The sequence below is a fragment of the Syngnathoides biaculeatus genome, chromosome 10, assembly GCF_019802595.1.
Source record: "Syngnathoides biaculeatus isolate LvHL_M chromosome 10, ASM1980259v1, whole genome shotgun sequence".
NCBI lineage: Eukaryota > Metazoa > Chordata > Actinopteri > Syngnathiformes > Syngnathidae > Syngnathoides > Syngnathoides biaculeatus.
The window spans coordinates 4,460,918-4,604,230 of NC_084649.1; the positions used below are offsets into that span (position 1 = coordinate 4,460,918).

Sequence of the window (143,313 nt, forward strand, 5' to 3'; positions counted from 1 at the left end):
GTTTCCATCCCACTGCTCCTCCTTCGTCATTTCTGTCGAATAGAGTAAAAGATCACAGGCAGACCCCTCCATGATTTCCAAGTGGGAGAACTTGCAATATTGCCTGTGTGGGTTTTCTCCGGGCACTCCGGTTTTCTCCCAGGTTCCAAAAACATGCAACATTAACTGGACACTCTTAATTTGCCACCAGGTGTGATTGTGAGTGCAGCTGTTTATCTCCATATGCCCTGCGATTGGCTGGCAACCAGTTCAGGGTGTACCCTTCCTCTTGCCTCTTGACAGCTGGGTCCAGCACTCCCCGTGACCCTCGTGAGGATAAGCGGCAAATAAAATGGATGAATGGATGGATGGAAATCTGAGTGGGTCCATCACTTATGTGGGATTTATTCCTGATTGAGAACAGATCCAGCAATGAATTATTTGTATGCGTTCAGACTTTTATACGCTTTCAAACTCTTCTGTGTAAATCTCGATGACTTATTCACCAGATACATGTGTTGATCCAGTTGTCCAAGACAAGCGGAAATGAATTAACAGTCCACTTTCTATCAGCGAAAACATCGACTTCGGCATTAAATATGGGTCCTCTGTGCCACGTGTCTCTCATTTTTCCATGTACCTTGGTTTATATATTTATTTATACCTTCTAAATCTTTACCGAAATTGGACAAAACTCTGGGTGTCGTGCTATAAGACATATTTTCGTTTTGTCTCAAAGGAATTCCATTTCAACAATGCTTTGTTGGACCGGCAATATGGCGACATAAACAAAAATCACGGGATTTTTGGACATAGGTACACGATCTTATAGGACCACTGTGATCTCATTTTTTCCCCACAATATTGTAGTGCCCTGGTAATTGGTGAGCATCTCTTAAGTTAAAATGTGACAATGCCCCCCCCTACAAAATCAATTGAATGGCCATCTATTGGACACACCCTGGCTGATTGGATTTAGTGTTGAGGCAGTACTCTTCACCATGCAGTTTACATTTTGACATCACAAGAGTTAGACAATACCAATTAATTGATCAACAATAACCTGCCATTGTTAGGCTTTAAACAGGATGTTCCCAAATGGAAGTGGCCACTAAAGTTAGAGTGTCATTAGCTGGTTGCAACAGCGATACTAAGCGATTGGAAGTATCACCGAAAGGCACAAAAGTGGACATTGGAAATGAAAAAGAACTACAGGTGAAATTTGCAATTCAGCTTTGTTAGAGAGCAGCATCTTGTGCAAAAGTACTGAAATTTTAACAATTTGACTTGTGCATTCAAAATTTACAGGTCAAACAAAGTTCACCTGTGAAGGTCATGGTACGTTTCAATTCATTTTGAAAGTTCACCCAAAGGTCGGCTATCTCTAACATCTTGTGAGCATTGTACAAAGAAAAAAATCCTTGCTGTGATAGTTAACAGTTAACTTATCTTCAAGAAAAGCTGTTCATTTTCAACCATTTCAGTTTCCTCAAGGTGAGCTCTTCAGAGCACATTAGTCCGGAGTTATTTAGTCATGGAGAATAAAGAAACCCAGGGACATTTCTGGTGTCATTTCTGAATATGGAGGGCTGGGGGAGAATATTGCCCTCGATACCGTAAATGCTTTTTTGTCTTCTGTTTGACTGATAATGTCTGTAAGTGCGCTTGTGATGTGATGGATAGAGTCTCTCATTTAAGTCTCTTTTACTGTGACCTGTCTGGCTCAATCTTTGACTCTCCGTTCTGTTTGTCATTAGATTTCTGTGATAGGTGTGTGGACACAGTGGCTGCCTGCACCACTGCTTTGAAGCTACGCTTTCGCTTCTGTACGTTCTGCTCTGGGTGGAAGATGATCACGTAGACTTTGGGGATGTAGAGCATGCCCAGGGACACTGTGGCACTCAGGCTCATGGACACCGTCAGGGTTGTAGTCTGGATGAACATCTAGAAAAGGAAGAATTGTGATGAAAAATCTTTATCACCCACACACATACTGGACGCTTCATTAGGTACACCTGAGAACCCATACAACTTACACTAACACAGCAGATCAAAATCGGAGCAACCAACAAACTGAAACAAAAAAATAAAATAAAAGCCAAATTTTAAGGGGGTCAATAGAATTCAAGCATCCAAGCAGAAAGAAAAGGAGACAGAAGTTTAAATTGAAGTCTGTCGGGCTGTGGCACACTGCATTTACCATTAGGTGTCATAATACTGTCTTCGGCTTTTATGTTCCAAAGCAAAAGTGGCTTTGATCCCCCCCCAGCGCCCTTTGTCACACGCCCACAGTCTGGTGCTGGATTTATGTTCTGGGGTATGTATGTATTTAGAAAAGGAGGCTTTTATATATGGGCTTTGACTGACATCAACTCTCAGTGGCTCTTGCGAAGCCAACAGCAATAATCAAAGTTGACTTCCACTGAGATTGACTCCAATGAATTATGAACTCATTATTCAGCAAATTGTACTGCTTATAAATAAAGCAACGCACATGTGCCAGAAATAAGATATATTTATAGCATAAATAAGTCATAAATTGTATGCGACCAGATTCACATCTTTGGCAGTACCTCTAGTTTACGATCCTTTCAGAATGTTTTCTTTTATTTGCGGAACCATGCTTTTTACCACTCACTCAATGAACTCCACCCCATCTCTGAAAGGATCTGTGGGCATTTAAGTACAGTATTGAATTGATGTGCTTATACCCCAAGGCAAGCTAATACACAGCCTTAAAAGCATGAATGGTGCCTCCATATACTGTATGAATACAGAAAGCAAGCAGGTAGAAGACCAGCTCTCACATGCTCCTGCACAGACAGAAGGGATAAATAATATTTTCATGAGATGGACAAACGTCTATATTTAGAACCCTTTTTTGAGCAATGATTTATTGAATGGGTTGTGAATCAAGAGGGTTTGTGTCCATCTCCACGTTCATATGACCCATTTTCTTTGTCATTTCATATTTCCCTTTATTCCTATTTAGAGGAGATGAAAAGAATTTGAAAGCACTGTGGGCTTTAATTGTTTAGGCCTCACTGGTTTATAATACAGCTCTCTATTGGTGAAAGTATCTGCTGTTTTTCAAATACTTTCCCAACACTCGTGTATGTGTGACAATAGAAATAACTAACGTGGTCAAAGGAAACACTGTATCTCAATAATAGGAGCAAGAGCATCCTGTAAGCATAACAGTAAGAGGGTTGTTTTTATTTTTCTCACTACCATGAGTTCATGACAACTGCATTGTCAAGTCTCAGTAAAGCATATGAAGGGTATCACCATTATCCATCCATCCATCCATCCATCCATCCATCCATTTTCTGAGCTGTTTATCCTCACAAGAGTCACGGGAAAGCTGGAGCCCATCCCAGCTATCCTTGTGCAGGAGTTGAGGCTACACCTTGAACTGGTTGTCAGCCAATTGCAGGGTACATAGAAACAAACAACCAGGCACAATCACACCTAAGGGCAATTTTGAGTCTCCAATTAATGCATATTTTTGGGATATAGGAGGGAACTGAAACGCCCGGTGAAAACCTACCCAGGCACGGGAAGAACATGCAAACCCCACAAAGGCGGGGCTGGGATTTGAACCCCTATCCTCAGAAATGTGAGGCTAACGCTTTTGTCACGTCCCATCGGAACGAGAGTAGGACCCAAATGCAGGACTCGGACGATGCAAGGTAGTTCAGGGAGAAATGTTTATTATATGCCGAGGTCGGGGATCGAGCAGGCAGTTAGGTGCAGCAGTGGTAGTTGGGACGTCGGGCGAAGAGATTCAAAATCAAAGTCATCGGAGTCGTACTCAGGCAGCCGGTCATAGAAATCATGGTCCTCCTCATATTCCGAAAAGTCAGAGTCCAGAAGTATATGAGGAGCCGGACGGGTCATGTTCGGGATGTATTCATACCTCGCTGGCGGAGCGTAAGACACGGAAGCGGGGGACATCATGGAGCCTACCCGCATCAGACAGGCTTGGTCCTCCAGCAGTTGGTCTACCTTGCGTCGGTCCCGGCGACGCCGGGTCTTTCCTGCTGGGCCCTGTTTTGGCCAGACCGTTCTGTTACGACCCATCGGAACGGAGGTAGGACCCAAATGCAGGAGTACACGGGAGACGCAGATGTAATTCGGGAAAAACATTTATTATTCAATGGTCGGGGATCGGGCAGGCAGTCAGGTGCAGCAGCGGTGGTCGGGACGTCGGGCGTAGAGGGCAGGTCTAGGGCAGGCAGGAGTCGGTACACAGGAGATCGATCAAAGCAGGCAGAAGTATCAAAGGAGTCGGGCTTACAGGGTTGGTCGGAGAACAGACGAAGGTCGGTACACAAGGGTTGTCAATCAGGGATACGGGAGTATTCGAACGGGACATGAAGCTCAACAATCTGGCGCGGACCAGTCGTCATCGGGGTCATATAAATACACAGGGTAATCAGCCCGCATGAGGGACAGGTGTGCGCCTCCCAATAGGCGCAACCGCGCGGGCACCCGCACAGCCCGGGCTGGAGCGGCAGGATCATGACAGTAGGCCATGAACTTCTCAACCTCACACACCAGCTCAGGATCATTACCTTTCAGTGAGTGGCCCAATGGCCCCTCCCAGAGGTGGTGATCTCATGGGAAGGGGAACCCATATTACCCTTTCAGGCTGTGTCTAGCCAGGCCCCGAGGGTGCAGGCTCAGCCATCAGGCACTCACCTTTGAGCTCAATTTCCAGGCCTGGCTCCCGAGTGTGACCCACATCCCGGCATGGGAAACCTACATCCAATTTATTTTATTCATCATAGAGCTCCTAATGCCGGGCTTTGTCTGGTTCCTCACCCAGAATCTGTTTTCCATGAGTAATCCTGACAAGACGAATGAGAGGCTAATGTCTTTTTTTTTTCTGTTTTTGCGGGGCACGCGGTCACAACCAAAACTGCCTCAGCGAGTGACTGGTCGATCGTGACTGAAGCGTTGGACACCCAATTTTTAGAGTGTTACCGACTTACCCATCTGTTTCTGTTTCAGCTGTATTCTGATCTGTTATTTTGCCGACTTATGTCACATTATACCTTCATTCCCAGCAGAACTGAACAAAATGCTTGGAAATTACCTTCTCTGTAGATTGTGCAGTGCCAAAGAAGATGGGTACAAAAGCCAGCCAGATAATACAGGTGGTGTACATGGTGAAGCCAATGGGCTTGGCCTCATTGAAAGTCTCAGGAACTCCTCTGCTCTTGATGGCATACACTGTGCAGGTGATCATCAGAAGAATACTGTAGCTCAGGCACAGGATGAGCGACAGATCGGACATGTCACACTTGAGAACTCCTCGGGCAAATTCGGGATTTGGAGGCTTCTGTTCTTCATAGTCTATGATGGTGTGAGGGGGCACCACACCAAACCAAATGAACACACCAAGTACCTGGAGAGAAAGTGGTGTCATTACTTTGGGTCCTAACTGAATTTGAGTGAACCCACTGAAAGTAGCAAATCTACCTGCACGCAGATAAGAATGAAGGTGATGATAAGTTGAGAAGTGGGACTGATGAACTTTGGTGGTGTGACGGACTTCTTGCCCTGTTCAAAGATGCGGTAGATCCGGTTGGTTTTTGTCAGCATGGCAGCGTAACTGATACACATTCCAAGCCCCAGAAGCAGCCTCCGGAAAGCGCACACTGCCACACTGGGCTCCGCAATCATGAGGAATGTAATGAGGTAAATGAGGAAGATGCCCGTCAGTAGGACATAGCTGAGCTCTCTGCCGGAGGCACGAACAATAGGGGTGTCATTAAAACGGATGAATGTGGCGATAACCCCCGTGGTGGCCAGGATGCCCAGAATTGCCAGGAAGACGGGGATTATGGCCCAAGGAGAGCTCCACTCTAACTTAATGATCGGTGTGGGTCGGCACCCTGTACGGTTTTTCAGGGGCCTCATGTCGAAGGGGCACATGTCACAGCTGAACTCGTCCAGAAGATACTGGTAGCCATCACAAAGCTCACAGTGCCAGCAGCAGGGAACACCCTTCACCATCTTTTTCCTCTCACCAGGCTCACATGGGAAGCTGCATACAGAATCCGGGATTTTACGGTCCCCGCCTGACCACTGCATCTCCTCTGGCTGGAAGAGAAGTAGTTACCGGATTGTTACTGCCATGTTCTAACTACACCCCTTGTAGGGAGCTAAAATTGTGTTTCTAGTCACCAAAATGAGGGTCAAAATACGTTAATGGTAGAGAGACAGATGCCAATTTTCCCATTTGCTGAAATTATTCTCTTTAAGAAACTGGAAACAGGAGAGAAAGAGCTACCTGGTAAATTCTGAAAGTAGTTTGGGACATCTATATTCATCAATCCAAAATGTTTTTTCCCATCAATTTAATTAATCAGATTTAACAATTCAATGAAGTGATGTGAAAGGAGTTAATTAGTTTCAAAAGAGAATCATTTTAAGCAACTGCATAGATTTGAAGTACTGCAATAAATAGATACAGTAAATCAATAAATAATCTACTAAATAATTTCCTCATCAATGGCACAAATTGAAAATTCAGTACTATTCTCTAGGGCCCCCGTCAGTCATGCCCCTTGAAATTGTCACTTTCTCCTAGTGTAAGTAGTGTAGTAGTGTGAAATCAGTATTGGGTGGTGTGAAGGTATACATTTTGGTACTGTTCCAAACTACAACTTTTCATTCTTGGTGACTCATTTCTAGTCTGTAAATCAATCAGAATATGTAAATCAGTTGTGATGCATGAAAAACAAATATTTACATTGAGTCGGAGGTGGTTTGTCCATTGGCCAATGACCTTATAGCCAGGGTTACTGACATTGGAAAGTTGGTACTGGAAGATGTCATATCGACCAGGTGCATCTCCATTCTCATTGAACATCACACCTGTTCCTGCACTTCCTGTTGGATGGAAGAACTATTTTAATAGCCTGTAAACTACTAAGATATACAAACTTTCCAAACGTCTTGAAAAGCAAACACCCACGTTATTAAGTATGTCTAATGCTTGCTTATGTCACTCTTGGCCATCCTGTGAAAGCTAAGTGCATGATGTGCTTTAGTGAAGGCTCTCTTGCACTTCAGTGGTCTTTCAGTATATTGTGCTCTGTTTCCCTAACGTGATTGGATGTTCCTTTCAGTTGCCCGTGGGCGCACAATCAGAGAAACCCTCTGTACAGGCCAAGGACATCCAGCAAGAGGCGAGCAGTAAACACGTATGCTTTCACAGAACACCTTTTTCCTTTTGCAAAACTGACTTTTTTTTATGAAAGATGAGGGCCCCGCAGAGATGTACAATCTTCTAGTCTTGCTTGATACATTAGCGGACACATTTCAAGGTTTGCTGAATTCTTTTTAACAGTTTTCTTTCCTCCCTAAAGTTCCTCAAATCAACCTTGCAGAAACCCAAAGTCAAATAATTTGTTCATGAGCATCACCACGCATTATGCAAGAGGGGTCAGAGAAAAATCAATGTTAAAATCATACCATTAAAATTGACAGAGCGAATGTATTGGAGTAGCATGCGTCCCTCCACTGGATCCATCTTGTCGCAAACGCCCATAGAGCCAGGACACAGGTCCATGTGCATGCTGTGTAAGGCGTGAGCCATTGCATAGACTGCATCCATCACAAACTGCACCTTCCCCTCCTGTTCATACTGAGAGTCTCGACTTATTCTTTCTTCACCTAGCAGAACACAGACGTGTCACGTGAGGAAAAAACATTAGTCCTTAAAAACTAGATTTATAATTCCTCAGTTACATTGTATTGTCCAACTTACCTGTACATTTCCTTCGGTCTGCTTCATATTTAATGCCGGGCCGTGTTAGTTTGCACTTGAAGTCATCCTCCCAAAATTCAGCAAACCAAATGTTTCTTCTATTGTTTTCCAGCGATCTTGACGTGAAGTACTGGTCGAATCCTGAATTATTTTTCAAAATTTGATGAAATGTCAGACATCAGATGACATCATCATCATCAGACGTCAAAACACTATCAACGCCGTTCAGGTTTAGCTTCCAGTAAATATTACATTTCTTGATTTCATCTACCGTCAATGGAGGCTCTTTTTGGCAGGATTGTGACGGCACCCTCCGCCACTTCCTCCTGGTCTTGGATGGGGGAATTCTTGGCCCCCCAGCTGTCCGAGCCAACAAATAGAAAGTGGCCGGTCAGATTGGCTGTTTTGGCAGCTTGCAAGACTCGCCTGAAAGGAAACACATTCCAATAAAGACTTAGGTCAGTTTATAGGGCTAAGAGGGATTAGACAGGATGCATGAAAGTACAGCAAATTACAGTATTAAAAGATGCTGCTTTGCTCAAAACAAAGTACATCAATATTTTGCCATCACTGCCTCACTTCTCATCCTGATTACTCTTGGAATCTGGGTTAACCAGACACCATGACCTTTTTCCTTTGCTCGAGAAAAATACAAGATTTAATGAAGATCAATTTTGAGTAATTGCTTCAAAGCTAATTAGACACGTTATCCTGATAATGGAGTGCAGTGTCCACATTGCTTGTGTTTCCTTGCACTGTGCTTCGATTCTGACACTATTGATCGTCCTGTTATGATTCTAGTCACAATTATTTAAGATTTTTATCCAACCCCTTTGCCTTCCAGAAGATGATGTTGCATCGCCAGAATGGACAAATATTGCCAAATATTAGTGTTTTCATCCACGTTCTGTTTTCTTTGTTTGATGCCTTGTAATCATTGTACTCTTTCGACTGTGATACTGTGCTGCGTCTTTCGTAGTTTCTTTTCAATGCATATGTTCTTCCCCACGTCAGCATGAAGATGACCTTTTCTACTCACTTGATGTCATCCTCATTGGCAAAGATGATGACCCCACGAGCGTTCGATGTCTCCATTAGTCTCTTGATGATCTTTTCAAACTCCCCAGGTCTGGGCTCTCTTGGAATTTTTATGGACTGTGCAATACACAGCCCCCCTGTGATGGACATATAGAAGATCTTATTACCATTCTTTATGTCTCTGCCTGCCACTGCATCATGTGATGCATACCGGTAATTGTCTACAAAAAACAGAAAATATTACACAATATCCCCAATAAACAGCACAGGCTACTTTGCTGAAATATGGTGTTGTTCATTTGATGAGTGATTATTCTTTTTGTGATGAGATATGAGGATTATCTTAACACAAGCACTGTAAGTAATGGCTGCATGGGACATCTTACGGGTTCATATAAAAGCGTAATATAATTCAATGCCCAGTAAACCTCCACCTTGTGCTTTCAGATAAAACCATACTCCTCATTGGGCTATACTGTACTGTATCTTCTTGAAATCTTTGTAATGTAATAATGGGCTTTGCTTGATGCGATAATGAACCATGACGCTACACTTAAGAAGGTGTCGCTACAAAAACAATACTGCATAGCTGTGTTCCACTATTACTCTTAACGGCACATACTGTGTTTGGGGATGCCTGGAATAAGCTTTTAGATTTTACTGTTTTGATATTGAAATTCTTTGGGTGGGGGTTCTCATTTGGTCTTCTTTTTAAATGAGTTGAAAGAAGCAGTGAAAACGTTTTCTTTTTTGTTTAAAATGGTCCAGTGTAAACGGGCTCTAAAGATGTTGCTCACATTTAGCTCAGCTTCTCTCATTGGTAAAAGAGTCACTAAAAGCAATCATGATGTCGTTTTGATGTTTTAAAGATTTACTAAGCCAAGCAAATTTATTTGTATAGCGCATTTCATACACAAGGTAACTCACTGTCCTTTAAATGATGACAAGCATTTAAAAACGGAAATGAAACATGAAAAAACAAAACAACGTACAGTGGAAGAAATATTCAAATTGGAAATATTCTAAAAAACATGAGAAAAAACAAGAATTTTCAACCTGGATTTAAAAACATTCATACTTGGGGTTGACGTCACCTCAATTTATTCCATTTGTGTGCAGCATATTAGCTAAATGCTGCTTCACCATGTTTGCTTTGGACTCTCCACTCCATTATTAGACCCAAGCCTGTTGGTCACCGGAGGGGACACCCGCATTGTAAATCTAATTTTTGATTTATGGGGAACCACATCACTTGTTTTCCATGCATAATATAACACTTGGGAAAAATGACAAGAAACCTTTTTCTTTTCATTAATTTTTGATAGATCTCATACCCTTCGAAGGTTTGCTACAATAAATCCATTTACATTTTCCGTTACAGCGGTTCATCGATTCTCCTCACTCAAATACAAAAAGGAGGACTATTGTTGGAGTTCTAATAGGAACTGACATGGGAATTTACAACAATAGACAAGAAGACGAGTTGTGACTGACGTAAAGGGGGTGGAGGGTCAATGAGCATAGGATGGCCAGACGCATAGTAGGAGTCACTGTTCTCGTTAACCCAAATATGTACCAATCTGTACTTTCAGATGGCTGCAAAATTGCACTTGAGCATCGACAAAGGTCGAGGCAGGTGGGTCGAGCTTCCTTCCGAGTTCAGCCTGAGGGCACAGATGCCCACAGGAGGTTCAGAGCATGCGTGTGGTGCCTGTTTCTGTCTGATTTGTGCGCGGACAAGTATGCCTGGCCATTGAGGCTACTCTTTTGAAGGGTCCATGTCATCTCGATGAGGGTGAGACAATGCGGCTTGATCGAGAAGGTCTTGGCAAACCTCAGCAGACCCGAAAACACAGAGCACCAGCCTGGAAGAGAGCATCCAGAGAGGGGGGCCAGAGAGCAAGCCTGTCGTGGTGTTGGCATTTTCTATCCCTGGAGAAGCGTTAGTGTTTTCACACCCAAGGTTGAACTGGGGGGCAGACCAAGCCTCTTTTGATCCTTATTTTTCATCTTAAGATTTATTTGGTTTAAATCAGTGGATTTATATAAAGTATCACTTAATGGGTTTCAGATAACGAGATTTTTTTTTTCCCTAGCATTGACTAGTCCCACTGTAGTAGTCAATTTCGGGTTTAGTTTTTCTCTAATTTTATTCTGCTTTCCTACACTTTGATTTAGAGCTCTTGGTGATCATTGTGCTCCTCCACAGTGTTCTCGGTGGCCTCAAGATTGTCTTAGTTTTAACAGGAGCGACAGCATTCATGATATTTAAGCTTTTCCAGGTAAATTTGTCCAAAAAATAATCTACTGTCTCAGCACTGAAGGCTTGTGGTACAGCTACAGTCTATATAGACTTAGTGGCAGTACTCTCATTTGTCTCTGACTCTCTCACTACCAGACCAATAATATTCGGTATTTTCAATGATCAGTACTCCACCCACCTTGGCTGAGTAGCAGGTGAAAAATATGAATTGCTTTCATGCATGTATGGGTGCATGTCTGTGTGGTCAGTGATATCAAGTATCTGAATACTGGTAATATCTGAGGAGCTGGGGGGGGGGGGGTTGCCCTGTGTGCTGTATCTTAAATTAATATGACTGACTGCTGACTGCAGTGGGCTCCGAAACGCAACCTGCTTCTCTGGATATCTGGAGGAAAGCATCGACTCCACTCTCGCCGTAGTTGCCCTCTGACGCCAGTGTTGAGACGTAGTTCCAGCCCATGGCTTTCACGATGTCCACCATGGCCTGTGCCTGGTAAGAATCAGGAGGTACCACTCGGGAGAAGAACTCGTATCGGCTATTGTCGCTCAGCTCCGGCGCAGTGGAGGCGTAGCTGATTTGGGGGATCTGAAACACATTCATGAGAAAGAAAAGTGGAAAAAGTGAGATGCTAATAACCTTGTTTTGAAAGTGGTACCCCAGACCTTGAGTACCACTCCTATTCTTTATGTACTCAATGCCAATAATCTCTGCAAAAAGATCTCCGGAGACATTTTTCACATGCCGGCTGCTTGCCACTTCTATTAAATGCAAAATCTCTTGTATGTTTACTTTTGAGACATTAAATCTCATTTAGCTCAATGTAGGGTGCTTTTAATTAAAGAGACAAAACCAAAATTGTTGCAAACCAGAGACAACCTAGTTGCAATTGTAGTGGTTAAAAATATCAATTATTGCCGTATTTTTTATAAACTCTTATAGGGGTGCATTCAACATCTTAAAGGAGAAATTATTGTTTTCATGTGGCCCAAAACACAAACCTCTACATCGTGTTTAATCTTTCAACCGTGTTGGGTCTTTTGAGTTTATTATGTGCCCTGTACTATATGTCTATGAACTGTTCTTGGCCAATAACAATAAACATCTTGGATCTCAATAACGATTTTACCTAGTTAAATAAAGGAAGAAATCAAATTATAGAGTCCATACATTGATGCATGTGACATTAATGTGAGGTCTCACACGCTGCAGCGGATTAATATCTAAAAAGTGGACTATCATAGAGAGAAATGTGTCTCTCAGTAATTCTCGGAAAGAAGGCAACTTTGCAGTTTGATCTGCCCTGGTTTGCGCTGAGGCTATGGCGTCATTGTGAAGTACAGATGGTCGGAAACGCAGCTGTAATATCATTTGTTTGAACTAGATGAGATTATTAAATCAAAGGTGTACCACATCTTTTATGACATCGCTTACATGTCCTGTTTCTACCTTGACCCTGCTCGTGCTGGTGTAAATGTGTGGCTTAATGGTAGAGCCACATCGAGAGAAAGGTAGGCGCAAGGGGTAGTGAATGGAAAAGAAGCGATGGGCGGGAGAACCATTTCACAGATTATCTGGAAGGATTAGAGGGGTTTTAGTCAAATTATGTTAAGCACAGAGGGAGAGACAGAGATCAAGGGACTCGAAAAACGATAGCATTTCTCAGTTGTAAGCCATACAACATATTTAATTCTGTAGTGCAGTTTGCTGCTTTGCGTTTAACCCATTGAGCTCAAGTTAACCGGTACTCCATTCAGTTCACCAAGGGCTGATCTTGCAAATGAAAACTCTCCAAGCACAGTGGGATAGTGTGACCATGGCCCAACAACAGTGTTGACTCCAGATTCCATGCTATGAGCAATTTATCTCTACATGTCTCACAATTGATCATGTGACGTCTGTCAACAGTCATATAATCAATAAAGACCAGTTAGCCTGAGAGGTAGTAAATTTTGGATCATGAGCTTTTCCTCACCTTCTCACTGCCTTTTTTCATGAAATAAAGTGTTCTGGAGTGGCACGGTGGTTCACCTGGAAAGTGTAAGCCTCACAGTTCCGAGGTCCCAGGTTCAATCCCAGACCCGTGTCTGTGGAGTTTGCATGTTCTCCCCGTGTCACGGATATAAGGTGCAGCCAACATGGCTACCACTTGATTGGCGAATGAGACTTCCGCAACTTTAGACATGGATGACGCACTCTCCGCTCATATTTATTTTTTCGTATAGACATTGAAGTGAATAATGTTATATGTATTTTTCATTACAATATCTATTTTAGAATGTTTATGGGCATGACACTTGACCTTTAACTTTTAACGGTTCTCAGTGTCTGGCTTGTCTGTACTATAATTTTGTCAAAATACCCCAAGAATCAAGAATTACAGCATGGCTTTTACACCAAGCCTCACAGCCTGTTTCATGCCAGACTGGCAGGAGTCTATTCTGATACTTCATACACTGCACATTTTTAGTACTCACACTGTACTCATTGGTAAAACTCATATCTCATTCAGGGACACTGGGGGACTGGCACCAAGAATGGTGGGGAAGGAGGATGACCGGGTGCTGGCACATCTGTGGTGGTTTTCCACTCTGCCCCTCCCCCACACCCACCCCACCCCAAATTGTAATGCATCATACATGCCCCTTCTCCACTCTAACCCTTTTCTGTCTGAATGCATTTTCAATAATTATAATAATACAATTTTAAAATAAGCACAGGGAGAGTTTCAAACTCCCCTCTTGGACAGCAAAACTGTTCCAGCACAAAAGGCTTAGAGATCCACCGTTCTTCAAGTCCATCCAGCTAAACACCACAAAATTGGAAAAAAATGCATTTCATTTAGCATTTAATATTCTGTGATTGGAGGCACGGTGGCTGACTGTATTAACCTACCCATTCATAGTGGGCCACTTCACAGTGGGCTCGTCAAACTCACCATCATGCGTGGGTCATCACCACAATGACACGAGCCCAAATAACACAAAATGCTCCAGGGAAGATGCATTTTTCTGGTTTGTAGGTATAGCTTGATGGCTAACTGCACAATGTAGTGGTGGTAGAAATGGGTCAGCTATTATTCCTAAATAATTCTCGCTCTCTTTCATCATGGGGCTAGCTTTTAGCTTTTTGCCCCCCCCCCCCCCCAAAAAATAAAAATCTGTCACCCTGTGATGGTGAAAAGGCATTTTTTTCTATATCTCAAAAATTGAGGACTAAATTGTTCTGTCTTGGCACATGTTGTCAGTACTCACGCACATCACTGCAACTAGGCCCTCTCTGTCTTTTTTTTTAATCTACATTGTATAGTGTTGAAACGATAAATTGCCCCAACTGGGTATGTTAAACAGTAAATAGCCAGTTCAATATTTCTGAAACTTTGCAGCATGCAGCGGTCTTAACTATTATAGATCATTTGTGTAGATTAAACCTACTCTGTGTCTGTAATGGTCCATGCTACTCTTCTTCTTTTCCTTTCGGCTTGTCCCGTTAAGGGTCGCCACAGCGTGTCATCTTTTTCCATCTAAGCCCATCTTGTGCATCTTCTTCTCTAACACCCACTGTCCTCATGTCCTCCCTCATAACACCCATCAACCCTTTCTTTGGTCTTCCTCACTCTTTTGCCTGACAGGTCCATCCTCAGCACCTTTCTACCAATATACTCACTCCCTCACCACTGGACATCTTTCTAATTGTGCTTCCACCTGCTCCCTGCTTTCACTTCATATCACAATATCATCTGCGAAAATCATGGTCCAGTCTAACTTCATCTGTAAGCCTATCCATTACCACAGCAAAAAGGAAAAAGCTCAGAGCTGATCCCTGATTTAGTCCCACTTCCACCTTAAATTGTTCTGCTGCTGTCATACGTGTCCTCTACTTTTCCAACATAGTTCTCCGGCACAACAGACTTACGGATTCAGTACCACAGTTCCTCTCTTGGTTCTCCGTCATAGGCTTTCTCTCGATCCACAAAGACACAATGTAGCTCCTTCTGACCTTCTCTGTACTTTTCCACTAGCATCCTCAAGGCAAATAATGCATCTGTGGTACTCTTTGTAGGCATGAAATCATACTGTTGCTCGCAGATACTTACTTCTGCCCTGAGTCTAGCCTCCACTACTCTTTCCCATAACTTCATTGTGTGGCTAATGAGCTTTATTCCTCCATAGTTACCACAGCTCTGAACATCACCTTTGTTCTTAAAAATGGGAACTAGTACACTTTTCCTCCATTATTCTGGCATCTTCTCGCCCGCTAGTATTCTGTTGAATAAGTTAGTCAAAAACTCCACAGCCGCCTCTCCAAATCACTTCCATACCTCCACAGGTATGTCATCAGGACCAACTGCTTTTCCATTTTTCATCCTTTGCAGTGCCTTTCTAACTTCCCCCTTACTAATCATTACCACTTCCTGGTGCTTCACACTTGCCTCTTCTACTCTTCCTTCTCTGTCATTTTCTTCATTCATCAACTTCTCAAAGTATTCTTTTTATCTATTTAGCACACAACTGTCACCAGTCAACACATTTCCATCACCCTTAATCACCCTGACCTGCTGCACATCCTTCTCATCTCTATCCCTCTCTCTGGGCAACCTGTAGAGATCCTTTCCTCCTTCTTTCGTGTCCAACCTGGTGTACATGTCATCATATGTCTCTTGTTGAGCCTTCGCCAGCTCTACCTCTGCCCTACGTCACATCTCAATGTATTCCTTTCACCTGTCCTCACTCCTCTCTATGTCCCACTTCTTCTACGCTAATCTCTTTCCTTTGATGACTTCCTGTATTTTGGGGTTCCACCACCAAGTCTCCTTCTCCCATTTTCTCCCAGAAGACATACCATGTACTCTCCTGTCTGTCTCTCTGATCAACTTGGCTGTCGTAGACCAGTCTTCCTCCTGAATTTCCTCCTGTGCATAGAGAACCTGTCTCAACTCTTTCCGAAAGGCCGCAAAACATTCTTCCTTTCTCAGCTTCCATGACATGGTTCTCCGCTCTACCTTTGTCTTCTTAATCTTCCTAACCACCACCAGCATCATCCTACACACCACCATCCCATGCTGTCAAGCTACACTCTCCCCTACCACTACCTTACAGTCAGTTACCTCCTTCACCTTATATCGTCTGCACAAAATATAATCTACCTGCGTGCTTCTATCTCTGCTCTTGTAGGTCAATCTATGGTCCTGGCTCTTCTGGAAAAGTGTGTTCACTACAGCCATTTCCTTCCTTTTTGCAAAGTCCACCACCATCTGTCCCTGAAAGTTCCTTTCCTGGATGCCTTTGTCTTCTTAATCTTCCTACCCGCTCTTGTAGATCAATCTATGTTGCTATGTGCTGTCTCTTCTGGAAATAAGTGTTCACCACTGTCAATTCCATCCTTTTTGCGAAATTCACCACCATCTGACTCTCAAAGTTCCTTTGCTGAATGCCGTACTTACCCATCACTTCTTCATCGCCCCTGTTTCCTTCACCGACATGTCCATTACTATCTGCACCAATCACAACTCTCTCTCTGTCTGGGATGCTCAGAACTACTTCATCTAGTTCCTTCCAGAATTTCTCTTTCATCTCTAGGTCACATCCTACCTGTGCAGCATAGCCGCTAATCACATTATGCATAACACCATCAATTTGAAATTTCAGCCTCATCACTCGATCTGATACTCTTTTCACCTCCAAGACATTCTTAGCCAGCTCTTCCTTTAAAATAACCCCTTCTCCATTTCTCTTCCCATCTACTCCGTGGGAGAATAATTTAAACCCTGCTCCTAAACTTCTGGCCTTACTACCTTTCCACCTGCTCTCTTGTATGCACAGTATATCAACCTTTCTCCTAATTATCATGTCAACCAACTCCTGAGCTTTTTCTGTCATAGTCCCAACATTCAAAGTCCCTACACTCAGTTGTAGGTTCTGTGCATTCCTCTTCTTATTCTGCCGACGAACTCCGTTTCCTCCTCTTCTTTGTCTTCGAGCCACAGTAAGTGAATTTCCACGAGGCCCTGCAGGTTAGCAGTGCCAGGAGCCACGACCGATCTGGTATGGGATTCTTTAGATGAGCGCTCATATTTGTTTGGCACAGTTTTACGCCGGATGCCCTTCCTGACGCAACCTTCTGCATTTATCGGGGCTTGGGACCGGCCTACAGATTGCATTGGCTTGTGCCCCCATAGGGCTGCATTGGGCCATGCGACTAATATGAAAAAAACATCTCTCTTATACATCCATTATAGACAACATTCCATTTTATTAGGTTTTTCATTTTTATACTTTAGATTCTAATATGTTTTGTGTTTTAGTTTTAAATTGGGTATTATTATTTCATACAACAAAGACAAATTTAAAAATAATGCTATCGGATTTCTTTTGTAAGTGTATGTAAATCACAAGTGTTAAAGTCTGGTGCCAAATAAAATTTAGCCTATGGGGCGCCACATTAAGGCTGATGCATGCATTTCATCATATTATAGTACGTTATGTCTCCTTTAAAGACATATTTCCAGTGACTGGTGTGTCACTTTGTTCTCTTTTGTCTATGAACAGATGCTCAGTGAGCAACACAGTGTACGTGAGTGGAGTCGCATGTGCAGTACAGAGTGCAGCACATATGGATAGTAGGGAGAAAGAAACCATTTAGCTAAATCTACTCCTCTTTGGTGAGGCTGCAAGTTGCTGTTATCCTGGAACCAATGTCATCCTCTGGGCTGATGCTCTATTTTCAGCCCAGGGTCCTGAGCAGCTGAGAGGGGCTTAGTGGAGGTTGGGATCTATAATTCTGTAGTTAACATCTGCCATGTATGTCAGCTGCAGCTCCTTGGCTCCTAGGGGCCATCCTTGACATAAAGAATGCAAATATAGCCCCCAGGAAAAAAGTTGAAATCCACTCCATCATTTCATGCATCAAAAACTCTTCTCATTTGAAATGGCTTTCTAGATTTGCTGCCTTAGCATGGCAGGAATTTAATGACATTATGTGGGATTTAAACTCTGTGTCTTAACATTGCATTGATCAGTGTCCTCATCACAGGTCAGTAGTCTGTACAACCATGAAAAATTCAAGAAACAGATTAGACAATTGTGATCAACCACAACAATACAGATTGTTTCTTAAGAAGTACTCCTATAATCTACATTAGGAGTCACCAACCATTTAGAAACTGAGTGGTACAGTACTTCTTCATTTGTTTGATACACATTTCTGAAACTACAATCTTGCTCAAATTACTTTTTATTAAATGCTATCACAAATAAGTAAATGGCAATATGTGAAGTGTCAGTGAACAGAGAGATGACAGTAATTGTTTCTATAACTATAAGCAATGGTTTAACAGGGAGGGGCGGTGAACCAGCTGGAAAGCGTTGGCCTCACAGTTCTGAGGTCCTGGGTTCAATCCCGGACCTGCCTGTGTGGAGTTTGCATGTTCTCCCCGTGCCTGCGTGGGTTTTCTCAGGGCACTCTGGTTTCCTCCCACATCCCAAAAGCATGAATGGTAGGTTAACTGAAGACTCTAAGGTAGATGTGACTGTGAGTGTGAGCATTTATGCCCTGGGATTGGTTGGCAACCAGTTCAGGGTGTACCACATCTCCTGGCTGTTGACAGCTGGGATAGGCTCCAGCACTCCTGCAATCATCGTGAGGTTAAGCGGCTAAGAAAATGGATGGATGGATTTAATAGGGAGGAAGCAGATAAACATCAATATGTTACACTTAATATAAATCTCTTTTTGTTTATATTTTCAAACATTCACTACAACATTCCAAGGAAATCTTAATGTCCATCACCGATGAGCTACTTGTAGAACAGGCCCGTGGGCGACTCCTGTGGTACTCGTAGCAGTAGTTCCCATCATTTTGGAGATTAAATTTTCAGCCCCCAACCCCGCTATCTTGAAATGTTTCCAATCGGGAGGGACAACAACTGGATGTAACTTAATGTAAGTTTTTCATGTTGGTGGATGGTCGCCCCGTGCCCCCAAGACCCCAGGTTGAAAACTACTGCCTTGGGGGCAACATGATCCCAGCAAGCAACATGTTAGTGACCTTTGCGCTATTTGCGATGATTTCAATTTAATCCTGTCAGAATTAAATGATCCTGAGAAAGGTGAGGAATCAGCCCAGGACTACACGACAGGGCTTGGTCAATGACCGGAAAAGAGCTGGGACCACTGTTTCCATGGTTTCCCTGCTTAAAACAGCACGTCAAGGCCCGTTTTAAATTTGCCAATGACCATTTGGATGATACAGAGGTGTCATGGGAGAAATTTTTGCGGTCAGATGAGACGAAAGTTGAACTTTTTGGTCATAATTCCACTAACTGTGTTTGGAGGAAGACAAATGATGTGTTCCATCCCAAGAACACCATCCCTACTGTGAAGCATGGGGGAGGTAGCCTCATGCTTTGGTGGTGTTTTTCTGCACATGGGACAGGATGACTACACTGTATTAAGGAGAGGATGACCGCGGCCATGTATTGTGAGATTTTGGGGAACAACCGCTTTCCCTCAGTCAGAGCATTGAAGATGGGTCGTGGCTGGGTCTTTCAACATGACAACGACACGAAGCACACAGCCAGGAAAACCAAGGAGTGGTTCCGTAAGAAGCATATTAAGGTTCTGGCGTGGTGTGATTTGAGCAGGCATAAGTGTGGACTTTCATTCACGAAACTTTCCTTCCACCAAGAAATATTAAGAAGGTTAACTAACCCTAACCCTAAGAAACGTAACTCACACTAATCCTAACCCTAATCTATAAAAAAACCACCCTAACCCCAATCCCAGCCCTAAACATAACCATAACGAAGTTGCTTGAATTTTGTAAAAATGTCATACATATTTGAAATGATCATCTCATTACGTCTGTGTAGCCTGCCCTTTCTGCAATGCAGGAATCAGTCGTGTACAGCGGGGAGGGTTCTGCCTAGAACACGAATGGCTTCCTAATAATGCCTCCACATGAGGCTTCTCCAAGGACATACCCTTGGTATATCGGAATGTCCAGCTTTGTGCGGGCCGGGCTGCCTAATTGGTGAACGAGCACAGCAAGTCTTGCGTTTCAACAAATATATTGCCATAGATGCACTGTCTGCACAACTCGAGCCCCTACTCTGGAAAGAATCACAGTACAACTCAGCTTCTGGCTCCAGACACCTAGCAGCTAGTTTAGATTTTTGAAAAACTCGTTTAGTGCAAACACAAACTCCAGCAGCTTTTAAATGTCCTTACAAAGATAAAGTATTTATGTTTCACTTTGCTATAAAAAGTAAAAATGTAAGGTTATGATATTTAATTTAAAAATATCTATTTAAAAAAACAAGTATGTTCCTCTTGAGAGTCACTGATGGTGTCGTGGTACACATGCCTGCCTTTGGTGCAGGTGCAGGCAGTGTGGGAACAATTTCCGCTCAGTGATGGTGTTGATATCTATCCTGCAACTGACTGGGGACCAGTTCAGGGTGTAGTCTGCCTTTCGCCTGAAGTTAGCTGTGATAGGCTCCAGCTTTCCCGCAACCCTTGTGAGGATAAACAGCTTGGATAATGACATGACATATGTTCCTTTTTGCACAAAAGTCAGACATTTGTCTTGCATTTTGATCCCTTACTCTGAATGTGAACCAAATCCTGAACCAGTGTAACAAACCGTGATAACACATTTCTGTGGTTTCCATCTTCTAATCAAACCCCTCAGGGGAATCATAACAATGATCAATTGTCAATTGCGATCTTGTGAATCCCTTTGAGATTGTTTTGTGATTAATCATTATACAAATAAATTACTTCATTTGATGTGATGATGTGTCCTTTGATGAAGACAAGTCTGGCATCCCTGCTTGAAATTTTCCAATGGTGCGAGTGTGAACGCTTGCCCAGCAAGACTGACAGAGCAAGCGGTGGGTAATAGGCAGATTCCATATTCTTCTCTCCATCATCTTATTTACTAAAAAGGATCGTCGTGTGTCTCTGTCTATCAATGAGAGATAGTGAAAGGCATCTTACCGAAAACAGCCGAAGCACGTTGGCCACCATGATGGATACCGAGCTGCCAGACGCCCCAATTACACCCACCACCCTCTCAGGTTTGGGGATGATTGGAGGCTCTCCATTGGAACAGCGCACGTCGGATGTGTCCTTTTGAATGAGGGCTTGGACAAAAGTGAGCGATTGCTCCAGTGCGTAAGTATCTCTTGAGCAAGTATCCAGTATACGGGCTCCCAACGTGATGTTGGGCAGCAAATCCGGATCGCTGTTGATCTGGTCCAGGGCATACAGCATGGCTTCCAATCGATGGATTCCCTTTTCCCTCTTAATGTCTCCACAGGGCACTCCCACTGGGCCTCGGGAGTGCACTGGGAACAGACCCCCCAGGGTGATGTCACCCTCAATTTTGAGAGACTGAGGCTGGGTGCCCTGTTGGGCCCGCAAACCCGGAAGGGTCCCTACCACTAGCATACACAACAGTCTGGACAATTTCCTGAGCCAGCTGCCCTGATGCGATGAGAAGGCTTCTGATGTCATGATGCTAAACAGCAGAGGTACTTGGAGCACCACACCTCTCCTTCTACCTTTGACACCTGTGGGGACATTCACAGATGGGCTTTTCACAATATTTTTACAATGTCTGACCTCATCACTTAAAACACTGAGTCATTCTTCTGCATGTTTAGTAATCCCAGATGGCCAACAGTTTATTATTCCTTCACAGGGGTGAAACTCTAGCGGGTTTTAAATATACTGGATGCGTACAGTGTACACTGAATACACTCCCTGGGCACTTCATTAGCTTCACCGATGCAGTCTGCTGAGATCTAAAACTCGATGTACCGGCATCATAATGGCGATTTTATTATTATTGATAGTGCCAGAGAGGTAATAATATAAAAAGTTGATTATTTTATTTTTATATTGTGGGTTTCTCTTATCACAAACACCTGGACTATGCAGTCTAGTTGTAAACCACTGCAAACAACAATAATGAACACTTCAATTTCTTGTCTCACATTCATTTTGAATGCACTTTTCCTTTTTTTAATGAATCTCTTTCTGGTACTCATTAACTTGTGAAGATATACAGTGAGTAATTAAGCAAGTATTTTCTTGAAGTATCTATTGGTGATCGTGTGAACTTGCAGCAGGTGTGTTAAATAATGACCATGGGGGGGGGGGCTGATGACATGCGACATTTATCATTTAGATTGATTGTACTCTAATTTAATCTGTGCAATAAATACCATTTGTAATGGTTCAAAATGAATTTTCAAATTACCTGCAATGGCAGAAAAAGTGCATCTTTCATATGCACTTGTAACAAGTACATATAGGACACTGTTATCGTTGGCAACTGAAGGCATATCATGATAAACTTTATGAATTCAGAAAAACAGAAAATGTCTATTGAAACATTTCTCAATCGCATGCACAGAGAGAAGAGGTCCGAAATAATCAGGTCAAAAATAAGCTTGCAGCATTTTATTTTTTTATTGATAGCCTCTAAGAATAACAAAGTTTAAAAGCACACTGATATTTTTATATATGGTACCATCACATATGACAAATATCAATTGCAACAAAGTGTGATCTCTTTATTCATGTACTTTTTCCAGTTTGGTGCATGCACCGGAGCAGTAAAGTTGTTATGACACCTTTACAACAGAGCAATGTTAATTACAAAAAAACGAAGAAAAAAAACAAGTCACTCACCTGCCCATTCTTCATTGACCAATCTTGATTTTCATCCCTCAAACGTGCTCTTATGCATATTTTCTCCAAACTGTGGTTCTATAGTATCTCAGAGGCAAAACTCTCTTCCCCACACAACACTTTCTCATCTCACTTGCAAAAACACCAGAGCGCACTACTAACTTGTAATTGAGGTTCACCAAGCCCAAAATGAAAGGCTGATATCTCAGCGTCTAGCATGATATCATGGTAGAGTCGAGGAAAAGTGTGAGGAACGGTGGGGAAAAGTACAATATCACAGCAGTGAGATTCTACAAATCACTGGCAAATCCCTTAAAAGCTCCCTCGTGCTCTCGCTCCTTCTTTTCCCTCTGTGTGCATCTCTGCCCGGGTGCTCCACCCTCCTCTTCCTCTATTCAACTCGCTCGCTCTGTGAACCCTCTCCACACTCAGTCTCTCAGAGCACTTAATGGCCACAGATTGGGATTATCATGCAGGCGTCTGTGAAGAAGCCACGAGGTGGACTAGCCCACTTTTTTTTTTTCATCCATCTGAACCAAATGCAGAACGCTCTCCACTCCCCACTATGATGGAGCTCGGTGACTTTAAGAGATTAGATGAGTGATTTGATTCATGCTCTCTCACTCACACTAAAAGGCCTCGCACACACAAAACACACACACACGCTCTCTTGTTCTCTTTCATTCACTCACCTATTAATGATAGCTTTGTGGGAAAAGAATTAGGTTGGAGCTAGTTTATATTTACAGTTCAACTTTGGAGTCGGCCTCACAAATCACATATACAGAGTGAGAGAAAGAGAGAGAGCAAGAGAGAGAGAGACAGAGGGAGAGAGAGCGAGAGAACAATGTTGTAGAGAGGGTAGGTGGGGATGGACACACAGACAGGGTATACTGTCGAAAGGTCCACTTACCTGCCCTGGCTCATACATTCCTAACGCATAGGGTTCAATATGACTTCATCCAGCCCAATGGTGCGATTGGTTAGAGCAGGGGTGCCCAATGCGCTGATCGCGATCAGGGCCAATGACTTCAGCAAATTGAAGTATTTATTTATTTATTTATCCATAATTTGGGTTTCCCACAAATCCAAACAAACGAAATCAGGAATTCAAAGAAATTTAATTTGGTGAAGAAATCAGACCACACTATGCAGGCCATAAATATTTAACCGGAGCATCACATACTAATAATAATCTGCTAAACTCAAACCACCTGCACAGGTTTGCCCAGATTTTCATTAAATTGTTTCAGTTTGGTCCAACTTTCTAATTTAGGTTTCATATGTGGAAGACTGCCAATTTACAAGTGGCCAGAAGAACATCATTGACACACTCCATAGTATGGGTAAGATAAACAAAAAAAAAAGTCCATAGATAAGGAGGCTGGCTGCTCACAGAGTGCTGTTATCAAGCTTATCAATGGAAAGTCAAGGGGAAGGACAAAATGTGTCAGGAGAAGATGCAACAGCAAAAGAGATTATCATGGGCTTCTAACAGAAGATTTAAGAATCTAGCAGGGATCCAGAAAGAGTGGAATGAGGCGGGAGTCACAGATTCCAAAACCACTACTTTCGGATGCATTCGGGAGATGTGCAACTATCACACCACAGTTGTACCCGAAACCACATCTGAGCCTGACCCAACATAGGAAGTGTCTCAATTGGGCCAAGGAGAAGAAGGATTGGACAATTGGCCAGTGGTCCAAGGTCCTCTTTTTGATGAAAGTAAAGTGGGCCTTTCATTTAGGAGTCAAGGTACTGGAAAGGATTTGGAGGAAGAAGGGTGAAGAATGAACCAAGATGCTTGAGGTCCAGTGTGAAATACCCACAGTCAGTCATGATATCAGGTGCAATGTCCAATGAAGGTGTTGTCAAACTTTGCTTTCCTAAATCCAAGGCCACAGCAACAGTCTACCAGAATGATTTAGGGGACTTCATGATTCGTTCTGCTGAGGATCCGTATGGAGATGCAGATTTTATCTTCCAGCAGGACCTGACTCCTACCCAGACCATCAGAAGCACCAAAACCTAGATTGATGACGCCCATGCCAACAAAGTGCTTGACTGGTCAGCAAACTCATCGGATCTAAACCCCATTGAGAATCTATGGGGGTATTGTCAAGAGTAAAACGAGGGGCACCAGATCTAAAAACAAAGAAGAACTGTCAGCAAGCATCAAGAAAATCTGGCCTTTCAGAACTCCCAAGCAATGATTGATTGCCTCAATGGCATGATGCATTGAGACAGTGATCAAAGGAAAGGGATTCCCACCATGTGTTGATTAACATATCGATTTGAAAGTACCATGTTTGATTTAATTCACCCTGATTTCTTTTTTTTCTTTTTTTCTCAGAAACAAAACTGAAATGTAAATGGTGGTTTCGTCACAGTATTCGATTTTTTTTTCTATTCCTGATTGAATGGGTTTTATGAGCTGGAGGCCCTTATGATGTAAAAATATATTGATAAATATTTGTAATGTTGTAAATTGTTGCCGCTGAATTGATCGACACTGAACACAGAGATATGAAGTTTTGTTTCATTATGGCGCTCTGCGGGGTCAGAAAACCATTTGGTATCTGGTGTGACCACCATTTGCCTAACAGCCTATGCAGTCCAATACATTTCCTTTGCATCATTGATCTGGTTCTTTATTGTGATGTTTGGATAATTCAGGCCAAGGAGGCGATGTTCAGCTCCATAAGTTTGGGACCTTCCTGGATCAGCTTCCTTGGGCCCTGTGGCCTACTGGGCACATCATCAAAGTTTGCCCCAGCCCTGATGGTCCTATCAGATCTGCAGACAAGAAGATTAAAGACAAGAGCTACACCTGGCCAGTTGCCCAACTGGTCAGCCTACCTGGCCTTCTGGCAGAAGACGTCCGCCACCCTTCAACTGGTTTAGACTTCAAGCTTGCCTTTTGTTTGTTGCAAATGTACGGTATACATTTGTGGGTGGCTGTACAAAGGACTCGAGTATTTGGATGTTTGTGGCCAGGCAGGTGATGTTCAGCCAGCCAAATTTGGGTCCTTCATGGATCGTGTGTGCACGAGCGGGTGGGCAAAGAAGAGATTGGAGAGGAACCAGTTGCAATCTTAATTACACAGTTAAATTTACAACCTGTCAGTTAGGAGCGGGAGGTGTTTGTGTTCTTTTACCGGATGTCTGCCAATGAGAGGTGAGTTGTGCCGCCTTATTCTTCATTCATCCATCCATTTTCTTTGCTACTTATCCTCACGAGGGTTGCAAGGAGTACTACAAGGAGCCTATCCCAGCTGGCAACAGGCAGGACTCAGGGCACACCCTGAACTGGTTGCCAGCCAATCGCAGGGCACATGGATACAGACAACAGTCGCACTCACAATCGCACCTAGGGGTGAGTTAGAGTGTCCAACTTATGTTGCATATTTTGGGGATGAGGGAGGAAACCCACGCAGGCATGGGGAGAACATGCAAAATTTGTGATCGAGAATATAAATTTGGACAGCGCGGTTCTGACTGTCAGCACATCTGCCTCACAGTTGTGGAGACCTGAGTTCAAATCCTGCCTTGCCTGTGTGAAGTTTGCATGTTCACCCCGTCCCTGAGCGAGTTTTCTCCGGGCAGTTTGGTTTCATCACTAACTAACACAAAATTGCCTGTAGGTGTGAATGTGAGTGTGAATGGTTGTTTGTTTCTATGTGCTCCGCGATTGACATGCGAGCAGTTCAGGATATAACCTGCCTCTTGCCCAGAGTTAGCTACGATAGGTTCCAGCACAAACAAAACATGGTGAGGAAAAGTGACACAGAAAATTGATGTTTATGATGCCCCAATTTGGGTCGTCCACTAAACGGTCTATCAAGGTCTAAAATGTTTGATCAAATTTCCGAAGGGTATATCCCCAAATTCAGTGCGGGGCTCAGCTCACCCAAAGTACTTCATCAAGACTCACCCCTGGCGTGGATTGTCACTGGGCACAGTTGCCAACCAATTTCAACAGCCAGTTATGAACTTGAAATTCACTCGTAGACTAAATCAAATTTAGCATGGCAACAGTTTGAGGCTGGAACAAACTGATTTACATTTTAGGTTATGGAAACTGTCTGCAGCCCATTATCTGTGGATTATAATATTGAATATGATTAATATCACCCCTGACAGGTTTGATAGAACCACAGCATCTGCAGCGACAAAGACCAGGTACCTTACCGTGGTGTCCCGCGAGGCGTTTTCCTCCTGGGGAGCCTTACGAAGCCTGGTCACTTAACTCTGACTCGCGCCGTGGGAGGCGTCCTTTTCCCTGTGGCTTCGCTTCGATCACCTGAACCGCTTGCCAACAGGGGTTCCACAGAACCTGCTACAGCCATACCCAATATGCAAAGGGACTTCAAGGCTTCGTTTGCAGTTTTTGCTTGGGTTCTCCCCCCGCTAGCCCCGGTGACACTGGGTGGTCACAGTGCCCCCTCTACCCCCATATCTATCACCCTGCTCCCAACATTCTCTCGTCATCTTCTTCTACTTCTTCTTCTTCTCTTCAGGGGACTACGGAGCTTCCCACATGTGAGTCTAGCACTTCTCAAGACCATCCTCTAGCCCCTCGAGTGACTCATCAACAGCAACAATAACAACCACAGCATCTCAGTTATAAAGAAGCCATGTGCATTCATCTATTTTTCAGTTTATTACACATTTCTGTGGTATATTCAAAAAAGTGCTCCAATTCTTGCCTATCCAGTCATTCAAAGACAATGAAGGTCCACAGGTACAGTACTGTAGCACACAGGTGGTATACAAAGGGCCATTGGTTTATAACAGCACCAACATTTAATGTTTTAAACGACTAACAGAGCACAATGAACTGGTTAGAATAGAACCATCCCAAGGCACACTCAGTTGCCACTTGCTGTATTTACCTTGTGATATATTTTTGGCCACAAATGTTTTTCTTTATCAAAAAAAAATAATAATAATTTTGAGTTTACTATACTACCTTAGTGGATATTACTAATTGACTACAGCTGTAATTCTCGAACTTTTTACCCAAAGTACCATCTAAAAAAAAGCTCTCCAAGTAACGCCATCATGACCAACATTAAAACGGAGTAGTTTATTGGGCCTAAAGTTCATCTAAAATGAGACACTAGTTTTATTCCTTAAAATTATCTTTAAATGTTATTGTAAGCCAGTAAGAGTTTGAATATTAGCATTGCTCTTAAATATTTTATACTTATACCAGCTGAATCAAAATTTATTTTAAGGACCATTGTGTGCCTGTGGTCTGCAAAATATATTTTACCGATAATGCTCACGTACTGCAGTGAAGGCCCCAAATATTACCCTAGGTTTCAAAGCACTGAGTGAATCTTTTTCCCCTTGAAAACCGTTCATCAATGGGGAGGAGGTCATCAAGTCGTGTTGGGTGACCGTCGCTGTGGTGGCCTGTCTTCAGTCTCGAGTTGCTGTGCCCCCCACCAATCCCCTAGGCTCTGCTCCTTATAACAGTGTTAGTGGGAAGTAATGTATGACCCAAATCATCACAAATTTAGGTTCCGTAACTGCAGTAAGAATGGAATTCCCTCATAAACCGAGGACCCCTGCAATGAATGCTGAAAAATCAAAAACTACCCTAGGAAGACTGACTTTTCTAGTCCATCCTCTGCTTTTGTGTACTCCAGGTGAGATTTGAAGTATTGGCTTTTATATTGAGGGCTGTTCCGGACGTACTCCAGGTAGTCCGGCGTGCCGGGGCAGGTGACGTTGTCGGCCAGCAGGATGCTCCCTTTCCTAAGGAGGCAGCAATCCTGATGAAAGAGCGTCAAAGTTTGTGTCATACAGGGTGTTAGTGTCACAACGCCACCACTATAAAGTGACCTGCCTCCATCAGTTTGGTATCGTGAAGGTAACGATTCTTCCAGTGGTCCAAGAAAACCAAGTCAAAAGTTGCTATTCCAAACTGCTCCTTCAGTTTTGGAATCCACTCTCCAGATTCTCCTTCAATTAACTTCACCTGGAGAAGGAAACACATTCAAGTGACCGACTTGAACTACTCATTGCAGCTTATTTGAAAACATATTTGTTGGTTTATTGATTTGGATTTACCTTATCACCAACACCTGCCCATGCAATGACTTGCCGAGCGATAGCGGCATAGTCCGGATTCAATTCAAGAGTGATGAGCTTGGCGTGAGGTGGGAGCAAACTGGCGATGCGAACTGTGGAGTAGCCACAGTAGGTGCCCAGCTCAAGCACCCAAACAGGGTTGGCCTCAGACACCACAGAGTCAAGAATGCAACCTAGAGCAAACGTGATCATATGATGATGTGTGGAGTATACCTTAATGTGATGGCTAGATAAGATGGCAATCGTACGTGTGCATGAAAAGAGTCACCAGTCGTGGGAAGTAATGAAGTAAAAATATTTCATCACTGTACTGGAGCTGATTTGTCAAGTGTCTTTACTTGTCTTACAAAATTTTATTAATTAATTTGATGACCTTTTACTTGTATTCCCTGCATTGAAATATATATATATATATTTTTTTTTTTTCTTTTCTTTTCTTTCTTCAGTTTTCAACATTTGTAGACCTACTTTTAAAAAGTATAACAGAGAAAAGTAAAGGGAAGTGTGGTTTAGAGCTTGTTGGATTAAATACGCGACTGAGAGCTTGGGAATGAAATGTGAACCAGAGAGCATCGGCAATGATGACACAAGATACTCTCCAACTACTGACTTATTTTAGATCTGATTATTTTCATCAGGTACGAGATTGATTTGTTTGTCTTCTGGAGTTCAAAGATTCACATCTGAAAAAAAACGCATGGTAAATTACATTTTTTCTAGTTGTTATTACCAAATTTAGCATTTCTCTGTTAGTTCACAATGTTTCAAAGTTATCGAAACACATTTTCAAAACATAAAAGTCGAGCCAATTAACTTGCAGATTTTGTCCGTATTGTGTGTAGTCACGCAGTTTGGGCTCGTCAAATACCTTTTTCGTCGCCTACATTCATGGCCCACTCCTTGTGTTTGCAGAAGTCATCGATGGCCGTTATCACGCTACGAGGGTTCCCTCTCGTGGCTGTTAAATGTACTGCAGCCAGGAGCCGCTGGGGGGAAAAATCGAAATAATTTAATAATAGGCCTCCTGCTCTGTAAATAGAGATAACTTGAATTTTCGACTACAAATTAGCTCTTTAAAATAATTATTTCAATGAAAGCAGAGAAAAGTTACAGTGAAATGTGGTTGATGTTGCACAAACATTTGAAGATGAATGTAATTGTCATTTTTGTGCACATTGGAGGATTGCATGTGTATGCCTTATTCTGGACATTTATCAGTCATGTCTCTTTTGAATAGAGTTTAGTATGATTGAAATATAAATGTAAATAATTTTTTGTAATGCGTTCTTAATGGTGAGAAGATGTGATAAACGGTAAGTAAATTACGTTACATAATAATGTCTTGTGTTGATAGATCAGCGGCCGGCACATCTGCCTCATTATCAAGAGGTCCTAATTTGAATCTCAGCTTGTGTCTTCCAGTGTGGAGTTTTTGATCAAATATTCTCCCGGTGCTTATGTATTTTCCATTCATCAATTTTTCGAGCCGCTGCTGGCTGTAGAGTGAAGTCACACCTGAGGGCGTGTGGACCGGGTCAGCGTGTCCAGTACGCACTCCACAAAGACATCATGCCAAATGAGCGCCAGGCCTCCATGATACTGTACAGCAGTGGGGATCACCCACCTGTACAGGGCATAGAGTAGAATTGCTCCGCCAATGCCGTAAACGGCTACCCACCACATCCTACAACCAACGCAGGAAGAATAAAAATTATTTTAGCCAAGTTGGGACTGTGCTACTGTATATATACATGTAGACTAAATAATACAGGCACACGTAATCACACATCTGCATAGAGATGAATGGAAGCTCTCAGACCTCTTCCCAGCCGAGCGCTCCCTTTGTACTACGCTAATGAGATGGGTGTTTACTATGCAGTGATGCTCTTCCCTCTTTCCATTTTGTTCTGGCGGCACGATTTGATGGATATCACATTTAATATCAACAGCAATAAGAAGAGACTGCACACGCCCTGTGTTGGTGTATTTTCACCACACAGATAACATACAGTTGTGGAAAAAAGTAGACCTTCAGATTCTTGTTCACTTTTTATGCCTTGGACACATAAAAGTGCATTTGTATGGACAAATATATTGGTGACTGCTAAAAAAAAAAAAAAAAAAAAAAAAGCTCAGAGGAGTTTCATCTGAGAGTTGATATCCAGCCATTTTCTACTGTTTTCTTGAGAGTAACCAAAATCACTGGGAATATAAATCATCTTAAGTGTGGCTTAAAGGATAGCATAGGAAAAAATTGTTACAAAAACAGCTGCATTTTTTGTAGTGGTCATTGTTTTCTTCATGTAATACACCACTAGTGGTAGGAGGCATGGAAATAGATGGGAAATTTAGGAAAATTTAGGTGGTCTATATTTTTTTTTCCTCATGACTGCTTCAACTTGAACAAAAGAGTGTGCATGAATAGGTGAGGAAAGAAAAGCAACATCAGAAGGCCATGCCAAGCTCCTTTTGAGAGAATAAAGAGCAGATATGGCAGGGAACAAACGCTACTCGAGCACAGTAATGCAACTTTGAAAGACTAGCTGCCACGGTTGAGCTAATTCCTTCTGATTTGCGACATGAGTTCCATGGCAACCGGCTGCGGGTTAGGAGCTGTGTCACAAAAGGCTGACTATTCGGATGTTAACCTTTACTTGTGCACTGCACAATCCCAGTTTGCCTATTTATACACACACACACAAAAACAAGAAATATAACTTGCCACTAGTAAATGCACGCATAAAATCAGTGGAATGACTCAAAACATGCAAATGTCAGTCAAGACATAATTCCCCTTGGGTGCAGTAAAGTAAATTAATTGCTCATAAAGAAATAAATACATGAATAAATTATAAATAAATAAACGCTCTTTTATATATTGTAACAAAGGCACACCTGCTGAGCATTGAACTAGCTCATTTGAAGCCAGGAAAAAAGAAATAAATCATACTCACATTTGAGAAATGTCTGTGTCTCTTCACCGCTGGAGGCAAAACTTGCCAAAGGCAGGATCACTCATTTGACATGTGTTTGCTCTCACATTGAACTCCTCCTTCTGCTTCCGTCCACGCCCTCTCTGTGCGCGGCTCAGTGTGAGCATGCAAGGAATGCACTAAAGACCCTATTTCAAGGGTTGTTCAGCCCAGCAGACGCAAACACACAGAGTTCCAGGTCCTCCTCTTCAGCACAATTTATTATTATTTATCATTTATTAGATTTGGTCTAGTGAGCTGTGTTTCTTTATGATGATACTTAATTTCACATGTATTACAGAAACTGGCCGTCAGTCATTTTATTGGTGTTCTTAAAAATAAAAATAAAAAAAAAAGCAGGCAAACCTGAAGGCAATGAAAAATTCAATCAGAGAAAACCAGTTGGAGTTGGTCATTCTGCCAGAAATCATTGGGACTCCAAACGATATGAGAGGAAAACGAAATCACAAATATTTGCCAATGATGCCAGCACCAGACTTATTCAACAGCAATATGGCCTCCAAGTCCAAGGAGGGTGTTAATTTGGAAACAGAGCGTGTTTAGGGTGTGATCCACGGGTGCTTCAAACACTGAGCAGCTGTGGCTCTTCTTTCCGGCTGAAGATGCAACATGGTGGAGAGGAACGAACTGAACCAGGCGGCTTCGTCCCGTGGCCACTCGTACTTGTCCAACAGAATTTCTAACAGGCTCCACGGCTTCAGCTTGGAGATGCGTCTCAGTTGTCCTGGATGGAGTTGACAAAAGAGTCTTTGGTTCACGCATTCTCAGAATATGAACAAGGTACCTTCATAAACCCTCTAAAGCGGCCCATCAACTAGAATTTGTAATGCGCCGTAGGAATTGCATGTGACAGAGGGCACTGGTGGGTCGGGACCAAAAAAGTAGGATGCTGAGCCATTTTGAGTGCGTCGCAAATGAGCAGTAAAACATAATCCAGACTGTTAAAACTGATTCCGTTGCTTTTAGTCTGCAGCCTTCATTTCCTACAAAGACAAAATATTGATTTTGCACTTCCCTAAAAAGAGATCAGTTCCAAAACTGAGAAGTTTCTACATGCATACAGCCATTATTTCTTCACAAGGTCCGCTTTAAACGTGAGCATGAGTTGTTACACTCAAAAATATATTCATAGGTTTTCAAAAGTTTACTTTTGAACAATCCATACACTTTATTGTTTCTTAGTTCATAATAGTGGGTCACAACTTAAAAATCGAAAAATTAGGTCCCGGGTTAAGAACCATTGTCCTAATGGGCTCAAAGCACCAACGCATGAGAATTTAAATTTATTGTGCCATCACAACTTTGAGGTTGTAATATTGTATGGAAATAATTATACGACAGATCTGTAAAATCCCACATTTTGACTGTCAATACTCTGAATTTCATCATTGGCAGACATGTCATCATCTTCAGTATGACTCGACATGATCATCTTCATAAAGAAAAACTGAATAAACACTAGAATGCAACTACTGGATCTGGATTTGACAGAATCCACCTAGTGTTGTGCTCAGGTTATGTACGTTGATATGTTTTACCTTTGTGGTTGAAGAATCTTTTGGATTTTGTCCCTGACAGGGCAAACCGGGAAGGAAGAGGTCCCAGCAGCTCGATAATATGCGCAATATGATCTAAAAGGAAATGCAAAACAACAATATCATGTACTATCATCAGCACATCTGCCTTACAGTTCTGAGGACCCGCATTCAAATCTGGGCTTGCCTATGGAGAGTTTTACGTGTTCTCCCCGTGCCAGTTTCCTCCCAGATCCCAAGAACATGCATGATGGGTTGATTGCTCATAAATTTGCCTATGAATGTGAATCATTGTTTGTCTTTATCTGCACTTTCCGATTGGCTGGCGACCAGTTCAGGGTGTACCCTGTCTCTGTTCCAGTTTGCTGAGAATGTCGCCAGCACTCTTGTGGTAGGTCAGAGAATGGATGGATGATTTAATGATTATAGTAAGTTACTACCATGTTATTATTATGATTATTATTATTGCAACAACAACAAAAAACTCAACCTTCTTCACGGGAGAATGTGGCACCTGACTGAGGGTCAAACAGATAGTCGCCTGTTGCCAGCTCAAAAGCCTACAGCATACACAAACAGACATGTCATTTTTATTGACTTATTTTTTTATTTTTATGAATTGCGTTTCCACACTCCTCACCATGCAGGCAGTGCTCCAGATATCCGCCGGGGTGCTGTAGTCGGCACCAATCAGGACCTCCACTGAGCGGTATTGACATGTCTGGATGTCCTCAGTAAAATGTTTGTGCTACAGGATCACAGGGATTGCATAAAAGAGGACAACATGCAGTTTAGCCAGCGAATACTACGCCACCAACATGTATAACTGCAAATGTTTGTTCTCTGGTTGTTATGCCATTTACCACCCAGCAAGCATTGCCCAGGTCAGCAATTTTAATGAGCAGCTTGTCAGCATTATGTGGCAGCAGTAGGTCAAGAGCCCCCTCACAGTCACTGACTCCTAAATGAAAAAAAAAAACAAAAAAACACAAAGGATGTGACTTTTTACGACTTTGAGAATGCCCATGTTTTTTTAAAAAAAAACTGGATTCATGTTATTGGACGTCATCCTTCTGTATTTATGTTTTCCCCCACCTATTCAAGTAAACAAAATAAAACTCACCTAATAGCATGTGAATAATGTCAGCTTTTTGACCCAAATTGAAATGACAAAGAAGGAAATGATGATTAGAGCTCAAGTCTCACTAAAAGCAATCTCCGGATACAAGTAGTGTACAGTACAATGAAAACAGGCTCCCTTATGGCCTCCTCGAGGATTTGGTATATAGCTCAGTACAGTAGATTGTGCTAGGTAGCGTTGTTCTCCATAAAATCCTATTGTTAACATTTTAAATTTCTTTACAGTAACTCACAGCTATATCGCAGTCCAGTTTTCATGCTCCCAGTAATTTAGATTTTGTTTGGGGTGGGGTGGGGGCTATGCCTTGCTCTTGCTCTCTCAGTACATTATGTTTAAATGTGCTTTTTGTCAACAACACGATGACATTGTTGGAGCAATCTATTATCTATAATGTATTTAAGAACATCACTGACCATCAGGGGATGATTGCTTTTCTTGCGTCTGGTGTAAAAATCGCAATCTGGACCTGGAAAAGGTCGTGTCTTGGGTGATGTCTGGCAAAGAAGAGCTGAAGTTTCTGTGACTGAGCAAAGGTGAGTCCACCCCGTCAGACACGAACATGGTCTGCCGCCTTGATGTGAGATCAGAACCCGGAAGCAGTGATTGGCAGGTGGTGCTTTGTGCGCTTTGTGCCTCTGAAAGGCCACCACGAGCTTGTTTTTGACTGTGGTCAGCTGCATCCACCTTGGCTCGCTGCTTCCTCTCCGTCCAAATCAGTCCTTTTAGATGCGACCTTGAAGCCTTGCTGGACTGCCGAGGAATGAAATTGAAAGAATTATCTCATAGTCAGATTCGTACTTACCAAACATTTAGACATATTTTGCATGTATTTCCACAATTTGACATTCATTGGTCGAAATATTGAAATGGTTAAAATCTACTGTGAACTCCCACATGTTGACGGTTCAGCACTCACAAATTTGCATTTTCACAGATTTCAGGAGGTGGGGGCTGTCCTCCATCACTTGCTGAGAAAATTAACACTTTTCTCTTTTGATGCTCAGACCACAATCATGTCGGATATAAAAATATTGCTTCGCCACTATTTGTGAACCTTCAGGGCCAAGAAACTATGTTGAAGTTAGGGGAGAAGCTTCACTTAGTCAGGCCATGGCCTTGTCAAATAGAAAAAAGTGCTTTGCTATCATATTGTGGCATCTGTAAACAATTAGACTTCTTTGGGTGGGCAATAAATCCCTTGCGACAAGGGGTGGTCTCTATGCTCCTGCGAATAGCAGTGGGAACATTTAATATCCGCTTTTCACACTCAGGTTCTAATCTTGTCATTTTGGTGGGAAGGTTCCATCTTCTGCAAATGGCAAGTATGGCTTTTGTAACCATGACAACCAGTTACTGACCTCGGGCATGTAATTAAGTGAGCTTGTCACTGTTGCCAGCTTAGCGACTCTCTCTTTCCCATCTATTGAAGTGATTTTGTTTCTTTTATTTTATTTTTTTTTTTAAACAATTACTTTTTGGAGGGTCATGGTGGAGGAAATGGTTAGAGGATTGGCCTCTCAGTTCTGAGGACCGGCGTTCAAATCGCTGCCCCACCTCAGTGGAGGTTGCATGTTATCCCCACACCTGCATGGGTTTTCTCCGTGCACTCTGGTTTCCTCCCACATCCTAAAAACATGTCAAATTAATTGGACACTCTAAATTGCCTGTGGGAGTGACGGTGAATGAGACTGTTGTCTGTCTCTATGTCCCCCAGGATTGGCTGGCAACCAGTTCAGGATGTACCCCGCCTCCTGTCCGATGACATCTGGGATTGGTTCCAGCCCTCCTGCGACCATTATGAGGATAAGCAGGTCAGGAGATGGATGGATGCATAATGACTATTTGTGGTGTTATTGGAGACTCGGAGATTTTCTCTGGGCCAGGAGATGTTCAACCTTCCACATCCAGACTGTAAATGAATGGCACGTCCACAAAGCCACCATTGGCAAATTGAACTAGATTTGAGACCCCACTGGAAACCACTCCAGAACACACCGTTCCTAAAATCTCTACACTGGCATCCTGTGAGGGAAAGAATTGACTGAATTGACTAAAATTTCACTGAAGCTCTGAATGTTCTTCGGGGTAAATACATGTAAGACCTTCTACTTCCCTATGAGACTTCCAGAACTTTAAGTCAATAATAATTATAATAACGCATTACACTTACTCTATAAAGTGGTATTTCGTTGCACTCAAAGACACTTTACAATTTCACGCCACCTTCAATTACTTTTCAGTCAGACCCTTGTCGTGGTAAGCTAATTGTGTAGCCACAGCTACCAGAGTATTGCTCCAGTTCCCAATGTTGGGATAAGCAGTATTAAAAATAATTAAATGAATATATAATAATATATTGATAAAACAACAAGTGACCCAACAATGACCTAAGCATTTTGCACTGGACTGTACAATTGTCGCAAACATTTTCTGATAAAATTTAGAATGCAGCATGGAATCTTTAGGTGACTCCTTTTTTTACTGTAAATGCTATTTTTCAGTGCTCACAACATAAATCCTTACCCAACTCCCGATATTGTGGAAAACCCCTGTCAGTCTTCCCAATAAGTTGGACAAACTCTAAGGAGGTTTGAAAGAAATTCAAAAGTATTACTTAATGTATCCAATAGCACAGGATTTCCAGTACAAATGTATGGTGATTAAATGAGACCATCACACACCTTTTTTTGTTTGCCCCGTGAGCTCTCTGGAGAGGAAATAAAAAAAATAAAATAAAACTCATATTGGGAACAATATACAGTATAACAATATCACTAAAAAAGTCCATGTCGCAATATAGTTTACTTTGACACTGTTAGAGGAAATATAACTATTCCAAGTATGATATTATCTCCAAACAGAAAATATAAATGGCCGTGAGACCCACAGACTGCTTACCGCTGAACCCTTAGGCAAAGCAAAGAAGAGCAAAGCAGATGTATTTGTATAGCGCATTTCTTACGCAAAGTAACTTGATGCGCTTTACATGATTAAAAGCATTCAAGTACATAAATACAGGCATTTGAAAAAGCACAATTAAAACATCTTTTAATGCGAGAAATATCACTGAAAAGTCAAAGTATTGTAAAAGGCATGAAAAAAAAAGAGTTTTTAATCTGGATTTGAAAACATTCACACTTAGAGCTGATGTCACCTCTATTGGCAAGTTATTCTATTTGTGTGCAGCATAATATCTCAATCCTCCTTCACCATGTTTGCTTTAGACTCTGCACTCCATTATTTGACTTGAGTCTGTCGATCTCAGAGCTCTACTGGGTTTGTATTCGATTAGTTTGTATTCCATCTTTCATATATTCAGGACCTAAACCATTTAGTGATTTATAGACCAGTAGCAGAACTTTAAAATCTGTTCTAAAACTGACTGGAAGCCAGTGTGAGACATGAGAATTGGAGTTATATGCTCTGATCATTTTGTTCTGGTCACAACCCGAGCTGCTGCATTCTGAATGAGCAGCAGCCGTGTAATACTCTTTTTGGGGTGCCCAGTCAGAAGAGGCAGATTACAATGGTCAAGTTTACTTGAGATAAAAGCATGGATGGACTTCTCCTGGTCTGCATGCAAGCCTTCACTCTCAATATGGTCTTCAGATGGTAAAAGGCAGTTTTAGTAATTGATTTGATGTGACTGTTGAAGGTCAGGTTGGAAGAACATTTTGGCTCATCCAGTTATTTATCTGCTTTAGATAGTCTCGCAACACCTCAATAGATCTGTAATCATCTGGAGACACTGTTACATATAACTGCGCGTCATCTGCATACCTATGATAGTCCAAAATAAAGTTCTGGGAAGTTGGACCCAAGGATAACATATACAGGCTGAACTGGAGAGGTCCAAGAACTGACCCTTGAGGGACCTCATATGTCATAACCATTTTTTGAGATTGAGCACTTTCAGTGGTTACAAAGTAGATCCTTCATCGAGGTAGGACCTGAACCATTTCAGGATTGTTCCATTTAGTGCTACCCACATTTCGAACCTGTTAAGGTAGATAGGGCCAAAGTCTGGACCACGGGCATTTCTGGCCTACAGTTGGGATTTTAGAGGCCTTAAAAAAATAAAAATAAAAAATATTTCATACAGCCTGTTTGTCACCATTGTGTTTTGACATAAGTGTAGAAGAAGAGGAGTAGGAGGAGGCACAGGGTCACTGTTGTGCAATCTATGGTAATGTATAGTAATGATGTTGCGTTGGATATTTTTTTTCACTCAAGACAATGGCTTTATCTTTTCACCTTTTTATGTTAGCATTATTAAATTATATTATCAGAATAAATAGTACTAAGGTCAGACTTTGGACACCTCTGGATGTTTTTGCAGTACAGTAATTATAGACTATGATGTTCTGAATTTGTGCTTAAATAGAAAAATATACATTTGAATATCATTTCTTTTTAAGAGTAACAAATGTTCTTTTTTTTCCTTAATATTTTTTGTGTTTAAATTTAGCAGCCTAGTGAGTGCCTACACTTCTGTAACAAAAAGCTGTGATGTACTTGTAATGAATGAATAATAAATAGTTATAAAATGTTGTCCATTTCTACCATGATTGAAAGTCAAACTTTTCACCAACTTGGTTCTCTGGTGACTGCGGTGGAATCTGGCAGTTGCCACAGTTTGGTGTCGGCTGCCAATTTCTGAACATAAACTTCATCCACCCGCAGGAGGATATTCTCTGGCTTGATGTCAGTGTGTATGATCTTGCACTTTGTGTGCAAGTATTCCAAACCCTCCAGAACCTACAGAAGTGACAGTTTACAGAGTTACAGAACCAGAATATGCATTTTGAAAATATTGAGAGGCTTTGCATACTGTCACCTGTCTGATGATGCTTTTGACACAAGGAAGTGGAAGACCAGTGTAGTTGGATTTGATGATCCACCTCAGGAGTTGATGGCCCAGCACCTCCAAGACCATGCAGACATCTGGTAAGCAGTTAAGGACATTGTTTTCAAGACCCTACCATATTTAAATTTTTAGGTTTGTATATTATTTTGGATTGTATATTAAGGCACTTGTATTTTGGATACGTTCTCCGTTCACCCCAGAGATCCTGAAGTCATCGATGAGGTGCACAATTCTCTCATGATTAGGATCTCTGGCGTCACTGTGCATCACCTGATGGCCAAAAATGCATTCAGCTTGAGAAAATATTGACATAGCCAAACTGTGACGGTTCTGACTGACACATTTCAGAAGTTTGATCTCATCTATTGCTGTTTCTGTATACATCTGAGCACTCTTCACCACCTTCAGGGCGACAAAATGCCTTCTCCTGCAGAAAAATCAGCAAATTCAAAGCCATAATCAATTTGATACTTTACAATACTGGCTATTTTTCCATCAGTCAAATCAGTGGTTGCAAAGTTTGAATGTTAATAATTGAGCAGTGCCCCAAAAGCGTTTTCAGGCTACAAGCTGTCGTTTGTTCAATTTTATGCTTTGTGTTAGAGTTTCTCAATTGTTAAAACACACTTTTTGACACCCATTTTCTCAATAGCGTGAATACAAATCCCAAAACACAACATACAAAACCTCTGACTCTTCCTGCAAAGCCAAACTACTGACTCCAAGCTGACCCCCACTCAATCAAAATGAAAAACTCCACTGATCAGTAACTACACACCACATGGGAAAAAAAGGAAAACACAATCATCAGATCATAAAACTGCTGGAGTAATCATAATTACTCAGAATAATACATTGAGAAAAACAAAATAAAAAGCATCGTCTTCACTTCCTCCCAGTTCTGATGGTGCATGTGGATTAGGTGGTGTCCCCTAGCATCACCTGCTGTCTCCTGCCCATCAGGGAGCTGTGATTCCACTGGCAGATGGCAAGCGAGATGCTAAGCTAGAGAAGCTTGAAGGAGAGGAGATCGGGGATGATGCTGTTGAACGCAGAGCTAAAGTCCACGAACAGCATCCTCGAGTAGGTTCCCGCACTGGTGAGGTGTTCTAGGATGAAGTGGAGATCTATTTTGACTGTATCATCCGCAGACCTCTTTGTTCAGTAGGCAAACTGCAGAGGGTCCAGCTGGGGTCCTGCGACATTCTTGAGGTAGTCCAGCATCAAGATGGTCATTCATTCGACTTCACTTCATGATCTATTGGACCTAGCTGGTCTGCCCAAACTTTGAGGCACGATGGGTAAACAAAGTCTGGGCCTGCTGCTTTGTTCATCTTTTGTAATTTGAAGATGTGACTCACATCTTGTTCATGGATGGTCAATGCAGAAGTCAGAGGTGTGACGGTGGTCGGTGGTGCAGCTGGGTGGGTGTGGGGTGTGAAAGTATCCTTTTCAAATCTGCAGTAGAAGGTGTTCCAATTTGTCAGCTACTCACTTATTGCTTGAAAGGATGTTTGCTTGGAGTCGATTCTTGATTTTACTTTTTTGTCTAATTTCTCTTTGTAATTTGTGGTGACAAACAGAACAGTTGAATACATTAAAATGTGTGTGTGTGTGTGTGTGTGTGTGTGTGTGTGTGTGTGTGTGTGTGTGTGTGTGTGTGTGTGTGTGTGTGTGTGTGTGTTTGTCTGTCTGTGACCAGTGCTTGTTTTACTAGCTTACATGGGTTTATCAGAATCAGCTTTATTGGCCAACTATGTAAACAACACACAAGGAATTTGTCCCCGGTAGTTGGCGCTGCCCCAGTACGACATACATATTGAGAAGGACAGCAGTCAATTGACAGGGATTTTTTTTTTTGCAGAGTGTAGAGATACAGAGTCTTCTAGCATTTAGAGCAGTTAGAATTCCAATTAGAGCAATAGTCGGGTGCATTGACCACTGTGCAAATTGTGTCAGGGACTTTATGCTGTTTAAAGCGACTACTTGTGCAATACTCTATTGCAGGGGTGCCCAGACTTTTTTACCCCAAGATCTACTTTTTAAGTGGCCAGCCTCTCGCGAGCTACCTTAGGGGGGGTCCTATATTTAGAAGACAGAATTAGTTTTTATGCACTGTATTGTCTGTGCTTTCATCCTGGATCAGGCTGTGCCAAGTGGAATTTTAAAATTAACACCATCTCATCCTGCAAATTCTACTTTGGCTTCAGACCAGACCTTTCCCACTCGGAAAAGAGAAAATCTCGTCCAGTTTAACCACTTTCTCTTTGAATATTCACATACTCTGACAGTCATTACATCTTTAAACAACAGCATTTCTTTTTTAACTTTATAATATCGAAAGTAAACATAAGTAGCATGTCTAGCTCGTCTTTTCTCTACACTCTCGAGCAGGTGTTAGAGAAAGTTCCGTGTGCTGTCATTTTACGTATGTGAATTGTGCCATTTGATGTAACGACCAGTCATTCCTCACTCATTGAATCACATTGCAAAATCCCACAAACTGAATAGCTGTATGTTCTACTTTCAATCATTGGATTTTTTTTTTTTTTTGGCATGCATCAGCGGTGGACAATTGCACACGTGCGCAGTTTAGAGGGAACATTGGCTGACATCTTTTTTTTTTTTGGCACGGCGTCCCGTGATCGAGATTGAGCGTCTATCGCATATACTGTAATAATAATTGGCCCAGCAGGATGTGACAACAAAGTCGAGGCAGAAAGTTAGAAGCAAGTTGCAGCAGAATTGTAAGCTAGCTGTTCAAGAATTTAATCGCAAGAGGGACGAAACTGTTCCTGCTAGTTTTGGTTTGCACTCATCTGTAGCGCCTACCCGATAGAAAGAGCTGGAAGGTCTGCTGCTGCCTGCTCTTGTCCTACTTCAGGTGCCATGCAAGTCCTCAAGGGGTAGGGTGGTGCCAACAATTCATTCAGCAGTTTTGTTTTGACCGTTGCAGTTGGAGTTTGTACTTTTGCGTGGCAGCCCTAAATCGGACTGTGATGGAGGTACACAGTACTGATTCGATGACCTCTGTGTAGAACTGTCTCAGCTGCTCACAGCCCGTGCTTCCTCAGAAGCTGCAAGAAGGAGATCCTTTCCTGGGCTTTTTTGAGGATAGAGTTGATATTTGTCTCCCACTTCAGGTCCCGTGAGACTGAAATTCCCAAGAACTTGAAGGTCTCGACAGTTGACACAAGACAGTTGGACAATGACAGGGGTAACTGGTGAAGGATCCCTCCGGAAGTCCACAATTATCTCTACAATCTTTAGTGTGTTTAGCTCCTGGTTGTGCTGGCCATACCAAAGCTCCATCCTCTCCGATTCCTTCCTGTGAATATGCAGACTCGTCAGCATCTTTGATGAGCCCAATGACTGTGGTGTCATCTGGAAACTTCAGCAGTGTGACACATGGTTGCGTTGAGGTGCAATCGTCCTTGGAGAGCAACAAGAGCAGCGGGGAGAGGTCACAACCTTGTGGTGTCCTGGTGCTGGTGGTGCATGTGGGTGAGGTGGATTCCCCGGGCCTCACCTGCTGTGTCATGCCCAACAGAAAGTTGGAGATCCACTGGTAGATGGCAGGCGAGACGCTGAGCTGCAGAAGCTTGGAGGAGAGAAGTCTGGGGATGATGCGTTTGAACGCAGAGCTGAAGTCCACAAACAGGATCCTTGCATAAGTTCCCACACTGTTAAGGTGTTCAAGGAATAAGTGCAGACCCATGGTGACTGCATCATCTGCAGACCTGTTAGCTCAGTAGGCAAACTGCAGTGGGTCCAGCTGCGGACCTGTGACATGCTTTAGATGGTGCAGCATGAGACGTTCAAGGAACTTAATGACAACAGAAAACAAGGCAACAGGCCTGTAGTGATTCAGACTGAGATTGCAGGTTTCTTGGGGACCTTGATGATGGCATAGCGTTTGAAGCAGGTAGGTACTTCACACCATTCTCGAGACCTACTGAAGATATTTGTGAAGATTCTAAGGCAGGATTAGGACACAAGGTCTGGGCTCGATGAGTTAATGTTTTGTTGTTTGAAGATGCGTCTCACCTCCTGTTCGTGGATGATCAACGGAGGACTTGGAGATGTTGAAGTGGTCAGTGGCGCAACTTGGTTGGTGTGTGGAGTAAAAGTGTCCTTTACAACACTGCACTAAAATCTGTTCAGGTCGCCAGCTAGCCCACTATTGTCATCTACTGGGGGGGGGGCTTGTCACTTGTAATTAGTTAGCAATTGTCATGCGCGCCAGACTGATTTGGAGTCAATGGCGCCAAACTGTTTTTCCATCTTTGCTACATACTCTCTCCTTGTAATGTAATTTCTTTAGTCAACTGGTTTCTAGTTCGATTGTAGAGGGCCCAATCCCCACTATGATATGCAACCTCTGTAGCCTGGCGGAGTTACTTAAATCTGGCTGTTATTGAACATGTGAAAAGTTTTTGTCGATGCTCACCACCTCCTCACAGAAACTGACATACGCTGTGACAATATCCGTGTAGTCATCTAGAATTTTGAACGACACTCCAGTCTGTGCAATCAAAACTGCTTTGAAGTTCTACTTTTGCCTTAAATTCTTCTCTGTATTTAGATATTAAGTAGATTAAGCAGTGATCAGTGGAGCCCAGGGCAGAGCGGCCAATGGCGTGGCCACAAGTGTGATGATTTTTTTAATTGCCGTCTTTATGTTGAAACACGTTTGCTTTAATTGATTGACTTTTGCTACCTCTGCTCATCATAATGCAACACACGTCCATCAGAGTGTATAATGTGTCGTAGTGGGTGGGTGAAAATGTGTTCAGAAGTTGTGTCTAACTAAGTGCAAAGTACTTAGAGTTCTATAAAAAGAGTGACTAATTCAATAAGTGGGTTCAGGGCACTGAGGATCTGGTCCGGGAAATGTTTTACGTGGATTTATGGAAAATACCAGTCCAATTGTTTTTATACTTATGATTGAATAAAATACCCCCATCCATGCATTTTCTTTGCCTCTTATCCTCACGAGGGTCACAGGGAGTGCTGGAGCCTATCCCAGCTGACAACGGGCAAGACACCCTGAACTGGTTGCCAGCCAATCGCAGAGCACATGGAGACAAACAGCCGCACTCACAATCACACCTAGGGGCAATTTAGAGTCTCCAATTAATGTTGCATGTTTTTGGAATGTGGGAGGAAACCGGAGTGCCCAGAGAAAACCCACGCAGGCACGGGGAGAACATGCAATCTCCACACAGGCGGGGGCGGGATCGAACCCGGGTCCTCAGAACTGTGAGGCCAATGCTTTTACCAGCTCCTTCACCGTGCCACTTGGATAAAATACCTTTTCATTAAATTATCCTCAATGCCCAGTCAATTTCTATAAATACCCATTCCCATGGAAAATGTTCAATTTTGATTATTTCCAAAATCCCCCATCTCTGAACCCTACTTTAAACCTGTAAATTTACCAAAGGTTTTGCAGATCTTTACACCACTAATGAATTTCATACTTACACCATATCCCAGCAGAGCCACACAGTTGAAAAGTGACCCCATCCCAACTTTTTGACCACCTGGTATCGGTCCTCAAAAATCTCTCCAATTTCTACAGGATAATAACCACCTGCAACACAAGGTGTCTTGTGCATCAAATGTCAGGGTTCACCCAGGCTAGTCGAGGTATGGTGTTTGTGTGTCGTCTACCTATCCCATAATCTGCCGGGTTCTCCTGTTCATCGTCTGACCCTCTGGGGTCAGACGGGGCAGGATGCACTTCGACTGGAGGACATCGTGGATGAGCAGGGTTGGCTGAGGGCTCAGAGGCAGAGTGATCGCTTAGTTGAATACGTTGATCAGCGGAGTTGGAAGTTATGAGGGCTGACAGAGCGGCAGCATAGGATGATGACATTTTTAACAGGAGCCTGCTGAATTAAGATGGCAAAAAAAATATAAAACATGGACATCATCAGCTCCAATTATGAACGACTCAGTAATTATCTATACAATGTTTATTCATTCGTGATTCATTTGAGTTAATAAAGTGCGCTAAATTCCCACAATTGTGGTTACAGTTCTTTCGTCTGTGGCCTGACCTGCCTCAATAAACATACTATTGACTCATACAGCCATCCCATTGTCTGAGCCGGTTATCCTCACAAAGAAAAAAAAATCTGTGGCCCACAAGATTTATATTTGATTACACTGTTTTTTATCTGGGTTAGCAAATCTACCTCACAGTTCTGAGAACTCGGGTTCAGATCCAGCCTTGACTTGTTGGTTGCATGCTCTCCCTGTGCCTGTGTGGGTTTTCTCAGGGTACTTCGGTTTCCTCGGACATCTCAAAAGCATGCATACTAGAAAATTGGAGATTCCAATTTGCCCTGTTAGTGTGGATGTGTGTGCTGGTTGTTTGTTTATGTGTCTTGCAATTATCTGGCGACCAGTTCAGGGTGTACCACGCCTTTCACCTGAAGATGCCCTGGTTCGGCTCCACCGGACCTTCAGCCCTAGTGAGGATAAGTAGTGAAGAAAATGGATGGATGCATGGTAGACAGAATTGTGTATTTTACCCTTGGTAGTTCTAACGTTGAGTCACACTGTGCTCTGCTGTCTTGGGAGTTCCAAAGGTTTAATTTTTTAGGGAACCTGATATTCTTTCTGCATTTGCTGCCCCTGGAATCCATCTTGGGAAGCTAAACATTTCCTGAGATTGCTCTGCTGATGATAGTCAGATTTCTTGTGTGTGCCACAAAAGAAGAAATATTATTTCTCCTCATAATCACTTTTCTTTGAGACATTCAAGCTTGGACACTTTTAAACTCTTTAAATTTCAATAGAAGGAAAATCAAAACAGTAATGTAGTTTCTACTGGTGACCACCTTGTTCCTTGGGGTCCTGGTAGTTTACAAAATGAGAAATGTTCGGAGGTTATGAAGGTTTTTTGTTTGTCTTGTTTTGTTTTGTTATTCTATGTACAGGAGCTAACTTGTGTCAGTAGTTGTGTAGCCCTGTCTGCGATGACATTTCTAAGGAGCCATGCAGTGAATGATCACATATATTTTTAGCCAGACAAATTGCAATTCAAGCTTGCAATTGAAACTGAACTCTTTTCCACTATTGCACACAATGTTGAATATATTTTTGATGACTTGCTGTTGTATGACAAAAACAATACTCAGGATACACAATGGAAAATTGATCTGACAGACCAGATCATGCAGTACATGTACACTGCCTGGAACGCTACAGTTTGTGCGATGGAATTGTAAGTTTTAGAAGAAACGCCTCATCCACGTGCGGGCACGTGACTAAGAAATAATGAAAATTTATATAAAGAAAAAAAAAACACTATACCCTACATAGCTTCAACTCAACCTTTCTAAAACTATTTTTTTCTAGCTTCGTCGGCCACTGTACATTATAAGTAAGAATGTGTTGTTTTCTTTCTCCGGAGAGTGAGACTATGACACAGGTTGTTACATTGAAAGAGTTGCCTAGTAAGTGGCACCAAAGATCATGTTAAGTTCTCCTAAAAATTCAGAAATGTTGCTGGAGGAACCTACTCACCCAGTGTCTGATATATTCCGTTATAATATATCGTAACAAGGCAAGTGAAACTGCACGAGGTCAACCATGCACACAACAGTCCCTCAGCTTCATGTGTTCTGGACCTCTTTCTCGTGGGACTGCCAACATTCAGTCAGTCCAGGAATAGCCAACCACTTGACCCGCATGCCGTGTTCTTCTATGGCTGCTGCTACCACTCCACACCGCACTCATGAGTCTATGCGGGAAACAGCGTTAGGTAGGCCTGGACACACCAATGACAAGTGTGTGCAAAGTTCTTTTTTTGTGAAAGTTGCAATGAGTATCTCATTTAAAGGGGGCATATTGGAGACAATAGAAACGTATTTCATGTGGCATGTATTATTGTGTGTGTGTGTGGGGGGGGGGGGGTTGTCACAAATCTATTTATATAGAATAGGAGCAAGAGATAAATGCCCAAGAGCTAGTACCAGGTAAGTTTGCCAGCCATCATCTCCGTCATCTGAGCTCCTTATCCCCACAAGGGTCATGGATGTGCTGGAGCCTAACTTTGGGCAAAAGCCAGACTAAACCTTGAACTGGTCACCAGATTGTCACAGGGCACATATTATCATCAGCATCACTAAGTAGGAATTGAACCCAGGCTCCCCGCACCAACGTCACTACACCATCAGTGACTACCAAGATAATTTAGTCTGAGTCAAATATTTTTCAGCATACTGAATATTATTAATATTTCATTGTATGCAGAGACATACAATGACAGTGAAGGCCTTTGATTGATTGATTGATTGATTGATTGATTGATTGATTGATTGATTGATTGATGATTGATTGATTGATTGATTGATTGATTGTGGTGTTTTTCTTCAATGATGGGGGATATTATTCAGTGACTTTTATGCACCAAATATATCCTGGGAATGAAGCCTCCCCTGTCCATAAAACCATTTTATATGAAAACAGCATGTTATTTGATTGAGGAGAGGGGTTCATCTTCAAATTGACAATAATGCCGTTTGTTCTTTGTCACAATTTTACAAGGCTCACGCCACTGTTTCTTTTTATTAGTGTGTGATATTTACACGGGTGAATGTATTTGTGCCTCAAGATTTTTTTTTTTCATGTAGTTATTACAGTATCAGTCAACCGGTGGAAAGAAAATTCCACAAGATGTCGCTCGTGCTTAAAAAGAAAACTTCACGCAGACGCCAATCCAACGCTGTGGATATTCATTGCTTTTAAAATCTGCCTGATACTTTCTTGTTACATTTTAAAGCAATTAAACTTTTATTTTTGATGATTGAAACGTCCTACCAAGTATGGTCTGATGCATGCACTTCAGTTATTTATTGTAGATCTACCATGTCTGTAGTTTTGATGACAATTTCTATAATTTGGAAAAACTGAGACAGCACGGTGAAGCAAGTGGTAAAGCATTGGCCTCACAGTTCCGAGGACCGGGTTCGTTCCCGCCCCCGCCTGTGTGGAGTTTGCATGTTCTCCCCGTGCCTGCGTGGGTTTTCTCCAGGCACTCCGGTTTCCTCCCACATCCCCAAAAACATGCAGCATTAATTGGACACTCTAAATTACTAAATTCCCCCTAGGTGTGATTGTGAGTGCAGCTGTTTGTCTTGATGTGCCCTGTGATTGTCTGGCAACCAGTCCAGGGTTTACCCTGCCCTCCTGCCCATTGACAGCTGGGATAGACTCCAGCACTCCCCGCGACCCTCATGAGGATAAGCGGCAAAGAAAATGGATGGATGAATAGAAAAACCGCTGATTGCAACAAGAAATTTTATTTTCAGAGAGTGAATGCACAATTTCATACGTACGTGTACATACAGTATAGGGAAGGCCTAATGAGCCCGATTTTATAGACCTGGATAAAAGAGTGGTATGTAAATATATATTTAAAAAGAGACTCAAAAATTAGCAAGTCACACTGCTGAATATAATGGTTCTAACATTAATTCCCACCACACTGACTGATGAGAACAAGCTACAGTAGATTGCTACAAAGTGTTCAAGTTTATGAATATACTATAGGTAAATTTTGCTTTACAGCTAAATTCATAGCATTTTTTTCTTTCAACTCTAAGAAAAATACATTTCAATTCCCAGTGCACAGACATTTGGTCTTTTCAGAAAATTGTATAGATGTTTACATTAGAACAATTAAATCCACATGGTGCTACAGTTTGTACCAGAGTAGAAAATAAAATACAGTATAAAACAAAAAATACATTCAAATGAGTCCAGAAATCAATATGGCAACTAATAAGTCAAAAAATATGCTTAGTTCTGTACACAACAAATCAATTACAATTTCATTTGACACTCACTCACTTTTTCTGAGGTTCATGTTGCAGAATGTTGGTTAGCCTTTTATTAACAAATATGACAACACCGAGAGATGATCCAAAAAAAAAAAACATTTGAAATAAAAATGATATTAAACTCATGAACAAATTTTTTGGTGTGAGACCTGCTCACTCATCCGGGTTCTGGCCATGCCAATAGCCAGACTTTTTTATGTTAACAGAAAACAAAATTAAAGCCAGGATTTGTGCCTCATTACTTGTAGTTTTTTTTTTTTTAATCAAATTTTTAGTTCACGAATAAAACATCTAGGTGAAACTCTTCAGCACAATCCACACTATTTGCAGACTCAAGACAGGCTGATCATGACTGCCAACACTCCAGGCTGTCATCTCTCGTGGGGACAAATCATAGGGAATTTAAGGCTTAAGATGTTTATAAAGTGCTCTGTATGACAGACCGAAGAAAAGCAACACAGTAGATCTCACAAGAGCCCTCAGGTTTGTTCTTAAACAAAAATCAAAGCATCCCATCAACCTAGAGAAACAAAGCTCCATTTATCAGCTGGGCCCGAGATGAATCAAGAATCTGACATAGTTCCAAATTCCCCCAATTTTAATGACATTGTGAACTGCTTAACTTGAGTAAATTCACAGAGGCTTAATATCAGCAGACCAGGTCATTAAAAAGCACTGTAAAGTCACCTAACCGAGGCTTATTTTTGCTCTGTTAGCAACATAGAGGCACTCCAATCTGCTACTTCATTCAACTTGAGTTCACGGCCCATTTTGTGGATCAACATTGATAAATATGAATGGCTGTCAAATGAATTACAAAGATTGGTCTTTTTTTTTTTAATTATCCATAAACACACATTCACTGGCATGTATTAATACTTGTATAACATACATGGGTAATGAGCAATATATTATCTTTTCAATATAACTGTCTATATCTGAGAAGATACAAAATAGTGATTTAAACTTGTAAAAAAGTATATCTTGGGAGACTTCTCTGTGTTATTACTGAGGATATTGTGAAGGATTATGGAGGTACTATAGAACAGCTTGACCGTTTGTTATTCTTAGTAAATGCTCATCTTCTTAGGGAGCACGAGTTTCAAAGTCATGGGACTTGAAAGCCACTTCAAACTGTACAGCTACACTGTCATTACAGTCGTTTTTCTGCTGAGGTTGCCACGTTTTGTTTCCCTGTTGAAGTCACATTGGATCAAGTGGTCTGTACTTAGGGTCAATTACTAGTTGGTTGGAGTGTGAGCCGCTGTGTGGTCCATCTACTTCAGACAAGAGTCCCTGGGTCTGCATTTGGTTCCTTTGGGCCCCCATCTTGTGTGTGGGGGTGAGGAGTCTCCTGATAGAGGGACAGCTCCATCGACCTGTTGGGGAAGCGACACACGTCAAAACTCCACATGTGTTTTGCTAGCTCAATAGGAGTCTATGTAAGGAACGAACAAGTGTGGCAAGACCACCCAAAGAGACAAATAAAAAACCGCAGCCTAAAAGTGCAAAGATAGCAATACTGACCTGCCATGCAGTGGGTGCCCATGGAAGCTGGCTGACTGAGGCATTTGAGGCCTGTGAGGGTTGGTTGCTTCAGCTTGAAGGGACTGGGCCTGGAATGCCAGAGGGTGGGGCTGTGAGAGTCGTGAAATCCCAGCTTCGTGGCTTTTAGGAGGATATCCAAGGGCGTTCCTAAGGTACCAGTCTCTCAGTCCCTCCAGAGCCAGGGCTTTGTGGAGGCTTCGTGTTGAGTCCTCTGGGGTGGGAAGGGAGAATTGCGGGGGTCTTCGACTGAAAGCAGGCCCAGAGATTTCGGTTTTGTAGGGGAGCAGGTTGGGAATGGAGGATGTGGTGGTACCAGAGGCAGGAAGGTGCGACTCGTATTCTGAAAGCAGGATGGCATCCTGGGGATATTGCTGCAGAGGAATAAAGGGGCCACAAGATTTGGTTCTGGTGACCTTGACCCTGCGCATGTCTGCTTGAGACCCTCGGCCAACCATTGGGCTGTAAGGGGGTGCGGCGCTCGGAAGATGCACCTGGGAATGTGAGAAACCATTAGCGTGGGGTGCAACTCCTCCAGTAGAAGAGCAGTGAGAGGCTAAGTCCTGCCAGATTCTGCCTGTGGACTGGAAAAGGTTTTGCTGCACTTGCATCCGTTGCTGCTTGGCCCATATGTAGTCCATCAACAGCTCATTGTAGCTTACCCCAGCCTCTCGGCCCCCCATGGAAAAGCGCATTTTGGTCTGTTCCCCAGATCCATCCACACGTTTCTCTGGGCTGCTCAGGTGAGTGTGTCGTAGTTTCCCATCTGTCAGCGTTTCCGAGCTCTTGTAGGGCCCTCCTTTTGGGTGCATAATGTTTCTGGGCACTGGATCATCTGAAAGGCTGGACCGATCTAGCAGGGCCTCTGAGCTGTTACTGCGTCGGGCTCTGGCGTTGTAAAGGCAGCTTCTCCGGTCTGAGGAGGATCCCTCCTGGGCGAGTGGTATCATGTAGGACACATCAAGACTGCCAGACCACTGCTTCAACCCACTGTTCCCTGAAACATCGGACCTAAATCAGTGAGAGAGAAATGGGGAAAACAAAGTTGAATTAAAGCTACAACCCGCAATGAACAGGCCTAACTATCCCTTTTTTTTTGGAGAGTTCTCATAATGTTCAAACCTTTACACCGTAATCTGCCCACATTAAAAAAGGTAGCCAAATAAGCATGCTAATTTAAAATAATCTGTCGGGATTGGGGCAGCACAGTGGAGCAGCTGTAGAACATTGGCCTCACAGTTCTGAGGACCAGAGTTGGAAACCCAGCCCCGCCTGTGTGGAGTTTGCATGTTCTCCCTGTGCCTGCGTGGATTTTTTTTTCAGGTACTGCGTTTTCCCCCCACATTCCAAAAACATGCATTCGTTGAAGAGTTTAAGTTGCCCCTAGGTGTGATTGTGAGTACGACTGATGTCTGCCTCCATGTGCAATAGCCTGGCAACCAGTTCAGGGTCGCCTCCTGCCCAAAGGTAGTTGGGACAGGCTCCAGCATTCCCGCACCCTTGTGAGGATAAGTGGCTCAGAAAATGAATGGATGTTTGGATTGGGTCTTATCTAAGGAATGCTCTTTGAGTATGAGCATGAAATAGGTGTTCCAAATTAGTGACACACCAAGATTCTGCGGCAGAAATCTTTCAGTCGAAAATAACCCAAAAGTTAATTTTTGGTGAGTTTCAGGCACATTACAACCCCTTAAAAGGGGGAATTTATTCATCGGTGAAATAATGATAACACTAATCCCAAGAGGGCCTTTGTGTCGCCTAACTCTCAGGAGTGATTCTTTCAACTGAGATTATTATATTTACATTTTTACGTCTATATTTACATCAGAATATGACTATGTGACCTCATCACTTAACCCTTAGTTGTTAAATTTATCAGCACTTGCCCACAGGCATCCTAAAACATAAAAAGAAAAAGGGGGGAGGGGGGGTTAAGCCCTTGCTGGTATCTAAATCCAATTCCTTCTTAAATTAACCCAGATGTGAAAAAAAAACATATATATACCTGACATGAACACTGATTGGTGCAGTTCGAGCCAAAAGTGGTGTAGCTGGAACACTTCTGCCTTCCATATTAGAAGTACTTCTTGGTAAAGAGTGAGTTGGACTGTGAAAAGTAAAAATCAAAATAAGGAGCTGCATTGCGAAGAACAAAATAATTCTAAACAAGAGAAAATACAGTGTGCTGTACTGTACTTATGCAAACACACATAAACCAGGTGTTCTCAGTAGTCATGCAAAAGTACCTGACAGAACTTGTGAGAGAATTGCGACGAGTCCTCATTTCATAGTAAATTTCTACAGGAGAGAGTTTCCTGCTGATCCTATGGTCGGGGCTGCCTACACTTAGCCGAGGCTGGGACAGAGACCGCTGATCTGTAGCCACACTGGGAGAGGACTCTAGGCAGAAACATTACAAAAAATATAAAGTGAGTAAGGTCTGTATACGGAGCCGTGGAATAGTATTTGCCCCCTTCTCCAATTCTTTTTTCTTTCCAGTTTAAGTTCATCAATTAAATGTAACTATGAGACAACGATAACACAAGTAAACATTTCAAACTATTGAAAAGCACCTGGTCCTGCATGAAAGGAAGTAACTGCCTCCTAAATCTAATAACGCTTAGCTTGCCTCAGCAGCAGCAACTGAATTTGAGTTTTTATGTAACTGGAGCTGAATCTTTTCAGATCACTGTGGAAGGAAACACTTTGGCTACTCTTTATTGCAGAATTGTTTTTATTCAGCAACAACTGTTTGTTTTGTTTTAGCATGAACTGGCTTTTTAAGGTCATGGCATAGCTTTTCAGTTGAATTGAAGTTCAGACTTTGACTAGGTCACTCCCAAACCATCATTTTATATTGCTTTTTTAGCCTTTCAGAAGTTGAGTTTAGTCCACAGCATATTCTCTCAAAAGTCTAGGGAGTCATTCTGAAGGGTTTTTTTTTTGTTTGTTTTCTTGCAAAAGTAAGACAAGCCTTTCTTTTTAGTCAGAAGTGGTTTTTGCCTTGGAACGCTGCCATTGGGTGCTATTTTTCCCCCCAGTGTCTTCCTTATTCCGGAATCAAGACTGACCTTAACTGAGGAAATGGAGGTCTGGAATTCTTTTAGATGGAGTGAAAATACTTCAAATAAGGCCAGGGAACTTTGAATATTTTTTTTCCTCCACCCCGATTAAAGCTCCCATATTTTACCAAAACAACTTTTCTAGGATTTGGAATGTAATATTTGCTCTGTGGAGTCTCAGTAAATGTGAAATATGAATTAAAATCATCCACATAATCCCGAGGTCCAGTTTATTTGCAGAGAGGCCTGAAATCAAGTCATTTGAATTTCTTGATCTTATCTACATTACTTCCCTTTCCACTTCCAAGCCAGTGCTGTCAACATGTCAAACAAGTGTGACCTCACAAGTGGGTCTTCTACACAGATGCAGCCAATCAGTGGAAAGTGGGTGGGCTTGGGCAAATATGGCAAAGCGTATACAAAACTGGGTCAAACAGATTTAGCTTTTGGAGGGGCTTTTTCTACAAACTTGTATGACAAGGAGTTTTTTTTTTTTTGTTTGTTTTTTTAATGAATTGGACACATTTGTACAAAGTTCCTGTTAGCAAGTCACTATTGCAATCTAAATACGACAAAATATGGGACCTTTAGTAAACAAAATCTCTATTTTAAAAATGAATTTTCTTGGATTACCTCTGTTTGACAGTTAAATTTGATCATGATGCTCTTAAACAAAGTGGGGAAACAATACAAAAAAATAAGATTGTGAAAAGGGGTCCAACAATTTTTACAGAACTGTACGTATACATTTTAATTTAAACCGCTATCCTGTTATATTTAATGTAAATATATTTGTCTAAATTCACCATAGTGCAGTTTCATGGAAGTGAGACCATACCGTTGTCATGCGATGTTGAATCTGACATGGAGCTTGTACTCTCTGACATAACACCGTCCTCTGGAAGACAATATAAACAAAGATTCATGATTTACAAGCCTTACTAAAAGTGTTACCTCAACTGTCCGTCTTCAGCAACGTAAGAGCCGCCGACGGGTTAAAAAAGCTTAACAGTGAGCTAAAACCTAACCAAAGGTCAAACTAGCAGCTTTGATGGTGTCAGAAAACAGGGAAATCAAATTCACCAAATATAAAAGAGCAAGAGAACTGCCACTTATATACCCTGAAGAATAGCTACTGAATTAGCTGAAGTCTCTGCAGAAAAAGGCAAAATATCCTTCAAAATCAAAGACTGAAGAGCTCCAGTGTCCCTCAGAATAGTAATGGGCTGTGGGGTAGAATTATCTCCAATAACTGAAGTCCAACTGGTGTGTATAAAAGGGAAATACTCCTTTGGATCTTCAGAATCTTCAAGTTATTTGTCATCAACAAAACTCACCCCAGAACCAAATGGAAAGAAAGGTGCGATACATACAAAAAGTGTTTGGGGAACCAGTGGACTGATTTTTGTACTTGAGCTTTTTGCAAGTAGAAATCAAGTGACCGGGCTTCTTACAATAAACAAAGACAGGACCAGAGTCACAAGAGTCACTAGATTTATAAGAATGTGGCAACTTGTCAGAAGAATTTGAACCTGCCCTATCACCACTTGACCCTGTATGATAGTCTTACCTGACGGAATGTCCTTTTGGTGAGAAAAATTGAAATTGCTGGGAGACCAAAAAGAACTCTTCTGAGTCAAAAATAATAATAATCTGCCAACACCGCTGCACTACGTAAGGCATTAACCTTCTGATCATCAAAATAAGTCTTCAGATCAGAATGAGGACACACTGCTTCATCCTCCATCAAAACTAATTGCCTCAAACCCTCAAAATCTGAAACATCTTTTGAACGACACAACCTATCAAACAAAGTTTCCTTTTCCCTAGCAAAGTCTACAAAACTCTCACTGTCTCTTTTATGAACGTTCCTAATTTCTGACTGCAAGCTTCGAGCACTAACTCATAAACTTTCAAAAGGGTATTTTTGACAAAATTATAATCAGAACTTTGCACGACAGAAAGGGCCGAATATGCATGCTGAGTTTTACCTTTAAAACTGTTTGCAATCGCAGTCATGACTCTTTAGGCCACTTGAGGTTTTCTCGAAGTGGTGAAAGTACGTACTTAACTTCTTTCTCATTGAAAGGAGGAACCAGTCTGGCATGTCTTGTAATATCAAAGTGTGAAGAACTGACTGAGGAAGCAGAGGAACTTTCAAGTTTTTTAAATTCAATCTCTTTTCAAGCTTTTCTTTTCAACTTCATATTTTCTAAATTCTATTTCTTTTTGTCATCTCTCTCAATCTGAATTAGTAATTCCTTTAATTCCAAAACTTCTGAAGATTCCGCTTTTACCATGGCCAAAACAACAGATTCATCAATAAAATGATTCAGAACAATTTTCAAAATTTGTAATTTCGTCATAGCAGGTTTAGCTTAAAGTTGGAAATGACTCGGCTTTTACTCGCAGGGCACTGACTGCTTCAGGAGTATGAGATTCAAGATAATCATCAAGTTTAAAAACTGTTTTGCTGGCTCCACAGTTGCAAATATGCATAAAATTAACAACAGTTTAAAAAAAATTGTCTCAATTGTCGAATGAATTCGATCCCAGACGAGCCCCAATTTTGACACGTGTGAATTTAGAATAATGAAATCCCTTTGTTTAAACCAGCAAAATATAACAAAGCAGTTGTATTGCGTTTGACGATTTAATCACACGCGATACAATACAGTAACAAATTAACACAAAATAGAGGTACAAAGACAGTTTAGTTACGTGTCACAAGAGCTAACGAATGAAACGAAGTATAGTAGTCACCGTAGTTCTGTCGGCGAATGTTATTTCCAGCGATGGACCAATGAATCCCAAAATGTCCAAAAGACGAGAGGAATAAGGCAGATTGGTTGTAAAAAGCTCAGTCGAACAGCCATACCGTCTTTATATAGGCACTTCTCAAAATTTATACAAAGAGCCGCGTGCAATGACGTAACAGAGTTGCCTTTTTTCAGAACGTTCAAACAAAAGTTCCGGGTCGGATGACGTAATAACGAACTTCTTCTTTTCCTTTCGTCTTGTCCCGTTAGGGGTCGCCACAGCGTGTCATCTTTTGCCATCTTAGCCTATCTTCTGCATCTTCCTCTCTAACCCCAACTGCCCTCATGTCTTCCCTCACCACATCCATAAACCTTCTCTTTGGTCTTCCTCTCGCCCTTTTGCCTGGCAGCTCCATCCTCAGCACCCTACCACCAATATACTCACTCTCTCGCTTCTGAACATGTCCAAACCATCGAAGTCTTCTCTCTCGAACCTTGTCAGCAAAACATCCAACTTTGGCTGTCCCTCTAATGAGCTCATTTCTAATCCTATCCAACCTGCTCACTCCGAGCGAGAACCTCAACATCTTCATTTCTGCCACCTCCATTTCTGCTTCCTGTTGTTTCTTCAGTGCCACCGTCTCTAATCCGTACATCATGGCCGGCCTCACCACCGTTTTGTAAACTTTGCCCTTTATCCTAGCAGAGACTCTTCTGTCACATAACACACCAGAGACCTTTCGCCAGCTGTTCCAACCTGCTTGGACCCGTTTCTTCACTTCCTTACCACACTCACCATTGCTCTGGATTGTTGACCCTAAATATTTGAAGTCGTCCACCCTCGCTATCTCTTCTCCCTGTAGCCTCACTCTTCCCCCTCCACTTTTCTCATTCACGCACATATATTCTGTTTTACTTCGGCTAATCTTCATTCCTCTCCTTTCTAGTGCATGTCTCCATCTTTCTAATTGTTCCTCTGCATGCTCCCTGCTTTCACTACATATCACAATATCATCTGGGAACATTATGGTCCAAGGGGATTCCAGTCTAACCTCCTCTGTCAGCCTATCCATTACCACTGCAAAAAGGAAGGGGCTCAGAGCTGATCCCTGATGCTGATCCACCTCCACCTTAAATTCCTCTGTCACACCTTAGGCACACCTCACCATTGTTCTGCTGCCATCATACATGTCCTGTACTATTTTAACATACTTCTCTGCCACACCAGACTTACGCATGCAGTACCACAATTCCTCTCTTGGTACTCTGTCATAGGCTTTCTCTAGATCCACAAAGACACAATGTTGCTCCTTCTGACCTTCTCTGTACTTTTCCACTAGCATCCTCAAGGCAAATAATGCATCTGTGGTACTCTTTCCAGGCATGAAACCATACTGTTGCTTTCAGATACTTACTTCTGTCCTGAGTCTAGCCTCCACTACTCTTTCCCATAACTTCATTGTGTGGCTCATCAACTTTATTCCTCTATAGTTCCCACAGCTCTGAACATCCCCTTTGTTCTTAAAAATGGGAACTAGAACACTTTTCCTCCATTCTTCAGGCATCTTTTCGCCCGCTAGTATTCTGTTGAATACGTTGGTCAAAAACTCCACAGCCATCTCTCCAAATTGCTTCCATACCTCTACCGGTATGTCATCAGGACCAACTGCCTTTCCATTTTTCATCCTTTGTAGTGCCTTTCTGACTTACCCCTCATTGCCACTTCCTGGTCCTTCACACTTGCCACTTCTACTCTTCCAAATCTCTCATTTTCTTCATTCATCAACTTCTCAAAGTATTCTTTCCATCCATTTAGCACACTACTGGCACCAGTCAACACATTTCCATCTCTATCCTTAATCACCCTGACCTGCCTCACATCCTTCCCATCTCTATCCCTCTGTCTGGCCAACCTGTAGAGATCCTTTTACCCTTCTTTTGTGTCCAACCTGGTGTACATGTCTTCATATGCCTCTTGTTTAGCCTTTGCCACCTCTACCTTTGCCCTACATTGCATCTCGATGTACTCCTTTCGCCTCTCCTCCGTCCTCTCAATATCCCACTTCTTCTTCGCTAATCTCTTTCCTTGTATGACTCCTTGTATTTTGGGGTTCCACCACCAAGTCTCCTTCTCCCCTTTCCTACCAAAAGACACACCAAGTACTCTCCTGCCTGTCTCTCTGATTACCTTGGCTGTCGTTGTCCAGTCTTCTGGGAGCTTCTGCTGTCCATCGAGAGCCTGTCTTACCTCTTTCCGAAAGGCCGCACAACATTCTTCCTTTCTCAGCTTCCACCACATGGTTCTCTGCTCGAGCTACACTCTCCCCTACCACTACTTTACCATCAGTAACCTCCTTCAGATTACATCGTCTGCACAAAATATAATCCACCTGCGTGCTTCTACCTCCGCTTTTGTAGGTCACTATATGTTCCTCCCTCTTCTGGAAATAAGTGTTCACTACAGCTATCTCCATCCTTTTTGCAAAGTCCACCACCATCTGTCCCTCAAAGTTCCTTTCCTGGATGCCGTACCTACCCATCACTTCTTCATCGCCCCTGTTTCCTTCACCAACATGTCCATTGCAATCTGCACCAATCACAACTCTCTCGCTGTCTGGGATGCTCAGAACTACTTCATCTAGTTCCTTCCAGAATTTCTCTTTCAACTCTAGGTCACATCCTACCTGTGGGGCATAGCCGCTAACCACATTATACATAACACCCTCAATTTCAAATTTTAGTCTCATCACTCGATCTGATACTCTTTTCACCTCCAAGACATTCTTAGCCAGCTCTTCCTTTAAAATAACCCCTTCTCCATTTCTCTTCCCATCTACTCCGTGGTAGAATAATTTAAACCCTGCTCCTAAACTTCTAGCCTTACTACCTTTCCACCTGCTCTCTTGGATGCAGAGAATATCAACCTTTCTCCTAATCATCATGTCAACCAACTCCTGAGCTTTTCCTGTCATAGTCCCAACATTCAAAGTCCCTACACTCAGTTGTAGGCTCTGTGCATTCCTCTTTTTCTTCTGACGATGGATCCGGTTTCCTCCTCTTCTTTGTCTTCGACCCACAGTAGCTGAATTTCCACCGACGCCCTGCAGGTTAGCAGTGCCGGGGGCGGGCGTTGTTAACACGGGCCACGACCGATCCGGTATGGGACGCTCATATTTGTTTGGCACAGTTTTTACGCCGGATGCCCTTCCTGACGCAACCCTCTGCATTTATCCGGGCTTGAGACCGGCCTACAGATTGCACTGGTTTGTGCCCCCATAGGGCTGCATAATATAGACCCCCCTAACAGGAGTTTCTTTTGTGCCAAAATGTTGAGCTACTCTGCGCGACCTTCAAAACAAAAGGCTAAAAACTTAAAACAAGAAGTCAAGATAAAACTTGCACATCCAAACAATTTGATATGATGAAACAGTCCCAAAAACTATTAGAACAATGATACATTTGACTTTTTGTTGAAACATTATTTAATAAAAATGACGTCAACGGACCATTTTCGTCTGATGTCACACGAATTCCGCTTTAGAAAACAGTCGCCATTTTGGATGGGTGAATTTGAGTAAACAAACCGTACCTAAAGAGATATCAGTTCAGAAAGGTGTATGAATGGGGGTGCACTGCGATGTTACCGGTTGCTCAAACTAAAGTGGGCATTGTAAAGTGTCTTTCTTTCGACTGCCAACTGTGATCAAGAACCAGTATGAGAAAACTGAGTAGTTATCAACCAAACGGCGACAACTGTGGCTGTCTTGTATCAGGAGAGCCGATCTAACAGCCAAATCATTCCCTTATGTCAGAGTTTGCTCGGAGCATTATGTTCTTGATAGGTATTGGATACCTTTTGAATTTCACACCTACTTAGCAATAACTAAGTTATATGAAGGAGAAGTATTCTTTAGGGTCAAGGGCCTACATAATAGTCGTGTGTGAATGCAATGCATGTCTCTCAAAATCTGTATTTTCTGTCAGCCCACAAAAGCAACTAAAACTAAACTTACCCACCAGTACTCTATAATGAATCCGTCTTAATCTTTAGTTTTATTGTTTCATATACTGGGTTTCCACTTGCTTTTCTCATTCCTCCAAAATGATCGTTATGTGCACATGTTTGCAAAAACGAAAATAATGGTAATCTACACCTCTTTCGTTGGTATAATCAACAAAATTTAACACAATGATGACTGTAATCACACGACTCAATACTTTCGACAGCATTCACTCAGAAATGAAGTAGCCTCAGCCTACATATTGAAAATGCATTGTGCGGTACACCAAACTTATCAGTGTGGAGACACAGGTTGCTAGCAATGGATACCACCGCATCACGAACCCAGCCATTGATAAATTGGTTATAGGCCTGCAGACCTTTGGAATTCTTATTGAGAAGAGGAGATAGTTGACAATGTCTGGATAGGTTACCGATGCCCACAGTTCAAAATTCTTGCTCCGTTTGTGTTTCTACAAGGCATAAGTGTCGATATTGTTGATCAAAGCACATTTTGTGTCGTAACGGTTTCTTGAAACAACATCGAATGAGCCCCGATAACTTTCCAAAGTCTTTTCATATGTCACTTTTAACTGTCGTACGAATGTTTGTGTAACTCGGGTCTGTATGCAAACGCGATAGAGTGAACGGCGCATGAGTATAGTGAACCCATCCAACATGCCGGCGTGCCCAGATGAAGTCAAGTGGTCGAAAACAGTCCATTGGGTTGTTTTCACACACATAGCCTTTTCGTTCACGGGTTTGATCGTGATACTGGTTATAAAGAACCCCAAGGTAAATGTTCATTTTAGTCTATGCTTCAGGCTGCTAAGAAAATGTATGTTCATAATATAAACACCCTTCATTTAAACCATGCAAACTTTTTTTGACACAGCCGCCTAAAAGAATCTGAATCGAGAATAGTTTGGAATCAGAATTCAAATGAGAAACCGGAATTGCGACCCTAATCACTCAAATTCAAACAAGGTCCAACTCTACTGGACAACGCTATACAGCCAGATGTATGATCAGTGTATACAGTCTGGATAGCTTGAATGAGGTGACTGGTAAATCCAAAGGAGGATTTCTGGTCATCAATTCATGGTGCTCCAATGTCGATGTCATCTTCCCACACGTGTTCACTGGTATTAGAACAGCACACTGTTAAACGCAAGCCATTCTACTCCTTGGCAAATGTTCCATCCATCCTAGTAACAACTGTGTACATTTTACCTGAAGCCAATGAGGAGGAGCTCCACGGTGTTATCAGAGTCTGTGAAACACAACACCCGCAGGTCATTTCCTTCGTGGAAGATTTTAAAAGCTGTAGTCTGGAAACCGTCCTACCTAAATACTATCAGCACATCAGCTCCTGTACTCGAGACAACAAGAAAATGAATCACTGCCATTCCACCGTAAAGAGGGTGCAGAGGTCTGTCCCAAGGCCTCATTTTTGGAAATCACACCATTCATCTGTACTGTTGATGCCAAGCTACAATCAAGAGGAGATGAAACCCACTTTGAGCACTGGACAGTGCCGGTCAGTAGAGGACAAACTCTAAAACTTCAGGGAGGCTTTGCTTCAAAGCAGCGGACTGGACAGTGTTTAGAAACCCTACAAAGGTGAGTGAGTACACTGTTACCACGACTGACGATGTGATAATCTACCTGTAGCCTTAACATCTATAATAATGAAGTGTTTTGAGAATTTGGTTCAGTCAGGAAGAACATGCCTGTTAGTAATGACCCTCTACAGTTCACTTATCTGTCTAACCGCTGTGGATGATGCTGTTTTGGTGGCTCTGCATATTGTGGTGAAAAATCTTGGAGAAGAACACACGTCAGAAGTAGTTTCAATGCAATTATTCCATCTAGACTCATGTTAAAGTTGAAGGACCTTGGCCCCTTACAATTCCATCTGCAAATGGCTTGATGAATTTCTGACAGAAAGACAGCAGACATTACATCTACCACAATTCTGAACATTGGTGCTCCTCAAGGCTGCTGCCTCCATCCATCTATTTTCTTAGCCGCTTATCCTCACAAGGGTCGCGGGGAGTGCTGGAGCCTATCCCAGCTGTCAATGGGCAGGAGGCGGGGTACACCCTGAACTGGTTGCCAGCCAATCGCAGGGCACATGGAGACAAACAGCCACACTCACAATCACACCTAGGGGCAATTTAGAGTGTCCAATTAACGTTGAATGTTTTTGGGATGTAGGAGGAAACCGGAGTGCCAAAACCCATGCAGGCACGGGCAGAAGATGCAAACTCCACACAGGCGGGTCCGGGATTGAACCCGGGACCTCAGAACTGTGAGGCCAACGTTTTCCAGCTGATCCACCGTGCCGCCTTTGCTAACATCCGTACACAACAAAATGTGTAGCTAAGCACCAGAACTACAGGTTTATTAAATTTGCAGAAGACACTACAATCATCTGACTTATCAGTGATAATAATAAGGATACATATAGTGATGAGATGAGGGAACTTTCCATATGGTGCCAAAACAGCAACCTGTTTCTAAATGTTGATAAGAGCTAATAATAATCAATAATAATAATAACCAAGTTCAGGAAAACAAAACATGAAGTAACTGTGCTCATAAAAGAAATGAGCAAGTCAAAATTGTATCCAACTTTAAATTCTTGGGCATCCAGAGTTCAGACTCACTCTTGTGGCCTCTTAACATTCCCTTTACAAGCTAGAAACCACAGGAGAGGCTCTGCTTTTCAGACGTCTCAAGAAATCTGTCACACCCTCTACAACTCCGACTGCCAGGCTTTCCAGTTAACATGGAGATTTGACTTCAAAAGCAGTCAATGGCAGTGCATGTTAATTTCTACACGCCGGCAATGGAAACCATCCTGAGTGGGTTCATACTTGTTGGTTTCACTTGTTTGGTTTGCCACTTGCTAGGATTCAGGATATTTACAACATCCATTGCAGGAAGAAAGCTCTTCGTAACTTTAGGCCTCTTTATAGTCGTACAGTCGCGCGAGCGACACCACACACATTGCATCATGTGACCGACGGATTGGGCCACACGACCCTTCTGCGGCACTTGACGTGTACACAGCACAAATTGTCGCTGTGTGTAGAACGTGGCAATCAGCTCTTATGATTGGTCCATTTTAGTCACGTGGTGTGATGACATACTCAGCTTTCCCCTTACCATCAACGCCACCACCTTCTTGATTGATTTTGCAATATAATTAAACATTATTTGGTCATATAGGTGCATTTGTTCTAGCAGGCAATGTTCCACGGTCTCCATTGCTATTGCTTTGTTCGTTGTTCTGGAAAGTAAAAACAGCTACCGAGATTGGCCATAAAACACAGAGGAAACTCCGCCCTATGGTGTGTTAGCCAATAGAGCTCGTGCACCTACGTCATAAAATCATGTGATTTTTGTTTACGTGGCCATATTGCCGGTTAAACAAAGCATTGTTGCAAGTTAATTCCATTGAGACAAAACGATCCAGCATCGAAGGATTTGCATTTGTGCCGGAATTTTCTACGCTTTCAAACTTACTCACCAGATACATGTGTAGATCCAGTTGTCCAAGACAAGCGGAAGCGGATTAACAGTCAAATTTCTTAGCGACTTCGGCATTAAATATGGGTCCTCTATGCCAAGTGTCTCTCATTTCTCCACATACCTTCGTTTATTATCACCTTCTAATTGTTTAACAGTATCGGACAAAACTCTGAGTGTAGTGCTATAAGATGTATTTTTGTGCTGACTCCAACCGACTTAGCATTAAAAAAAAGCTTTGCTAGACCGTCATTATGTCCTGTCAGTCACATGACTTCGGTGGCGTAGGTGCACGAGCTCTATACCAGCTATAGCGACAACTCCGACTTGGAGAACTATAGCACATTTTCAAAACAGCATGGATGGGGTTGTGCGGGATAGCCACAGTAACGTCAGCTTGGTCGGCACCCACGAGGTTATACTATAAAGAAGCCTTTAGCACTCACAAACCATCAAGCACGGAAACATTTTAGGTACTTACCGTCAGGAAAGCGCCTACAAAGCATTAGGATTCAGACCTCAAAGCTCAGAGATAATTTGCACCTTTAGGCAGTTTGGCTCTTAAATAGTAAGCCTACATGATATGTATGCTAATTATGTGCATGTTATGTCCGTTTTTTGTTTCATCGGTAATGTTTTATTTATGTAGTTGGCTGTCAGTATGTGAGGTGTTTTATTTATTAGTGAGCTATGTGCAGTAGTACTGAAAGAGTGCCAAGCACAGCATAATTTATTACATCTGAGTGTACATTTACTTTATATATTTTGTACAGCATTAAACTTAAAGTACTAACTGGAGTTCAATTTACAGTGTGCAAATGAAGTATTTCGTTTCAAGATCTTTGGTGTCCATTACCTGTGTGGCAGCCCCGATGAACTGTCCTCTTGCTATTTGGGAAGTTTCTCTCTGATTCTGTATGTCTGTACAGGGCACCAGTAAATATCGCTTTCATCTGCTTTCTTTGGGCAGCTTCATCCTGCACATCCAGACACAATCATTTGTGTTAGACCACAGTGTAAATGGCAATATTTAAGGTGTTGACTTACTTCTACCCTGCAGTTGGGAGGCATGCCAGCTCTGCGCTGAACAGCTGGGGGTTTCTCCCCCGTCTCCAGGGGGAAAGCTTGTGGCAACTTCCCAGTCAGCTCCTGCAGAAGAAATCAATTAGCTGAAATCTCTCTTGCTGGCCTAAAAGGTCCAAGGATTTTATGAAAGCACACCACTTAGGAGATTACTTTAAGTTGCTATAAAACTATCCTTTAAATGGTTCACTGCTCTGAGTAGTTATGGCAGAACTAATGTTTTTGACATAAATTACATCTATGAGAGGAAAAGTGAGCAATGCAGAAACGTCTAATTAGCTATACTGGCAACACCAAAGGATCTAAAAATATAGCGTGCGAGCAAAGGGTGACTCACTAAAAAACGCATGGATGTGTTCAATTGCTGTGAATGAAGAGCTGAGACAGCTGTGGCATCATTGTATGGAAACAGCGGTTTATAATTTCACAGACAAAAATGTTTGTCAGTGCATTTTAGCTCAATGCACATGGCGTTAAAAGTCATGGAACATTTAACAGTTTGGACTGTTAAACATCAGTACAATAATGAACAGTATATATTTCAGCTGAAATAAAGATCTTGTCCAGAAAATGGCTTCAGGGGGCTTTTAAGATGAATTTTATACAGTGAAGAAAACAAGTGTTTGAACACCCTGCTATATTGCAAATTCTCCCACTGAGACGTCATGGAGGGGTCTGAAATTTTCATCGAAAGTGCATGTCCACTGTGAGAGAGATAATATAAAGAGAAAAATCCAGAAATCACAATGGATGATTTTTTTAACAATTTATTTGTGTGATACAGGTGCAAATAAGTATTTGAACACCTCTTGTCTCTCAGCTAGAATTCTGACCCTCAAAGACCTTTTAGTCCGCCTTTAAAAGTCCACCTCCATTCCATGTATTATCCTGAATCAGATGCACCTGTGTGAGGGCGTTAGCTGCTAAAGACATCTGTCCACCCCATACAATCAGTAAGACTCAAACATGTAACATGGCCAAGACCAAAGCGCTGTCCAAAGACACCAGAGACAAAATTGTACAACTCCACACGGTTGGAAAGGGCTACGGAGAAATTGCCAGGCAGCTTGGTGAAAAAAGGTTCCACTTTTGGAGCAATCATTAGTAAATGGAAGAAGCTAAACATGACGGTCAGTCTCAATCAGAGTGGACCCCCATGCAATATATCACCTTGTTGGGTCTCAGTGATACTTAGAAAGGTGAGGAATCTGCCCAGGACTACACGAAGGGACTTGGTCAATGACCTGAAAAGAGCTGGGGCCACCGTTTTCAAGGTGACTGTTGGTAATACACTAAGACTAAGGCCTAGCTAGTCTCCAGACCAAAACCAAACAGAAAATCTTTGGAAGGAGCTGAAACTCTGTGTTTCTCAGCAACAGCCCAGAAACCTGTCTGATCTAGAGAAGATCTGTGTGGAGGAGAGGGCCAAAATCTCTCCTGCAGTGAGTGCAAACCTGGTGAACAACTACAGGAAACGTTTGACCTCTGTAATTGCAAAGAAAGGCTACTGTACCAAATGTTAACATTGTTTTTCTCATGTGTTGAAATACTTATTTGCGGCTGTATCACACAAATAAATGGTTAAAAAAAAATCACCTAGTGATTTCTGGATTTTTTTTTTTAGATTATTTCTCTCACAATGGACATGCACCTAAAGTAAATATGTTGAATTTTGTGTGGTAATACACTAATGCAATATACCAATGTCAATTGTAATCTTAAATCTTATCTTGGAAAGCATCAAAAATTATATGCATCAATTCATTCTACATCATCAAAAGTGATGACAACAAAATTATTCAAACTTTATAACCAACATTATATATCAATCAATCGATACCAATAAGAAACTTGAACTTAAAGGTAGTACTCACTGCTTCTTGAAAACAAACAAGTTTGAGCTCCTCTACGCGGGAGTTGAGCAGAACCTCCAAGGCCTCCTTCCTCTCTTGCAGAGCTGCAACGCGCTCAGCCTGCAGCTTGCCATCGTGGCACATTTGAACATCTACGCAACACATTGCACACAAGCATGCTTGAGAGAATCGCAGTAATTAGTGCTCAGTGTGACTTCTTTTTCAAAAATATCCAGCCATGTATTGTGTCTGGGTGGGGTGTTGAGTTTCACACTTTCACAATAGGTGTGTATTTGTGGTGTCTGCTACCAGTCTCACTCACACGCACACACACAATGCTCTGACAAGATTATCTGGCAGCTGTGGTCTCAGTGTGGGAACAAAAGGCCTTCACACATGCAGATGTTGTTCCAGTTGGTCATTCCACTGAGACAAACCCTATTGTTTTCATTTGGTTGGACTGTTAGAAAAAAACACCAGTTGAAAATTCCTACAGGCCATTGCAGACTTGCATAGACATGAAGGTGTGTGCATTTACACTCCAGTCTGCAAGTCATTACTCACCTGGAGCTCCCACCAAACCCATGGATGTAATCAGATGCCCTTTGACCTCCATGTGGTTTAACTGTGTGGTCTTGACGATTCACACTCGCAGCCACACCCTCACCTAATTAACAAAAAAAAAAAGGGTTTAAATTCAAAATCCAGCTGAAGCCCAGTAGTAAGTGCAATGTATTGCTCACCGACCTTGTTTCAGCCATGTGCCGACCTGTGGAGTTGGGTCAGTGGTCAGCAGGGGACGACTTTGAGGGTCTTGTCGTTCAACATAGCATCAGCAGACAACAATCCCGCGAAGGAGGAGCCGACTACAGAATCCTTCAAAAAAGACAATACGACTTTTCAGACGAGAAGCAAAATAGTGTTGGTTGTATTTTAATTCAAGCTAAAGTGATCACATTTGTTCCACTTGTACAAACATACATAAAAACAGGACCACTTTAAAAATGAAAGCAAATGCATAACTTTATAATAATACATACAGTAATCATCCATCATCTATCCATTTTCTGAGCTGCTTATCCTCACGAGTGTCACGGGAGTGCTGGAGCCTATCCCAGCTTTCATTGAACAGGAGGCTGCAGTACAAGGAAGTCCTTCCAAATACATTTTCTATAGCATTTGTGCTTATAAGAGTCACACTTAAGTGAAGCCTAAGCGACTTCAAGCGACAGGCGGGATGAAGTCTGCATTGGTCCTCACCCAATTACAGGGTACAGATAGACAAAAACTAGTTAGACAATTAGACTTTACACCGATTTTGTCACCCTGATTGGATCAGCCGATAACTGGCATTTGTTGCTTATTGGCCAATCGGTTTTAACGTCATAATTCACCAATCCGACCAATGACTTCATTGATCGGCTCCAAGAAACACATTTACTCCGTGTGTCACTGTCATGCACAGTATGCCTGAATCCAAACGGTAGTTTAGCTGGATAATTTTGGCGCGAGTTTCGTAAATCTGAAAAAAATGCCTATGTCTCGTTTTGAAAACAAACTCTTCATATATATATATATATATATAATAGGGGGGTTTTTGTGTATTTTTGTCACGACCCATCGGAACGGAGGTAGGGATTGGGCAGGCAGTCAGGTGCAGCAGCGGAAGTCAGGACGTCGGGCGTAGAGAGCAGGTCAGCGGGCAGGCAGGAGTCAGTGCACAAGAGATCGATCAAAGCAGGCAGGAGTATCAAAGGCGTCAGGCTTACGGAGTCGGTCGGAGAACAGGCGGAGGTCGGTACACACGGGTTGAAGATCAGGGATACGGGAGTGCTGGAACGGGGCATGAGTTGCAACGATCTGGCGCCGGACCAGTCATCCCCATGGTCCTATATACACCGAGGCCAATCAGACAGCATGAGGTGCAGGTATGCGCCTCCCAATCAGCGCAACCGCGCGGGCACCCGCACAGCCAGGGCTGGACCGGCAGGATCATGACAATTTTGACATAGTACAGTAAATGTCTGATGGCCAATAAAGTTATTTTAAAAAACATGTCAACGGCATGGGAAAGAGAAGATAGCTGAGAGGCAACACGTAATGTGCAGATTAGACTGTAGGCAAATTTACTCTTTCCTGATTGCACACTGTCTGACTGCTGCAATAAAATATTGTATTCCGATACCATTGTATCTTCTTATTTTTACAAACAATGGGGTATAACTTGTCAAATGGAATACGACCAGATACACTCGTTTACCGTGGGCATGACAACACAAGTGGTGCTCGGGACAGGAAACGACGATGTAAGAAAACGTTACATAGCCTAGCAAGCTAGTGCTAGTGCTTGGGGTTGTTGTGTAAACATGCTGCTGTTGTGTTGTTGAACATGTGATCTGATCAGACCAGCGATTTTCAACCTTTTTGTAGCCAAGGCACATTTTTTACAGTTGAAAAATCTCACGCCACACCAACAAACAAAAATGTCACAAAGAGTTGATTAATTAATTAATTGCTGTATGTACTTCCTGCTGTCGAATCGAAGACCATGAATTTTTTCTGTCTGTCACTATGCCACAGCGGCATAAATAGATAAAGGATGCATTATTTATTGTAGATCGATATTTTTGACAATTATGTACAAAAGTATACACAGTATTAGTATTAGTATAGTTAACAGATCATTTAAATAGATTCATTGCTCCATCCAGTGATTATATCGATGATCGGTTATCGTTTTTTTTTTTTACTTTCTGATCGGTGATCCATCCCAAAAATCTTAATCGAGTAAAGCCCAGCACAAACATTCACATATTTAGAGTAGTATTCATCAATCCTTTGGAAACTGATTAATGATTAATGCCAAGTGCTACTGGTTTGACACATAAATTTGCTTAAATGACATACATTTTACCCTAATTCTTTATTATTAATAATTACTGACATTCATCCATGTAGACACAGTGACCATATTAATGATTTATCACAATAATATTCATCCATCCATTTTCTGAGCCGCTTATCCTCACGAGGGAGCGGGAGTGCTGGAGCCAATCCCAGCTATTATGTAGCAGGCAGGGTACACCCTGAACTGGTTGCCAGCCAATCACAGCAACAATGTTCAATAATCATTTAACAACATGGGAAACAAATATTTATAATATAAAACACTTTATTTCTATAAATCTTAGCAACTATTACTATTGTAATCTTTCTTGCAAATCACAATGTTCCATCAACGGTAAGCTATTTTTTGACAAGTTATATTCTTGGGGGCTTAATTGACCTAAAAAGCATCTATTGGGATGTGAGAAATGGCTGAGAACTTGTATAGAAACCACGCAAGAATTTGAAGAACCCAAAAACTCGAACCCAATCTCCTAACTTTGAGGCAAACATTCCAATCACTGCCATGCTAACCCTTGTAACAATATATGGTATTAAAATTCATCCTGAACCTCTGTTTTATCCTGAAGAAATTATTTTTAAAAAGTTTACAAAGTTCTTGTGCCTCAAGGCAAAGTATGAAAGTAGGAGTCTAAAATTACCTCTGTGAATTAATTAACACCCTATTAATTTGCAAAGAGGAGGTGAGAACACGAAAGTAATATTAATGTATTCAGAAAAATCTTGTCCTGTGCAAAAATAGTAAATGAGCTTTTCATTCAAAACGTGGTTGTTAACAAGTCACTAACTGATTATTGTCTGATGTTCACATTTCTTCACATTGCAGAGGTTCATTACCATCAACACCTCAAAGACATGACATCCAAAAATAGTCTCAGAGCTTTTTTTAATCATGATATAATGTAAATTTCAATTATTACACATACAGTCCATACAGAGATTAATTTGTAACTCTCTCATATGATTTTTACTTCCTAAAACGGCATTTTACATTTGCAAAACTATTTAAAACTATAATTACAGGGAAAATCTCCTTTTTGCGTCCATCTTTGTCAGATAATTTTAAACATAAGCTTTCGGCGTTACTGTTAAACATATCATGGGCTATAAAAAATCTGAAAGAAAGCTTCTCCCCCCCAAAAATATATTTTAAATGATATTTTCTTGAGTTTTGAATTACACAATACGTATTGTGATTTTTTTTATTTATTCTTAGACATCACAAAAAAATAAACCGAATACTGAAACAAAAATTAATCTTAAATTCTGCATGTTTGAAAAAAAAATAAAACCTAGAAAAACTAAATAACCTGCTCGGAAAATTTATTCAAACTAACTAAATTTGAAAATGATAAGTGTAATTGCAGTCACTCACATTTCAAAAATCTACGTGTGTGGTCTGTCATGCCCGCGGATATAAAGTTACAGGTGTGGTCCACCAGTCATCCCCGTAGATAAAGTTGCAGGTGTGATTAGGAATGGAATCTCAAGACGTTAAAATAACTTACGGAGTTGTTATACCCGAGTATGTAGTTGTTACCTAATACCATAATCATAATTTATTGACATTGCACTGAGACAGAAATTTTTAAAGAGGTCAATAGACATTCAATTTAAAAACTAAGTATTCATATAATCAAATCATTTTATTTCATCATGATGGATTGTTATAATCTAGTGTAATTTACGCCGGTATCTATTGTCAATCCATTGATGAACGCTAGCAGTAGATGATCTATATCTTCCTAAAGCAGATAGAGAGGAAAAGTTTTCAACATCAAGATAACGCAGTACCACGGGAGAAAATGACCATTTGCATTTAGATATATGGACAGACTAGTCTAATGTTGGAACTTAAATCAAGTCAGAGTAAATCACAATCTCATATTTATTATAGTTAGATACTGAAACATGACCTGTGTTATATCCCAGAAATGTTTTCAGTGTAACTGAGTTTCCTTTGACATGGCTCATGATGTTGATGACTTTCGATGCAAATGCGCTTGCAGTACGTGAAGAAGCTCCGAACATGTGATTTTGGCATAACTTCCGAACATGCTCAGTACAGTGAACTTGCATTTCCGGTTTCCGGGTGAATAATGATTGTTTAGGATCAGGCTTCTTTTGTTACCGTTTATGAAATAAACACGAAAATTAATGTCAAGACCAAAGTTCCCTCTAATTTTTTACGTGTCTAAGCAAACACACTTAGCCCATGAGTGCCCCCTTTGACAACTGTGAGCAACATCACCCTTTCCAAAACCGAAGACCGAGTACGAAAAATGTCTTCGATGGATCAAACTTTGTGGAAGACGGCATCATCAACTGATTCCATCTAAAATCAACCGGAACAGATATGTTTGCACGAAGGTAAGCCCTATATTTGATTTTCAATACATGTCTCATATAAATGAATTAGAAGTTCTTCGCTAGCATAACATAGCTACGTGTGAATGATTGACACACTTGATCTGTGTTGAGCGATATTTTGCGATGATCCGACTGCACAAAAGTGTCTCTTTGTTGCCGGCTAGCGAGCTAAGCTAAACCGGACTGTGTTTGCACGAAGGTATGCCCTATATTTGATTTTCAATACATGTCTCATATAAATGAATTAGCAGTCCTTCGCTTGCATAACATAGCTACGTGTGAATTATTGACACACTTGATCTGTGTTGAGCGATACTTTGCGAGGACCTGATTGCACAAACCTGTCTCTTTGTTGGCGCCTAGTGAGCTAAGCTAAACCAGACTAGCAGTCCTAAAAGCCTTTGACGTGCACCGAGACACCAAGACTGAAGGAAGGATGTTTGAGGACACTAAAGTAGTGATTGTCGTACTCGGTCGGGCCTTACGTAGGTTCGGCACTAATTCAAGAATAATTATTGAGGGGAGCGCGTGACGTTACACAAAGAAAACGAGAGAAACAACTCATAAATCAAGCCTCGCCTTCTTCTTTTCCTTCATACGGCGGTTCACAAACGGCTATACAGATACATATACAGATTTTGCACACAAGTTTGATAGGTAACACGAAAATAGGAAACTGTCAATGACGAATTCGTCTTTGGGTTATAATATATTATATTATGTGGCTTCTCGGTCTTCCTCTGACTCCGGAAAGATCTTGCGCTAATATTGATGGTTTCTCCGTCGATATGCATGGAAATACCATTGAAATACCCCTCGCTGAAATACTTGAAGCCCTGCTGTCTGCTCTTCAACGATATTTCACTATTCGGTAAGAATGCGAGTGAAAAATCAGCTGGTAAATCGGACAATTTCGCTCTCGTCTTTTCTTCCTGCGCCGCCATTTTTGCTAATCGTTTGTCTGAGGTTAGCAAGCGTGGGGTGACGTAACTTCAGGAGGCGTGGTTAAGTGCCCTGTACAGAGGGGTCAATTGCATTGGTCAAGACTACACAAAATAAGCAAAGTCTTTCAATATCTATGTATTTCTACTCGAAACAAAATTTACTCTCGTGATTTTTCATGCTCAACTGTGCAGATTTGTGAGTGAGATGGCGCCCAAGCGCGATTGCACCCGTCTAATCACAGTGACTGTAAATAAAATGAAAAATGATCCTATGATTCTAATTGTCCTTCCTGATAAGAAGAACCATGTTTATTGTCATTAACATCCAGGAATGTACACACAATTTATTCTCTGCATTTTACCCATCACAGTGAACACTTATTAGTTGAGGTGCAGTTCAGGCCATCAGTGTCTTGCTCAGGGACACCACAGCTGTGAGTCCTGGGGAGGGTCCAGAACCAAGATCCCTGATGGGTGTAGGCAATGATCTTAACCCTTGGGCCACAGCTACACAATGCGAATCAGAAGTGTAGTTTGTTTTTCAAAGTTGTTTATTCTCCACTGTAACGTGGTTCCAGCCAAAGTTTGGTTAAAAGTGTACTGTATCACCCAAGCACATGATTACGATGTTTTGCGGCTACATCGAAATAGCTTAGCGCTGGCAAAACCTGCATCCTTGTCATTCATTCGTGACAACACATTTAAGAGGTGTGGCTAATTCGCCACCGTGGAGGAGACGATTAGTGACTGTGGAGCGGCTCCATGCTATGCTTAGCCATGCTCACTTATTCTTATTCCTTTGCCAATAGAACCCAAAGAGTGGAAAGCAGCCGTGATGGGTGACTCTTCAACGTAGACGCACCATTTTTTTTTTTTGTTTGTTTGTTTTTTTTTTACAAGAATTTGATTTCATTGTATTATTGAAATTTTTCCTGGCCCGGCTGGGCGAGTGTCTATCGAGAATGTAGTGGCCAGACACAGAACCATAGTGCGCCCGGGCCTTCAGGCCACAGTTAAGGTTGGAGTCGGACAAACACACCAGAAGAAGAACAGTGGAAGTTAAGCACAAAATGTTAGAACATCTGGTCTGCAGATGGATGGAGAGATAAAGGTAGAACAACATGGGATTGCATCACATTCCATAAAGCAGCCTGCGGGTGTGCCAGTAGGAGGGATCAGATAAACTGGGAGCTGCATCAAAGGGAGGATCGAGAGCGATATGAACACTGACGATATAAATGCAAGGCGATTATGGAACATGTTTTGTTTTGCCTGGACTGGGGTGAGGGATTGGAGGTGGCATAGTGTGTTGCATGGGGGCTACATTGGTTAAAACATGAGCTGTGCGACGCAAGTGAGCTTCCTCTGTGAAGCTCGCATCACACGAATGCAAATCGACAAGAAGTTTAACATTCAAGTCTGCCAGGCCCAACACAGAGGCCTGCAAAGTCACTTCAAATCCTACGTTCACACGGCACGATGCTCATCTTTTACTTTCTGCTTCTCGCATTTGAGGCTGCAACATTCAAATGGGAAGCTGAGTTACAATTGGCCACATTTTTATTTTTCCCTCTACAAGAGAAATTGTTTTTGTTGCCTTTTGTAAAGCAGAGGGGTCTAAAAACAAGCCGTTGGGATGTCAGCTGCATTTGCGTAAGGTACGGCAGCTGGACAAAAGAGAGCCACTTTCAAGCAACAGTCAGAGTCCTGGGGTCTGAAACACCTTCAGGAAGAGGGAAGTACCACAAAGCTGACTTTTGTAGGATGTGTTAACAAATAGTAACGGTAGCGTCTGATGCAGGGTTATGTTGGTGCACACACCCTAAAGTGGGAACTGCTGCCTATGCAAGAAAAAAAAATACTTTATTTCGGGACCTCGCAAAGGAGTCAAGTACAGTTGCACACTTGCATGAATTTTATTGTATGGACGTTTAATAAAACCATTTGTTCTTGTAACTGTTGTGTAATGTTGCTGTGACATCTCTCGGTTTGCATGCAACATATTACTGTATTATCCAAATTTGTTTAAAATTAGGGCTGCACAAATGCCATGATCACAATGATGATATTTTTGGGGATAAATTGTGCAACCCTATGTAAAATAGTTTTATAATTAGGCCATTCAAAAAGTAAATTTCACCCCCTGATCAGGAATTGGAGACATTTTGAACGGACGTTTGGAGCCTTTTTTTTTAACCGTGCCCCAGTGGCAAATAAAACGTCCATAACATCAATGAGTTTGATATGGAAGAACACTGGCCTCAAACCTCAAATCCCATGAAACTACAACAGAGATTGTTTAACATCTTGTTTAACATCAGTGACCTCTGACCTCTTCAGTTGTTTTTTTTCCTGGATGAATGGACAAAACACAATGCGTAAACATAAACACACTTCTGCTTTTGTCATGCAGCACTGGTCCCATTGTAATTGGAAAGGGACGCGCAACTTGTTAGTTGATTTTTGGTCCTGTCAACTAAGAGATTTTATAGGAGCTGAGGTGTAAAAGAACAGCTGAGACATCATCTCACATTAACTGCACACAGGTGAGGCCAGCAAGCCCCCATGTCGACTGCTGGTGTTGACACAGCTGCTGCTGTTGTGAACATACACATGGTAACCAGACAAGGGTTACAACTATACAGTTGGCGAACGGCTCCTTCTTGTCCAACTGTTTTCAGGCCGCAGGCAGATGTGACAAATCATGATAACACCGTCCGACCATAGCCCCGCCTCCTCTCCAACAAGTCTTCTGTCATGTGTAGTGAACTAAGAGTACACAATGGTAGCCCAATGGTACAATTGGGAATTTGAACTTTTACATTTTCTGGAAGGGTGTGCTTAAAAGTCACAAAAACCTGGAAGTCATCATGGGAGACAACATGAATGTACGTCACTCGACCTTCTTTCAATCAGCATCAAAGCATTCAGCGGAGCTCATAGTGGATTTCCATGGGAAGCAGCGGATGATCTTTCTTCTACTCTGAATAAATGGGGCCCAGGTGCACAAGGTGGAAAATCTTCAAGTACGCCAGCATCCACATTTCCCAAGACTAGTCACACCACCTCTATACTCTGGCTAAAAAAATAAATAAATAAATACATAACTAAATAAATAAATAAAAAGGGCAACCAAGCTTCCTTATCATATCAGACAGCTAATAGAATTTAAGCTTCATTTCAGGTTGCTCAGCAACCTCTACACTCATGGGGAACACCAGGTGACTGGACCATCAAAACCACGCTTTCCGATTTTCTATATCGAGCGCTGCAGATCCAGATGCAGACCCAGGAGGATCACGGCCTTCCCAAACATTCACCCAATGCTCAACACAACAACACATGCTGAACTGCAGTGGGTGAAAAATGCTGACATTGTTTTATGTAGGTTACGCATAGTTCATACACTGCATAAATACTTGTACAAACTCTCACATACTTGAATATGTGAGACATAAACTTGAAATTAAAAGGACAAACGTTAAAAGTGTAACTGTAGTACCTATAGGGAGGAATGTTTGTTGATTTCAATGTTTAAAAGTTGTTGCCAATCCCAATTGACATCAGGTAAAAGGCACACACTCTGGACTGTGATTCATGTCAATCACAGACTGATAACTATTCAAATTCCCATTCACACCACTAGTGAGTGGAAATTGAACCCATGCTCCCTGTGTAGAAGTCAGGTGAGTAAATCACTGTGCGTTTAGAAAGAACCCGTTATGCCTGGTATAAAAATGGGTGTGGTCAATGGGCTGTTTTACCTTCAAGGTCTCATGCGCCCCTAATTTCACCTACTGATGACGCAGCATTAGGAGCGAGTGGGAGTTCAGTATATTGCTCAAGGGCACTTTTGACATCAATCAAACACACAACTTTTGGGTTAGGAGACAACCGCTCTCCCACTCGAGGTACGCCGGCCAAATTAGAAGTGTGGGAACAACAAATCCACCATGAGTTTGACCTCTTCTTCTTCTTTCCATATTGTTCAAATAATCATTCATAACACTTGTATCAATAAAAAGCAGGGCAGCTTATCTTTTACTGACCAATTCAGATGTAGGTTTTTTCTCTTCACTGGCCTTGACACTCACCTTTGCAAATTTGACACAATTGCTACGTGTTAAACAAATCAAGATAGCTAAACCCTAGATTGTGCTTAAACCAAGGCGGGGGGAGTAATAAAGAAAGGAATGTGGCTCAAACGTCAGAGGGGATTATTCTGATACATTTTCTCTTTGCTCCAATAACACCTTGAAGCAGATCTGTGTGTTAGTCCACATTTTGATGTACTGTGTACTGCATACTTTGTTGATGTAAAGGTTAAGAACTACACACGATGCATAGACTGGAGTCACATCCTATACTATACTATACTATACTAATTACGCAAGCATAATTTTGATGTGAATTAGAAAGAAATGCAGGTGTGCTCTGAGACTAGATTTCTTGAACTCACAAGGCTTCCTTTTACATACAATCTTGAAAAAAAAGTGGCCTAAAAGGCTGACTACATCCAATGTTCCAGAATCTCTTCAGTCAGTGTCTGATGGGCAAAACAAAGAGTAACGTCACCCCGAATGAACTTAATGGCAAAATGTAGTCGTCTGGGTGAAGACTGCGATGCCTGATAGAAAGATACAAACTGGTATAAGAGGGAGTGGCTCATTGCAAAGCAGATGGGTGGACGTGAGAATGGAGAGGGAAAACAAACAGGAGCATGTGTTCAAGAGATCAGGATGAAAGGCTGCAGTAAATCAAATCAACCAAGTCTCTTTGGGAAAGGTGTAACACCCCTTTGGGTAAATACAACAACAATCCTTACAACAATCACGACTTTCGAGAGGGGTGTTTTGCTAACACAGCAAAAAGGACGATGCCAGAGAGTCCCCCTGCTGGCACTGACTGACCCTCACAATCTTTTCTGTTTCCCCCCTCCGGAACCTGACAAACATCCTTATTGAGGAATTTGTTAATGATAGGCCTTTACACTGCTGCATGGGAGAAAGCAGTATTCATCCAGGAGATAGCATCCAACTACTGTACATGTCTCCCTTTCACTCCATGACACTTCAGCAACAGGGGGGAGCTTGACACGCATTTCTCCTGTGAGACTGCACGCTTTAATTCATTTGCGGTGTGCTTCCAATCGGCGACATGTGTTACCGAAAATGACTCCCTCGCTCATACAAACATCCAGAGTGGCCGTGCGCTACCAGGCGTGACATTGGGGAAAGATACGTTCACATTCGTTCTGTTATGATTAGCATATATTGCATTTAAAGTGGTGTCTCGGACGCGTGAGGCTGCATCCGCATAGCTGCGAACGACACACTCTCACACACAATCATAATAAAAAAAAAATGAAAAAAACACGTTTCTATACTTCGTCTCTAAATAACATTACACAATGTATTTCCGATTCATTGACTTTAAAGTGAAACTGTACGTTAAATGAGTGTTCGACTTCGGAGGTGAATCCTCGCTTACCGGAGAGCATGAGCGATGCCTCTTGGAGATCCTCAACCGACAACAAGAAGCATAGCCGGGCACCACCACAACCCCCCTCTTCGTCTTCCTCAACTCCGCTGGGAACCTTTAAGTGAGCGTAAGACGCGCTGTAACGCCTTCGCTCATGGTAGCTCCGCATCCGAATTGTGACCGACGGCGGACACGAACTCGATCACTGAGCACTTCGCATCCCAGTTGAAGCTGAGCGGACTAAAAGAGGAGGCAACGGAAAGCAGAGCCCGAAGACCCGCCCACGTCCAGCACGCCCCCAATGGCGGCCAACCGAGGATCTGTATCCGAGCAAAGTAACGTGTCATGTTGCAAATGTCGCCAAAATTCGCGCCAGCTAAAAATGAATTACACTTGCACGAGTGTTCAGACACACTTGGCTGCCAAAACAAAATTCATGTCAGCCAATGTCTTCACATCCCTGTGTTTTGTTGCCTACAGATGGCGCTGTTTTTCTTAACGGGAACAAACCCAACCTCGATTGAACCAAGGCACATACTGTGCGGTATTGTCCACGTGAAAATAAAAATCGCCTCAGTATGCATGCATGTATATGTATACAGTTGAAGCCAGAAGTTTACATACAATGTGCAAAAACACACATTTCGTAATGAGAGAGAGAATATCTAAGAGTATTTTACATTGTTTTCTTCTAGGCCAAATGAATACATACACAAAAAGTACTATATCATTAAAAACATGAAGATGAAGGCATGGCTTTGGAATCTCCTGATAGGTTAACTCACATCATGTGAGTTCATTAACGGCACATCTGTGGATCTATTTAAGGCTGTGAAAGTGTCATTATACTCGGTGAAACCAGTCCTCCACCGACATGTACTGAAAGGCTACACTCGTGAATCATTACTTTTAAACATTTTGAAAAAGTCAAATTACCAAGATCTTAACTTCTGGAGGCATGTCTTGTGAGCTGATGAAATTAAATTTTTATGTTTAGCCAAAATATGTCCTGTCGGCCGGTCCCAAGCCCAGACAAATGCAGAGGGTTGCGGCGGGTTAAAGGCATCCGGCATAAAATAGTGCCAAACATATATGAGCGTTCATCAAATGACTTCCATAATGAATGGGTCGTGGCCCGGGCTAACTACACCCGCCCCCGGCACTGTTAATCTGCAAGCGAAGGTAGAAATTGAGGTAATGTAGGTCAAAAAAAAAAAAAAAGAGGAGGAAAGCGACTTAGTTGGCAGAAGAAGAAGAGGCATGCACAGACCCTACAACTGTGTGTAGGGACTTTGAATGTTGGGACTATGACAGGAAAAGCTCAGGAGTTAATTCACATGATGATTAGGAGAAAGACATCCAAGAGAGCAAGTGGAAAGGGAGTAAGGCTTAGGAGCAGGGTTTAAATTATTTTACCATGGAGTAGATGGGAAGAGAAATGGAGTAGGGGTTATTTTAAAGGAAGAGTTGGCTAAGAATGTCTTGGAGGTGAAAAGAGTATCAGATCGAGTGATGAGGCTGAAATTTGAAATTGAGGGTATTGTGTAGAATGTGATTAGTGGCTGTGTCCCACAGGTTGGATGTGCCCTCGAGTTGAAAGAGAAATTCTGGAAGGAACCAGACGAAGTAGTCCTGAGCATCTCAGTTAGAGAGAGAGAGTTGTAATTGGTGTAGATTTCAATGGACATGTTGGCGAAGGAAACAGGGGTGATGAAGAAGTGATGGGTAAGTACGGCATTCAGCAAAGGAACTTTGAGAGTCAGATGGTGGTGAATTTCGCAAAAAGAATGGAATTGACAGTGGTGAACACTTATTTCCAGAAGAGACAGCACATAGCAACATAGATTGATCTACAAGAGGTAGGAAGATTAAGAAGACAAAGGTAGAGCAGAGAATCAGGTGGTGGAAGTTGAGGAGGGAAGAATGTCGTGTGGCCTTTCGGAAAGAGGTAAGACAAGCTCTCGATGGACAGGAGGACCTCCCAGAAGACTGGAATACTATTGCCAAGGTACTCAGAGAGGCAGGGAGGAGAGTACTTGGGTTGCCTTCTGGTAGGAAAGGGGAGAAGGAGACTTGGTGGTGGAACCCCAAAATACAGGAAGTCATCAAAGGAAAGAGATTAGCGTAGAAGAAGTGGGACATAGAGAGGACTGAGGAGAGGCAGAAGGAATACTTTGAGATGTGACGTAGGGAAAAGGTAGAGGTGGCGAAGGCTAAACAAGAGGCATGTGATGACATGTACACCAGGTTGGATATGAAAGAGGGAGAAAAGGATCTCTGCAGGTTGACCAGACAGAGGGATAGAGATGGGAAGGATTGCAGCAAGTAAATGTGATTAAGGATAGTGATGGAAATATGTTGACTGATGCCAGTAGTATGCTAAGTAGATGGAAAGAGTACTTTGAGAAGTTAATGAATGAAAAGAATGGGAGAGAAAGTAGAGTTGAAGAAGTGGCAATGATTAGTAAGGGGGAAGTTAGAAAGGCAGTGAACAGAATGAAAAATGGAAAGGCAGTTGGTCCTGATGATATACCAGTGCAAGTATGGAAGCAATTTGGAGAGGTGGCTGTGTAGTTTTTGAACAACTTATTCAAAAGAATACTAGCAGGAGAGACGATGGTCACCAAACAACAGAACAAAGGCGATGTTTGGAGCTGTGGAAACTATAGAGGAATAAAGATGATGAGCCACACAATGAAGTTATGGGAAAGAGTAGTGGAGGCTAGACTCAGGACAGAAATAAGTATCAGCAAGCAACAGTATGGTTTCATGCCTACAAAGAGTACCACAGATGCATTATTTGCCTTGAGGATGCTCATGGAAAAGTACAGAGAAGAACAGAAGGAGATACATTGTGTCTTTGTAAACCTAGAGAAAGCCTATGACAGAGTACCAATAGGGAAATTGTGGAACTGCATGCGCAAGTCTGATGTGGCGGAGAAATATGTTAGAATAGTACAGAACATGTATGAGGGCACCAGAACAGCGGCGAGGTGTGCCATTGGTGTGTCAGAGGAATTTAAGGTGGGGGTGGAACTGCATCAGGGATCCGCAGTGAGCCCCTTCCTGTTTGCTGTGGTCATGGATAGGTTGACAGATGAAGTTAGACTGGAATCCCCTTGGACTATGATGTTTGCAGATGATATTGTGATCTGCAGTGAAAGCAGAGAGCAGGCGGAGGAACAATTAGAAAGATGGAAGCACGCACTGGAAAGGAGAGGAATGAAGATTAGCCGAAGTAAAACAGAATATATGTGCGTGAATGAGAAAAGTGGAGGGGAAGAGTGAGGCTACAGGGAGAAGAGATACTGAGGGTGATTGACTTCAAATACTTGGGGTCAACAATACAGAGCAATGGAGACTGTGGTAAAGAAGCGAAGAAACGGGTCCAAGCAGGGTGGAACAGTTGGCGAAAGGTGCCTGGTGTTCTATGTGACAGAAGAGTCTCCGCTAGGATGAAGGGCAAAGTTTATAAAACAGTGGTGAGGCTGGCCATGATGTATGGATTAAAGTCGGTGGTACTAAAGAAACAACAGGAAGCAGAACTGGAGGTAGCAGAAATGAAGATGCAGAGGTTCTCGCTTGGGGTGAGCAGGTTGGATAGGATTAGAAATGACCTCATTAAAGCGACAGCCAAAGTTGGATGTTTTGGAGACAAGGTTCGAGAGAGCAGACTTAGATGGTTGGGACATGTTGAGACGAGAGGGTCAGTATATTGGTAGAAGAGTGCTGACGATGGAGTTGCCAGGGAAAAGAGTGAGAAGAAGACCAAAGAAAGGGTTGATGGATGTTGGGAGGCAGGACATGAGGAGAGGAGGATGCACGAGATAGGCTTAGATGGAAAAAGATAACACGCTGTGGCGACCCCTAATGGGACAAGCCGAAAGGAAAAGAAGAAGATGTTTAGCTATAATAATTAATGTTATATCTGGAGGAAAAAAGGTGGAAGCGTGTAGACCTGAGAACACTATACCAACTGTCACGAAGCAATGGTGCAGGGGCGGACTCAAATGTAGGACTCCAAGATAAGGACATTCAATGGGTTTTATTATAAAATAAAGTTGTGCACGACAACACAGTCCAAGAAGGCAGGATCCAAAAAAAAAAAACAAGAAACAATGTCCGATAACTATGAGTCAACTAAAGAGCATAACAAAAGCGTGACTGGACTATAATGACGCAGTGGTGGAGTAACCCTGGATACTGGAAAGCATACTCAACAAACTGGCTAATGCCACGGCCAAAACTCCAACTTAAATACATGGTCTCATAATAGTGCCTCATGTGAAACAGCTATGACTGACGACAGGTGGGATAGATGAAACCGCTCAGCACGGTGGCCAGGCCGCACCCTTCTTGACCGTGGTCCAGGCTTGCACTTGACACCAACTGTGAATCATGGAGGTGGCAGCATCATGTTGTTGGGTTGTTTTGCTGCAATAGGAACTGGAGCTCTTCCTCAAATAGACGCCATCATGAAGAAAGAACATTACATGGAGATATTAACCTTTCTTGTTAATTTTTTCTCCTTTTTCATTTTGTTCATGGGAGTTTTTTTTGGCCACTAACGTTTATAAGATACAAAGTTATTATTATCCCCAACCACTTTTTAAATTAGAGCATATTTTTTCTCTATGCAAGCATGATGCAGACACACCAAACAAAAACAAAAAAAGTTCTGTATTCTGTACAAGGATTATTGGGCAGAATAATCCGTTGACAATTGTACGATATATCTACTCAAAGTCCACAACATTAGGCACACCTGTTCAATGAAATATTATCACACAAATTATTTCATCAACTGTATAGCCATCCATTTCCTTCAGCCTTTGTCTTCATTGGGGTCACGAGTGAGCAGGAGCCTATTCCAGCGGATTTGGGCCAAGACACACTGGACTGGTCGCCAGCCATTCACAGAGCACGTATATTGTAATACACGTCACGTTTTAATGTGATAAATTGAGTATGATGTTATAAAGTGATATATTACACACTAAAATTAGATAAAGTTCGTATTTTAACATAATGAATCCAATGTCTTAACATGATGAATTCCATTTTAACGTGAGCGGAGCCAAATGAGGTGTCTTCAGCATTTAGTCAGGATCCCTCCTGGCCAGCTCTCTGGTGGGGTGTTCTGGGCATGTCCCACTGAACGAAGGGCATGGGGAGAACCCATTGCATGCTTGGAAGACCTGGACGGAGTGACTGTCAAGGGAAGTCCGGGTTTCCCTGCTAAAGCTGCTGACCCCGTAACCGTACGGATAAGCGGAAGAAAATGGATGGATGGATTAATGGATGAATGGTTTTACATATTAATGTGATAAGTTATCAAGTTACAGAGTGATACACTTCACTTTCACATTAGGCAAAACAAAGCAGAGCAATTCGTTCCAGTTTAGACCACTCGCAGAGGCTGAAGAAGGTGCATGCAGTGTTGCCACATTTACCTTGAAAACTTAGTTTAGCTTTACTGGTTACTTGAATTAAAAAGTAACTCAATTAGAAAAAAAGTAACTTTTTAGTTACTTTCTGCGGCCGCCAAGGGGCAGGGATAGCACTTAATGATAATACAAAAAAAAATAATAATAATTGGCTTAACAGTACCCATTACTTGGAAATAATGTATACCACACAAGTTACAGAATTATGTCATCAATAACTGAAACATTTGTGTAGTTGATGCCACATTCAGTCAGTAAATCTTAGTGCAGATTTGACATGCCACCGCGGTACATTAAGTACCCAAACATAAACAACTACACCATCCTCAATACACTTCTCTAAATCTAAACTGATTAGATAACCTCCCAAGGCCAAAAAGCCCCAGGCAAGTTCTATCTTTGAATTACTGGGACTAAAAGACCCCTCCACCACAGTAAGGTGTTGGCTAAAAAGGAGAGGTGCAATGAATTGTTTCACCTCCAAAGTCATAGAGTTTGGAATGAAACCCGAATTTTCAGAGAGCGTATTCTAGTTTCTTGGTAAAGCGTGAAGTGTATTATCGATGTTTATCTCTTTATTGATGCATATCTTTTGCTCACACATGCCAAATCTTTGATAAAAGACGATTTAAATCAAAATGCAGGGAGAGTTTGATAGGGAAAGTGAGTGGTTCGATTTGCGGCATATACCAAACCATTCTGAACAAGTGGTGCAAAGTGAACAAGTGAGGAATGCATGTGATGTGTGTGTTGGAGGATTGCCTGAAAAAGGAACGAGAGAATGAGAAAGAACAGTTGAAGGGTCTGGCAAATTACACCGGGGACGGCTTCGAGGCTGTCCATGAACAATTGGCTGCCACCTCATTGATGACACTCCAGCAACATGGCGGTGGACATGATCCTCGCGGAGAAGGGAGGTGTTTGTTCCATGTTCGGAGATCAATGTTGTACAGTTATTCCGGATAACACAGCCCCCAATGGATCCCTGACCATCACTTTGCAGAAATTGCGGTCTTTGTCGAGTGAGATGAAATCCTACTCAGGGGTAGACACCTCTTAATGGGATAATGCTCTTAGTGTCTTCAGCAAGTACAAGGCCTTGGTAACTTCGGCTCTTATCTCCGTTGCTGTTTTTTTTTTCACCTCTCTTGACTTTGTGTGGTTGTTGTTGTATTCCTTGTGTTCGATCCTTGTGTCAGCGATTGATTACTGCTGCCATTGAGAAAAAGGACATTTATGTTCCTCCACCCTATATGATGGCTGAATTGCTTCCTCCTTCAGGCCCATCTGTTGTACCACACGCTCCGGACGATGACGTGGCTGGAACTTTCCTTTAATTCAGTTTATTTCAGGTGTCGGACTCTTTTGAATCCGAAAGGGGGATTGAAGTGTATTATCGATGTGTATCTCTTTTATTAGTGATGTGCATCTCTTTATTGATGCCTATCTTTTGCTCACACATGCTAAATCATCAGTTAACCTTACTGGAGAGACCAGGGCATAGAAATGTGCCAGTTATTACCAGTTTAGTCATTATGATGAAGACAGTTCGTGATGCTCTTATTTTACGACGCGGTTCTCTTGTGATGCTCTTTATTTTCCTTTCATACGTTTGTGATGCTGACCCTGCTGATAGTAGGGGAATGCTGTAAATCCTCTGTCTATTGGCAATTGTGATCTGCTACAGCCATTGTCTGTCACTCATTTGTGCCCAGAATATTCTGTAAGTAAAAGCTTTGAAGAAACTGTCCATCATCTCCAGCCTGTATTTGGATAACCAACATTCTCACTACCCAAAATTAAAACGAACATGTGAAGGAAACAGTGTCCTCCAACAAGCGGTTGGTGGCCCAACATTTTTTTAAAATAAAAATATATATGCAAATGCTAACAACTTCCATTTTTACGTGTTGCCATGGATTCTCAGATACCAGGAATGTTTTTACTTTCCTTAGGCTTGCAGGAGAAACGAGCTCAGTTTTATTTTAATTTAGTTGCTGGAGGGTTTTGTTATTCTGGATTTTGGATCACGGATCAAAAGGATTAACGGGCGGAATAATCTGTCAGACAATTGTACGATATATCTACTCAAAGGCCACAACATTAGGCACACCTGTTCAATGAAATAATAAATTATTTCATCGGCTGTATAGCCATCTATTACTTTACCCTTTTGTCTTTATTGGGTGGGTCACGGTTGAGCAGGAGCCGGTCCCAGCGGATTTGGGCCAAGACATACTGGACTGGTCGCCAGCCATTCACAGAAAACATATACCTAGACAAACCTTCATGCTTGCATTCACAACTACAGATCATTTGAAGTGCACGTTTTTGAAATGGTACAAGGAAGTCAAAGGAAAACCATGGAAGCACCATGAGAATATTTAAACTCCACAAAGGAAAGCTACAGATTTAAACCCCGATAAATCTGAACTCTGACCACTTTACCACAATACCCCTATGAATTTCATTTACAGAAGTTAAAGAAAAATCTAAATAAGTCACTAACAGAATTGGTAATACAGCTCACTTGGAACTTGCTAGGGGATGAAAACATAGCCATCGACAGGAGTATTGAAATATAGTAGTACTGTATTGGGGGAAAAAAAAGGGGGCAACTGCTCCAGGGCCGGGAGCACGTGGTGGGGGTCACTGGCTGTCCGACAAAATTATTTTACATGCATTAAATATATATAATAAAGGGCCACAGCAGCACTGCCAGCAGTAGTTGAAACAAATATTATATTTCACATTTCTTTAAATTATAAAAGAAACATTTGATGATAAAAATATGACTGTGTAAGGACTTCAAGACAACATCAGATGCCAGGTTCATAAAATAAAGGCATTATAATGGTATCCCTTCAATTAACATCCCATGACCATCAAAATAAAAGCATGGAACGGAGTGAAGGGGGTGGAATCCCTTTTTACATGTCAGAATTAAATTGCTGTAATAACATGGAACAGCAGTGGATAATGCACATTACATTTCACTTTGTGAGATATATCAAATATTCAGGCACATGGGACCCATTTATTGAAGACTAAGCTGAAATATTTATTTCAACACACAATGATCAATTCCATTTTTTCCCTCTTTCCATTCCAAGCCGCTTATCCTCGCAAGGGTCGCAGAAGGCCTGAAGCCTATCCCAGCTAACTTTAGGTGAAAGACAGACTGCACCCCAAACTGGTCACCAGTCAGTTGCAGGGTAGATATCGACACCATCACTGAGCAGGAATTGATCCCATGCTGACTGCAACAAAGTCAGGGGTGTGTACCAACAAGAGGGGTAAACAATTTCCTGAGGAAACTACAAATAAATGAAAGCAAATAGTAATGATCTCCCAAAGTCTGAGTCAAGACCAAGAATGAGACAAGACAACAAACAAACCCAATCCCAACAAAGTATGTTGTGTTCAACATAAATAAAAATAGAACACAATGATTTGCAAATCATATTCAAAATGTATTTAACTGAATAAACAACAAAGATGAGATATTTAATGTTCAAACTGATAAACACTGTTTTTAGCAAATAATCATTAACTTAGAAATTTATGGCTGCAACATGTTCCAAAAAAGCTGGGACAGGTAGCAAAGAAGACAAACAAAAAGACAAATCACCCGTTTGGAACATCCCGCACAACAGGCTAACTGGCTAATTGGGAACAGGTAGGATGGCGTGATTGTTTTAAAATGACTTTCCCGGAATTGCTTACTCATTCACAAGTGACGATGGGGCGAGGCTCACTTCTTTGCAAAGAAGTGTGAGAGAAAATAGTCAAACACTTTTAGTATATAGTAAATATAGTCTTTGTAGTGTATTCAATTAAATATAGGTTGAACATGATTTGCAAATGACTGTGTTCTGTTTTTAACACAATTGAAAATGGACATGGACAATGTCCTAAATTCATTGTAATTGGTCTATAAAACAATTAAAATGGAAAATTGTGTGTGAAAGGTTAAAATGAATAGGTGCCTTGGGTTTGGATTTGAAGAGGGTTAAAGAGTTTATGTCTCAGAGGTCAGGTGGTATTGAGCTCCAAAGACAGGTTTGTAGACTGGCTGAGGGTCTGTCCCCCACGGTTGCAGACGGGCAGTGAGGCGGATAGAGAATGAAGATCAGAGATGACAACGTAAAGGTCAGCGAGGTATGGCAGGGCAATGTCATGGATGGCCTTGAAAATGCAGCTCAGTATATTAGACTGAATGAACTATTGGACAGTGAGCCAGTGGAGTTGTTGCTAGGCTGGGGTGACGTGGTGAGTGTAGGGTGTCCTTTTGAGATTATGGGCAGAACAGTTCTGGAGAAGCTGTGGTTTTTGGAGTGAGCCTACTGGAGAGAAATGCAATCATCGAAGTGTAAAGTAACAAGGCTATGAACAAGGACAGCAGAATTAAGTCAAAGGGAAAAACTGTCCATTTTGGCTAGCACGGACTTGCTACCTTTGAGTAAGATTTCATTTTTATCACTGTTAAGATTTTGTTAGGTAATTGGTGAGTAGGCCAGAGAGAGCCCATATAAATGTTTGATCACCTGATTATAATATATACACAACAAATTAATTTTGAAATCAGAATCCAGTAAAAAATTCAACTACTCCATTTATTTTAAAATGGGAATTGGTGGTAAAAAAAAAATGCTTACAATACCTCAACATTAGTAACAGTAAATCTTTCAGTTTCAGTATTTCTACATGAAACATGATGCATATGATTTGCTTTCATGGGCCAAATAATGTGGCAGGCCAGATTTGACTCCCGTGCTTTGAGTTTGACACACATCCCGTATGCTTTAACCAAATAGGCAAACATCAGACCTGCCCATTTTTTGCAAGTGGGTAAAAAAATTGTGGCATTATCAAACACTTATCTTCCCCACTATGCAAGAAATGTCATCTGTGATATGATAACCATCCAGTTTCATTTGGGAGAAAAAGAAAGAACGGAAAAGGAATAAGACCACATCTGTTTGTGTGCATACATTTAAGGTACTCTGAACTCCATCTTGTTGAATAGTGGTCATTTTCAAACATTACATTGACATTTCAAGTCAGTTCCAAAAATATTTCCACAATTTTCAAATGGCGTTAAAATGAATACATGTCATATGAAACTGAATGTCATGGTAATTTAGCTGTGTTAAAACAGATTTTCATATTTTGAGTGCCAACAGACGTTTGATAAAACCGATCCAATCCAGCATCCGGGATGTCTAACGTCATTGGACTGAATGATCATTAAACCATTATGCTGGCTATAAGGAAAATAGGGCAGTGGCACAACAAACATGGGATAAAAGTATGAGAGGGGTCATTACTGTTGAGTCTTGAATTTGGCCATGACCGGCAGCATGAGGTAAAAGATGAGAAGTCCATTAGTATGCACGCATTCCCCAAGTAAACCACTAACCACACAACTGTGAGAGCATTTGCATCCACCCATAAATCTTTACAGGGCTCATATTTTACAAAACCAACTTTTTCGGGTATATGGGATGCCATATTGGCATGATGGTGCCTACGTAAACATGTGAAATGTGATTGAAAACGTTCATTCCTGAGTTTCATGTTTTTCTGCCCAGAAGCCTGCAAATGAGTCATTCCAATTTCGTAGTTATCCAAGTCACTAGCAAAGATCTCCACTTACAGTGTCATGACAAAGTATTTGCCCCCTCATGATTTTTTTTTTTTTTGCATATCCATCACACACAAAGGTTTCAAATCATCAAAACTATTTTAATATCACTCAGAGATAACCCAAGGAAATGCAAAATGCAGTTTTCACATGACAATTTAATTTAAGGAACAAAAAAAATATATTTTTCTGACCCTTTGTGAAAACATAATTGTCCCCTTGTTAAACCTAGTATTATGTTTTTTTTGGAGGGGGTTCACAGATGGTCAAACAAAGACTTAAGATTTTTTTGAGCCTTTAATAAATTTAATTGTCATTTGAAAACTGCTTTTTGCATTCCCTTGGGTTATCTCAGAGTTATATTAAAATTGTTTTGATGATTTGATAATTTTGTGTGTGATAGATGTGCAAAAAATAAATAAACACATCAGGAAGAGGGCAAATACATTTTCACAGCACTGTACTTCTACCTACCCTCCTTGAGCCAGCACTGTCAAGATAAATGTGCGCTCCCACAAGTAGTGAGGGTTGGGTCTTCATCACAGAGGAAAGCTCCCACAAGTAGTGAGGGTTGGGTCTTCATCACAGAGGAAAGCAATCAGATGAAAGGGGGCGGTCTTTGCCATCTATGCACAAAGTGGATACAAAACTGGGTCTGACAGAAGATGATGAAGAGGAGGCTTTTCTGGACACTAGTATAACAAAAACCAAGGTGTTTTTTTTTTTTTAAATTAAATTGACACATTTATACCAAGTCCATGTTAGCATGATACAATATGAAGGTCTAAATTGCCACCTTTCAAAGTGACAAAAGAAAAAAAAACCACAAAGAAATGCTCCTAATGTCCATGGAATGCCTTTGGTGATGCTTCAATTGTACTATCCCAGGTCGGAGGTCAATCTGTGGCGTATCAAGATAGTGAGAGGAAATACATGGTGGTACAGCAGTGCCTTGGTCCCACTTTTAGTCTCAATGTGAATTTCAACATCCTCATTCACAAAGAAATTTGCAGTTAAAGCAGATGTCAATGTTTTTCTTCACCAAGAACTCACATGTTGCAGCTCGCTCCAACGTAATAGGGGCATGGCTGGATAACGGCCCTTTGGGGGGCAGCCCTTGACATAGGGCATATTTCTCCAGGCCCAAAAGCAGACTGACCACTTCAGTCACAGAGGTCAACTTTTGCGGGAATTTACGATATAGTGAGTGGGTGGGTAAAAGGGGTTGCTTTTGCACAGTGACCTGATAGAAGAAGCCTGGGTCAATCAGCACGATGGTATCAGACATGTTGGACTGTTTTGAACACTGGACAAGCTGAATCTGTGGGCCCTTCGCCATTACTGCATACCAGAGGATCGGCAAGGAGGTGCAACGCAAAGAACTGAGCAGATTCAAAAGCTGGCTATCACCATCCACCATTGTTTCAACAGGATTATCAGCCAAACTGAAGATCTGTGTGATCTGAAGAGGGAAAACAAGGTCAAAATAAACCTGAGAAAGTGAGAATCATTTTACTGAGCTTACCATAGGCAACTCAGAGTCATTATCTTCCTCTTCTATGTGCCTTAGATAATCTGTTTCAATGTGCGTCTCCTCTTCATCCCTTTCCTTTTGCTGGTCCTGCAAAAATAAGTGTCATTAATATAAAATACATTTTACTAGCGATGCTATGGATTTTTAAAGTGGACAATGGGGAGCCCGACAAATGGTCCTATCACACTTCCATGCTGGAATTCACTGAGCTCCCGAGAGTGACCCGTTCTTTTGCAAAACATTTGGGAAAGGTCTGCATGCCTAGGTGCTTGAGTTTGTACACCAGTGGACACCAAAAGTGATTGGAAATCTTGATTCCGAATATTCTGATTGGTGAACGAATATTTTTGTCGTAACATTTTTCCAAACACAGCCAATCACAGGGCACATTTAAACAGTTACATTCACATTCAGACCTACGAGAACCTTAGAGACTTCAATTAATCCACAATGCATATTTTGGGATGTGGTCAGAAACTGGAATACCCGAGAAAGCCCATGAAAATTTGGGAGAACATGCAAACTCCACACAGGTGGATCTGGGGTTTGAACCCCGGTACTCAGAACTGTGAGACAGATGTGCTAATCAGTTGCCACGCCACCAGAAAGTTTAATGAATTTCTGAATGTATAAGTACAGAAATAATACAACTTTTCAACCAAAGTCTAATTCATTGAGATGCATCTCAAAGTACAGTAATCTGATTAACTTTCTCAAATCAAGACAACAAAATTTGTCCATGCAAGAGGCAAACAAGAGTATAATACCAATCACTGATGACCGCCTTTTGACAGTGAAAAAGAACTTACTTGAAAACTTCTGTTGTCTTGAAAACCGTCACGTTTTGCCACTTCTTGATCTTCCAAAATTGAACGATTTAACTGTGGAAACGAAACATTTTTTGGTTTTATCAAGACATTAACTTGTGGTTATCAAAAACAGGTAAAATCTGTCACTTATCAAACCTGTTTAGATTGGTCCATCAGGTTAATGTCATTTGCATTATTTCTCAAAGGTTCGGAGCTCCAGTTCATCTAAAACAGAAAAAAAGTCTTAAGGTGTGCTGAAAAAAAGACACCACGTAAAAATTTAAGAATTAGTACTGTATTTATAAAAGATAAAAAATGAAGAAACTAACATCTTGGAAGTCGTCGTCGTCGTCACTCAAGTCCCAGCAGCCTGGTGGCAATTTATTCCTTTTTAAATTTGTCTTTCGACTGTATGTGTAGTGAGGCCTTGGCCTGCCTGGCAGTGATGGATCATCTGACCTATAAGCGCCTTGAGACATCTCAAAGGGGAGCAAGTGCCTCTGTAGAAAAAAACCAATCCAACTTTGTCAAGTCAGTACAGTACTGTACATCTTTACTACAAAGCAGCATCGTACCATTGCCTGTCTCTGACACTGTCGGAGGCGACACTTCTGCCTCTTTTTGTTGCTGCCACCAAACTTGGGTTTGTCAACACAAAAATCACATGTGCCGCAGTCCTTCCTGCAGAGACACGCGTTGCATTCTCCACAGGCACGTCGCTTCCGCTTCTTATGCCACTGAAAATACGTGCATAAGTACACATTTAATTTCCCTCGTGGGATCTACCTAGCTATTTATTTATATATCTTGTAATGCATCTAGATGCATATCACGGAGTAGCAACTGAAAAACTAACAGGTGGTCCTCAGTTCACGACAGAGGTCTGTTCCTGTGCCGGGGATGTACCGTAATTTCTCAAGTATAATGCGTCCTGAAGTATAATGCGCACCCCCAAAGTTGATCTAAAAAAAATAAAAATGAAAAAAAAAAAATTAAAAAAAGAAAAAAAATCAGGAAAACCCTTCTACAATGTACAATGCACGCCACCAATTTTCTGCTATCCATATGCTCAAAATATTAGAAATGACCTGTATTCCTATTTTGATAAGTTGTTATTGTTTGTACTTGTATTGTTTTTCGGAAAAAAACAAAAAAAAAAACGCCTGCACAACAATCATGAATAATAATCTTGGTGCACGTACTGATGCAACGGTAACATGTATCTTGGGAAAGGCCACAAGACACATTTGTCCTGGTCCCAGCAATTGTCACAACAGAATCCTTCAACCAAATCAAATAAATGCTCAAGGATGGCATAACATTTTATTAATACTGTTGATAACACATATTACCTCTTAAACTATTTTTACTACTATTACTAGTAAATTAACTAATTTTTTGCATTTAATATTTGTGCATTGTGCGGTTTAGCCTCAACATTACACATCTTTGGTCAAGACTTCTAAAGAATCATTCGACTCATCTCCAACGTGAAAAACATCCATCGTAGCTACCTCTGGTGCATCACTGTCAAAATCATTGATGAATTAGTTCAGTTCTGGTGCCTCCTGCATTCATGAACAGTGATCTGATCTTGCTCTCACAGCATGTCATCCTCTACGCCATCCATCGCGCTTGTGAGGAAACATTTTTTCAATTCTAAGAGTCTTGCTTCCCTTTATTTCTCAATATGGTCAGTGCTTTGAGGGGAAGCTCTACCATGCTAACAACGCAGCCTCTTGCCCCCGTTCGGCTACAATCTCTTTATATAGCGTCAGGTCTCGATCAAAACAAAAGCTCAAACTACGTAGAAATGAGCGGAATGGGCACTTTTTTTTTTAAAAAAGTGAGCATTTCAATTGTGTGAGCTATCGGATTTTTTTCAATGATCGTACGATTGTACTATGTAGTTTCGGCTCATGTTGTTTTGCATCCAGTTTGGCCCTGTCCTCGGCCAAAGTGAGGTCACATTTCTTTTAAAAGTGGCTGCACAACTAGCCCTTGTAGTGGACATTTTTTTGTCGTCGTTTAAGTTAAAACAGACTCACAGGCAGTCGTTTCTGATGTGTGGTGCAGTAGCAACAAATATGCTACGCTAACGATCGTAAAATGCAAAGACCCCCACCCCCACAGGAGGTCTGCGTTCAGAGCTCAGGTTAGTGGAGAACATTACCGCAGTTTATATAAATCTGTAACATAAGACATCGAATATCATATAGAAATTTACATGTATACCTTTTTTTTTTTACCACTATGTACCTGTATACGACTATACGATGTGATTGTATTTTTTATTTTTTATCCATACCTAAATATAATGTGCTCTATTGAGTTTTTGAAAATATTTTGGGAAAAAAATGTGCATTATTTTCGAGAAATTACAGTAACGCAAATCAGACAGATAGAATAATCTATCACTAACCAACACGTAGTGACTGTTGCCCAAGTATTTACAAACCCAATTCAAATGAAGATGGGATGTTGTGTTAAATGTAAATCAAAATGGAACACAATAATTTGGAAATACATTACAAACACGATATTTAATGTTCAAACTGATGTAAACTTGAATGTTTTTCACCAAATAATCGTTAACTTTGAATTTTATGGCTATTCCATAAAAGTTGGGACAGGTGGCAAAAAAGAAGCAATGGTCGTCAAACACCTGTTTGGCACAACGGGGCCTGGCAGCACTCACCCATTGATGTGTGTGCATGTAAGGCTTTGTAAAGCGCTTTGGGCACTGTGATAATGTAGATAAACCGCTATATAGGTGCAGTCCATTCACCATTTTACATTATACTGCCAAAAGTATTCGCACATCTGCCTTTACTCACATAAATTTAAGTGACAGACAATTCCTTATCTATTGGGTTTAATATGAGAGTCCAACCTTTGCTATCCACAAGAGTTATATGTTTGTGGCAATTTTTTACCATTTGTCTAGAGCCAAATGGTTTTTTTTCCCCCACAGACTGATCTTGGACGAGAAGACCCGCCTCTCAGTTTCTGCTCTAATTCATTCCAAAGGTGTTCTATCAGGATGAGGTCAGGAGTTTGTGTAGACCAGCCAGGTTTATCGACACTAGACTGTATTCCATTTCGTTAAGGACCTTGCTTTGTGCATTGGTGCACAGTCATGTTGGAAGAGGAAGGGGTCAACTGAAACTGTTCTGACAAAGTTCAAAGCATGGATTATTGTTCCAAGGCTCTTATGTTTGAGCATTTAGTGATCCTTTCACGGGAATTTAGGGACCAAGCCTAGCTCCTAAAAAACAACTTCCACATTACAATACAGCTGACAAGGGGGAAAATTTCACAAATGTACTTGTTGCACAGGTGACATCCTATCACAGTTCCATGGTGGAATTCACTTAGGTCCTGTGAGTGACTCATTTTTTGACAAAATATTTGGAAGGTCCGAAGATTGACTCATTCTTTGACAAAATATTTGGAAAACGTCTACATGCCTAGGTGCTTGAGTTTGTACATCATTGATTGGAACATTTGACTCTTGATTAATTTGATGGGTGAGTGAATACTTTTTGGCATAACAGTGTATATCATCCTTTTTAAAAAAAATATTTAGTGTATATTTAATGTTCAAGGTGATGAACTTTGTTTTTAACAAATAATTATTAACTGAATTTTATGGTTGCAACAGATTCCGTAAAAAAACATGGACAGGTGGCAAATAAGACGAATGCTCATCAAACACCTGTTTGGAATATCACACAGGTTAAGATGCTAATTGGGAACAGGTGGGTTCCATAATTGGGGATAAAAGGAGCTTCCCTCAATTGACCCCTCCATAGAAATTGCGCAATCTGCGTCTCTGACCAATCAGAGGCCAGAGATCTGCATAAACCACGCCCCCTTTTTGGACCCGCAGTTTTCCCAGACAATGCTGGATGGTCCAGGATAGCTTCTGTTGGCGTTTTATCGCGTATTTGGGTTCTTTAACAATAGATATGGTTAAGAGGTGTAGTCACAGACTTTATAATAGTGACGACAGGTATCCTGAAAGGCTAGTTGGTGGAGTTCAATTCGTACCCTTTCAAAAACCGAAGACCTAGTACAAAAAATGTCTTCGATGGATCAAACTTTGTGCAAGATCGTATGATCAACTGAATCCATCTAAAATCAACCGGAAGAGAAGACCGAGTACGAAAAATGTCTTTGATGGATACAACTTTGAGGAAGACCGCATGATCAACTGAATCCATCAACCGGAACAGATATGTTTGCACGAAGGTAAACCCTAAATTAGATTTTCAATACATGTCTCATATAAATGAATTAGCAGTTCTTCGCTCGCATAACATAGCTAAGTGTGAATGATTGACACACTTGATCTGTGTTGAGCGATATTTTGCGATAATCTGACTGCACAAACGTGTCTCTGTTCGGCGCTCCTGAGCGAAGCTAAACCGGACTTTGTTTGTTTGCACGAAGGTATGCCGTATATTTGATTTTCAATATATGTCTCATATAAATGAATTAGCAGTTCTTCGCTTGCATAACATAGCTAAGTGTGAATGATTGACACACTTGATCTGTGTTGAGCAATATTTTGCGATGATCTGAATACACAAACGTGTCCCTTTGTTCGCGGCTAATTAGCTAAGCTAAACCGGACTAGCAGTCCTAAAAGCCTTCGACGTGCACCGAGACACCAAGACTGAAGGAAGGATGTTTGAGGACACTAAAGTAGTGATTGTCGTATTCGGTCGGGACTTACGTAGGTTCGGCACTAATTCAAGAATAATTATTGAGGGGAGCGCGTGACGTTACACACCTTGCCTTCTTTTCCTTCATACGGCGGTTCACAAACGGCTATACAGATACACATACAGATTCTGCACACAAGTGTGATATGTAACACGAAAATAGGAAACTGTCAATGACGACTTCGTCTTTGGGTTATAATATATTATATTATGTGGCTTCTCGGTCTTCCTCTGACTCTGGAAAGATCTCGAGCTAATATCAATGGTTTCTCCGTCGATATGCATGTAAATACCATTGAAATACCCCTCGCTGAAATACTTGAAGCCCTGCTGTCTGCTTTTCAACGATATTTCACTGTTAGCTAAGAATGCGAGTGAGAAATCAGCCGGTAAATCGGACAGTTTCGCTCTATTCTTTTCTTGATGCACCGCCCTTTTTGCTAATTGTTTGTCTGACGTAGGCAGACGTGGCATGACGTCACTTCAGGAGGCGTGGTTAAGTGCCATGTACGGAGGGGTCAATTGCTAACAAGCAAAGATGGGGCGAGGTTTACCTCTTTGTGAACAAGTGGGTGAGAAAATAGTTGAACAGTTTAAGGAGAGGTTCTTCAATGTAGTATTGCAAGGAATTTAGGGATTTCCTCATCTACGCGCCATACTAATCAAAAGGTTCAGCCAATCTGGAAAAATCAGTGCATGAAAGCAGTGATGTAGAAAACCAAAACTGAATGCCCATGACCTTCAATCCCTCAGGCGGCACTGCATCAAAAACCAACATCAATGTGTAAGGGACTTCAGAAAACCAATGTCAGTAAAAACTGTTCAGCGCCACATCTGAAATCGCACCTTAAAACTGAAAAGGCATTTATTAACACCCAGAAATGCTGCTGGCTTCTCTGAGCCTGGGGTCATCTCAGATGGACTGATATAAAGTAAAAAAGTGTTCTGTGGTCCACAAGTTGTGGACATAGTGTCCTCCGGGTAAAAGAGGAAAATACAAAGTTCAAAAGCCTGCATCTGTGATGGTATTGGGTTGTGTTGTGTTACCATGCCAAACTATATTCTGCACGTTACAACAGTGGCTTTGTAGTAAAAGAGTGGCCTGCCTGCAGTCCAGATCTGTCTCCCATTGAAAATGTGTGGCACATTATGAAGGACGACCAAAGAGACCCCCGACTGTTGAACAGGTGAAGCTGCACATCAAGCAAGAATGGGAAAGAATTCCACCTACAAACTTTAAACAATTAGTGTCCTGACTACCCAAACAGTTATTGAATGTTGTTGAAGGTGATGTTACAGTGGTAAATAAAACCCTTTCCCAGAATTTTTGGAACATGTTGCCATAAAATTGTAAGTTAATGATTTGCTAAAAACAGCTGTTTATCAGTTACAACATTAAATAAATTGTCTTTGTGGGGTATAAAATTAACTATAGTTTGAACATGTTTTGCAAAGCATTGTATTCTGTATTCACGTTGAACACAATGTCCCAACTTCATTGGAATTGGTTTTGTAAGTCAAAATTATATTATAGTAAATATCTGAATGAAAAACAATTCCAAGCCATAAATATAAAATAAAAAACTGAAAGACGGTAATTGAGCAATTGCTTCATTTGGTGCATCCCAAACTAGTACAGAGCCTGCTGTTCAGAAACTCGAAATGTCACCATTTCAGTAAATATTTGATTACTGCCTAAATACATACAGTTCCATTGTATTAAACTTTATTGTGGAATACATTCGATTTTTACTTTTTAAGAAAGTTTTGTTTGTAAACTTTTGTTTCAATTTAAACTGATATGGGCAATCATTATTTGAATACCTAAAATTTTGTTACATTTAAGAACAGTATTAATGTTCAACCAATGTATGTTACAGTGACTTACAATAAAATTAAACACTATTTAGGAACAAAATCCCTATCTCATTTTTTATCAGTACTTGAGTCTACTATGTTACTGTATTTTAATGTTGGTCATGATGGTGATACTTGGAGAGTTGCCGGTATTTACTTTAAGTAGTACTTGATGTTATTAGTTTGAGAACCACTGTTCTAGGCCATCAATGTAGAACAGTCAAATAAAAACACAGTACATTGGGCAGTAACAGAATGTGATTTCTTGTGTGGCATGAACATGTGATGCACCATTCGTAACATCAAAGAGCCATATAATGGGACCGTAGAAAACCATGGACCTCCTTCAATTCAACTACCCTATGAAGTATAAAATAAGTATTTTAAACTTAAGCGGTTTAAATAACACCTGTTTATATAGAAAAATGTACTGAAAGTTGGTGTTCGAAAATATTTTCACAAAACGGCACTTGTGCTCACAAACAATAGATTAAGTTGGTATGCAGCATCTTGTAAAACTCGGGATGGGCATACTAACGATGATGTTCGGAAATCCATTACTTGTGTGAATTGATTAGTGTCTTAAATTGTGACAAATTGCAGTGCACGTAATTTGTCCCAAAACAGCCAAGACCTCGACTTCAGAACAGCTCCTCCAGGCAGCAGTTTTTTGTTCAATATGACAGAGCAAAAATGGCGTTCCAAACATTCAGATTTTCTTCTATTGTCATATTAAAAAAAACTATAATTGATTTCTTCAATTATACCCATGATTGACCACACTGTATACAGTATATGCCCATCCCTACCTGAAATATTCTATTGCATTAAATATTAGCCTCATTAAAGCAACAATTATGCATTGTTGCTTTTACTAGCAAACTATATGAAACCAAAACACGACAGACTCACATCATCATCATCATCCGTTGAGTAGTCATCATCATCCTCAAAGTCCATGTTGGAAGAAATGTTCTCTGTTTCACTGCTTTTTACATCCTGTTGCTAAAGGAATAAGATAAAATGAATGAGTGAATAGAAAAAGGACATTTTGCACCCAAATGTATTTTACATAACTGAAATAGTACCTGTGACTCTGTAGGTTCCTCCTACAAAACATAGAAATGCACTAATCAGAACATACATATTTAGTAAAATCACACACAGACGCTAAGTGTAAAGGCAAATAGTGACCAAACCAGTTACTCACCGATTTCCTCACATCCCTGAGCCTCCCAATAAAGTGAAACTACATTTTAGCAAATATCACATTACAGGACCATTGATAACAAATGCTCAGCAGTCAGTATATGATTATGCTCACTCCTCTATTTGATCCCAGTCCGAACTGTAGTGTTCGTCATTGTTTGACAAAACAGAATTACTTCAGATGAAAGAGCTCTACATAAGTCCCTTACAGTCCTGTGAAATTTAATCTTTGACTTTTCCAGGGAGATTTGTGCACAGGCGCTTAGCTGTGAGGAGGACTTTTTTTTTCTTCCCACACCAGTTTGATGTACTGTTGCTTTTTTGCAACATGTTCATTCTGCAATGCCATGGAAAACTCCTGTTGTCTGTGGTACGTGAGATTAGACATATGGATGGAGACTGAGAAATGATGATGATGATGATGATGATGAGAAATCCAGCTGAGAATCCAGCACATCATTTTAGATTTATCCATCCATCCATCATCTACCGCTTTTTTGGGTCAGGTTGCGGGGAAGTAGCTTCAGCAGGGATACCCAGACTTCCCTTTCCCCAGCCAATTCTTCCAGCTCATCCAGAGGGATCCCAAAGCATTCCCAAGCCAGCCGAGAGACAGTTTCTCCAGCGTGTTTTGGGTCATCCTCGGGGTCTCTTTCCGGTGGGACAAGCCCAGAACAGCTCACCAGGGAGGCGTGCAGGAGGCATCAGAATCACTATACGTTTTAGCCTGCCACGTCGGACTGGCAACTTCCCCCACCATCGGAGCCAACTCACCACCAGGACGTGATCAGTTGACAGCTCCACCGCTCTTTTCACCCAAGTGTACAAGACATGGGGTCGCAAGTCCGATGACACACCCACAAAGACGATCATTGAACTGTGACCTCAGGTGTCCTGGTGCCAGGTGGACATGCAAACACCCTTATGCCTGAACATGCATTGTGTTTGTTATTGACAATCCATGATGAGCACAGCAGTCCAGTTACAGAACACTATTTGACTTCTGATCGGGGGGGGCACTGCTTTTTGGTGCATAAGCACAAACAACAGTGAAGACCCATCCCCCTACCTGCAGGTAGAGGGAGGCTCCCCTCTCATCCACTGGGGTGAACCCCAACGTACAGGCCCCGAGCCGGGGGGGGAATAAGTATACCCACATCTGCTCGGCATCTCTTCCCGTGAGCAACTCCAGAGTGGAACAGAGTCCAACCCCTCTCAAGAGGAGTGGTGCCAGAGCCCAAGAGGCGCGTAGGGGCGAGTCCGACTATATCTAATCGGAACCTCTTGACCTCACGCGCCAACTCGGGCTCCTTCCCTGCCAAGGAGGTGACATTCCATCTCCCGAGAGCTAGTTTCTGTAGTCAGGGATCGGATCGCCAAGGTCTCCGCCTTTGGCTACTGCCCAGCTCACATTGCACCTGACCCCTATGGCCCCTCTCACAGGTGGTGAGCCCATGGGAAGGGGGATTCATGTTACCCTTTCGGGCTGTGCCTGGCAGAGCCCCATGGATACAGACCCGGTCCCAGGCGCTCGCCTTCGACCCCCACCTCCAGGCATTTTGGATTTAGCTGTGCCTAAATATAGATCAGATCACAGAAAAACTGACAAGCCAGGGCTACTTTTGGTTAGGAAAAAACAAAAATTCTGTTTCCATTAAAATTCAGGTTCAGTCTGTTACCATGGTGACTGACTGAATTTCTTCTCTCTGCAGTCCCTGTTAACTTTAGAGTTCTCACACAACCTACTTCCTTAAATCCCCCCAAGGACTTTACCATAATGAATTCAGGAGAAAAAGCAGTTCTGAGAATACATTTCCAGCTCAGCTTTTTTTTTTTTAACCCAGATATTAAGAAAATGTAATGGGTACTTCCTTGGTGTGAGATTCACGCATCCCACCTGCGTTGTTTTGCGTAATGCTGTTCTTTGACAAAGCACACGCAATCCAACCACCCAACAAAACTACAGGGAGTCCTGACCGAGATCCATTCCTACAGTAGCGACTTAACTCGAATTTCGACTTAAATCGGATTCCACCATAAAGTCAGAATTTATATCAAAATATTTTGTATAAAAGACAAATACACTGAAATAAACGAGATGAGAGGTGGATGAAGAAGAAGAAGGTGAGGCAGTGCTTAGCTATTGCGAAGGAACCTAGTCCTCAATCCTTTCCATCTCGACAAGTATCAAAAACTTTGTTTTGTGATGGTAATGGATTTCTTTGGGCCACAGAAGCATTGCTAAAAGACACAGCTTTCTTCTTTGGGGCGATAATGTCTAAAAAGGAGGAGAAAAATGTGAAGATACTCCCAGTGCACAAACACAGACAAGTATTAGCCAGACAAAATGGCGGACGGGAGAAGGACGTTGTAAAGTCCAATCATCTTGGGTCGAGACAATCTTAACCCGAGGACACCCTGTGGTACCTCTTCTCTTCAAATATTGGAGCCTGACTGAGGTAATTATGACATTTCTACATTGAAAAAAAACTCTACAACTTTGGGAAGCAATTTGGTCCAGAAGTATTTCGACGATGATTTTTTTAAGTGTAACAGAACTGTAGATTTTCAGTTTTATGAGATTTCACACAAACAAAAAAAAAAGTTTAGCACATGAAATTGTATGATTTGAGTCACAAGCTGTTCCTTTCCATTTCCATAATTCCACACTTCATACAAGCTGACTTCAGCTTCATCTTTTTAAGCATGTTATTGCAGCAAATGCTAGATTTTATACAAATTCCAATTTAGCATTTCTGTCATTGGTTTTCAACTTGTGAGAAATCATTGGTCTTAAATTTAAAGAAGTTGATTATCGGTTTTGGATACACTTAACTATTCTGGAGTAGGTATTCTTCAACAAGTAATGGTATGGTCACATTTGCACCTCTAACAATCGATTTCAGCCATCCCGTGTATAGTAATTAATGACTTTGTGAAGGCAAGGAATTAAATACCTTATTTTTTCAAAGTGTCATGTCAGTGGCCCAACAAGAGAGAGCAAAATTTTTAGTTCCTGGACTCAAAAAAGAAGGCAGCATAATGCAGCAAGTGAATATGCCTGAAGAAAAAGCTCAGTAATAACACTCACATCATCAGGCTCCAAATTTTAGGCAGTAAGTGACTAGTACAGTTTTTACCCAAATATAACATACTCTGGTTTCTTTTAAGTGTGTATCCTCCCTACAATTACGTACACTGCATAAAATTGCAGCAATTTCTGAAGTATACGCAAGTAATTATCAAAATATAACAAATAACGAAAGCTTTAAAGCCCAGGTGTCATCCTATAAACATTCTAAAATAGATATTGTAATGAAAAATACATAACATTATTCACTTCAATGTCTATACGAAAAAATTAATGTGAGCGGAGAGTGCGTCATCCATGGGCAAAGTTGCAGAAGTGTCATTCTACGATATCCAAGTGGTCGCCATATTGGCTGCATCCTCCGTCCGTGACATCACCCGGACATTCTCCAATTAACACGAGGTGCACTTTAACTATATGATACAAACGTGCCCCCTCTGACACGGAATCTCTTTTTGAAAAGGAGAACATCACACAACCGAGTGGAGCTACCGGGGCAATATTATACTATTGTTTTGAGCCCTTGGGGTAATATTATACTAGTGTTTCGAGCCATATTCAGATGATATACAATCACAGCCAAACCCCATCCCCGTCCGATCCACTTTCGCTGCGGAGATGAGCCATCGCGGCTCATCGGAGCCGGCCGGTTTGGCTTACGACAGAGCCGAGCGGTGCTGGTTTCGGGGGTTGTTCACAGACGCCGCAGTATTGAGCAACACAGTCGAGCAGGGGCGGTTTATGCGTGCACGCGGCTGAGAGAGGCATTCTCGGCTCGGTTCTTCAGAGCCGACCCGTCCGCAAAGCCTGACGCGCAGCCTTTGCAGAAGCAGTGACCGCCGAACACGGCGCCTCAGGCGGTGCGGCTGATTTTCGGCGCAGTGGTGGCATATAATGGAGCCGAGCCGTGCTGCTATTAGGGGGATGTTCAAAGCCGTCGCAGTACTTGTTGAACACCGTCGAGCCGGGGCACATTACCTGTTATTTGGAACCCACAAACTCGTCCTCTGCACCCGATGCAATCCATTTTTCACAACGAACCGGGTCTCTTGCAAACTTATGAAGGCTAAATCCATGCTCCCGAGGATTCAAGCAATGTCCAGCAATGCAATGAGCCGGCATTTTGGCTAACAGGAAGGAACAACGAGCTACCTTCCCGGAGGTAAAACTAATGGAAACAAACGAGCCCACTCGGGGGCGCCGCTGTCCTTTACGTCACTTCCTGCTTCTTCTCGAAAACAAATCCCTCAAGAGGATTTTCATGGCGGGAGTTACAAAAAGCTATATACGTCAAAATCATGTATTGTGATGAAAAAACACATGGGCCCATATTTCATTAATAACATACTAAAAATCATCTATTTCATGACAGGAGCCCTTTAAGTCTCCACTTCAACCACATTTTTGTTGTATTCAGAGATGAAAATGACTTTCCAGAAAATTCCTGGAAAATTTTTGAAAAAAATGGATGGCTGTTGTGCATTATGGCGGTATCTGTGAACAAAATTCAGACAAAAATTGAAAGTAAAATTTGTAAGTCCTGACCCAAAAAGAAATTGGGCAGAAGTTCCCAAGGGCCAAACCCAGATCTTTTTGCCCCATCCCCCTATCGCTGGATAGCACAAAATCACATTTGTCATTAAAATATGCTTAAAATATTCCATCTTATCTCAAGACAAATGAATTCAATGAAGTATTTAGCAAAAAGACATCTAAAAGTGTCCTTTTCCCCACATTATACATATTATTGTATAGATATAGAATATACACGAAAACAGGTCCTAGAATTTCTACACCGTACATCAAAACATGTTAAAGAAGTTGATCTGTAGTAGTTACTATTAACATTTAAGTCTCAAACTTGTTACGTCGCGTTGCATTGATACACTCAACCAGATTGTTCACTATCTTAGATATAGAGCTAGTAATACTAATAGTTTCATGAGTTGCCTTTAATATATATATATATACATGATTTTAACTGACTTACCAGGTTTCAACCTTTCTAATGGAGTCAGTCAAAAAAATCTCCGTTCAAGTCCTTTTGAACGAAGGTTTTGAATGAATTAGTTTAGACAAAACCCGATTCAAATACTCGACATTCAATGATTAATCTCCTTTTTTGTGTGCACACGTGCGCCCTTTGTGGCTTCCATTCTCACCAAAATTTTGAAATCACCCTGATATGGCGAGCTCATGAGAATGCGAGGGGAGGGACATTACTGTTACTAGTGTTAGTGCCTCAACATGGCTACGCTCGTGACACCAAAACAACGAACTCAAAGGCATGTTCGTTGAATGTTGTCAACTAATATCCAGATTCATTTAGGCAATTTTTCCTCAATTTTCCGGAGTAATTTTCATGAATATTTGAAAATCCGGAATTCCGGGAAAATCCATGTGAGTGTATTGCAATTGCTTTGTGAATGTGTATTTGTTCAAATGAAATTGTCCAAAGTTCTAACTCTGTGTCAAATGTATACATTTGCAAAACAATTACCTGCAAACTTAGATTGTCATCCAGTAACTCAGAAATGTCATTTTCTGGCATCTTTGGGATGACACTTTCTGTTTCAGTGCTCTAATGGAAGGAAAGATATTTTGGAAAATATTAACTTCCTCACAATAAGAAACAATGTAAAGAACTCCCGTGCCCCCTTTTACTCACTTTCCGAATTGGACAAAGACATTTGCGCATTCTGCATATACGTTTTCGGTTCTCAGGACTTTTGCAGTTGGCACACTGGCCACAGTTTACCGTCATGTGACATCCCACACACTGCCCACATGGAATCCACTGAAATTGTTGCAAACAACAGATAAGACACACTTTATTACCATCATTATTAGTTAATATGTCTAATCTCACTGTCTCATTTTGTTTGTGAGAGACAAAATATTCTGATGGAAAAGTGGTAATGTATCTGATCAAATGATTGGCAAGCATAACTAAATTACTATAATTAAACTGTTTTATAAAGCTAACAATACAATATTTAAATATTTTTCGATTACTTTTCAATTATAAGTGTAACAACTTAGAGTATTTATAATTAATTAACAACCAGCCAAAAGCAACATACACTTATAGAGTGGAGAAAATAAATATTTGAACACCCTGCTATATTGCAAGTTCTCCCACTTAGAAATCATGGAGGGGTCTGAAATTGTCATCATAGGTGCATGTCCACTGTGAGAGAGATAATCTAAAAAGAAAAATCCAGAGATCACAATGTATGATGCTTTACGATTTATTTGTGTGATACAGCTGCAAATAAGTATTTGAACGCCTGACAAAACGAATGTTAATATTTGGTACAGTAGCCTTTGTTTGCCACTCTTTGGTTTTCCTGGCTGTGTGGTTCGGGTCATTGTCATGTTAAAAGACCCAGCCACGACCCATCTTCAATGCTCTGACTGAGGGAAAGAGGTTGTTTCCCAAAATATCACAAAATATGGCCGCGGTCATCCTCTCCTTAATACAGTGCAGTCGTCCTAACCCATGTGCAGAAAAACACCCCCAAAGCATGATGCTACCATCCCCAAGCTTCAGAGTAGGAAGGGTTTTCTTGAGATGGAACTCATCATTTGTCTTCCTTCAAACACGGTTAGTGGATTTATGACCAAAATGGAACTTTTTTTTCATCTGACCACAAAACCTTCTCCCATGACTCCTCTGTATCATCCAAATGGTCATTGGTAAACTTAAGACTGGCCTTGAGATGTGCTAGTTTAAGCAGAACAACCTTCCGTACCATGCATGATTTCAAACCATGACGTCTTAGTGGATTACCAACAGTCACCTTGGAAATGGTGGTCCCAGCCATTTTCAGGTCATTGACCAAGTCCTGTCATGTAGTCCTGGGCTGATTCCTCACCTTTCTAAGCATCATTGAGACCCCATGAGGTGATATCTTGCATGTGGCTCCACTCTAATCTAGATTGACCGCCATGTTTAGCTTCTTCCATTTTCTAATGATTGCTAAAACAGAGGACCTTTTTTCACCAAGCAGCTGGGCAATTTCTCTGTAGCCCTTTCCAGCCGTGTGGAGTTGTACAATTTTGTCTCTGGTGTCTTTGGACAACTCTTTGGTGTTGGCCATGTTACCAGTTTGAGTCTTAATGATTGTATGGGGTGGACAGGTGTCTTTATGCAGCTAACAACCTCACACAGTTGCATCTGATTCAGGATAATACATGGAGTGGAGGTGGACTTGTTTTGTGGACTAATTGAAGGTCAGAATTCTAGCTGATCGACACATGTTGAAATATTTATTTGCAGCTGTATGACACAAATAAATCGTTAAAAAAAAATCAAACATTATCATTTCTGGATTTTTCTTTTTAGATTATCTCTCTCACAGTGGACATGCACCTCCAATGAAAATTTCAGACCCCTCCATGATTTCTATCTGGGAAGACTAGCAATATAGCAGGGTGTTCAAATACTCATTTTCTTCACCGTAACTCATGCCATATAAACAGTGTATTGAAAATATGACATTACCTTGCGTAAACGAATCAATGGGTGTTCAATTGTCTTTGAAGCTGTGGATTAAAAAAAAAATGTGAATGTAAATTCAGAATTTTCAAATGAGCAGAGTATCCCCCGCCCCCAATTATTTCAATTCACACAGTATTACCAGTCTTTTCTAGTTGTTCAAAAGTACATTTACCCACATACCCCAACAGGAAGGACAAGAGGGTCTCTTTCGTTGGCGGTCGTACCACGTGCCAATGAAGGGCATACCACATTTGGAGCACAATCTGTTGATCAATAAAACACCTCTGAGTTTGGCTGGATACATTTAGTAGTGAAGCACATAAATGAAAATTCTTGGCAGAAACTGAAAACCGATAATGAAGGCCCAACCCCCCCAAAAAAATACTATGCCGATTATTAGTAAAAGTACATTTAAGGCTATGACTGCAGAGCTGCCAAGTTATTGAAATTCAATTCCAGAACAATTTGTTCTTAGACCCATATTATTTAAGCTATGTCAACAACATAGCCATTGTACAGTTTTTGCAGTCTATTATACAAGATAAAAATAATTTTACATCCTGTTCAATTGTACAACAATTAATGACTATAAATATAACTGTTAAGAAATGACGGCTTCATTATTCCCACTAGTGTACTAATTGTATTGAACTTGGGAGATGCAGTTGCTGTCAAATGTCATCTTTTGGGTCCTATTTTTGTATTTCCTGCATCCAAAATTTCTGCTGAAATGGTGCAAATTCCCCCATTGTGCTGCTACCAAAGGTTAACTTATATTATATTCAATTTATTACTGGTACTTTTAAACCCATGTTATCAGAAGACGTAGCGGTGATGTCCTAATTCATTTCCGGTTCCAGTCCTGTGTGACTGTGTAGTGTTGTTTATTGTGTACTTTCTCTTCCTACATGTCTTAATGTGCCTGCTATTTGAGACTGATGTTGCGGTGACAACAGATGCAAAGTGAACGGCAGTGCATTATCGTATTTAGCTGCATTAGTTGTAGCTCTTGGGTAGCTGGGCCGGCACGTGATAGCAAGGAGCATGTGTTCCCTGATTCAAACAGCAGAGAGCAGGGAGGGTGGACAATCATACACAACAGAATTGTGGCTGCGGTTTTTGCTTGAGTCATCCCAACATCCAGTTTCAGAGATTTTATTTCTGTGACAAGTCTTTTGGCCACAAACCCAAAAACACCCTTTCGGGTAGAAAAAAAATTCAGCGGCTGAAAATTTGGCACGTGACTAAAATGTATTCATATACAGTAGCAGCAGTGATATGAATAGTATTAGTATTCCCAGGTTGTTAGCGAGCGTTGAGGGCGAATGATTGAAATGTGAATTCAAGCATTGAACTTACAATGTTTTATCATCAGGGCCAGGTTGTCCTTTTATGGAGAGGTGTGATTTGGATGATGACGGCAGGCGAAATTTTATTTTAATACTGGGTACGACACTTTCACTACTTTCATTTTGGGAAGGTGTGTCGTTAGAGAGGAAGGATTTGGTCCAATGGATGGGAGGGGGCTTAGGGTGGTAGTCCGGCATGTCTGCCTCATCTCCCCGTTCCATCAAGCTGGACTCAGAGGATGAGCGCTCCCGCACCTTCCTCTGGTGGTTCAAAAACAGGAATGTTACAAACAAAAAACAGTGAGGAATAACATGTTCCAAAACCCCAAACTCTTAAGTGTGCCTATGTATACAAGAGAAATATATATATATACCTTCTTTCTGCCTCTTGATTTTCGCACTCCGCCATTATAGAACTTCCCTGACTTGTAGTCAAAATTTGATATGTCATTGACTCCAACAAGCAGTGTCATCAGCTCCACTCTGCTTCTCACCCGATAACCTTGAGGACTGTGAATTGGAAAGAGTCAAAGAGTCACCGCTGAAAATTGTAAACTAGGGAGTGGGGGGTTTGAATTTAAAAAAAATATTGTCAAGCGGAGGGGCCTGAAACAATCATGCCCCACATGTTGAAAACCACTGCCTTAATCAATCCTTGAATTGAAGTCCGTTCCCAAGTACCGGTAACAACCAGCACACCCTTTTCCTACTCCCCAAGAAGTGTGGCGTCAGGAAAGGCATCCGCCATAAAAACTGTGCCAAACAAATATGAGCGTTCATCTGAGATGTTACGCTGTGGTGACCCCTAAAGGGACAAGCCGAAAGAAACTTACTTACTTAGTTACTAATATATATGTTGCGATTTGTTGTTGTCATTGCCGTTGTAACAAGCGGAACTGGGCGGATTTGATTTGACAACATAAAACCTAGTGATCATAGAAGACGAGATGCGGTGGTATTAGATTTTATTGCAGTACTCTGATATAGTGCCATTGTAAAACAGCAAATTTGTCTTGTAGGCCGATCCAGAGATTATGTGTTGTCTGTCTCAAACCACCGACGTGTTTTTTTTCTAAAATAACTATTAGTGGTCAGATATTTACAGTACTACGTCAAAAAACACATGACAAGACAAAAAATAAACAAGGTTTTGGATCCAAATATAGTGTGCTGTACACAATGGCCATATGGAGTAAATGTGTTTTGTGGAGATGATCAAAGATGTCACGGATCGGATCGATTATGACAAAGCCGATCATCGTAAAATGCTAATCTTGGACTGGTGCCAATTAATATGATTAAATAAGTGTAAAGGTTAGTGTTAAAAGTGATTTTTCTTGCCCAATCTGCTCAAAAAAACAGTCAGGCTGATAATTGTTAAACCTGTTCAATAATTAATACGGAAAATTCTAATCTTATGTTGGTTAGCATTGAGTTCAATTTAGCATGCGTCTGTAAATTGCAATTTGAACAGGAAACAAAACACGATTAGGAAGCAAACACTGCGTGGGTGGTCTGCTGTTTTTGTCATCTCAAGTACCACAAAGAGCAGTAAACTCAAACTTGCAGATTTTCCTAGTTATGTGGGATCTCTCACATTTTAAATATCAGTTTGTGGAAATAGTTAAGGCTTAGGTGTTTGTTTTCAGAATGACTAATAGTTTGCAACAATTTAAATTATTAGAGTAATTAACAATTTAGACTTAGTGTTGTGTTCAAGCTAGCCAAAAAGTTGTTACCTGAGGTAATAGACATCCGTTTGGCCAACACTAGAACCAGATTGCCGGATAACCTCTTTGCGTTTCCAACCTTCTCCAAGACCAGGGAAGTCAAACCATCCCTCATCGGGATGGGTACGCTTGCGTCGACGTCGGACCAGTCTAAAGTTAAAAAAAATAAAAATAAATAACCAAGCATTAGTGTTACAAATGGAAGTCATGGCAAACCTTAATTAGTTTGGCAAGTAAGTAAAATAAGATACCGATTCAACCTACATAAAAAAACAACAACAACAAAAAAAAGCAAACAAACAAAAACAAACCCTTTTGTAAATATAATCAAAAAGGACACGGTGAACACCTCTATCAGTGAATCTATAACACGTGTAAAACTAAAAGCCCGGGGACCAGATCCGACGTGCCACATGATTTTATGTGACCCGTGAAGGCAAATTGGGAAGGTTAGGGTTAAAATGTGATTCTTGTGAAAATGTCCCAAAATTTCAAATTGTCATATTTCATAAATGCTAATGTTAATGCATTTTTGTGTTACCAAAACCCATTACCCTTGATTTCTGATTCCAAACCTAGTTCATAAATTTCATCTGTAAATATGAGGCAATTCAGGATTTCTATGGTTTCACCGTAACGACAATGTGGCCCACGAAAAAGTTTGACACCCCTGATCTACACAATTTAATGCAGATTGGTAGTTTAAAAAATGCTTTGATAGAGACTACCTTTAACTTCAATGTAAAAATACATGAACAGTTATGCAGGAGTTTGTTACATGACTATTACAATTACTTTTGATAATATTCTTCACACTAAATTTGAGAAAAAAGGAATGCTCTATAACTAACCAGTTTCAAGCAAGCAATAAAATATCTGCATATTTAAAAAGAGAGTTGATGAAAAGCAAAGTATAATTCCACCTACCTATCTGTTTTTAGAGCATTCTCACTGCCTTTTACACTATGACTCTTTTCACTTTCTCCTGCTACACTTTCATCATCACCACCACCTTGGTCATCTTCTTCTAGTGGCTCCAACCAGTCAGTGGGAGGACAGCCAACAGGGGGCTTTTCTTCCTGAGTCCGAGACTCTTCTCGTCGAGCTTCTCCTACATGTAGTAGCATGGGGCTTCCAGATAGATCATGTTCATGTCCATCCTGGAATTTGTTAGTCTTCTCTCTGCTTTGACTCGCTTCTTTTTCCACAGGCTGGTTCCCGCGAGGCTGCTGTATTTCTTCATCCATTGGTGCAGCAGTTTAAACTAAAAACAGTCAAGTGTGTTTTTGGTGGGCAGCTGAGTTTTTACATTTGACAATCCCATTTGACGTTGTGTTTTCACACCATGTGTAGAATCAGTCTCTTGTCTCTGGCCTGTAGCGCTGGTCACAAGGCAAAAGAAAAAAGGTCGTGAGATAAAAGTACTTAAGAGAAGGTACAGCAGATAAATTACCGCTAAAATCCTTTTTTTTTTTTTTTTTTTTTAGATATATACGACTTAATCAAGCATGAATAGATTGGTAGTTGGCAACAGTTTCAGGTTAAAGCACTGCACAAGTACTACTAAATATTGCAAAAACTGACCCAAATGGCATTACTATTTACTTGTGTTGAATGATAAACCACAATGGGCGGCAAATAAGCCATGAAACACACTACTGTCACTAGCTAAAGTCAAATTAAATAACTACAGAAAAATCTCCTGATAAAGTCGTCCTGGCTAAACGACACTATTGCGGTTTATCGTTTCATTCGACATGCCTCGCAACACATCAAATGCATTTCCTTAGCCAAGTGGCGCTGGGGACGCCGGTGTACGAAACGCGGAAGGTAAAACACGCTAACGGTCGCAGTCAAAAGCTAAAGCTAACTTAATTGTGGCAGTAAACAAACGCCGCATTTCTCGATCGCACGTGTACAGTTTATATGCTACCCCTCAATACGCGTTTGTCAGTTGGATAGGTCAGCAAAAGCACGCGTTTGGGGTAATATCCCCTACCTTGTTGACAGTGGTAACACCACAATTCAGATGCGGTTCGCTACCGTGCTAAACGAGATAGCTAGGAAGAAGGTGGCAGCTACGGGAGCTCCGTAGGACCGAATTAGTTAAAAGAAGCTCCAAATTAAGTTGTCAAAGAAATTTTATAAACCAACAAACTCTAATTTCTGAACATGTAATGAATCCGTATACTTAAAATGGGGAAAAAACATTGTTATGAAATTGCCAAACTAAAACGTTATATTGCAGTTGTTGGCTTTGTTCAAGAAACGAAGTACTACATGAAAGCGGAGCAGTGTGAACGCTCACATTCTATTTACAAATTCTTTGTCAAATGAAACAATCAGCTGTGCTGTCCTTCATGGTTCGATCGGTTCATCAAATTGAATCCTTTGCCTTTATTATTCACGCAGTCGTATTTATTTGACAACGTGAGTTGGAATAATTGGAAATACAGAATTATCCTCGTGTATTTGCTACAACTCACTTCGAGTCACTCCAAAACACCGCAGACTAACTTGGATCAACAAGATGTTTCCTTTTCGTTTACTGGCGAATTACTGCCACCTACTGTACAGGAGTGTGTACTTGCAGTTTAAATTCAACCTGCATCATGAAGTAAAATAAAAGATTTACATTCATGCTATCCCTCTCCATTCCATCTCCCTTGAGGACACAGATGGGAGTAAATCTTCCGATTGCACCCTTTATTTTTGTAGTGACGGATGAAGTTGTCGTTGCAATCCTCTTTTTAGATCCTTTATCGACTCCATAGTTCTTGAATCCACAAAGTATTATTTTTGGAGCTCCTCGATTGGCAGGGGACCAGTTCAAGCGTGTGCCCCGTGACCCAAGTAAGGAGAAGCTGTGTAGAAGATGCTCTAGAGCAGAGGTCACCAATCTTTTTGAGGCCATTAGGACGCATGACCCACACAAAAGCCTGCTCTATACAACCTCTTTTCTAGTTAGACCCGATGTAATCCTCTTTCCCAAATACATGTATTTTCCTGAATCACATGTTAGTGCCTGGTATTGTTTTCTCCCATCCAAGCAGAACTTCAGCTTTTATTTTGGCTAATTCCCTATTGAAATATTAATTCCAAGCTATTATTTTCAGTTTTGTCACTCACTTCTTTACATTTAATCCTCAACCTTTTCTCTGTTCTTCCTCTCGCTCTTTTGCCTGGCAGCTCTATCCTCCGCAGCTTTCTACCAATATACTCACTCTCTCGCTTCTGGACATGTCCAAACCAACTTTGGCTGTCCCTCTAATGACCCCCTTTCTAATTCTATCCAACCTGCTCACTCTGAGCAAGAACCTCAACATCTTCATTTCTGCCACCTCCAGGTCTGCTTTCTTTTGTCTCTTCAGTGCCACCGTCTACAATCTGTACATCATGGCTGGCCTCACCACTGTTTTATACACTTTGCTCTTCATCCTAGCGGAGACTCTTCTGTCATGTAGAACACCAGACACCTTCTGCCAGTTGTTCCACCCTGCTTGGACCCGTTTCTTTACTTCCTTACCACACTCACCATTGCTCTGTATTGTTGACTCCAAGTATTTGAAATCATCCAGACTCACTATGTCTTCTCCCTGGAGCTTCACTGTTCCCCCTACGCCCCTCTCATTCATGCAGATATACTGTTTTACTTCGGCTAATCTTCATTCCTCTTCTTTCCAATGTGTGCCTCCATCTTTCCAATTGTTCCTCCGCCTGCCCCTGCTTTCAGTGCAGATCACAATATCATCTGCATTACATCATGGTCCAAGGGGATTCCAGTCCAACCTCATCTCCTATCCATTACTACAGCAAACAGGAAGGGCCTCAGAGCGGATCCCTGAAGTAGTCCCACCTCCACCTTAAATTCTTCTGTGACACCTACAGCACATCTCACCACTGTTCTGCTGCCCTCATTTTGAAAAGTTCCCAATATTTAATAATATATTGCATCTCTACCAGCAAATCCTCTGTTACTGCATAATTATTCTGTTTTAAAGTTGAGTAAAACTGCCAATGAATCTGTACTTGTGAATAACATTTAATTGGTTGGATAGAGCCAGTGTTCAATCTGACATGTTTAGTGGGCAAATTCGCTGACATCACGACCACCATTTGACAGGCCCACACTCAGATATTATCATACATTGCTTTTTTTGGGCTGCCTCTTATCATAGTAATACGGCCCAAGTGAGGTGCTTTGTGGAGTTTAGGGGCCACAAATTTTCTTTGTTTTAAACAGGGTTCGCACGCGACCCTAAAAGTCCCTAAAGACCCCTAAATTTTCGAAGGTGCATTTAGGGGCTCCTGGAAGTCCTTAAAAATCCGCGGAAAACGGTCAAGTCCCTAAAAAGGCCTTAAATTTAAAAATAAAATCAAAGGGAGGACCTCTACCGCCAAAATTCTCCCTAAAAAAATTATCTTTTATTTTTAAAAAATATAGCGATCTGTCTGCCGTCCAAAACAGCCGGAAATTGTGAACGGAAGCGCCGAGTTGACAACTAGTCGCCATCTTGTTGATATTCCATTGTTTGTTTCCGTGAGTAGGCATTTCACTTCATCTTCCTTACGACGTAGTGTAGTTCCTTCATCGATCCAACTTGTATCATGGGGAAGTACATATTTCAATATGCTTGGGTTGAAAGTAAGGAGTTCGGGAGCTGGGTTCATCGAGATCCAAAAGATCGGCACATGTTTTACTGCCATCTGTGCAAGCAGAGTTACCAGCTTGAAAAGATGGGCGTCAATTCGCTGGAGTCGCACCGGAAAAACAGGAGACACGCTGATTTGGCGAAGACTCTCTCATCTTCCGTTGGTATGAATCTATTTCTAAAATATCAAGATAGTGAAGCATCAACTTCAGGCAGTGGTACTGGTAGTGCATGCGCACCTACAGTTGTCCAGTCATCGACTTCAACCAGCCGGAAGTCAGGCTTTATGAACGTAGTTCAATACACAAAGATGGACTTGTTAAAGGCAGAGATCGTGTGGACTTTAAAAGTGATCCACAGCCATTACAGTTACAAATCTTGTGAAAATAATTCGAAAGTGTTTGCAGTCATGTTCCCAGACAGTGACATTGCTAAAAACTACCACTGTGGGGAAAGGAAGACTTCGTACCTGGCTACATTTGGCATCACTGCCCACTTTTCATCTCTACTGCCTCAAAGCCAAAAAAGCCAGAATAGAGACTGACATATCTAAGCTTATTGAGAAGGCTGACATGCTGTGTGAGGAGGCAGAAGAAAAGAGGAATCTGAGGTTTATCACCGAGGCCAATGCACTCAGAGGCAAAGCAAAGGACAAGAGAGCCACTTTGGCACCTCTGCAGCAACAGAGGAGGCACTGGGTAGGCTCAAGGAGCTAGAGTAGAGGTGCTGAAACAGACATCAGTAGAAGACATTTGTGTATATAGTTGCAATTGTAGTTAGAATCTGTTTTTCTGTATACTGTTATGTGAAGACGTTGACATTGGTCATATCAATGAGAACTACCACAAGGGCAACAGGTGATCACTGTCACAGGTACTGAGATACTGGAACATTTGATGAACCAAGAACGGTTGATGGCACCATTGGGTGAGTCTTTTTTCCTTACTCTTGATTTCCCATGATGGCCCTAATTTTTTGTGTCGGCCCCTAAAAATTCCCCTAAAAAGCCCTTAAATGTTTTGAGTCAGACTGAGTATGAACCCTGTTAAAGTGCTTGTTAAATTGTCATTTTGAACTGTGGAATGTACCTAAGATTTGAATGCATTCTCTATATTCATCAGAACATACCAAAGATATTCACCTGTTTCTTTTAGCCTGTCCTGTTAGGGTTCTCCACAGGCTGGCATCTCAAGATGAATGCTAAAATTTGTTTGGCACAGTTTTTTTTTTTTAAAAACACTGGATGCCCTTCCTGACGCAACCCCTCTTGTGGAATAGAGGCCCCACTGAGATACAAACTCACAACCCTTGGTTTCCCAAGCCAATGCTCTAACCACTGAGCTATGGGGACTCCACCAAAGATATTCACCTGAAATGGCACAATTATTAAAATTTGTTCACATATATTCTTTCTCTTCCACTAATACACTGCAGGTGCAATTCTAAATAACTACTGATATTTTCAAGATAAAAATCACTTGAAATAAGACTGGCAGGAGTCCTTATAGAGTATTTCCCACAAAGCCGCAAGTCTAGTTATAGAAGTGTTTGATTGAAAGGTTGGAAGACAACTTGTTTCATAAATCAAAATTTTAACCATCAGTCATTTTTTGTTGCATGTCTGATCTAGCTTTATACAATTTATGTGCTCCACATATCAAATGTGAATTATAGAAATGTTATCATAAAACACAGCAGATCCTTCCACAAAATGCAGACCATTTAGTACATTAAGAGTTTATTTAGGGTGTTCATTACAAAAACAGCACTAGCTTATCTAGTTGAGAAAATATATCAATTTACAACTTTAAGTTAATCACAATGCAGCCAAGTAAAAATAATTCAGATAGAATCATCTATTTTCATTTCAATGGTTTTTTTGCTGTTGTTTTTTTAGGGTAAACCATAAAAACAGAAGCAGACTACAGTATTTCCAACTACCTATCCTTGTTACTACGAAGATCCGTGGTCAGAGGATCATGCTGAATGGTTTGGTGCAACATCAACGCCAGCAGACCAGCCCTGTTGGTCATAGCAGTCCTAACATTGCGTTCTTGTTCAAAGAGCTCGTCCAACTTGTACCACTGTGGGAGCAGAAATAAAATGAGTTACAATACTTTAGTTGCATGAATAATGGCGGTTGCATTTTTTTAAAGGGGAAATCCACTGGTTTGCATTAACAATGTATCCAACAGGTCATGTAATATGTACTCTATTTTGACAATGTGATGTTAAATCCTCTCTCATTTAATAGTGTTTCGAGAAGATTTTTTTATGGACAATTACAAATTTTCAGGGGTGCTGCCATTTTCACGAGTCACATGACCAACGTGTGCGGCTGTGACATTTACCGTGCCGCAAAAATGGCTCGTTTACATGAGACACCATTTATGACCAGCGCTGATTTTTCGGCTTTATCCTCATCTGATGAAGAAATAGCAATATCAGTTGATTGGGAAGATGGAGGAATACTTCCATACAAAGCCGTGAGCGGTTCCGCCACTCAGTTGATAGGGAAGACGGAGGAATACTTCCATACACAGCTGTGAGTGATGCCGCTCACGCCGCAGCGGGCCGCGTAACTAGTTAGCATGTCGCAGTCTTGTTCGTTATTGGAATTAACCAGGACCCTGCGCAGTGGCTGCTACGGGACGATTCTCAGCTCGCTGCCATTTTGGGAGGGTTGTGGACAAGTACTTCTATGCATTTGTATTGTGATACCAAGTTCCCTGATGGAAGGAATAAAAAAGATAAGCTGAAAAAAAAAAAATCAAGAGTGGTTGGGTTCACCCAAAAAGTTGTGTACAAGAGGGAATGACTGACAGGACCCTCAAAATTAGGCTTTACTGAAACGCTATTTTCCTCAACTTCTATAAAAGTGGGCTTTAAACCATATGCAATTAATAAATACCCACCACTCTGACTCGCTCCAGGTCCACTTCAGCCCTCCTGAGCTTCTCCCAGTTGTAATGTTTGTTACATTTCCGTTTTGAGACCCTGCAATATTCTCCTGTTAACTCGAAAACATTTTTCACCAAAGGACACCCGCACACCTCATCGACAGGAATCTGGCCAACATAAAAATAAAATGTAGAGAAAGAATGACCAAAAAAAGTCACAAAAAGCAGTGTGCATTTGCATTGTTTATTGTGGAACTTTTGTACTGACCTTAGGATCCCTGGAATGTTCTGGACACAAAACTTGAAGTCTCTTGCAGTAAGTTTTGCTTTGGGGATTGTACACATCACAGAAGAGTCTGGTTGCTCTACAGGGACAAAAACAGCAAAAACTGTGAAGCAACTGAAAAAAAGAGAACCCGCCCCCCCCCAAAAAATATCACATTAATCTTAAATTAATTACACAATTTATTTTGACCGCATAAGCGGTCACCCCAAAGCGACTGGATGAAACTAAGATAATTTGCAAATATTGCAGCGGTGAACACTTTACATCGAAGTTTAAAATACAGTCTCAAAGCAAAATGTAGTTATATAATAATATATATATTTCACCAACTGCCAGAGAAAAATTCATTGTGTTTTACACACTTGGCCATTAAAGGTGATTCTGATATACATATACAGAGCTATTATCTGAACTGCTTATCTTCACAAGGTTCATGGGATGCGCGCGCGCGCGCGCACACACACACACACACACACACACACTTTTCTTACCCTTCAATTCTTGTAGGGTACATGGAACCAAAGGAGGTCTGACTCTCATACTGTCAAGAGAAAAAGATACATTTAAATCAACATCCATCCATTTTCAATTCCACTATCCACGCTAGGGCCGTGGATGTGCTGGAGCCAATCCCAGCTGACTGGGCATGAGGTGGGGTACACTGGACAAATCACCGGGCACATATTGACTAACAACCATTCATACTCAAATTTGTGGACAATTTAGGACAGTGGTTATTAAGATGGGATCGATCAAACCCCAGGGTTTCAATGGAGGTTAAGACAAACACTGTGAGTGTCTATTCCATTCCCCCCACTCATATGATTCAGGATAAATCTTCAGAACAGTAATGGTCTCAGGTTTTTAGCGTCACCAAATCTGAAAAAGCCTTTGGAGATATTCATTCTGTTTATAACGAAGAAATATTGCATGAGGTCCTTTTCAAGGATGGTAGACATAAATTCAAAGATGGAGGGATTTTCTGTGCAAATGATGCAAATTCATTTTGTGCGCTTATATATTATGTGCCTACGATTGAATTAGAAAGGAATCACATTTTAGTTAAGGGGGTCAAGTGAATGCATGTATGAAGCGTGCGGGGTACGTAAAAAAAAAAGTCTTCAATGAACCTACAATGCATGTTTTTGGAATGCGTGAGGAAAAATCAATTTGGAGAACAGGCAAAATCTACAGATGAAACCCATAGAACTATTTGAATCAACAATTGTCAACTATGAGGCCAATGTACTAACCACTCATCCATGGTGCCACTAATGTGTACTTTGTACAATACAAGTTCAGAAGCGGTGGCTGAAATGTAGGGACTGTAAAGACATTTCACCTTTGCATAGCACCTCTCCATATGTCTTAGCGCAACTTTTGGATTGACAGGATGACTGCAGGACACACAAAAAATCTGAAGGTCTGTGTCATCTCCATCCCCTTCATTCACCTGATAAGTGACAAAACATTGCATAATACAGAGGTAAAAAACAAGCTCAGTCACAGTGCAACAATTCAAGACTATATTTAAAATTAATTAATTAATTTAAAAAGACTACTCACCTCCTCATCCTGCTGCACTGCCTGCTGCTTGGCTTTGGCGATAATGCCCTCCAGTTCATGGAAGCGACGCTCCATTTCGGTGAGGCGCAAGCGGGCGTTTTGCTGATCCCTGCGAATGCGCTCCAGTTGCTTCTTACCGTGTTCCTCAGCAATGCAGGGACTCTGCTGCCACTGCTGGATCCGCTGAGGGAGTATCTCATAGATTCGACTGCGGGGGACAGATGAAATTAAGGGCTGCAAGATTATGGTCAAAATGATAATCACAAATTATTATACATTTGTCCTACATGTTATGGAAAATATTGTTTTATTGTACTATTTTCAACAAATATGTACCATATTTTTCAGACGACAAGCCTCTACTTTTTTCAGGCAACGTTAACCCTGTGGCTTGTTTTCCAATGCGGTTAAAATGTTCGTTTTTTTTTTTTATAGCAGCTTATTTACAGCACATACAACAAAAACTTGTTTGTTTGAAGCGGCACTCCATAGTGAGTTTGAGGCTTGGATGAGCAGCGGCAAGAAGTATTTTACAAAAACTGGTCACATGCACAGATCATCCTTCTCTGGGATATGATAGTGGATTTTAAATGAGTGGAGTAGTTTGAAAGTAAGTCCTCATCAACGGAGCAAGGCAAGGCTACTACCAAAGGAGAACAACAACTTCAGTGGGAACTGTGCCTCAAGATGAAAATGACAGGGGCGACAGAGAAACTGAAATGCTGTGTGACGGAGACATTCCGAGGCCCTTCAAATTTCAATACTGAAGACAAGGACTTCAATGGATTCAGTGAACAGGAGGAGAATGGATAAAAACAAGGACTTTCCTATTATGTTTGAGTCGTTTTACTGCCATGGTTCAGTAAAAAAAAAAATGTAAATAAACATTTACGTTACAAAGTCTGTGTGTGCGTATCTATTAAGTTCACAATGTACCGGCATGTTAGGTATACAGCCATGGTGCAGCTCGTGTATGGGGGTAGGGATGGCACAAAGAGTGGGCGCGGCCTATTAACCAGTGCACGCTGTTGTCCAAAAAATACAGTGAACACTTTTCAGTGCACAATGAAACTTTAAAAAAAAATTCCCCTAAAATCAATATGCTATTAGAGTCCAATCACAAAGTGCAACTCAATGGAAACAAATACACTTTATACATAAAATGTATACATAAAAGCCATTACTGTAGTGCAAGTATACAGCTAAACGGAATAGACCTGACCAGAGATTTTCCAAATCGAATGACAAAAAGTCTCCATGTAAGCCCAGCTACTGTGTGGATGGTCCACTAAAAGTGAACCCCTCACGTGCCAATCAAATATGCTGATGTTCACTGTCAACTACTGTCTGAATAACCTGCGCCACTGATATTATGCCTAATAAACAGTAAAGTTCAAGTTTGTCCTGATTGGGGACTAACAAAAAAAACAAACTCTCACATTAGCTTGTGGTCGCAGCACAAATCTGGCTCCAGAACACGGCTGTCAATTTTTAAAATCTGATTAATCACAATTGGAATTTTGATTAATCATGATTAATCTACAGCATCAACTATACCACACATAATCCCACATTTTGGTTTAAGACTGTATTTTAAACTTCGATGAAAAGTGTTGACCTATTTATATATTTCTTAAATCGCTTTGGGGTGATTGCTTATGCGGTCAAAATAAATTCTGTAATTAATCTGGTAAGATTAATGAGATTTTTTTGGGGGGGGAGTGGGTGATTAATCATATCCCTTAACACGTTGATTTTGACAGGCTTACTCCAGAAGTAACATCCAGCATAGCTTAGGCTGCATGACATCTTAGCAGGAGCTCTTACTTAGCAGCTAACTTCATGCCACATCCTTCTGAGCAGTATTTTGAGTTTGTCCTTGCAGCCTCAACGCAGTTGGGCCCGAGACACTGATGGCGGCCACCATGATCCCGCATGTCAATCTTCTCACTGTGTCGGTTTCTGTCCTTGTGTCTCTGCTTCTGCTTGTGGCGCCGGGACTCTTTCTAGACAGAACATTTCTCTAGATGTTAACTTGTTACAACAATACTACGATCATAGGACAACGATCTTACTTTCTTGTCAAACTTCTTCTCTCGTCTCTTAACATGTTTCACTTTCACAGCTTTCTTTCGCAAGACAGGACTGAAAGGCGGCTCATCGTCTTCGTCGTCATCAGTTGCCCACCCCTGGTATAAAGCAAAAGAGTTAAGCATACAAGTCCAGATATTTTTTTTTCCCCAAATAGGAGGTAGCCAAAATAGAATATTATGGTCAGAGTTATTGTAGTACCATGCTACTGTTTAGCCCTGCTGCTTTGTACTGCAGGTAGAGATCTGCCTCGCTGTCATAGTCATCAGAGTAACGCCTTCGTCGGTGGTGGGAGTTCTCTCTTCTTTCTCGCAAGTACTGTTCCTCCTCTTTTACACGAAGCATTTTCTGAAATAAACAATTATTTTCACTTTTCCCAAGGGAGGCCACATTGAAAATAACGACAATAATTCATCAATCTTAAATTTCTACAAATTAAAAGAAAAAGAATTCAGATTTCTTGGCTGATCCAGAATTCAACAGTCCACATGTTTTATATTACACAAAAAGCATCATCAATTTGAAAAACGTACCCTTGCTCGGACTTCACATTGTCTGAATCTACACTTCTGCCTTATTTTATTGGGGCCTCCAAACTTTTTCATGTCTTTGCAGAAGTCACACTGCGCACAGTCCTCAGTCCTTCTGCAAGGCTCACATTCACCACACATTCGCACAGAACGCTTCACCTGCAACACATAAAACATAATTAGAGCTTCTTCCGAAACTTACAGCGGCTGTGGTCCTGTTGACCTGAGAATTTCACAAATGTTGGAAGAACTCAAGTAATCCATACATGCAAAAAGTAGCTAATATTAGATTTCTAATTAAGCTGTGTAAAAATGTGAAATGACACAGGATAAAAGTATTGCACACATGAAAACAAGAAAGGTATGGAAAGACAAGAGAAGAGCTAAACTCTATCAAACAGCAATCCAGCCCCTTGTCAATGAATACAAATGAATATCAGCTGGTTCAGACCTAATTGGTGGGTGGGGTACAAGTCAAGATGGGTTAGAGCAGAGAGCTATCAACACCATCGCAAAATAATTGTGGCAAAACATAATGGCATTGGTTACATGTGCATATCTAATATCTGAATGCTCCAGGCAGCACGGTTAGGGCCTCAATACCCAAGTGGAAAGTCACTAATACCACCATAAATTTGCTTCCATCAGGTGCTCCTCGCAAGATTTTTGACAGAGAAGTACAAAGAATAATCACGAAGGTTGTCCAGGAGTCAAGGACCACCTTTGGAGCACTTCAAAAAGACCTGGAATTAACAGGTACTGCTGTTACAAAGAAAACAGTGAGTAATGTACTCCAGGACCATGGCCTGTATGCATGCTCATCACAGAAGAGCATATCATGTCTAAAATTGTTGAATAAATTAGTTGGGATAGGCTCCAGCAGTCCTACAACCCTTGTAAGAAGAAGTCGAATGGAAAATGGACTTCGGACAAGCCAGTTCAATACTAAGAGAATATCATCAAGTCCGATGACAGCAAAATGAAACTGTTTGGATGCCAGAATGCACACTAAGTTGGGAGAAGAAACGGCATTGCACATCACCCTAAAAACATGAAGTGTGGGGCTGCTTATGACAACTTCAAACTTCAGATTAATGAAGCGGAGAGTTTCAGTTCGAACATGAAATATCTTATCTTTTGAGGGTATTCATTTGAATATAGGTTGAAAATGATTTGCAAATTATTGTATTTCTGTTTACATTTTACACAATGTAGCAACTTCATTGGAATTAGGAATGTTAGTTTGAAACATTATATGGATAATGAAGTTCCTAACCAACACTAATGTATGGTAGACAGTTTATTTTTTCTCACAATGTTTTCAAATACATATTTACCATTTATAGGTAAGAACAGTTTTGACAACTCACCTTTGAGCCACGCCGCCGTTCACTCTTGTAGTCTGGAGTACTTGAGGTACTGTAATGTCTTTCAGTTCTATCAGAATCTGGTTCCTTCTCTCTGTGTTTCTTTTCTTTTCTGTACTTTATTTCCAGCAATGGGTTTTCATCTGGTAATAGGAACCAGAAAAAAACAACAGTAATGGCTAGATTACTTAGCTGCACAACGAATGATTCGCAAATCTAACTTGTTTGGATGAATCACCTCTGCATCTCATGCAGTACCACTCTCGAATTGCCTTGGCCATCTTCTCTGTGATATTAATGCAGTTTCCATGGAACCATTCATTGCAGTTATCACAGCCACTAAGAGAAGCAAACTCAGCATTTCATCTATAAGCATCGGTCAGAATAATCTAGGTGAAAGAATGAAACAACAGTGGTATGCCTACATCATGAAGCAGTTGATGTGCGGTTTCCTGCAAATACAGTATAGCGGGGCATTCTCTCCGTCCATATTACTGCTGTCCAGTCCTGGTGGAGGATCAAAATCAGACGCTTCGCTTTCCTAGAAAAACGTAAACAATATAACCGTGCAGTGCGTTAGAATGCGAATAAAACTGACAACTAAGCTGTTTACCATACACAAAAAGTAGTCTTGCTTGTGAGCAGCTTTGTTAAATTGCTCACAATTTAATTGTAGTTATTTAAGATTAGAGACTTTAATCCTGGTCAACCTTCATGCTGGCCAATCACCATTTCTGACATTAATGCCGTAAATGACAAATCCTGACGGAAAGCTAGGCCGTGTTTATGTTATCTAAACTTTAAAGACCTAAATTACATGATCCTCATGAATCATCTAACAAGTACACTTACCATTGTATTTTTACTGCTCCGGGATGGTCCAAGAATCACAGATGACAGCTAATGTAGCATAAAACTACGAAACGGCGAACCTCTTGGCACACTAACTTACATTAGCCGAGCTTTGTGCACAAGCTACATATAAGACGTCATCACAAACGGGCAAAACGCGTCCTGTTTTCTCTTCTTTTTCTTCAGCTTCTCATCTCCTTCGTCGTTTGTCAACTAGCATTCAGGATTAATATCGCCACCTACCGGCGATTATTTTCTCTTAGTACCCATGCGAGTTGTGCAAATTTGGCATATAAAACCTATTCCACACTATGAAAAAAATCCTATAATCCCACAAACGGGGCCAATGCACAGATAATGCCACCATACCACAACTGTTTATGTCCTGTTCTCCAATTTAGCATTCCTTCCACTTCTTCTAGTTATCCATGCCTAGCAATTATTCTGATGCTATAAAAACTCTTTATTCTCTTTTTTCGACTCTGTTCTGAGCACCTGCATTATCTGTACCATACAAAATATATGAGACTATAGGAAAATTTATTTTCTAACACAATCTGAGTGATGAGCTGTTTTTAATTAGTTGCATCCCTGACGCGGCCATGACCTCTTCCACACTTTATTCATTACTTTGTAATCAATTGCGCAGTTGGCCCAATTCCTTTGACAGCTTCAGCAAATCTAGACTGGCCACTGATATTTCAATCTGTTGGACAAACTTGGTACTGTTGACCAACCCATTACATTTGGCTGCCAGGCCCAACAACAACTCTGCAGAGGAATTTTAAATTCTGACAACTATTCTATTCACCCAATAGGAAAGATGGTGACAAAGTTAGTTGTTTAGTTAGATTTGATTTCATTCATTCAGCATCCATTCTTCTTATCCTTACTAGGGTTGCGGGTGTGGTGGAACATATCCCAGTTATCTTCGAGCGAGAGGTAGGGTATACCCCGAACTGCGTGCCAGTCAATTGCTTGGCACATGTAAACAAACCGAGTCTTATATAAATGGGAGGGAACTGGAGCACATGGAAAAGACCCACACTGGCACAGGGAAAACATACAAACCTCACACAGGTGGGGCCTGGATTTGTACCCCCATCCTTAGAACTAGGGGCGGATGTTCTCACCAGTTGGTCACCATGCTGCCACTGGTGTTTAAAAAAAAAAAAACCCTCCGCAGTCAATTATTGATGTAGTTGAAAAAAAATAGACAAAAATCCACACCCTCAAAAAGTTTTATCACACTTGCATTCACACAGTTAAACTGGAAAAGAAGAAGTGGACACGAATGGTGTGTGTGCGCACAAATACACAAACATGCATACGTATCTAGACACATGCATATACAGTACAGTACTTAACCTCAAAGGAGATAGGAGATCATTCAGGGACAGGACGAGGTTGTGTGTATAATGTTGCACTCTCTTTACTGCTGAACAGTTTCAGGACACTGTGAGGGCGATTTCACAACAGAAGAGAATTGTTGAAGCCATTTTTCGTACCATTGACCCCTAAGTAATGCCATGCCAAGTAAGTACAATCTATATTGTTTCTTTTTGTTGTTGTTTTGTTTGGATTTTTTGGGAGGGGAGGTTTGAGGGGGTGTGAATTGGAGTGTTTGTTGGATTAAATGCAGGCTCAGTTTAAAATACATAGTCACTCTACAATGCATTCAACTTAGTGACGAAGTCCATTGAACTGTTTTTTTCAAAAGAACAATATATTTTAGTCAAGTATCTAGTCTGTATACCCTTTGAGAACTTAAACTCATCAAATATTTCAGATTGCCAGTTATTGTAATATTTGAAAAGTAAAATGTCAACCTTTAACATGAATCAAGGCACCTGAGAAAATGTATAATTAAGGAATAGCAAAATGAAGCTCACTTACATGATCATACAGCTGTCAGCATATTGATGTTCAGCCTTTCATAAAAATGTTTCCAAAATGGGTATCAATAATAGATTAACTTTGCTGCCTTTTTCCATGATGTTCACTCAATAGCAACATTGATGAAGCTAATGCTAAAGATATGATGCAGTATGCAGTATCAGAATCAATTAACAAAATGCAGGAAAAAAGAAAAAGGAGACCGCACTTAAAAATCTTGAACTGAAAAAACATTATGGATTAAAAGTGAGATGTCTTCAAAATAACGAGTGCAACTCCCTGACTCAACCTTAGCAGATGTGTGAATAGAGATAAATCCTCCCCTGTAGGACTATTACATTATTTATGCATTCAAACTTTATGTAATTGTATATTTTACAAGAAATGGAAAATATTTGCAGTAGGTATTCTATATGAAGAAAAATATCTACCCAGAAAGGCCTACATTACAACAATTGCCTTTCTCCTTCTCCAAGAACTTTACAAAGGATTTCTGCAAATAGAATTTGTGCATTTGTCCAAAAGAACACTTGGCTCAAACAATTGCTCATAATTTCCAATGTAGTCCAACCCAAAGGTGTTTGATTGCTTTGATGTCAGGGTGGTCTGCGTGGGCCATGAGTGCAGTTGTTCTACACAAAGTTTTCCCAACAGTGTCTCAGCCACAGTCATTTTGCAATATATAAACTGCTCCAATGAAGTTGAAAGCATGGAATTACAAAATAGAGTGTTAGACAAAATAATTGTGGTTAAATATGCTCATGTAAAGAAAATACATTTTAACATGCCCAAATAATTTTGCACTAAATGTACATGTAAGATAGAATTGTATATATGTTCTTTGTTTATATGTGCCTTGTGATTGGCCTGCAAGTATGCTGGTTACACGCGTATTTTCAAAGGTTCTGAATGTTCCATTGTGCATGGTAAGGGGCATAACATGTAATAATACCGTCATATATTTGCCTCAATTAGGTGGTCCTTGCAAGATTTCTGACAGAGAGCAAAAAATAATTATGTTTGTCTAGCCAAGGACCACTTGTAGAGACCTTCGAAAAGACCTGGAATTAGCAGGTACTGTACTGTTGTTGCTAGGAAAACAGTGAGTAATGCATCTCTGTAAAGATCTGTAAGCATTAAAAAAAAAAAAAAAAAAAAAATCTCTCAGGCAGCATGGTGCCGCAGCTGGGAAGCATTGGCCTCACGGTTCTGAGGACCAGGTTCAATCCCGGCCCTTACGTGTGGCGTTTGCATCTTCTCCTTGTGCCTGCGAGGGTTTTCCCCAGGCACTCCAGTTTCATCCAATATCCCAAAAACATGCAACATTAATTGGACACTCTAAATTGCCTCAGGTGTGATTGTGAGTGTGGCTGTTTGTCTCGATGTGACCTCCAATTTCCTGGCAACCAGTTCAGGGTGTACCCTGGCTCCTGCCCTTTGACATCTGGGATCGGCTCCAGCACTCCTGTGACCCCTGTGAGGAAAAGCGGCTAAGAAAATGGATGGATGGACAAATTTCTCTCTCTCACACACACACACACACACACACACACCACACACACACACACACACACGTTCCCACTTTTGCATAAAACGTATTCTGTAGTGTGGAAAGTGACAAGCCAGCAATGCTTAATTCACACTGTCACTCGGTGGGAGCAGAAGGTAGTCAACAATCACACCACTAAACTGGGAATGTACAATTGTATAGAAAACCAATTGTATTTGGTCTTATTAATAATCCTTTTCAAATAAGTAAATTAAATTCATTAACAGTATCCATACATTGTTACACTTGTGTGTAATGTTTTGTCCTGTACTTCAACTTTAGTCAGTTCTCACCCCAAGAAATTGAAACACATTACTTATCATGGATGCTAAACCCAATCTCGCAGAAGATTTTGAAAAGTTGGATTGTAGATGTGAAGACTCACCTTGCAAAACTGATTTGAAGAGCCCCAATGTACCCGTATTGTACAGCTGCATTGCCGGTGAAACAGGTATTTTACAGTGACAGCATGCATGACAGAGACTAGTTTGTACTATATTCACGTGCCAAATTCTTGATGAAATACACTTACCATACTTTTGTATCCTATTCAGAGGCCCAAGAACAGAACATGCAAAACTCTAATCATGAGGAAGTCCAAGCAAGATTGATGACTGACTTGAGTTGTGTGGAGAAACAGCAACCACAACTACTGTCCGTTTTGCTCTCATCTGGCACTAAAGAGTCAATCACATCTGCCAAAAAGAGTCAAGAACTGAACACTAACACTTTCATTATCCCACCAGGTGAAGATGGTAAGGCTAGGCTACTTTTCTAACACTTCAGGAGCGTTCCTATTTTCACATATTTTTTCCCCAATGTTGTTCCTGAGACCTCTGCACTCCAATCCTGTTGGGCTGTCTGTTCTGCCATCCACTGGATTGTTTACTGGCTACAGTCAGAGGATGTTCCAAGTGCCTGTGCTCTTCACTGTTCTGCTGCGAGCCAGCTACCACGCAGAGTCTCCTTAATATCACTCAACATTGTAATGTATGCAGATGTCAAGAACTGTGCGACTCCCAATGTGATTGCAGTATCTGTGGTTTGTGTCTCCAAGCTACAGAATGCCTGGATCTTGCCATGGAAATCTCTCAAATGCTCTACCACTAATCTTAGCAGCAAGCAGATAATCACACTTAAACACCTGAAAGAATAGTTTATTCAAATTTGCTGAAAGACACTCCACTGAGCATGACCAAAAACATACATTTGACACAGTGACTCACAAATAAGATAAGCAGTTTGTGAAAAGTTGGACGTTCTTCAAATTTTGGAAAGCAGTTATGTGGGAGGAAAGAAAAAAAACTTTTGTTGCTTGATTTTAGTATTACTCAATAAGTGGCACTAAACTAGCTAATTTTAGCTTAAAAACAGTGCCTGAGAGTACATGCAGGAGAAGAAAAATCACAGTGTCAAAACTAACTGGGCTCTTTCAGTTCACATGTTACTGTAAAACTGACAAAATTGCTAATCCAGGCACAAGACTTTAAAAGATGTTCTGACACAAACTCAAAAACCACATAAATGTTAGGATAAAGATGCACAGGCAAATTCACATTCAATAATTTAAAGTCGGATAATGCATTTAATGAGTTAATGAGTTAAATGCCTTTATTTTTTTTGTTTAGTTTAGTCTTTATTTTTAGTTTATTGATACTTCATAGTATATCTGCAAATAGTGGTTTGTTCAAAACAAAAAATAATTCAAATGGGAATGCATTGCATTTATAGATCATTTGATACCCACACCTCCAGAAGAAAAAAAAATGAAATCAGGTAAAATCAGCCAGTGATCATCAAGGTTAATTGAGACTAAAAATCACAAACAATTATTAATTACAAGAAACAAACTACACCTCAATTACTCTGGTATAAAAAATATGAACTACAGTACTACTGTAAAAATAAACTGATCTTTATGTTATGCTGTGAAGCAGAATATATTGGAAAATAGAACAGTGATTTGTAATTTGCACTATAGCTACACTTTAAGAAGTCCTGCTTTGGCTAACAGCAGCAGCAGCAGGTTTCAAGCTCGTAAAAATACTGCATGTCACAGTAGGAAAAACATCTCTCATAAAATGCATAGACTGCAATAACATAAGGTGCAATAAATTGCTGGAAAATAAAATATTCTTACTTTGTATACATCATGAGGGCAAGTATTTCATAATTATGTGCCAATTCCCTTTTGTACCTTCTCTAGACATCCCAACAAGGACAAGCGTGTAAAACCTGATTCCAGTCAGAAAAGAGAACTGATGTCTGTATGTATTTGCTTTTGCAAATAATATCACGTTAATAAGGCCAAAAAATCTTCCCTATGTATAACCACATTATAAATTCAAGCAAAAACTAATATTACTCTTAAATCTTAAAACATTTGTCAATGTATGTTTAAGCATCCATCCATCCATCTATCTATCTGAGCCACTTATTCTCACAGGGGTCACGGGACTGCTGGAGCCTATCCCAGCAACCTTAGGGTGAGAGGCAGGATACACCATGAACTGGTGGCCAGCCAATCACTGAGCACAGGGAAACTACCATTTACACTCACATTCAGACCTATGGGCAATTGAGAGTCTTCAATTAACTTATGATGCATGCTTTTGGAATGTGGGAGGAAACCAGATTACCTGGAGAAAACCCACGCAGGCACGAGGAGAACTTGCAAACTCCACACAGGCGAGGCCGGGATATGAACCTTGGTCCTCAGAACTGTGAGGCAGATGTGCGAACCAGTCTTCCACTGTGCCGCCTTGTGTAAGCATCCGTGTAGTGTAAAATATTCTCTTTTGATACTATTGCATTTACACACCAATAGGAACAATAACATGTAGAATGATGATGGGGTAAAGTTAGTGTCACTAACATTTAGGTTGGTTTCGATCTGAATATTTACCTCAAAATGCTTCCGGTCAACAGTCCTCCAAACAAACTCACCTACCAAAAGTGACAGAATGCATGCTGACATTTAGTCTTTTTTCGTGCATGGGCATCTCTCATGGCGTTTATCACAAGTCTTCATCCATATTAAGGCTGCTCCTGCGGCTGCTGCTTTTCGAGGCACCCGGTGACAGAGGACAGAAGAGGGGCTCAGCCACCGCCTCTGGAGAGAGGGTGCACCCCTCATCCATAAGAATGTCCCCCAAGCCCACATCAGGGTAAAGCGCTGAGGTGGAAGTGTCTTCCAATTCTGCAAAGCTCAAACTGCCCAAGTCTAAAGGGCTGGTGATGGAGACCCCAGCAGGAGAGTCTGACGAAGGTGGGGAGAGGAAAGCGGTGGGGAGAGACTGTCCAATGGTTGCCACACCAAGACTGAGGAGATTATGCCTGGACGTCGCGTCGGCGCTGGGGTGTAGGGACTGGCCGTTCTGAATGGTTTGGTGGTGCTGCTGCAGCAGGGCAGGACTGGAGCTCAGACCAGAGGAGCTGCTGGTTTTCGAAGAAAGGCCATGGACACGCGCCTGTATTTCCAGCTCCTGAGAAGAACACCCACATATAAGACTTTGAACTATTCCTGTATGTTAACACAATATGGAAGGGTCAGTCAAAAAGTAATGAGTCTGAGTTTTCTGAGTATTCTGTGTCTGAATAATTTCAGTACCCACTGTAGCTCCTTCTCATCTTCTCTGTACTTTTCTATCAACATCGTCAAGGCAAATAAGGCCTCTGTCGTAATATTTCTGGCCATGAAACCATACTGTTGCTCACAATCCGTAGCCTCCACTTCTACTACTACTATACTATAGACTTCTCTCGATAAGGTTTGATCATGAGATCATGTGGTTGATTATGCGGGTCTACTACTTTTTCCTATAAATTCATTGTGTGGCTCATCAACTATATTCTTCTGTAATTCCCACAGCTCTACACATGACTCTTGTTCTTAAATATGGCCACCAGCGCACTTTTCCTTCATTCCCCAGGCGTCTTCTCATCTGCTAAAATTTTATTGACCAATTTGGTCACCATGCCCCACTGACAATTTCAATTTAAAAATAAATAAATGAAACCAAAATGACTTCAAAATACGATTTGGATCACAGCCTCAAGCAACTGCTCTGGTTGAATGCTGAAAAATGAGCAAGTCACAATTTAAGCATCCACAGTCAACTTGAAGCACTTCTATGCTATAGAAATTAACAACACTTTATATTTTGCTGGACACTACATAAACTACAATGAAGGCCTTACATTTGTTTATTACAGATCTCAAGTAGGTAACACACACTTTCAAATGAATACAATAAAGAGTAATATACTAGACACACAAAGTTATTTGTAAACTATTTAATATTTTGTACAGTGGACCTCACACAAGAGATTGGGCCCACCATTAATAGCAAAAATCTGCAAATTCCCATTAAAAAATCATTACAAAAATTAAGCAGGGAACATACCATCAATAAGCAGTTTTCTCCAACCTGCCATGAAAAAAAATTGTTACAAAAATTTCACTTTTTGGGAAGATTTTTTTCATCACAAAAAAAACCATGAATAAGTGGGTAAATGTCACCAATAAGCAATTTCTACAAAAATGTATTGTTTCTTCAGGGCCACCGTCTCTAATCCGTACATCACCTCACCACTGTTTTGTAAACTTTGCCCTTTGCTCTTCATCCTAGCGGAGACTCTTCTGTCACATAGAACACCAGACACCTTCCGCCAACTGTTCCATCCCGCTTGGAACCATTTCTTCACTTACTTACCACACTCACCATTGCTATGTATTGTTGACCCCAAGTATTTGAAGTCTTCCACTCTTGCTATCTCTTCTCCCTGGAGCTTCACTCTTCCTCCTCCGCACCTCTCATTCACCCACATATATTCTGTTTTACTTTGGCTAATCTTCATTCCTCTCCTTTCCAGTGCGTACCTCCATCTTTCTTACTGTTCCTCCGCCTGTTCCCTGCTTTCACTGCAGATCACAATATCATTTGCAAACATTATGGTCCAAGTGGAATCCAGTCTAACCTTGTCTATCAGCCTATCCATTCCTACCTCAAATAGGGAAGGGGCTCAGCGCGGAACCCTGATGAGGTCCCACCTCTACCTTAAATTCTTCTGACACACCAACGGCACATCTCACCGCTGTTCTGCTACCCTCATACATGTGTTGTACTATTCTAACACATTTCTCTGCCACAGCAGACTTGCGCATGCAGTATCATAGTTTCTCTCTTGGTATACCCCCATACGGTATACAATTAGTATACCCCCGATTTTTTATTTATTCATTTTAACAAAACTGTATTATTTCATTTCAAATATTACAAACTGGTTTTACCTTGCTGTGGTTATTTATTTCTTCCAATATCACAGGGGTCGGGAAACTTTTCGGCTGAGAGAGCCATAAACGGCAAATATTTAAAATGTAATTCCAAAAGAGCCATCCAATATTTTCAAAACTAAATACAAGTGTATTCGTGCATTTTATGTGAGACCAACACTTTCAGTGTACAATAAGTCTCTAAATTCATTTAAATAACATTATACTGTTGCTAACCAATGACGGCAAAAGTACTTTTTACCATTAATGCGACTTCTTTGCTGATGGCTTAGTCGTCTATTTCATACGTCATTAAATTAAACTTCATTCAGCCTTTGAGACTTCCGTCCGCTATTCATGAACGTAGGTTGGTCTTAATGTTTTTTTTTTTTTTTTTTTTTAAATGTGAGAAAGACTTTCCATATGCATACTGTAGGGAGAACCAAACATTGTCAGTACAGCAATATTCACACGCCGGAGTGTGTGGTTTGTGACTGGAAATGCGTTCCAGGTTTTCAAAATCAGCTGGTCTGCAGGTTGAATTTTTATCATTTGTCTCCACTTATGTGTGCTTGTCAACAATACCTGCCGATGGAGGCATGTCTTTATGTAAAAAAAAATTCCGGTGGTGGGCTGCGCATAAGCACTCTGTCATTATAAACCAAATTGATAGGCTCCGTAAGGACTGTAACATTTGTTAATTATGAGTGTACCCCTTTAAGAGCGGAGGGGGGCGGTGCAAGGTAAACTAGGAAGAAGAGTGTGTGGCCCAATGGTGTGACCGTACAGTAGGTTGTTGTTAGACAAAGTTACGTATGGTGCCAAAATGTTAAAAAAAAAAAAATTCAAGCTGATTTTTTTTTTTTTTTTGGCCACGCAATCACACGATCGACCAGAACTTAATGATCGATTGCAATGGACACACTGAGCACCCCTGCTGTATACAGTATGTCATTATGAGTGCTCTGTGAGCCATACACAACCACCAAAAGACCCACGTGTGGCTCGCGAGCCATAGGTTCCTGACCCCTCCAATGTCACCATAATCATAATTTTCGGCTAATTATTTATTTTTAGTCTGAATAGGTGAATCCGGGCGGCATGGTGTAGCAACTGGTTGAGAGGTTTTGGCCTCAGAGTTAAGAGAACTGGGGTATGATTTCTATTTCTATTGTGAGGATAAGCAGCTCAGAAAATGGATGTATGGATAGGTGAATCTGCGGAGGCTGAAATTCAAAAATGTGAGGGTCTACTGGATTTTTTTATAATAACGGAGTGCAATGAAAGTATTTGACTGCGCTCCAGTTCCTGTCGAAGATGTGCCTTCAATGTGTATGCACTGCTTCTAAACCTTTTAGGGTCTTGCTTGGCGGATCGGGACCAGCACTATACACCCAATGCAGGGTTTTGAATTAAAACAGATTGAAATGGAGGGCAGATACTAACCTGGATACGCAACATTAAACTGTGGTTCGTTTGCTCCAATTTTTTCTGGCGCAGTTCGATATCCTTGGTTCGCTGTTGCTCCTTCTGTAATTTTCTGATGTAATCCACAGAGGCCTTCAGAATTGTGCCTTTATTCCACCGCATCTCACTGTCATCAGTCCAATAAAAAAAAAAAAAACAACAACATTGTGTTACTAACTTTATGTTACTGAGAGTTCACAAATACTACGCGTTAATATCAGAATCACTTAAAGCAGTCACTCACATTTGAAAAATGCACAGGTGTGGTCAGTCATGCCCGCAGTTAAAAATAACATAACTGTAAATTAAAAATAAAATAAACAAATGCATAACTAAAATAGAAAACAAATTTCAAACTCAGAAATGATCATTTCCAATTTCATCTGATATTAGTAGAACATGATATAAAGCGGTATTTAAAATTTTTCATCAATAAAAATTCTTGATCTGTCAAACTTTACCTGAAGAAAAGTTAAATGCACTGGCCTGTCAAGGAATGAACACAGACGGTCTATACCCGCAATGTTTTGAAAATGCTGAAAGTTTAGTTCAACATAATCGGCGTTTGTGGCAACAAGCTAGCGATACAATGTAAAATACATTCCTGTCGGCAATCGTGATATATTTTTATAATCTATCGTAATTTACGGCGGGATCTATTGTCAATCGATTGATGAAAGCTAGCAGTAGATTATCTATATCTTCCTAAAGCATGTAAAGGGGAAAAGTTTTCAACTTCAAGATAACGTGGTGTCACGGGGAAAATGACTGTTCGCATTGAGATATATGGACAGACGTTACATTAGAATTTAGATCAAGTCAAAGTAAATCACAATCTCATACTTATTATAGTTAGATACTGAAAACATTACCTGTGTTATATCCCAGAAATGTTGTCAATGTAAGTCAGGGGTGCCAAGATCCCCCCCCCCAAGATTTACTTTTCAACCAGCCAGCCTCTCGTGATAGGCCGGCGGGGCTGGGTGGGGGGTACGGGTGCACATGCACATTGCCGCGACTGCCGTAAATAGGTATCCGGCTTGCTAGAACGCACCTTAATGTGTGCGTGCGCTCGAAGTATTGGCCACACCTGAATCTAACGTCCACGCCGTAAGACAATCAACCAAAACTCCCTCGCGATCGACCCATTGAGCACCCATGATGTAACTGAATTCCCTTTGACATGGCTTATGATGTTGATGACGTTCGACGTAAATGCGCTTACAGTACGTGAAGAAACTCTGAACATGTGCTTTTGGCATCACTTCTGTACGTGCTCAGTATGGTTAACTTCCATTTCCTGTTTGCGGGTGAATACTGATTGTTTAGGAGCAGGCTTGTTTTGTTAACATTTATGAAATAAACATGTAAATTAATGTCAAGACTACATAAAATAAGCGACGTCTTTCAATATCTATTTTTTCTACTCGTAACATATTTTACGCGGGTGATTTTTGTGCTCAACTGTGCAGATTTGCGTGCGCGATGGCGCGCACGCCTACGCGCTCGTCAAATGTGAGTGACTGCTGAAAGGTTGAACCATGTAAATGAACATTACAAAAAAAAGGTAGGACTCACGGGTCACTTGACTTGGGTATGAGAGTACCAAGCTCCTTTATACGGTCATTAATATTAAATCGCCGCCTCCTTTCAACTGTTACAAACCAACAAATAGTGAAAGAATTGTTAATTTCTGTTAGTGCAGACAGCAATAGTAGCTGATTTTACAAAGTAACCACACAATAAATCTAAACATACTTAGGTTGTGGTTGTCTTTCTTTTGCCTCTCTTTCATAAAAGCTTTGGTATCAGCATCTGAAAGACAATTGTGTTTCATGGAGTTACACCACAGATTGCATTAAATGACATTTTTTTTCACATAAATTGCACATATTTTACCATACCAGTAATTTCCCTTTTTATATTTGGAAGATCAGCAGGGCAGGAGTTGCTGACAGTGAGAGTGGGCGCTGCCATTCCGGGGCTGTGATAGACCTCCATTAGATTTCCTGGGAGCTAAATAAAACAAAGTTATACAGTAGCTCCAAAATATGCAGGCAACCAAAGTGGAGTTACATGCAAGGAATATGTGAAAAGCGTAACTTCCCCATTCTTGCTTCAACTTTTAAAGCAACCACCTCCCTGGGCACCAAATTTAATCTGCCGTGGTATCAATGATTACAAATTGTCATGCATAGTCCACATTGATCTATTGGATAACATCATTTAAAAACACAATACACACATACATGACCTTTAACGTTTGCTACATGTATTCACAATGCTGTATTATTTCATTTCAAAAATTATAAACCGGTTTTACCTCGCTGTGGTTCTTTTTTATTTCTTCCAACATCACCATAATCCTCATTTTCTGTTAAATGGCAAAGGTTTGGCAAATTCCTTTGTGGCTGTAAACCTGGTATCTTTGCAATCTACGTTTGAATGAGAACCGAAGTCCTCTGACTTCTTGCCGCGTATCCTTACTGATAACCCCGCCCAGGCAGCACGTTTGTGACAAATGTCAAGTATGTGGCAAAAGCATACATTTACTCAAACAGCTATTCTATCTTCAGAATTCCACACAGATAAAAGACTTTCCATTCAAGGAAAAACAAAACGTATATCTACAAAGGTCGTGAGACATTTATTTGGTAAAATTCAAGAGGTTTTTTTTTTTTTTTTTTTTTGAAGGGCAGTACCTGGTAAAAGAAGTTGAATACATCTTACCGTACTAGGTAATTGAAGACCTGAGTCCATCAATGTAATGATGTCATCATTGAAACTGGATTCAAGACTAATTATGTCATCGATAACATCTTCGATCTATATAAAGTAGATGAGAGGGAACACATGGCAAAACGTGAGAAAAGCTTATTAGTTTAAGATCATTTACAAGCAATGTTCAGCACTTACAAAATATCAGGCTATATACAGAGTACTGTGTGGAGTAAAAATAATTCAGTTGGCAAAGAAAAAAAAGAAAAAGAGCTTGTCACAGACGTGCAAAGTGGAGAGCTGGCATGGTTAATCTGCGGGTGCAGTATTTAACATCATATTGTGACACCAGGCCAACAAGTATATGATAAACGGCACGCGGCATTAAATTTAGACCTGGGGCCACATCACAGCAGAACGAACAAAAAGCAATTAAGTACAACATGAGCTGAAGGTTTGACTTCCAACTTCTCCAAAAACATACTGGAAGTTAACAGAGAGACCACTTTTGGCAAGAATGTGTCATCCGCTGCGTCAGCAAACTGCTGTTATAAAATAAGGAATTTGGCATACTTCCTCCTTTTTGGAACTGATGTTAAGAAGAGCCATCGGGCTGTTAGGGGCACTGCTGGCAGTGTGGGCAACCTCAGGGGCGGAGCTGCACTGTGGCACAGGCGACACACCGAGCGTCTGAGTAACTGCATTGTTACTCAGAGTGGTGGAGAGGTACTGCTTCACCTGTTGCCTCTGCGCTTGCTGGATGTGATACTTGGTGGGGTTCTCTAGATGGGTCTGCACCTGCATTATTCAAGCAATAGTTCAGAGCCATTCTTTTATAAAGACAGAAAGCACTGTGACAGGGGAGACAGAGGATACACTTACTTTCAGCACCTCCACGGGCACCTGTGCTGGAGGCGGGCAGGCAGCATTTGGAGTCAGTGAGACGGCGATAGCAGGAGTGGAGTCAGTCGGTCGGAGCTGAGAGGCAGAGGCCTGTTGTTGGGCCTCGCGCCTCTCTTGCTCCTGAGCTTGTTCTCGCATCAACTGCTGCCGCATCAACACACGTGACGACATAGCTGAAGACAACGATCGACATCTAACAATGAAGCTGCAAATAAACCAAGAGAGGATTTTAGAACAGTAGGACAAGGATGTTGATATTTTTACTAGGATAAGAATTGGCTGCATCTAATTAAAAGTCTCACGCGAACTAAACAGGAAAAAAAAATTACAATATTCTGGCGAATTCAGCTGGTGAGTGGTTAGCATGTCTGCCTCACAGCCCTAAGGGTCAGTGTTTGAACCCAGACTTTCTGTGTGGAGTTTGCATGTTCCCTGTCCTTGTGAGTTTTTTCACCAACTTCATTCAGTACCACATTCCAAAACATGCATGTCTCTTGGTTAATTAAAAACTTGAAGGCTGCATCTATGGTTTTCCTCCTCAATGTTTCCACCGCAACCCAGGATACATTCCCAAGATGCCTTATTATTGAGGAACTTAATTGTGTTAAATGCGCACGGAGGCGCATTAACACATTGTATTATTAAAAAATACTGAGATAAGAAGCACATTTTTGTGAAACTGGTCACTGAAATGATATGTGCAGGCAGTCAATGTGTAGCACAATTTTCTAGAGTGAATGGTTCGTCTACAGACATCCTCGTCTAACATATCATGTTGAGACAGACTAAGATTGATTACCTCAGAGTAGGGGGGTCCGCAAAGTGTTATGTCTCTGTGTGTGTGTGTGTGTGTGTGTGTGTGTGTGTGTGTGTGTGTTGGGCGTTCCGGAGTGATGACGAGGAAAACCCCAATGGGCCCATGATTGAAAGGAGCCTCAGAAAATATATCATACAATTGTGACATTCACAAGGTATAAATTAGTTTTTTTTTTCTTTCATGGAGGGATTTAATCCCCCCACCACTCCACCATCAGGGTAATACTTTCATGCAGGAGTGATATGATTTCCTTCTCTGAATTCTGAAAACCAGTCTGAATAATTTGACAGAAGCAGCCTGTATCAAATCATAACAATAGCCAATTGTGTCTTCAACGCTTAACACTTTTCTTCTAAAAGTCTGTGCTGGTTTGTGTCAAACATCTTCGAGTGCTGCAAAGTTAATCCCATGAATTGAAATTAACTGGGTTGTACTGTGCCCCAGATTAGGAACAAATTGTTAGTAGCATGTTAGATCTTGTTCGAAAATTACGTGGTGTCAATTGAAGAGCACATTGTACATTAATAAATCTCGAAATATTAATTGGCAATAACTATTAATTACCTACATGTGAAATAGCACTTTCATCTCAAACCAACACTAAAATTGATGAATACTGATCGATTGTATTAAATGCGATCCTGATGGTCACAAAGGGGTGCTCGTTTGACAGCTAAGTGCCGGGTATACGTAACTTCATGATTAAAGGTGCACAAATTTCATATACAGTAGTCTTACACGATTGTACATACATTTTTTAATTCTGTTATCTACTAGCTGCCAAACAAGCAAAACACACATTTAAATTCGTAGCTTTAGTGGAAAGGTCGTAGCTTTTTTTTCAATTTGTTTGTATGTTTTTTGTTTAGCTAGGCATCATGAGTTTTTTAATTGTCGAAATAGCTAAGTCTACCGGGTTAAAGGTAGAAATGTAACTTTAAAAACATACTGTAAAAATAAAAATGTTCGACGTGATCACGGCCATGAATCCGGTAGGTCCTCTATGTTTCTAGCCATTTTAAGTCGTTGACTTAGTAGCAGCTGAGGCTAGCCATTGCCGCCTCGGCCCAGCGTTGTTTACCTCCTCGAGCCGACGCGCTGAGGTCATTCTCTGACTTTTTACCCGGAACTTGTTAACTACACATGGTATTCATGTGACGTCCCAGAACCTATCCAATCGACACAGCGACCATTTGAGGGGAAAACACTTGCAGCTTGCAGCTCAGCGATCAAACAAAATAAGCCTAGCGATACCGCGCGATTTTATACAGATACTTAACCATGCTAAACAACTGCCCTCTTCACTGGTGTAACAAAAGGGCGAACAGGGATGTTAAGATTTCCACTTGAGAAAATTTACGAAAGTTTGTTTTGACGATTTTGTTGGTGAATATTAGATGATTGTTAAAATACATTTTTAGAATAATGTGACCGTAATAATGTTTCATTTATATCTTATAAGTGTGATAAATCTGTTGCAACGAAATCCTCGTATTATCGCCCACTGTTCAGTGTTTTTTTTTTTTTTTACAGGAGACAACTGGCGTACAACATACAACAAATATGATTTAATTGACTTTTGTTTCGCAACTTGTTTTGCATCTAATTTCACATCTGATTATAGAGATGACAAGATACGTTTACATGGCTGTCATTTTTCAAGAATGATGGTTGTGCTAAAATTGCTTTACTTTAAAAAGTACATTAGTTTTCATTCACATTTTTAATTTGACAGAACTTGTAATATAATCACTAGTATGTTACATAAAGATACTTGTTCCTGAGCCTGATTTAACTTTTTACAGGTAAAGCAGCAGTTCGTTTTGATGAGACGCATCCTGATTGGGCCCCTTCACTAAAGCTTGTTGCAGAAACAGCTAAGAGATCATCAATGATGCACAGCAGAGTTGTAAAACTGATTTTTTTTTTTTCCCCTCAGGCTACATTGTTGCTATGGTTCCACTCGGAGGGCTGTTATGGCTGAAAATCCATATGAATGCTTGATTACCTTATATTATTACATATACACAAATGAATGGATAATCAGTTTAGAAATTTGTTCAGCTACATTATGATTTAATTTGATTTCAAAAGGGTGATTGGTAACAAAAACTGGTTGCAGTATCTCATTTAAAAGTGAAGACATTTTGGAATTGTATTTCAGCTAGAAAAAAATCGATGCACACTCTCGCAGGCCACATAAGATGATGTGGCGGGCTGGATCTGGCCCCCAGGCCACCAGTTTTACACCTACGATATAGACACCTAAATCTATGTGAATGTTTAGAATGTGTGGATGGGTCATCGTGATCTCTTGATGCAACATCATCTCTATCAGAGGATTTCAGATCATCTGAATCTGCTGAAAACAATCGTCCATTTCCCAGCTGTGCAAGATGAAAAGTGATGAATGTCAAAGACTTCTTACTGAAAATTTTGATCCAAACATGAGAATAACACACAAGAGACTTTCAAAGACAGTGACAAAAAGTTAACTATTAAAGAGCTTAAGAGCTTCAAAATATTGATGGCTATTTTGGAATACATTGAATAATTCATTCTAGAGAGTAGACCCAAACATATTTTTTAAGTTTAAAAGGTTTATTTAAGTCTTGATGAAACTTAGACAATTTTCCTGAACAAGACCTGGCATATAGATTTGATGTGTGTCAAGCAACTGTCTACATATTTTTCTGTTATTCATGTAATGTCCATCAGGCTACAAGGATATATTTACTGGCCACAAAAAGAAGACTTGAGAATGTCAATGCCGCTAGAATTTAGAAAGCATTTTTCCTTAAAAGTATCATTGACTGACAGAATAAACGAAAGATATACAGATTATATTCCATTTCCAACACAGAAAAAATGTACAGTGTACAAATTGTCAGTGAAAATGTTAAGACACTCCTCTAAATCGGGAATTTAAGTAACTGCCATTCCTAAGCATTTTATGTGACCATATGGAGAAGGTAAACAGAAAACAGTACATTTTCATCAAAATTCATTAATTTAAATTTAATCTATCATCTGGGAATCAATCCCTTTGACACTGCAAACCTGAATATATGTATATGTATGTAATTTTTCTTAAATTCAGGAAGTTTTCTACATTTACACAGCATTTCTTTTGGGCATTTGCTTCAAGTTTAAGCACTTTATTTGTAGATGCAGTTGTCATTCCTGTATGGCACTATGCATTCACCGTATGGCTGAAACTGTTGTTCAAAAATATATGAAGAGTTTGTTTTCAAAACGAGACATAGGCATTTTTTTCAGATTGACGAAACTCGCGCCAAAATTATCCAGCTCTGAATGGATAATTTTGGCGCGAGTTTCGTAAATCTGAAAAAAAAATGCCTATGTCTCGTTTTGAAAACAAACTCTTCATATAGAGTTTAACCTCTGCAATATCTGACACGTCTTGAGGTGTACAGTATATTCTACAGTAACAACAACAGGTGATGGCTGTGGTTGTGAATACAGCTTTTCCAATCAATTCAGGCAAAATCACGTGCTTGAAAAATGTTTTGGATTTGCTGGAAATTGTATTCTGTGAGTCTTCATTGGGTTGAACTCTCCCAATGTCCACCTCAGTCCACACAACTAAATCTACTAAGTTAACGCTCTCTCTCACGCACTAATACAGCAATTGAGTCTGCACCTGGTAATAATACAGGTGTGATTTCTTCAATCTCAATCTCCCATCAGCATGTACAAGGTAAGTTTTACCCGATTCAC

The 143,313-nt window shown here is 41.1% G+C and overlaps 8 protein-coding genes across 27 annotated transcripts; 1 reads left to right on the forward strand and 7 right to left on the reverse strand.

Moving 5' to 3' along the window:
* Positions 1-1,367: 1,367 nt before the first annotated feature.
* grm6b (glutamate receptor, metabotropic 6b) lies at positions 1,368-21,578 on the reverse strand. 4 transcript variants are annotated; one of them, XM_061832185.1, is made up of 10 exons: positions 21,060-21,578; positions 11,433-11,649; positions 8,802-8,937; positions 8,034-8,188; positions 7,763-7,903; positions 7,468-7,668; positions 6,743-6,882; positions 5,467-6,090; positions 5,081-5,392; positions 1,368-1,923 (listed from the first exon to the last, which is right to left on the reverse strand). In XM_061832185.1, the coding sequence occupies exons 1-10, from the start codon at positions 21,576-21,578 to the stop codon at positions 1,684-1,686; spliced, it is 2,685 nt and encodes an 894-aa protein (XP_061688169.1). In that variant the 3' UTR covers positions 1,368-1,683. The 4 variants fall into 4 exon arrangements, with proteins under 4 accessions (XP_061688169.1, XP_061688168.1, XP_061688170.1 ...); XM_061832184.1 differs by having other exon boundaries at positions 11,430-11,649; XM_061832186.1 differs by having other exon boundaries at positions 5,467-6,084; positions 21,060-21,557.
* A 5,780-nt stretch (positions 21,579-27,358) lies between these two features.
* On the reverse strand, positions 27,359-31,858 carry comtb (catechol-O-methyltransferase b). The gene is made up of 6 exons (XM_061832618.1): positions 31,817-31,858; positions 30,378-30,546; positions 29,731-29,848; positions 28,842-29,035; positions 28,618-28,749; positions 27,359-28,543 (listed from the first exon to the last, which is right to left on the reverse strand). Coding segments are annotated over exons 1-6 (795 nt in total). The 5' UTR covers positions 31,819-31,858; the 3' UTR covers positions 27,359-28,363.
* Positions 31,859-32,394: 536 nt separating this feature from the next.
* On the reverse strand, positions 32,395-45,279 carry LOC133507486 (SRSF protein kinase 2-like). Its single transcript, XM_061832550.1, has 14 exons — positions 45,075-45,279; positions 44,886-44,994; positions 39,738-39,825; positions 39,581-39,668; positions 39,369-39,475; positions 39,124-39,289; positions 37,213-37,238; positions 37,055-37,111; positions 34,945-35,281; positions 34,254-34,351; positions 34,031-34,138; positions 33,881-33,950; positions 33,394-33,486; positions 32,395-32,579 (listed from the first exon to the last, which is right to left on the reverse strand). Exons 1-14 carry the CDS (start codon positions 45,277-45,279, stop codon positions 32,395-32,397), a joined length of 1,737 nt encoding a protein of 578 aa, XP_061688534.1.
* A 3,420-nt stretch (positions 45,280-48,699) lies between these two features.
* On the reverse strand, positions 48,700-79,031 carry ccdc120b (coiled-coil domain containing 120b). Of its 2 annotated transcripts, XM_061833512.1 has the most exons (11): positions 78,806-79,031; positions 67,842-67,970; positions 67,659-67,761; positions 67,116-67,246; positions 65,206-65,307; positions 65,015-65,135; positions 54,701-54,760; positions 53,047-53,200; positions 52,806-52,907; positions 50,783-51,811; positions 48,700-50,634 (listed from the first exon to the last, which is right to left on the reverse strand). In XM_061833512.1, the coding sequence occupies exons 3-11, from the start codon at positions 67,708-67,710 to the stop codon at positions 50,538-50,540; spliced, it is 1,848 nt and encodes a 615-aa protein (XP_061689496.1). In that variant the 5' UTR covers positions 67,711-67,761; positions 67,842-67,970; positions 78,806-79,031; the 3' UTR covers positions 48,700-50,537. The 2 variants fall into 2 exon arrangements, with proteins under 2 accessions (XP_061689496.1, XP_061689498.1); XM_061833514.1 differs by lacking the exons at positions 67,659-67,761; positions 67,842-67,970; positions 78,806-79,031 and adding an exon at positions 67,417-67,648.
* A 7,936-nt stretch (positions 79,032-86,967) lies between these two features.
* Positions 86,968-113,282, reverse strand: mbd1b (methyl-CpG binding domain protein 1b). 4 transcript variants are annotated; one of them, XM_061833328.1, is made up of 17 exons: positions 113,190-113,282; positions 111,631-112,085; positions 110,713-110,853; positions 109,348-109,483; positions 108,984-109,234; positions 107,805-107,887; positions 107,628-107,668; positions 105,789-105,917; positions 105,621-105,701; positions 99,909-99,929; positions 99,733-99,825; positions 92,809-92,970; positions 92,563-92,733; positions 92,390-92,458; positions 92,234-92,305; positions 91,416-91,511; positions 86,968-91,352 (listed from the first exon to the last, which is right to left on the reverse strand). In XM_061833328.1, the coding sequence occupies exons 2-17, from the start codon at positions 111,948-111,950 to the stop codon at positions 90,882-90,884; spliced, it is 2,337 nt and encodes a 778-aa protein (XP_061689312.1). In that variant the 5' UTR covers positions 111,951-112,085; positions 113,190-113,282; the 3' UTR covers positions 86,968-90,881. The 4 variants fall into 4 exon arrangements, with proteins under 4 accessions (XP_061689312.1, XP_061689313.1, XP_061689311.1 ...); XM_061833329.1 differs by lacking the exon at positions 113,190-113,282 and adding an exon at positions 113,012-113,183; XM_061833327.1 differs by lacking the exon at positions 113,190-113,282 and adding an exon at positions 112,703-112,988.
* A 3,798-nt stretch (positions 113,283-117,080) lies between these two features.
* Positions 117,081-125,132, reverse strand: cxxc1b (CXXC finger protein 1b). The gene is made up of 14 exons (XM_061833335.1): positions 124,948-125,132; positions 124,521-124,636; positions 124,334-124,434; positions 124,099-124,238; positions 122,732-122,887; positions 122,400-122,546; positions 122,183-122,296; positions 121,935-122,113; positions 120,108-120,315; positions 119,884-119,994; positions 119,033-119,082; positions 118,524-118,620; positions 118,271-118,423; positions 117,081-117,439 (listed from the first exon to the last, which is right to left on the reverse strand). The coding sequence occupies exons 1-14, from the start codon at positions 124,948-124,950 to the stop codon at positions 117,293-117,295; spliced, it is 1,722 nt and encodes a 573-aa protein (XP_061689319.1). The 5' UTR covers positions 124,951-125,132; the 3' UTR covers positions 117,081-117,292.
* si:dkey-245f22.3 (uncharacterized protein LOC492819 homolog) lies at positions 123,163-130,555 on the forward strand. 12 transcript variants are annotated; one of them, XR_009796919.1, is made up of 7 exons: positions 123,164-123,484; positions 125,844-125,889; positions 126,394-126,483; positions 127,819-127,917; positions 128,675-128,843; positions 128,947-129,147; positions 129,225-130,555. XR_009796919.1 is itself a non-coding variant. In XM_061833340.1 (6 exons), the coding sequence occupies exons 3-6, from the start codon at positions 126,477-126,479 to the stop codon at positions 129,500-129,502; spliced, it is 591 nt and encodes a 196-aa protein (XP_061689324.1). In that variant the 5' UTR covers positions 123,163-123,484; positions 125,844-125,889; positions 126,394-126,476; the 3' UTR covers positions 129,503-130,555. The 12 variants fall into 12 exon arrangements, 3 of the variants coding, with proteins under 3 accessions (XP_061689324.1, XP_061689322.1, XP_061689323.1); XR_009796916.1 differs by lacking the exon at positions 127,819-127,917 and adding an exon at positions 124,075-124,144 and having other exon boundaries at positions 123,167-123,484; XM_061833340.1 differs by lacking the exon at positions 127,819-127,917 and having other exon boundaries at positions 123,163-123,484; positions 128,739-128,843.
* Positions 129,534-140,691, reverse strand: tfe3b (transcription factor binding to IGHM enhancer 3b). Of its 2 annotated transcripts, XM_061833336.1 has the most exons (10): positions 140,522-140,691; positions 138,735-138,960; positions 138,426-138,650; positions 137,865-137,960; positions 137,039-137,150; positions 136,893-136,949; positions 136,713-136,788; positions 135,114-135,261; positions 132,799-132,822; positions 129,534-131,877 (listed from the first exon to the last, which is right to left on the reverse strand). In XM_061833336.1, the coding sequence occupies exons 2-10, from the start codon at positions 138,924-138,926 to the stop codon at positions 131,410-131,412; spliced, it is 1,398 nt and encodes a 465-aa protein (XP_061689320.1). In that variant the 5' UTR covers positions 138,927-138,960; positions 140,522-140,691; the 3' UTR covers positions 129,534-131,409. The 2 variants fall into 2 exon arrangements, with proteins under 2 accessions (XP_061689320.1, XP_061689321.1); XM_061833337.1 differs by lacking the exon at positions 132,799-132,822 and having other exon boundaries at positions 140,522-140,689.
* Between the last annotated feature and the right edge of the window lie 2,622 nt (positions 140,692-143,313).

Coding starts and splice junctions, on each gene's coding strand:
- grm6b (XM_061832184.1), bottom strand. CDS start 21,578: ATGACATCAGAAGCCTTCTCATCGCATCAGGGCAGCTGGCTCAGGAAA. Junction 11,650..21,059: donor ACGTGCTTCGGCTGTTTTCG/GTAAGATGCCTT, acceptor AATGTGTTTCAG/ATCCCCCAAATCAGCTACGC. Junction 6,883..7,467: donor TCGCTCTGTCAATTTTAATG/GTATGATTTTAA, acceptor TCCATCCAACAG/GAAGTGCAGGAACAGGTGTG.
- comtb (XM_061832618.1), bottom strand. Junction 29,849..30,377: donor CCCGGTCCACACGCCCTCAG/GTGTGACTTCAC, acceptor TTTTCCCCCCAG/CGGCTCCTGGCTGCAGTACA. Junction 28,544..28,617: donor ACGATACCAAACTGATGGAG/GCAGGTCACTTT, acceptor CTCTTTCATCAG/GATTGCTGCCTCCTTAGGAA.
- LOC133507486 (XM_061832550.1), bottom strand. CDS start 45,279: ATGTCATCATCCTATGCTGCCGCTCTGTCAGCCCTCATAACTTCCAAC. Junction 39,669..39,737: donor AGATCAAACTTCTGAAATGT/GTCAGTCAGAAC, acceptor TTTGGCCATCAG/GTGATGCACAGTGACGCCAG. Junction 33,951..34,030: donor TCTGGAGCACTGCCTGCATG/GTGAGGAGTGTG, acceptor TGTATGCTGTAG/GCTTTTGAGCTGGCAACAGG.
- ccdc120b (XM_061833512.1), bottom strand. CDS start 67,710: ATGGAGGTCAAAGGGCATCTGATTACATCCATGGGTTTGGTGGGAGCT. Junction 51,812..52,805: donor CCAATCAGTGTTCATGTCAG/GTATATATATGT, acceptor TCACTGATTTAG/GTCCGATGTTTCAGGGAACA. Junction 50,635..50,782: donor GGGCACCCACTGCATGGCAG/GTCAGTATTGCT, acceptor CTTCCCCAACAG/GTCGATGGAGCTGTCCCTCT.
- mbd1b (XM_061833328.1), bottom strand. CDS start 111,950: ATGGATGAAGAAATACAGCAGCCTCGCGGGAACCAGCCTGTGGAAAAA. Junction 109,484..110,712: donor ACGGATGTCTATTACCTCAG/GTAACAACTTTT, acceptor TCCAATTCACAG/TCCTCAAGGTTATCGGGTGA. Junction 99,826..99,908: donor AGGAACCTACAGAGTCACAG/GTACTATTTCAG, acceptor TTATTCCTTTAG/CAACAGGATGTAAAAAGCAG.
- cxxc1b (XM_061833335.1), bottom strand. Junction 119,995..120,107: donor CAGTGCAGCAGGATGAGGAG/GTGAGTAGTCTT, acceptor GTCACTTATCAG/GTGAATGAAGGGGATGGAGA. Junction 118,621..119,032: donor TACCCTACAAGAATTGAAGG/GTAAGAAAAGTG, acceptor TTGTCCCTGTAG/AGCAACCAGACTCTTCTGTG.
- si:dkey-245f22.3 (XM_061833338.1), top strand. CDS start 128,714: ATGGATGCTAAACCCAATCTCGCAGAAGATTTTGAAAAGTTGGATTGT. Junction 128,844..128,946: donor CTGCATTGCCGGTGAAACAG/GTATTTTACAGT, acceptor TATCCTATTCAG/AGGCCCAAGAACAGAACATG. Junction 129,148..129,224: donor TATCCCACCAGGTGAAGATG/GTAAGGCTAGGC, acceptor GTTGTTCCTGAG/ACCTCTGCACTCCAATCCTG.
- tfe3b (XM_061833336.1), bottom strand. CDS start 138,926: ATGTCGTCACGTGTGTTGATGCGGCAGCAGTTGATGCGAGAACAAGCT. Junction 136,789..136,892: donor GAAAGACAACCACAACCTAA/GTATGTTTAGAT, acceptor GGTTTGTAACAG/TTGAAAGGAGGCGGCGATTT. Junction 132,823..135,113: donor GTTTAATGTTGCGTATCCAG/GTTAGTATCTGC, acceptor TTTTCATGGCAG/GTTGGAGAAAACTGCTTATT.